Below are 144,179 nucleotides of genomic sequence, written 5' to 3' on the forward strand. Positions count from 1 at the left end.
GAGCAAATGTTATATTAAGAATACTGATGAGCAACTTGGCAAACTTGAACCTAGAGCAGATGAGGGCATTCTTCTTGGTTATTCTCCACATAGCAAAGCATACAAGTGCTACAATAAAAGACTTGGCAGAATTGTTGACAGTATTGATATAGTGGTTGATGAGAAGGGATATATTCCTAGGCAAGTTCATCATGAAGACATTGAAGAAGATGAAGGTTACTCTCAAAGGCGAAATGATGAAGAAGAAGAACCTCAAGAAGAAGAAGAATCTCAAGAAGAACCAGAGGAGCAGACAAGAATAGAAGAGAAGACTCCATCCAGATATGTTCAAAAGAATCATCCAGAAACTCAGATTGTGGGGCAGAAAGAAGCAGGAGTACAAACAAGAAGGACACTTGCAGAAGCTTCAAGCTACTTGGCACTACTCTCCTCCACTGAACCACAAAATGTGAAAGAGGCATGCAAAGATGAATGTTGGGTCAAAGCAATGGATGAAGAACTTGAGCAAATCGAAAAGAACAACACTTGGGAATTAGTTCCTAGACCAAAAGATAAGAATGTAATAGGAACAAAATGGGTCTTCAAGAATAAATTAAATGAAAATGGAGAAGTAATTAGAAACAAGGCCAGACTTGTTTGTAAAGGGTATGCACAGCAAGAAGGAATAGATTTTGAAGAGACCTTTGCTCCTGTGGCAAGACTTGAGGCCATCCGAATGTTCCTTGCTCTCTCAAGCTTTCAAAACTTCAAGGTATTTCAAATGGACGTGAAATCAGCCTTCCTGAATGGAGACTTAGAAGAAGAAGTATATATTGAGCAGCCAGATGGTTTCATTCTTGGGAATGATCCAAACCTTGTATGCAGATTGAAAAAGGCACTCTATGGACTCAAACAAGCTCCAAGGGCTTGGTACTATCGGTTGGACAAATATCTTCACCAACAAGGCTTTTCAAAAGGATCAGCAGATAGCAATCTCTATATAAAAGTTGAAAATAACAAATTGCTAATTCTTGTTGTTTATGTAGATGATATTATTTTTGGCAGCAATGAAGAGACTATGAGTCAAAACTTTGCCTTGGTTATGCAGAAAGAATTCGAAATGTCACTTCTTGGAGAATTGACATATTTTCTTGGATTGCAAATCCAACAAAATGAAGGAGGTATCTTCTTGTCTCAAACCAAATACCTCAAGCAGATCTTGAAGAAGTATGGCATGGAAGAGTCAAAGCCAGTATGTACACCCATGGTTACAGGATGCAGCCTCAGTGCAAATGATGAATCAGCAGCAGTTCACCAACCCACTTATAGATCCATGATTGGGAGTTTGCTTTATTTGACAGGTACTCGACCAGATATTACACATGCAGTAGGAATGGTTGGAAGATTTCAAGCCAACCCAAAGGAAACTCATCTTCAGGCAGTCAAAAGAATCTTCAAATATCTTCAAGGGACCCAAAACTATGGCTTATGGTATCCTAGAAATACAGATCTCACTCTTCATGCTTACACAGATGCAGATTGGGCTGGAAGTGTGGATGATAGGAAAAGCACAAGTGGTGGTGCTTTCTTCATGGGTTCCAGATTAGTATCTTGGTTCAGCAAGAAACAGAGTTCGATTGCCTTATCTACAGCTGAAGCAGAATATGTGGCTGCAGCATCTTGTTGCACACAACTTCTTTGGATGATGCAGACCTTGCAGGACTTTCAAATCACTTGCACTCCACCCGTCTCTATCTTATGTGATAATACAAGTGCAATCAGCATTTCAAAGAATCCAGTCATGCACTCAAAGACCAAGCACATACCAATCAAGTACCATTTTCTTTGGGAACAAGTGCTTGAGCAGAAGGTCAAGTTGGAGTATGTTCCTTCTAAGGAACAAGTTGCTGATATTCTCACAAAACCACTGCCCAGGGAAACTTTTGAATATCTCAGACAAAAGCTGGGAGTAGTTGATGCTTCATCCTGCTGTTGAAGCTTGTCTGTTCTACAGAAAAGTTGGTATACGCAAGTTACGAAAGGTATATACGCGTATACACGCGGATTTATGGTGGGAAAGTCGCGTGTATGGTGTACGCTTGTTGCAGAGATTATATCCGCGTCCATACGCTGTTTCATGCAGGATAAATCGCGTATATGAAGTTCTGAACAGCAAGGGCAAACTCTGGAGTTCTGAACAGCAATGGGTATGTCAGAATTCTTCAGGCACGGTTTCAGGGGGTGCAGCAGGCACAGGTTCAGGGGGAGCAGCTTAAAAGTCTCATAAAGCATTGTTGGCATTCAGATGTTTTGGTTGTTGATTTCAGGAAAAGGAGCTCAGAAAGAAATCCTGGTTGCTGATCTAAAAAGATGTTTATCATATGCTGCTGATGACTTTCATAAGTCTTGGTCTAGATCTGTTGTCTCTATGTCATGTATCTCTCTTGTGATATCTCTTTTATGGTGTCAAGGTCATGTAACGGCCTATGTTGGTTTCCCCACTATGCCTGGGATGAATGCTGTAATATAATTGGTTGTTTCTGATATGTCCCCTCTTGGTAGGGAGTATGGATGTATGTATTGAGTCTTTTGGTGATAGGAAGGTCCCTTATGGTGTATAAGTCTTGGTTCTTGGTAGGGAGCATGAGTCAGCACAGCCAAGCAGAGGTATCAGCATGTCCTCAGGGGGAGCACAGCCCTTTGCCCTTGATGTCAAAGGGGGAGAGTGACTTGGTGTGGTGGTTGCCATCAAGTCCAAAGGGGGAGATTGTTGGCATTATGATTCAAGTGTTGTCCTTGATGGCAACTCACTCAAAGGTTGGTACAGGTGCTCAGAGGTTGGTACAGGTGATGGCAACTTAATCAGAAGACAGATCTTAGTATAGCATGCCAAGGAAGTTCATATACGTAGGTTCGTTAAGCCCAAGTCGCGTGTACACGCTAGTTGGATTCAGAAAAATCGCGTGTATGTGGAAAAGTACCTTTGGTCCATGGTGGTTAGTCCTTGGAAGTTGTGCCTATGATTTCGGACCATTGTGTCTCGATGGGCGTGTCGATCCCTAGTTTTGAAGTTGATGGTATTGTGTTACTATGGTTTTGGCTCTTGGTATTGAGCAAGGCCTAAGGCTATATAAGGAGAAGAAGATCATTAGGCAAAAACATCTTTCGACAAGGCTTGAATATCTAAGAGAGAAAGAGATCTGATATGCAGGTTCTGGGTTGTTTGATCTAAGCCAAGGAGAGATCACATCGGTTGATGGAAGACTAGATCTAAGGATAGATCGGGATCTAATGGTTTGAAATGCACTATCATGATATGGTTGATTATGCGTATTTCTAGATCTGCATATTGTCGCAATGTTATGTTCTGGGTCTAACTGATGTCTGGTACAGCTGCAAATTGAGAAAGTTTATTTTTAGATCTGTACGCAGGTTGGCTTCGGTAAAAGCGCGTGTATACGCGGGTTTTGCTCATTGAAGTAGCGTATATCTTTTGAAGCTTGATTTTGGGTTTACAGTGGGGTCTGACTGTTATTGCAGAGTTCTGTAGTCTGCTCTGTGTTCTGGTAACTGGTGATTGACAGGGTTCAGTGGTTCAGTGATTCAAAGTTTGATAATACTAGTATTGGTTGTTTTATGCTTCAATGATCTGTTGTGAAAGTTGAATGAATTGGGGTCTACAGATTGTAATGTTATGCTTCAGGAATATCCAGTGTGAAAATGTATGAAAGGTGGTACCTGAAGGAAAGAAGATTGTAGGTCAGCACCTACGTACTAGTATCTTGGCTAGTACAAGAGCAAAGGGGGTTGGAGCTCCCTTCCAAGGAAGTTTGGAGAACGAGAGAAGGTTGTAGCCTTCTGCAGGTTGTAGCCTGCGTACTGGTATAAGGCTGCACCAGTACAAAAGATTGTAAACTGAAGTTTCATATTAAAGAAAGATAGAGACAACTTGCAGCAGGTGGTTTTCACCCACATTAGGTTTCCACCTTACATCTTGGTGTTCATGTGTGTGGCTTTTGATCTGTTCTGTTATACTGCACCTGTTTACTGTTAATGTGGTGAATAATGTCCTGATGAACTTAACTGAAGAATAAGCTAACTAAATTATGAGTTTTCTTCTTATACGCTGTTTTATTTAGTCACAGTAGCGTGTACACGCTGGTTCACCTAACTGAAGTAGCGTATATGTTTCTGAGCATTGAAAAAGTTTGATTGATCTGATAATACTGATTCACCCCCCCCTCTCAGTATTATTTCCAACACATATTAATAGCAGAAACCTGTAAGACACTTGGTATTACAGCTCTGGAACCAACCACCACCCTGCTAGACATTTTTTATCATTCGGTGGTAAGACCAGAGGAAACTTTACAAGATATTATGGTTTCTTTTGATTCATGGGAGTATCCAGTAGATTTTCTCATTATAAACCCAAAGAGTCGATTGGATGGGAACCCTATGATTTTGGGCTGACCTTGGCTGAAAGCAGTTGATGCTTATATAGGATACTGAGAGGTCAGCATGACCATTGCTAAGGGGGATGCTGTAAAAAATCTTGTTTTATATCCTCCTGCCAAACCAAGTCTACCCATTGTAAAAATACATAAACAACCACTTGCATACCTAGAAGAAAGCATTCGTTCATCACTTACAGTAGCAGAGGCACTTGAATTCAAGAATCAGACTGAAGATGATGTTATGAACAACTTTATTAGTCAGCCAGCTAATATGAATAATGTAAAGTGTCAAATGTTAAAATAAATTCTTGACAATGAAGCCTTGGAAGACCCTTTGAAAGATATTGATGATCAACATATCCAGACAACTGTTGTTCATAACAACAAGCCTATTGAAATTGAACCAGGCAAGGTTTTAAACATTAATGATAGCCTGGACAGTGACCAACAATAAAATCTCGTTCAGGTCCTGTAAAAATATAAAGGGGCTATTGCCTGGTACTATCCTGACATGAAGGGCATAGGCCCACAATTATGTACACATCATATCTACACCGAAAAGGATGGTCATCCTATCCAGCAGCCTCAGCGGAGATTAAATCTGCATCTCAAGGACATTGTAAAAGAAGAGCTATAGAAGCTGCTGGATGTGAATTTCATTTATCCCATTTTAGATAGCAAATGGGTATCTCCACTGGTAGTTGTCCCCAAGAAAAACGGGAAGTGGTGTATCTATGTGAATTATCAGGAATTGAACAAGGCAACACAAAAATATCACTTCCCTCTTCCATTTATTCATCAAGTCCTTGATACTTTGGCAAGGAAGCAATTCTTTTCTTTTTAGACGACTTCAGTGGCTACATTCAGATTCAAATCGCCTCTGAAGACCAAGACAAAACAACCTTTACCTGTCCGTGGGGTACATTCGCTTACAGAGTGTTACCGTTTGGCTTATGAAATGCCCCAACTACGTTTCAAAGAGCCATACTCAAAATTTTTGCTGGTCTGATAAATGAAGGACTTGAAGTTTACATGGATGACTTTACCCTGTATGGGGATGAATTTGATCAAGCGCTACAAACATTAGAGAAGCTTTTGGAATGATGAATCACTACCAGGCTGTGTTTAAGAAATGTCAAATGCCACATGATGATGACAGAAGGCGTAATCCTGAGACATTACATTTCTGCAGTGGGGATACAAGTAGATCCAGCAAAGATACAGGTAATTGTCCTACTACCTACACCCTGTACTCAAATGGAGGTACATAGATTCCTTGGATATGCAGGCTATTATCGCAGGTTTATAAAAAAAATCACAAATTGCTGCGCCTTTATATGCTTTAACAGGAAATCTTGACTTTAAATGGTCTGCCAAATGTGACACCACTTTTATAGATTTAAAGAAATTAGTTTCGACGGCACCAATATTACGTGGACCTAACTGGGAGCTACACTTCCACATCTCCACGGACACGTCAGATGCAACAATAGGCGTTGTCCTCGGCCAAGAGGAGGATAGAAAACCTTATGCTATATATTATATAAGAAAAAACATTACTGCTATTGAACTTAATTATACAGTAACAGAGAAGGAATTCTTAGCTGTCATTTATGCCATAAACAAATTTAGACATTATATAACTAGCTATCAAGTTTTTATGTATACTGACCATTCCACCATTAGGTACTTAGCTAACAAACCCATTACAAATGGTCAAGTGACTCGTTGGTTGTTACTTTTTCAGGAGTTTGATATCACCATCAAAGATCGTCCGGGGAAGGAGAACCCAGTCGTTGATTTTTTGTCTCGAGTTACAAAGATAAATGATCCATTGGCAGTGGACGACCATTTTACAAATGAACATTTGTTTGTCGTAGCAGTCAAAACGCCATGGTATGCGGATGTAGCAAACTATTTGGAAGTAGGAAAGTTGCCCAGGCACTTGACAGTAAGGGAAAGCAAACAAATTGTCCAGTGTAGTGCCCAGTTTTCTTGGATTGGTGGATACCTTTTTCATACAAGGTATGATATGTGTATACGCAGATGCATTCGCGAGGATGAAATTTATGACATCCTGAAGGATTGCAATGACGAGCCCTGTGGAGGACACTTTGCAGATCGTAGAATAGGGAATAAGGTACTACAGATGGGCTATTATTGGCCCACTATTTTTAAAGATGCTAAGAAATATGCCCATGCTTGTGATAGCTTCCAAAGGATGGGTTGGCCTGGTAAATTTGATGAAATGCTGTTGCAGCCCCAATTGGTAATAGAACCTTTCAAACAATGGGCATTGGATTTTGTTGGCCCATTTCATCCACCATCAAACCAAAAGGCTGACATATTGGTTGCCACAGACTATGTAACAAAGTGGGTAGAAACAAAGGATTTGCTAAGAGCTATAGAAGAAGCTATAATTAATTTCCCTTTTGGGCTATTTGTGCGGTATGGTTTACCTCGGGAAGTGATAACAGATGGAGGAGGGAAATTTGTAGGACACAAGATTACAACCACTGTATGGAACCACCGCATTACACATAGATTCACTTCCCCATATCACCACAGGCGAACAGGTAGGTTGAAAACACCAATAAGGTCATCGAAGAAATTATGAAAAAGACAGTCTCAACACATTGGGGGGGACTGGGATGCTAGACTGCCAGAGGCCTTGTGAGCTTATCTCACAACTTGGCGAATCTCCGTAACAACTTGCATTTGGAAAAGAACCTATCTTTCCTATTGAATTTGAAATAAAGACTATCATAACAACTCAGGGAGTGGGATTGGATTTGACAAAGGCCCAAACCAAATGACTTCAACAAATAAATGAATTGGACGAGGCTTGACTACTTGCTCTACAACGCACTGCAATTATTCAGCAGCAAAGGGAAAAGTGGCACGACAATCTTATTAAAAAGAAGACATTTCAAAAAGGAGATTGGGCAATCCTCTATGACTCTAGAATCCAATACTTTTCGGGCCAGTTACAGACAAGGTGGCTTGGCCCTTATGAAATTCAAGAAGTACATAACAATGGTACTCTCACTCTAACTACCATTGACGAGTCTGGCCATTCTTTCAAGGTGAATGGACATCGGGTGCGTCTTTATCACAAACCACTCACCAAAGAGTCTTTTTGTCAATAGGTACGTGATGACCCCACTATGAAAATTTTAGCTGCAGGGAGTGATGACCCAACAACTTTTCTCTCATAAAAATGTATCTTTATTTAGTTGTAAATAATGTATATATTCTTTTACGATTGTTTGCAATTTAGTTAGGCATCACTATGTAAATATGAGGATTTCTCTTGTTTTTGGGCGTGTTTAGTAATTGTTGTTCAATCGATTGAACGATTAATGTTCAATCAATTAAATAACACTAATTTCTTTTATGTGTTTTGTTGTTCAATTGATTGAAATATTGTTGTATTGTTGTTCAATCGATTGAACGATTGATGTTCAATCAATTGAGAAACACTTTTTTTTTGTGTTTTGTTGTTCAATCGATTGAATGATTGATGTTTAATTGATTGAACGATTTGTGTTCAATCGTTTGAATGATTGTTGTTCAATCGTTTGAATGATCGTTGTTCAATCAATTTGTTGACACCTAATCCGAAACGGATGAGGTGAAGTCGGACAGTCATCTAGAAGATGAACTGATCCGTTTTATATGTGTATAAATAAAGTGCTGGCTAATGAATAAATCAATCAATCAGTGTTTTCTCATTTAATTGTTTTCTTGCGCTCATTGCTGGAGTTACCCTGGCCTGACATGGTATCGGAGCTCAGGTCCCTTAAATTCGCTGTAACTCCTACCTCTGCCTCTGCGCTCTCTGACCTGAATAGTCTGCCTCTGTCATGCGTTTTATTCAGGCAATTCGCTGCCCCTCTTTGCGCTGCCTCTGACATACCTGAGCGGTGAGCGTGGAATGGGCTGCTGAATGTGAGCATTTTATTGTTGAGCGTTTCTAACTCTGATTGCTCTGCGCTCTCATTCGAGTAACTGGCGACCATCACTGCGAATACCATCTTGCAAAAAAAAAACGACCATGAGACCTTCTGTCTTCTGCTGCAGCCGAGACTGTGGTGGTGTGAGAAGGTGATCTCTCGACCTGGTGCGGTGATATGGTGAGTGACCGCGTTGAAGACATTGGTAACGCTGCGAGACTGTTCTGATATGTTCACTACGGCCGCCTGTTCATCCACCGAAGCCTCCGAAAGAAGCTACAGAATGGTGATACCTGCCTGCGTTGTAAGAACTGCGGCATCGTTTTTTTGAAACAGTGGCATTGCTTTCATAAAACAGTGGTATCGTTTTTTTTTCATAAAACAGTGGCATCGTTTTCATAAAACAGTGGTATCGTTTTTAATAAAACAGTGGTAAGAGCTGACATCGTTTTATAAAGCCTGCGTTTAAATGCTGCATTATTTGTAAAGGTGGTAAGCGTTGACATGATGAATGGAAAGACGGTGCCCGAGGAGGAGTAGGAGACCGCGTAAGGCTCGGAGGAAAGCGTGCCCGCTATATTAATATATGAGTTGCAGTGATATATTAATATATGAGTTATTGAATATATTGATGCGCCCTTGGTTTTTGTTATGAAATATTGATATATAAGCAGTGAGCGCCCTGAATACATTGAACAGTGATATATTAATATATGAGTTGTTGAATATATTGATGCGCCCTTGGTTTTTGTTATAAGATATTGATATATAAGCAGTGAGCGCCCTTGATTTTTCATTGAACAGTGATATATGTTGAAGATACAGCGCTCTCTTTTTTCTCTATTGAACAGTGATATATGTTGAAGATACATATGAGCGCTTTCTTTTTCTCTGTTGAACACTAATATATATATGCTATGGAATGTTAAAAAAAAAAAAAGGTGCATAAGGCTATTACATAAGATTTTTTTTCCAGCAGAAGTCTTGCTGTGACATAAAGTTTTTTTCCCAGCAGAAGTTTTCTATCAACAGAAGTTTTTTTGGCAGAGATAATTTTTTTTTTACAGAATGCATTCAATCATTTCTATGGTCGGAATAGTTCTCACTGGCAAGGAGAACTATTCTGAATGGTCTCGGATGGTGAAACACACCCTCATCTACAATGAGCTGTGGAAAGGAGTGTGTGTCGGAGAAGAAGACAAAGACCCTGTGCAGCCCACATCAGACAAAGAACTCGCCATTTGGGAAAACAAGAACAGCAAAGCCTTTGCATTGATCGCATCATCTGTCAATGAGGAAGTAAGTCGTCATATTTCCTGCTATTCCACTGCTTTTGAAGCTATACAAAAGCTGAAAGAACTCTATGATACACATTCTGCACTTGAAGTTGTGCAGCTCATGATTAAACTCTTCACTCTTGAACTGAAAAATAATGATCCTCTTGCTCTTGCATCTGAAATAAAGTCTATAATGCATGATATAAAATCCACTAAGGTTGAGCTGGATATCTCTCTTATTGCCTTTCTCAAAGCACTCTATCCTACCTACTCCAATTATCTTGAGTCTTTACAAGCAAATGGAAACCTTAAAGATATAACCTTTGACTCTCTTGTGAAAAAGTTTGCTGAAAGAGAGAAAGCCTTTGGAAAGAAAACAGTCCCTGAATCTTCTGAAGAGACTGTTTGCCTTGCTCACAAAGAAAAGCATCCTGCTCAAGATTCTGCAAGAGGAAGAGGTGGACGAAGAGGAAGAGGAAGATACTTCAGAGGCAGGGGGGGCAGACATTCTCAAGCAGAAAAGGCAGATCTGCATTGCATTCGCTGCAAACGAAATGGATCACATGATGCTTCTACATGCAAGCTACCATGGGACAAAGTTGAGCAGAGAAGAAATCAGCAGAAAGGTAAAACTGATGACTCAGACAAAGGTAAAGCACCCGAATCTGCACAATATATTGAGGCACAATGTAATATTGGAGTAAATGAAGATTTGTTTAATGCTTCACTTGCTTCTTCGAAAAATGACTGGTTGCTTGATTCAGGAGCAACCTGTCATATGACTCATAGGAGAGATTTCTTTGAAGATTTCACTAACAATGTTGATGGAGCAATATACTTTGCAGATCAGTCAAAAATCAAGCCATCAGGGCTTGGCACAATCAGGCTTAAACTGCCTGGTCTTCCAGACTTTCTTCTGGATCATGTTCTATATCTCCCACAGCTGAAGAGAAACTTGCTGTCCCTGGTCCACATCCGCCAGCAAGGTCACTCCATTCACATGTTTGATGGCAAGCTTGAGGTAAGAAAGGCATCTGACCACTCACTTGTCATGAGGGGTATAGAAGAAGAAAGACTCCTTAAACTGCAAGGAACCTCTGCTCATGCACAGCATTTCTCATATATTTCTCATCATGAAAAATGTACACTTCCATCAAGTTTATTATGGCATGCTAGATTTGGGCATTTAAACTATGATAGTCTCCGCTTGTTGAAGAAAAATGGTGTTGCTGGTTTGCCTACAATTCCTAGAAAACATAAACAATGTGATGCTTGCATTCTAGGAAAGCATAACAAACAGTATTTTCATGATTCACATTCAAGAGCACATAGGAAGCTTGAACTTATTCATTCAGATTTATGTGGTCCAATGCCTGTTCCTTCTGCAAATGGAAATAAATATATCATGACATTTATTGATGATTACACCAGAATGTGTTGGGTTTACTTATTGAAGAACAAATCTGATGCTTTTCAAACATTCAAGAATTTTCATAAGTGGATTGAAAATGATGCACAATCTCATATTGGGTCTATTCGCACTGATAATGGAAAAGAATATACATCAAATGAATTTGAACACTATCTTCGCCAACATGGGATCAAACATCAAACAACTGTGCCTTATAATCCTCAACAGAATGGTGTAGCTGAAAGAATGAACAGAACAATTTTGAATATGGTACGATCCATGCTTTTCTTCAAAAATGTAAAGACAATGTTTTGGGCTGATGCTGTTCTATGTGCTGCATATATAAAGAATAGATGTCCATCTAGTGCTATAAGAAATAAGACTCCTTATGAATTGTGGTATGGACATGTTCCTTCGGTAAAACATCTCAGGATATTTGGTTCCACCTGTTATGCTTTAATACCAAAGGTACATAGAAACAAACTTGGTGCTAGAAGTCGTAAGTGTATATTCCTGGGGTATTCAAACACATCTAAAGCATACTGCCTTTATGATGAAGTAAATAAAAAGTTTGTTTTATCTAGAGATGTCATTTTTCTTGAATCATCCAAATCTGACAGTGTTGTTGAGCGGCAACTTGATCGCTTGGATAGATTCACAAAACCAAAATCATTTCAAGAGTTTGATAATCAGATTCCACATCTTGAAGGGGGGATTCCTATACTAGATCAACATGTGGAATCTTCTTCTGAAGAACAATCTCCCCTGCATGACACTCCAACAACGGATAATGCTTTAAGTGATGTAATTGATAGAATTGGGAGACTCAATCTTGATTCAGACCCAACTCCATCAACAGAACAGCCTGGACCATCTCAGAAAGGTCCCCCAAAGTGGCTGACAAAGACACTTGAAAGTGTTCATCCTGATGAAATTGGAAAAACAGGAACCCGAAATTCAAATCGACAAGATGGAGGTGATGTAGATAACTCTAATTCACCTGTTGATATGGATGTTACTTATGATTGTGAATTGAACTTGTCTACAGATTTTGAACCAACTTCCTTCAAAGAAGCTGCTTCTTATGATGAATGGAAAGAAGCGATGCAGAAGGAGTATGATGCCCTCATAAAGAATGGCACTTGGAAGCTGGTTGATCCTCCATTTGGAACCAAACCAATTGGCTGCAAGTGGGTCTACAAGAACAAGTACAAAGCTGATGGCTCACTTGACAAGCACAAAGCTAGGCTTGTGGCAAAAGGTTTTGCACAGAAAGAAGGGGTTGATTACGAGGAAACTTTTGCTCCCACAGCAAAATGGGCCACCATCCGGACACTCTTTGCACTAGCTGCTCAGAACGGTTGGAAAGTCCATCAAATGGATGTAAAAACTGCATTCTTGAATGGAGATCTAAAAGAGAATGTTTTTATGTCCCAGCCTGAAGGATTTGCTGTGAAAGGACATGAACACAAAGTATGCAAACTTGTGAAGTCCTTGTATGGCCTCAAACAAGCACCACGAGCCTGGTATGAAAAACTAACTGAGCATCTTCTGAAACTCAACTTCAAACATTTTGATCTTGATGATGCAACTTTATTTGTCAAGAAAGTTGGCAAAACAGTTGTATATCTTGTGGTATATGTAGATGATCTTTTAATGACAGGGAACAATGAAAGCTATATTGCATCCATAAAGAAAGAATTAGGAAAATTTTTTGAAATGACTGATTTGGGCTATGTTCATTACTATCTTGGCATTGAAGTAACCCAACATCCAAAGTCCATATTTCTTTCTCAAAGGAAATACATTGGAGATTTGTTATACAGATTTGGCATGACAGAGTGCAATCCCCTTTCTACTCCAATGGAACAAAACTTGAAGCTCACATCTACTGAAGGAAAGGAATTTGAGGATGCAACAAGGTATAGACAGCTTGTAGGAAGTCTCATCTACCTCACTACTACCAGACCAGACATTTCATTTGCTGTTGGAATCCTCTCCAGGTTTATGCAAAAGCCTTGTGAGGGACATTGGTCTGCTGCAAAAAGAGTTCTAAGGTACTTGAAGGGAACTCAAGACCTTGGAATCAAGTATACACAGGTGGACGACTTCAACTTGATTGGATACTCTGATTCAGACTTCGATGGAGACAAAGAAACTGGGGTATCTACTTCAGGATATGCTATGAGTCTTGGATCAGGAGCTGTCTCCTGGAGATCACGCAAACAATCAGTACCAGCAGATTCCACAACAGAAGCAGAATACGTGGCAGCAGCTGAAGCAACGAAAGAAATTGTGTGGCTCAGGAAAATTCTTGAAGATTTGCAGGTAAAACAAATACAATCAACTCCACTCATGATTGATAACACATCTGCAATAAAGTTGGCCAAGAACCCAAAGTTCCATGATCGTACTAAGCACATCAATACTAAATATCATCTGATTCGACATCATGTTGAGGCCAAAACAATCCATCTTCGTCATTGTTCCACAAACGAGCAAATTGCAAACATCTTCACCAAAGCGCTTGGAAGAGAAAAGCTTGAAAAATTCAGAATGATGCTTGGACTCACCAACATCCCTTCAGATTAAGGGGGGAATGTTGACACCTAATCCGAAATGGATGAGGTGAAGTCGGACAGTCATCTAGAAGATGAACTGATCCGTTTTATATGTGTATAAATAAAGTGCTGGCTAATGAATAAATCAATCAATCAGTGTTTTCTCATTTAATTGTTTTCTTGCGCTCATTGCTGGAGTTACCCTGGCCTGACACAATTGAACAACATATTTTTTGTGTGTTTTGTTGTTCAATCGATTGAACGATTGTTGTTCAATTGATTGGACAATTGTTATTCAATCGCTTGAACGATTGTTGTTCAATCAATTGAACATCACTAATTTTTATTTTTATTTTTATTATTATTTTTTTTGTTTTTGTGTTTTGTTGTTCAATCGATTGAATGATTGTTGTTCAATTGATTGAACGATTACTGTTCAATCGATTGAATGATTTTGTTTAATCGTTTGAATGATCGCTGTTCAATAAATTGAAAAACATTTTTTTTTTGTGTTTTGTTGTTCAATCGATTGAACGATTGATGTTCAATCACTTGAACGATTGTTGTTCAATCAATTGTACATCACTATTTTTTTATGTTTTGTTGTTCAATCAATTGAATGATTGTTGTTCAATTGCTTGAATGATTGTTGTTGAATCGCTTGAACGATTGTTTTTCAATCAATTGAACAACACTAATTTTTGTGTGTTTTGTTTTTCAATTGATTGAATGATTGTTGTTCAATCGCTTGAACGATTGCTATTCAATCGATTGAACGATTGTTGTTCAATTGCTTGAACGATTATTGTTCAATCAATTGAACAACACCGAGTATTTTTGTGTGTTTGTTGTTCAATCGATTGAATGATTGTTGTTCAATCAATTGAACATCACTAATTTCTTTTTGTGTATTTGTTGTTCAATTGATTGAATGATTGTTGTTCAATCCAGTGAACAACACCGATTTATTTTTCGTATTTTTGTTATTCAATCGATTGAACGGTTGATGTTCAATCGATTGAACAATTGATGTTCAATCAATTGAACAACCACGATTTTGCTTCTTTTTTTTTTTGTTTGTTGTTCAATCAATTGAACAGTTGTTGTTTAATCGATTGAACAACCACTGTTCGGGAGAATGAATAGCTGTGATTTCTTTTTTGTTGTTTCATCGCTAGTCATTCTTTTTGCCATTTTCTTTCTCTTCTACGTTTTGAATAAAAACCATCTGGTTAGATTTGAAGTTTGTACCTAAAATAAATAAAAACAATAATGTTAATACCATTATGACTTATGAAACCTTTTGATGGTCATCTTTATTCCAAATCGGACATGGTGCATCTCCATAATGACTAACTGAATATCTTCCCTTTGGACACATCATAAAATGATTTATTATCTTAATACCATACTGGTTTATCTTTCACACTTTCAAATGGATAAATCCCTTTGATATGATGATATGGGGGTAAAAGCATAACTTTCATTGACATTTTTTTTTACTTCTTACACCATCCCTGAGTCTTAAGGAGTAAATGAGCCTCCCTCCCTTTACAGTAAAATCATGAAAATACGAAAATATAAAAATATGAAAATATGAAAATGCAAAAACATTGTCTTAAAGAGGATAGGGGGTCTCAGTACGAGCCAACTTACCATGATCATAAGGATGTAACGGGTGACATTCCATTATGGCCACCACACCAAGGTAATGACCTTCTTGATAATTAAAACCATTAGAAGGACAAGGGGTCTCATCATGAGCTAGCCTGATCACTTTGTTATATCCTGGTGAATGGCACTATGATTATCTGGTTACCATGCCAACATAGTGGTCTCTTTATAGCAAGAAAAGGAGAATCATCTAAATACTAAAAGGAGGACTCTGGCTCATTTTTGGGGTTAAAAAGCAACCCTGTCAAGGCTATGAATTCTTACTGGTAGCAATGGCTCTACTTGTGGTATTGAAGTACTATGTTACACTGCCAAATACTCTCTATCCTATTACCACCTATGGATTCGTTTCTAAAGGAGAATTTTCCATTTGAACAACATTTCTAATTTAATTAGCCAACATGCATGGTAACCTATATCTTATATGCATTATATCATTATTTTCCAATCACTTTACCGACAATCATTAATATTTATCGTCGGTCATGCGTTTGTCACCTTTCCACCTAAGGTAAATATCTACTTACTTTTTTGCTAAAGCAAGAGTCGATCCATCTATTTAATTATAACATAAAAACTAGTTACATAAAGTACAACCTACCCAAAGGAGATGTGGGCCACACATTTATCTAGCCACACATAGCCTTGGGATCCAAGCCAAAGGCCCACTAACCATTACATCATGACCTCCATAATTCAAACTATCGCCAAGACCATTCGATCCGCCTCCAAAGATGTTAAGTTATGGTATGTTCTATGCTTATAACAATTTACTTCTTTTTCTTATTATATTCCACCGATTAGCAATCACATGTACATAAAGTAAAGTGCAGATAGAACATTAAACAATTGACAGAAAACAAGCCAAGACAAGAGACACAAGATGTGGCGGCTAGCCAGGGACAAACCCCACAATGTGTGGGGAAACCCTTTGATCAAATCTTCTTTTATCTTCAATAATTCAGCAGAGAGAAATAGTACAATAAATCTGATTCATATCAGCAGTAGCAAACCCTAGATCAGTAGCATCAACATTAGCAGCTTCATTATCAAACTAGGGCAGACCATATCTCACAAAACGACAGTCGGATTGACTTCATTCCACCACCAAAAGTTTCGGCTTCCAGAGGAGGTTCAGATGAACCTACAACGTAGTTCAGATGAGGAGATCATCTAGGCCACGCAAGTCAATCTTTGCTTCCGCAGTTGTAGCTTCAGTTTCATTAATTTTCGGCTTCAAACTAGGGCAGTCGATATCTTGCAAACCGTTCGTTGGATTGACTTCATTCCACCACCAAAAGTTGCGGCTTTCAGAGGAGGTTCAGATGAACCTACAACGCAGTTCCAAAGAGGAGATCTTCTAGGCCACGCAAGTCAATCTTTACTTCTGCAGTTGCAGCTTCAAATTCAACAGCTTCCGGCTTCACATGTGTGAGAGAGAGAGAGACCCATTTCAGCGCAGTAGAGAAGAGACTCATATCTGCGCAGTAGAGAGAGAGAGATGTGATGAGATGAGTGAGTCTAAATGAGGAAAAGTCCTCTTATATTTATACACAACGTTGGTGGGTGAATAGATGCGACTGTTGGGCTTCTGAGCCTACATGAGTTGTAGGTCGGCTTGATAATAATTCCATAATCAAAATAAATTCATATTTCCATGAATACTTATCGGAATTGGATGATCTTTATATCAATCCTACACCTCTCGACGAGAGGAATCTAATAAAAATATTATTAGCCATGAATAAGATGACCCACATGAAGTTTTTCCCTGGTTGCCAATTTTAACACTCCCTCTCAACCATGGAGAACTTCATCTGCAATCTGTCTATCGGTCGTTACTATTCATCCATCAAATGCACTGCCTTGTACAGCCTGACGCTTGCCCTGCTCTGCTCTATTTTGCATGTTCTCCTTTGTCTTGTTCTGCCCTGTACTGATCTGTACTGTTTTGTTCTGTTATGCTCTGCTCTTGCATTGTTCTGTTCTACTATGCTTTTGTCCGAATTATGAAGAAGAAGAAATGATCGAGGATGTATCATACTGACTCAAAGTCAGTCTCAGAGTATGTACCACTAGTCCCAGACCAGTCTCAACCAACCCAAAGTCAGCGTCATAGTGAGTACAACTCCAATGGTCCCAGACCAATATCATCCTCCACTGACTCAAAGTTAGTCTCAGAGTATGTACCACTGATCCCAGACCAGTCTCAACCGACCCGAAGTCAGCGTCATAGTATGGTACAACTCCTACCACTGGTCCCAGACCAGTATCATTGATCCTAGATCAATGGAGGTCATCCTAGCGTAGGGAGTACGGTAGTTACAACGATGCATCCATCGGTACTACTATGGTCCCTAACTTCATTTCCCTGCTCATTAATCAGATGAGATGTGCTTCCCATGAGTCCCATACTACATGGGTAGGATGCCTCGACAGGAGAACTAATCAATCCTGTCCTCACAGGAGAACACATCAATCCTGCTACAATTGCCATGGAGAACACATCAATCCAGGCCTCACAGGAGAACACATCAATCCTGCTACAATTGCCATGGAGAACACATCAATCCAGGCTGCCATGGAGAACACATCAATCCAGGCCTCACAGGAGAACTAATCATCCTGCTACACAAGAGAGCGAATCATCCTGTTCCACAAGAGAGCAAATCGTCTTGTCCCATAAGAGAGCGAATCATCTTGTTCCAGTGCGCACCACTAGGGGAGGGTGAGTCACCCTGTGGTCGTATGTTGCTCCAGTAATAACGCAAGCCCTCAGAGCTCCCAAAGCTCAATGTATGCAACAAGCAGGACCCTTGTACAAGGGTTTCTTGCCGACTCCAAGTCGTTTGGGAAAATCGTAGATTAGATCTTTCCCCGGGGCTTTGACAAGGTGTATCAACCTGTACATCATCTTAATGCGATGGAGCATCCTTTCTCATCAAATTACCATATCCCAGATGATGTCTATCTGCTGGAGCAATCGACGAATACGGGATTCCTCAATAATCGAATCCCACCTCTGGTTGTTATAGAGAATCACAGTGGTATCCAATGTAAATCCAAACAGCTCACTGAAGAGCTTTCGCAACCAGACTGCCTCACACGAGGTCATGCTAGCAGCAATATACTCTGCTTCGGCGGTGTTCAAAGCCACCGACTTTTGTTTCCTGCTCATCCAGGATATCGAAGCAGATCCCAAGGAGAAACAACACCCGGAAGTGCTCTTACGGTCCTCCACATTGCCAGCCCAGTCAGCATCTGTGTATCCAAATAGTCTCACATCTCCGGTAGTGTATCTTAATCCATGAGAGATTGTGTCCTGAAGACATCTCAGAAGATTCCTGGCATCAATTCAGTGAGGCTCAACCAAATATGAGCTCACAATGCTAACTGCAAAACATATGTTCGGATGAAGGTTCACCAAGAACATCAATGCGAATGAGTTTTTGAAACTCAGAGGCATTTCCCAAGTCTGGTCCGACATCGCTACCATATAACTTCTAAAAGTTAAGATCCTTGAGCTAGTCACAGGCTTGCAGTCCATCATACCGAATCTTTCCAATATCTTTACCACATATTTTCCTTGAGATAGGAAAATTTCGCTTGGCTTCTGCCATACTTCAAGTCCTTGGTCCTTTATTTCAAATTCAGAAGCCAACTCCCTCTTACATTTGTGAATGAGAGGGTCTACACCTGTTAGAAAGAGGTCATCCACATACAACACCAGTATGAGAGGCTTGTCATCTTCAACCTTAAAGTAAAGGTTAGGAACGGCTTCACTCCTAGTGAATCCCAACTTCATCAAGTAGCTATCGATCCTCTCATACCATGCTCAGGGTGCTTGCTTTAGCCCATAGAGAGCCTTCTTCAACCTGCATACATGAGATTTTCAATCATAAATCTCAAATCCTTCGGGTTGCTCCACGTAGACCTCTTCTTTGATCAAACCGTGCAAGAATGCAGTCTTGACATCCATCTGATGTAGGTTCCATCCTTGTGAAGTGGCAAGGGCTATGATTGAGCGGATGGTCGTATATCCGGAAACAGGTGCAAATATCACATCATAGTCTATACCTTCCTTCTGGGAGAAACCATGAGCAACAAAACGAGCCTTATACTTTTCCATACTTCCATTTGCTGCATGCTTTATCTTGTAAAGCCATTTTGAAGTAATAATTGTCTTGTCTAGGGTCTGGGAACTACTTCCCATACATCATTCTCCATAATAGACTCATATTATATGGTCATAGCATCCTTCCATAGTTAATGATTGATGACATCTGAGAATGATGAAGGTTCATTTTGTATGATCGTGCTCATGATGGTCAGGTATCCCTGATACCTGTTAAGTTCCTTACTTTGATGGAAGGTTCCTCAGGGTGCAGCATGTCCTTCAGCATCATCAAGTATCCCCCTAAGTCATGAAGGCCTCTTCCTAGAAGAGGAAGGCTCATGTGGATGAGGATCAATCAGATCCATGGGTTCTTCTACATCAGGCATTGATTCATCATCCTTTTCTTTCGGTTCCCTGGTGTCGGCTTCTTGAGAGCTCCTCAAAGTCGGAAGATTGATCACCTTGCTGAGAGCCATATCTTCATCAAAGGTGACATCATGACTATTTATGACTTCCCTTTGATCAGCTACATAGATTCTATAGCCTTTAGTATTTTCACCATAGCCCACGAAAATTCCCTTCTTTCCAGATGCTCCCAATTTATTTCTTTTCTCTTTCGGCACATGAAAGTATACAGGGCTTCCAAAAATTTTAAAATGAGAAACATCAGGTTTCTTACCGGTGAATTTTTCTTCAGGAGTCTTGGAACCCAATGCTTGATGAGGGCATCGATTTTGTACATATACGGCAGTGTTTGCAGCTTCAGCCCATAGAAACTTTGGAAGTCTTTGATCATGTAGCATGGCCCGGACAGCTTCCATCATCGTGTGGTTCTTCCTTCCCACCACACCATTCTGCTAAGGAGTATGTGGTGTAGAAGTCTCCCTCTTAATGCCAACCTCAGGTATGCCTGAGTAAACCAATTGTAATATATCGGAGGTCTTGCTTTGGCTTGAGGGGAATGGTCCCCTTTTGAGCTTTCCTTCGGCACATCTCGGACATACACCTTCTTTCTCTACTTGGAATTCAGGCATTCCTGTTACCATCTATCTTACATCGGGTAGAGCTTTGTAATGAAGGTGTGCAAACCTCCGATGCCAAAGTTCGGACTGAAGCGTTGTGTCACAAGACATGACACCTAGTGGACTTCCACCGACTTGATATAAAGAATCAACTCGAAACCCAAGAGTGAAAGCATCTTTGACATTATTTTTCCATATGCGTACCTTACCATCGCTGAAGATTACCTTATAGCCTTTGTCTTCCATTGCCGAGATGGATACCAGGTTCTTTTTGAGATTAGGTACATATAATACATCTTGTAAGTGAATCATATTACCTTGATTCAGTTTAAGAGAAACATTGCCTACACCTTTCACTGGGTATTTCATGTCATCTCCAAGGACAATTTCCATGTTAGTTTCTTTCTCTACCAGATTGTACTTCTTTGTAACCAGTGAAGTGTCTTGAGGCACCACTGTCAATGAGCCAAATTCCCATTGAGTCTGAAGGAGCGGAGGTAGATAGAGCAGCTGGTAGATAATATTCAGCCTGCTTATCGTCAACAATGTTAGATTCATACCTGGAATTTCTAGCCTTCTCGAATGGTTGCCCTCTTCCTTGATTTCCCGCATTCTTTTTTCCTTTGTTGTTGAATTTTCCATTCCTTCGATTACCATGAGAAGGATTTTGATCATCGTCACGGTGAGAGTCCTTTCTATCAGGGCATTCCCTTGCATAGTGACCTACTTTATTGCAAATGAAACATCGTCCTTTTCTTCCACCCTTAAATCCAGCCTTTCTTTTCGATTTAGACCCAGAATTATTTCTTTTCTTAGCATGAGAAGAAAAAGCAGCAGGAGGACCTTTAGGCAAGGGCATTTCTTGCTCTTCTACCCTTGTTTGTTCTTGAATGCATCTAGCCATTAATTCCTCGAAACTAGGAATTACATTATTGTTCAGAAGAGTAGTCCTGAACACATACCATTCAGATGGTAATCCTCTGAGAGTTGTGAGTGCCATTTCTCTGTCAGTAATGGTTTCCCCAATAGATAGGAGATCGTTCTTGATCTCGGTGATTCTTAAGAAGTATGCTTGCATACTTTCATCTTTACCCTTCTTGATTTCCCTCAACTTATTTCTAAGAAACAAAACTTGATTTGCATCATTAACTTTAAATAAACTCACCAGTCTGTCGTAGATTTCCTTGGAGGTGTCTAGATCAGAGATGTAGGCCACCAAGCGCTTATCGATAGAGTCCCGGATGATCTTCTTTGTTTTGACTTCTCCATTTTTCCATTTGTTCCAGGCAGCAGCAGATGCATTTGATGAAGGCTCAACAATATTGCCTCTTACATGGTTCAGCACTCCTTGATCTTCAAGGGTTAGATCGATAGACATCTTCCATCCGTGATAGTCAGATTTTTCACGGAGCTTGTCTTTGGCAGGAAAGAGTGTTGAGGACCCCATAGTTCTTTTAGGATAGCCTTGCCAATCTTCTCTTCAATGATTGCTCTTGCTCTTGCTCGGGCTTTGTCTTCACCTCAGCTCTGATACCATGTTAAGTTATGGTATGTTCTATGCTTATAACATTTTACTTCTTTTTCTTATTATATTCCACTGATTAGCAATCACATGTACATAAAGTAAAGTGCAGATAGAACATTAAACGATCGACAGAAAACAAGCCAAGACAAGAGACACAAGATGTGGCGGCTAGCCAGGGACAAACCCCACAATGTGTGGGGAAACCCTTTGATCAAATCTTCTTTTATCTTCAATAATTCAGCAGAGAGAAATAGTACAATAAATCTGATTCATATCAGCAGTAGCAAACCCTAGATCAGTAGCATCAGCATTAGCGGCTTCATTATCAAACTAGGGCAGACCATATCTCACAAACCGACAGTCGGATTGGCTTCATTCCACCACCAAAAGTTTCAGCTTCTAGAGGAGGTTCAGATGAACCTACAGTGCAGTTCAGATGAGGAGATATTCTAGGCCACGCAAGTCAATCTTTTCTTCTGCAGTTGTAGCTTCAGTTTCAGCAATTTCCGGCTTCAAACTAGGGCAGTCGATATCTTGCAAACCGTTCGTCGGATTGACTTCATTCCACCACAAAAAGTTGCGGCTTTCAGAGGAGGTTCAGATGAACCTACAGCACAGTTCCAAAGAGGAGATCTTCTAGGCCACGCAAGTCAATCTTTACTTCTGCAGTTGCAGCTTCAAATTCAACAGCTTCCGGCTTCACATGTGTGAGAGAGAGAGAGACCCATTTCAGCGCAATAGAGAAGAGACTCATATCTGCGCAGTAGAGAGAGAGATGTGATGAGATGACTGAGTATAAATGAGGAAAAGTCCTCTTATATTTATACACAACGTTGGTGGGTGAATAGATGTGACTGTTGGGCTTCTGAGCCTACATGAGTTGTAGGTCGGCTTGATAATAATTCCATAATCAAAATAAATTAATATTTCCATGAATACTTATCGGAATTGGATGATCTTTATATCAATCCTACACCTCTCGACGAGAGGAATCTAATAAAAATATTATTAGCCATGAATAAGATGACCCACATGAAGTTTTGCCCTGGTTGCCAATTTTAACAAAAGATCAGATGCTCGAGGATCTATTTTGGATAGCAAACAAGCACACCCTTTAATCAAAGAATCGGACCTGATATAGATATAGAGACAACACTATAAAGATTTCGGGTCCGCCTAGGAGGCTAACCCTCGAGCAAGTAATCCGCCCGAAATCCACCGATCTCAACCTTGCTGCGAAACTAGCACGTTCATTAACAATGCACCCGGACCCAAAGATTAATAAAGCCACCGCTTAAGCTAATTTTGGGTCCATGGCATGGTAACCATCTTGCTACTTGCCTAGCGAAATGCCTAGGATTGCTTCAAATTTGCCAATCTGCCAGCAAGTTAACCAATCTCCCGGTATAGCTAATCCAAAGGCGCTCTTTAGTGGATTTCATTTTCATAGAAAGACTTGTCTTATAATTTGACTCCTACCCGAGAACTTTGGGTTTGTAGAGTTCTGGGTGCATATCCCCGCCCGAAGATCGACTACCCTATCTGCATATAACCATGCACTGCTTAACCATATAGATCAAAATTCCTCTGTTTCCATTAGACTACATCCTGCTAGTTTCCCCTGCTCTGATAGAACTCCCTATCCTCCTTTGCCTGTTTGAGACATTCTTCCCTCAATCTACCTTGGGGAGTCTCTATCCAGTCAAATATTTTATTGCTCTTAGCACAAAGAATGCCTTCATTAGCTAATATGTCCACTAATTTGTTGGTTGTTCGGCGAACATGAGTAAAACTAAGGGTTCTCATGATCTGCAGGTGGGATTGAATCCGTTGATAAACTTGTAGAAGCCGCCAATGTCTCAAGACTTTATCTGGAGCTGAGCCATAGAAAATTTTCTTGACCGAATTAATAACCAATTCGGAATCAGCTTTAGTTATGTTATTATGTAAATTTGAGTCCCTCAAGATTTCTAGGCATTGCTCAAGGGCCATGAGCTCTGCCATATTGTTAGTGGCCTTCCCCAAATGACTATGAAAGATGGTTTTTATGAAACCCTTTTCATCTCTTATTACTCCTCCATACCCAACCATACCTGAGTTTCCTTTTGAGGCCCCATCTATATTGCATTTCATAAAACCCTGAGGGGGAGGTTGCCAGAAATCCTTATCAGTTATTATATGACTTACATTCATGTTTTTGCCCTGTGGGACAAGCCCCTGAAGACCCAAATGTAGTAGTATCTGCACATCCATATCTTTTGGTTGGTCCTCAGGGGGGTTTTTAATGAGGGTCCCTACTGTCTCCTTGAGTTGTCTTAAAATCTGAGCCATGATGTTCTAGGAAGAACCTTTCCTGTTCTTGAATATTCTGTTGTTGTGTTCTTTCCAGACATCCCAGATTAGAAAGCCTGGAACTAGAGCCCAAGCTTTGTTGATTATTTCATTATCAGAGAAATTTTTCCTCCACTTCTTCAAAGTACTGGTAATGCTGCCCATGTCCCTGTCTGTTTGTCTAAATATTGAAGCTACCCAGTTCCACAAGGTGGAAGTGAATGGGCATAAGTTGAGTAAGTGATCCATAGTTTCTTCTTGTAATTCACATAGTTGGCATCTAGAAGGACCGGATACCCCTCTTTTCCTAAGGTTTTCCCAAGTCAGAATTTTTTTATGCTGCACTAACCACGTGAACAGTTTGATTTTCATCCAGCTTTGGTTCTTCCATAGGTCCTTCCATACCCAATTATGGTTTGGAAAGTCAATCCCCAGGGCTATGCACTTGGCCTCTTTGAGGTTAAAGTTGCCTTCATTGTTTTTGCCCCATCTCAGCTGGTCTGAATATGCTGATATCATAATCTTTCTCTGTTCCAAGATGGCTATTAAAGCTTCTACCTATGCCTTCAATGGGGAATCATCATTGTGTACCAGGTTCTTCCATATTCTCCATTTTCCCTCACTTCTTTCCTGATCCCAAAAGTCACTTACCCTGAGTAACCCTTTGTTGTCAGTATCGTTCTTGAGATTGGCGAATTCTTCTCTTGATAGTTTAGGTTCCTGTTGCCAATTATCTTCCCAAAACCAAGCAAGGTTTCCATCTCTTATTTCCCAGAAACTGTGTTTCTGAACAATGACCCTATTCTCCCACGCTTTGTTCCAAATGTGGGAGCCTTTGATGAGCCCAGACATTCTAATGTGATCCCTTTCTTGCCAATTGTCTGCATATTTCTGTTTCCAAATTTTGGCCCAAGGTGAAGCTAAATCTTTTAGCCATCTCCACCATAGTTTTTCCCCCAAAACTCTGTTAAGTATTTCAGGGTCATCCAGTCCCAAACCTCCATGTGTCTTAGGTTTACAGATATTTTCCCAGGCTACCAAAGCCCATTTTTTTTTCTCTTCTCCTTTTTCCTAAAGAAAGTATCTTTGGATATTTCTGCATTGTTTCATAACTCCTTTAGGAGCTGGAAGGGTTGAAAACATAAAAATTGGGACAGTTTGTAGGACAACTTTTGTGAGCACTAGTCGTCCTACTAAATTCAAAGACCTGTGTGTCCATTTTTGAATTTTTTCCTGGAGCTTATTGGTCACAGGCTCCCAAACTACCTTGCTCAGAGGTTTGTCTGTTAGATGTACTCCTAAATATTTGGAGGGCACCATATCTCTTTGAAAGCTAAGAATTCCAAAAATATTTCTCTAAATGGAAATGTCTGTATTAAAAAATATTTTTTTTTGATTTGGTAAGGCTTACCCTGTACCCACAGCCATTGCAAAGTCGTTCAGGATTTATTTGAAGGCTAGAGCTTCCTTGACCGTGGGTGTACCCTGCAACATGGTATCGTCCACAAATTGTTGATGGGTCAAAGCATCTCCATTCATGGTGAGTTTGAGACCCTGGATTTGGCCTTCAGCTTTGGAAAATTTGATAGCATTGCCAAGCCCTTCCATCATAAGAATAAAGAGGAAGGGTGAGAGTGGATCTCCTTGTTTGAGACCTCTCGAAGGTTTAAAGGTTGTGGATGGTGAACCATTTAACAAGATAGAAAAGCTGGAGGTAGTTACAAGGGCCATTACCCATCTTATCCAGTTATGATCGAAGCCATAAGCTTTTAGAACTTCCCTGATGTAAGCCCAGCTTAGCTTATCATAAGCCTTTTCTAGGTCAAGTTGAATAATCATTCCTGCCTACCTATTGCTCTTAAGTGAGTGAACCACCTCGTGAGCTTGGATGATATTGTTGAGAATTTTCCTGCCTTCCACATATCCAGTTTGCTCCTCAGACACGAGAGTTGGAAGAAGGGGCTTAAGCCTGTTGGAAATTATTTTGGAAATAATTTTGTACACCACATTGCATAATTCTATTGGTCTAAATCTATCTAGAGTCATAGCATTATCCTACTTTGGAATCAAGGATATGAAAGAGGTATTGAGCGCCTTCAAAACAATATTGTTTTTCCTTGAGTCCTCCACCACATCGATGATATTGTGCTTGACTATTCCCCAACATGCTTTAAAGAAGTCAACATTGAAACCATCCGGACCTGGAACTTTTCCTTTCTGCATCTCTTTTATGACTCTGCTGACCTCCTCTTCATTCACTGGTTTGTTTAAGTTATAATTGTCTTCTCTTGTCACAAGCTTAGGAATGTGTTTTCTAAATTCATTGATGAATTGTGATCTGTCTAAGAGAGGTTCCTCAGCTATGCCTTGGAAATGTTGAACCAGAGAAAATTCTATTTCTTTGTGGGTATTGAGTTGATTTCCTTGAGAATATTTGATTTTTGAAATCATGTTGTGAGACCTGTGATCCATGGTAGATTTGTGAAAAAACCGTGTATTCCTTTCTCCTTCTTTTAACCATTGTACCCTTGATTTCTGTTTCCAGAATATCTCCTCTTGCTTGCATAATCCTTCCCATTCCTATTGATGATGATTAGCTTGTTCCTTTCTCTCCTCATTGAAGCCATCTGTAATGAGGATCTGGTTAATTTCGTGTAGCTTCTTTTCAACTACTTTTTTGGCTTCAAAAATGTTTCCAAACTCATTCTTATTCCAATCTTTAAGCTTGAGTTTGATGTGTTTCAATATTTTATGCAGGAGGAACATTTTAGTGCCTTGAACTTGTATATCCTTTGTCCACCATTTTTCAATATTTCTGATAAAGTTAGGATGGGTAAGCCAAAAGTTTTCAAACCTAAAAGGTATGTTTCTTGGAGTTCCTATAAAGGACGCTTCAAGTTGAACAGGCCAGTGATCCAAGTCACCAAAAGGGAGTATCGTAGCTGACAGGTCAGGGCCTGTAAGGATGAGGTCCCCCGAGATAATAAATATGTCTAGTTTTGAGGCCACTTGAGACTCTCCTCCCCTTTTATTATTCTAGGTGAAGATACCTTTACTTGTCTCTGTATCTACTAGCCTCATGTTGTTTATGAAGTCCTGAAATGCTATGAAATCTTTGCCTAGTGATCTGGTTCCACTTTTTTTTTTTCCAATAGGGACCTGATCATGTTAAAGTCCCCTCCCAGAATCCAGGGGATACCCAAATGCCTATTTCTTAATTCCTCCAGTGAGGTAAGAAGCCTGAGTTTGTCTTCAAGCTTTTGTGGACCATAAACATTTGTGATCAAATAAACTTCCTTGTCCCCTAAAGGTTGGATGACCACTGAAAGATAGTTCCTGGATGCTTCAGCATCTAGGATTCCTAACTTCTGAGGGTTCCAAAGTGTGAGAATTCCTCCTACTGTTTTATCTGCTTTAACTTCTAGATATTCATATTTAATCAGCCATTTGCTGTGTATTTCTCTTATTTTTTCTATTGAACATTTTGTTTCTTGGATAAATATCATATCTGGTTTTTCTACTTTCATTCTATTGCTGAGATTTCTTTGTTTCCTTTTGCTTCCTAGACCCCTAATATTCCATGTTGTAAGCTTCATTAAGAAAGATTTGTAAAGGAGTAACTAGTTAGGTATTTCATCTTACCCAAGTTGATCATGAGTTTTCCACATTCAATCAACAACTCATTCTATTTTTTTCTTCCTCTTTTCCTTCCTCGGTTCTTGGGAGCTTGTCCCCTTGTTGCCTCCATAGTTTTAACCCCTCCATTATCCTGACTATCATAGTTTCTTTTGATCCCTGCACCCTTTGCCTGCGTTCTCTAGAGGAAAAGCTGTTGTACTCTGTTAAATTCATCTTGAGGTAGCAAATCCACTCCTTTGGTTGTTCCTTCCTCCAGGAACTTTTCTAGATCGAGATGCTCCCTTTCCAGAATGTCCTGTAGTTCATGATCCTCCGTACCTACTTTTCTTGGGGTCATCTCTTGGTCCCTATCAAGTTTCATAGTGCTTGGATGATCCTCCCTTTGCTATTTTTTATCAGGTCTATCCTCCATGCTCTCATCCTTTTCCTTCTCAACAGGATTGTCCTTCATTACTTGATTCGTTCTCTCATCCCCCTCTTCTTCTTCTAATATCTTGAACCTATTATGACTAGGCTGTTTTTCCTCATAGCTTTTTTTTTGTTTTTTCTCCCTCCTTTTCCTCTACCCCCCACCTTGGTAAAGCTTTCAGTCTCTTTACCTGAGGTTGTTTTGATACTACCCTCCATTTTACTTAAAGGGCAGTCTCTGAAGAGGTGCCCGTGTTCATGGAATTTGTGACATTTAAAGGGTACATGCTCATAGTCCACCACCTGTACCCATTCTTCACCATATGCTTCTAGAATTATTTCATCTAGCAAAGCCCCAGAAAGTTCCATTTCCATGCATATTCTGGCAAAGGAGGTATATTTTCCTCGCAGAGTGGCTTCTGATATTTTTACAAAATGCCCTAGTTTATTGCCTATGGATTTTAATGAATCTGGCAACCAATAATTTAGAGGTAGGGAATATAGCCTTACCCATACCCACATCGAAGTAAATGTTTCTCGCTCTGGAACAAAGTTCATTACCCAAGGCCTCATATAAAGGCTTGCAGCCGCATAGAAGCAAGGTGCTCCTTCAAACACCCTGTCTTTATCCACTAGGTTTGAAAACACAACTGTGAAGAAACCCTTGGATCCAAGGTGTATATCTATTTCACCCTTAGGTTTCCAATGGTTCTTTATCCATGCGTGTAGTGCCTTCTCCGTTGGCCAAAACCCCATGAACTTGCATATCACTGCATAAGTCGCCATGTGCTCCTTGTGCGCCTGTAGCGCTGGATCACTTAACACCACTCGTGGTGTGATGGATGCCTTAGGTTTACATGGTCCTGTCCTACTGCTGGGGTCAGTTTTTTGACTGTTTTCTCCTGTACGCTTCTCTCTTCTAACTTCCTCCTGCATTTCTGCCTACCTCTGTGTTCTGTTGTGTTCCTGCTTTCCTCCGTGTGTACCCTCGGTTTTTGCTTCCATGGGATTCTTGAAGAGGTTTGATACAACATGATTGTAGGAGGGAGTGGAGCTCCCCCATTCTTGCCCCTCCATGGTGCCAAACTCTATAATCCTGCTGCAAACCCTAGTTTCGCCCATTTTCAGAGCGCGCGTTCCCCTAAAAAGTTAATTTCTCTAGGTAAATATCTACTTTCATAATGATCTAAATCTTTGTTTTATTTTACAGACATTTCAAATCTTTTGACGTGTACTGCTCTGATTTCCTTTGTCGTATTTTACACCGCTTTTATTGATTGGTCGCCCGCATTTATGATTTACCGACATTTTCTCCCTTTTTCCCATGCTTGGTGGGCGTGGATGCCCTTTTCTGATTGGAGGGGGGATGGTCTATGTATGAACAACATGTGTGACAATTTATGGATAACTTGTGTGATGATTATTTAACTGATTTCTGGTTAAAGGACTGCATGATGAATGCGCGTGTGTAATAATTATTAAACTGTTTCTGATTGGAGGGAAGAAGGAAACCATTATGGATATCATGCAAAATTATTATGATCCTGCGCCAAATATTTCTAATGAGACAAATAACATAATTGCCTTTGATATTAACTCTCAAAACAACGTGATTACTCTATCAATAACTTTAACGTTCTCTGGTGTTGTTCCAAAATGTGAAAGTGTGAGAGAAGTGCATGAAAGTGAACCAGCCACAAAGAAACAATAGCCATGGGAGGAAAAGCCATTTGAAGTGAACCAACAGTTCTCAGGGTATCAGACCAGGCTCGTGTGATTCTTGAGCGCACCAACTAGCTACAATACTTGACCAAATTGCAGGCATTTCATGAGGAAATGACACTTGAATTTCTGCAAAATTTACAAAATGGCCACACCACAGTGAAAGGAAGGAACATAATGGTCTCCGAAGCAATCATAGCTAAAATCTTTGGACTTCTAGCAGAAGGAACAAGATGGACGGACAAACATGTTCTTCTGTAGGATGCAGTCACAGTGTTTTAGGACCCAAACGAGCAATTGGTGCGAAAAGGAAAAGGGGTTCAACCTACAATTTTAAGACAGCCATGGCAGGAATTGGCAGTCATTGTGCAGATGTATATCATGTGAGATGGATGACAGGACATGGTAAAACCTCGTCAACTTAAAATGTTAGCTATTTTGAAACAAAAAATTACAGTTAACTTTCCATTTTATTTAAATTCTGTATTGCATGACGTTGCTCATTGGGTCAGAAATTTAAAGGACCCACAAAACAGTCATCATCCATCATGGGCTGATCAAATTAATCATCATTCATGGACTGGCCCAGCAGTAGCTAACCTAGGATAACCTTGTAAATCCTACTTTGATCCCACCTATAGAAAACCAAACGATTGAACAGCAGGGGCCAAGAGTGATAGGTTCAAAAAGGACATAGAAAAGGAAGAATCCCTCTTTGGCCTCAGGCCCAGTAAAGCAAAGATGCTCTGCGAGGATAAATTCACAATGGCACACCCCAATTCAAATAGACAAGGTAGGGCCATCTCACATGCCCCCTCCAAGTCCACAAGATGACTCTTTGCAAGACTATGAGGAAGAGGTTTCCTGAGTACTGGAGAATATGGGGACATTCTGTGAAGGAAGGGAGCCATTTGGGAATTCTGAAGGGAAAAATTATGCCCCCAACCAGTCTTCCCCGGTTGGTAGTCCTGGTCATGATGAAACCCTACCATTTACTGATAATTTGGAAGGACAGAGGGAACTAGTTCCTTCTATGGAGAAGCCCCTTGAAGCAAAAGTGCATGCAGAGGAAACCATCAGGGAGGGAAATCAAGTAGAAGCTACTAATCCACTAGAATCCCCAACTAAGGAAAACCCTACAGAAGAAACCCTGGAGGGTGAAAATCAACCAGGGGGCACTATTTTTATGAAGTCCCTAGAGGACGAGGCCCATATAGAAGAAGACCTTGAAAATGATAATTGCTCAGGAGACACCATTCCATTGGAGTCCCCTGAGAGGGAAGCTCATGAAGAAAGAGACCTAGAAGGTGAAAATCCATTAGAACCCCATCTTGATATTGGCACAATTTGACCTGAACCTAAACCTGAAATAAATACAGTTGTACCATCACCGACCAAAGACCTCATGACAAAGAAAACATACAAGGACAAATTGTGGAAGTTTCTTAAAAAGTATAGGAAGGAAAAAAACAGTTAAGCAGCTCAGAGAGTGGTTGAAGGAAGCAGTCAGGGTCAGGAAATTGAAAACATAATTGGAGACCCTAGGGACGCAAACAGAACATTTCTCTGGGGAAGATATTGAAACCCAGACTGAGACCCTTTTGGTTTGTTCAAAAGGAACCAAAACAGAGCAATGCCTTTTAGAAAATAGTGAAATGCAGATAGAAGATCCTTGTGTTTTCCCACAAGAAACCCAAATGAACTTCCCCACTACTGATGCTACTGTCCAAACCAATTCTGCAGAGAATATTCAGGAAGACTTCCATATGACCCAAGGAACAGCTGAAGTTGTTGTTCAAAATGATATTGAAGAAAACACCCAAGTTGATTGTTGTATGACCTGAGAAGCAGTTGAGGTTGCTGTTCAAACTAGCCCAATGGTAACACAGGATGATGAGGTCTAGACAGAGGAAACGCCTGACTACATTCCCCTAGTAAGGGAAGCGGTCATTAGGAAATTGTAGAATGAACTAGCCAAGACTCAGCAGGAGTTGACTTGACATAAAGAGGAAGTAGTGCCCCTACGAGTACACCAAGAATTACGAAATAAATTTGAGGCACTCACTGTCACAGAGGATGATACTTTCGCTAATTACAAGGATGAACAGAAGAAAGTCGAAAAAGCACAGGTTAAGTTGCAGAAGGCTAAGGAGCAAATGGAGACTATTTGCTCTCTTTACTCAGATGCCTTGTCATGCTAAGCTCCTGCCACCAACTATGCACTATTCCTGCTAGAAAGATACCTCTTACTGAAGGTTAAAGCCATTAAGGCTGGTAAGTCGGTGGAAATTAAGACCACCCCAGACTTTGTCAAGTGTTTCAAAGAACATAATGAACAAGTACAATGCCTTTTGTGTGAATTGTACATGCATAATTTTTTCTTAGAGGATGACTTAAACAGTAATCCTAGCCCCTTCATAGGGGATATCCAATTTCAAGCTTTTCTTTCCTTTGCCACTAATCAAATTAAATGGGCTAAATCCCATAATACTTTTCAAAAGAGAGAATATGGCATAGACTTATGGGTTAGGGGAGAACCCACAAAACCCCTACACCTCTTTGTCCAACACAAACAGTTCATGAAACGAACGGGTGTTGTGGGTCAATTAGGACCGCTCCACACAGACATCATATAGGTAGGGAAGGAATACTTTCAGGGAATCAAAGAAGAAGCTTTATCTACAACCAAACAAAGATGGGAAGCCTCCATCAGTAATGTCAGGAACAGGGAGCCATTTGGGTTTAGAAATTTCAAAGTTGCCTCCACTCGCTTACACAAATACAACAATATGGTCCTAAGAATGGGTCCTGATTAGATAGGGTGTCGATACAGAAGTCCAATTATCTTGTATCCTCCATATGGGTACCACAGTGATTATAACTTGACATATCATCAAGTGAACCAGGCTTTTGCAATGCTCAAACAAAAAAACAGTTTTAGGCTATATAAGGAGGAAGTATATCCTGCTTATTCCTTAACTCAACTACAACTTAACCATCTTAATGCATGAGGACATGCAAAAAGGTAAGAAGGGGAATATGTTGGGCCGACGAAAAGGTATGTTTTCTCCTCGTAAATAACTTAATTAAGAATTTGTCTTCACATGTTTATCTTTGTTTTATGAATAAAAATAGAGGAAACAATAGCAGAAGCTGGGAAAAATTGATTATTAACAAATTAAATAAATATGGGCACGGAAAACTAACTTTCACTATATTTATATGCAGGGATACGGATTGGACGATTGTTGTTCAATCGACAGAACAATAGCAGCCAAGAAAGGAAAAAGACAGAGTCTTGAGTATGGAAGAAAATGGAAGGCCGAGGGGACCAATGCTATTCTATGATGAAATCAGATTGAGGGTTGCAAAATCCTCAGGATCCCCTGATCCTGATGATTTGCTTCTATCGATTTATTTTTCCAAAAGTTCTATAAATCCGTGAGGCAAATTGAACAACTAGTTAGGAATTCGCAGATTGTAACTATTCTTTTTGGACATGTAATACTTACATCACGACGATGTTGTAACTCTGTTATTGATTTTAATGAAGAAGACTGTGTTTCATCCATAATCGTATTCTGAATATCTAACAGCGGGGAATTCTGGAGACTTTGGGCCCAGTCGATAGGAGATCTACTGCTTCAATTGTGTTATAATTATTTTTGTTTATTATCATAACTGTTTATTATTGTTAGTTTGTAATGTTAGCACCATTCTGATTACCGTGAGGATTGATGATTCTGATTTGTGTTTGTTGTTCAGATGAGATTCTAGATTTAGCTGTGTTACATATGCATGATACTCTTTATTGAATTGGTTATGTTAATTTAAGCATTAGATTGTTGTTCACTCTAAAGTAACGCTATCACATATTTCAAAGCTAGAGTTGATTGCTTTCCATGAGATGTTTACATGTTATTTGTTGTTCAATTGTTGTGGCTTTCCTTCATGTTAAATGAATTAGTTTCAATACCAGTTAGGTTGCTGAGAGTGATTCTTTCTATTTGCATTCTGATTCAGTTTCTTTCATAATAGATTAAGTAGACTTGAAAGTGCTTTACATATTTCTTTCAAAATTGGTTGGATTGAACTTAGAGAAATAGACATTAGCGATTGCAACGATTCCAACTTCTTTCGTTATGAATTGACCTTTGAACTCACTGCATATACAGTGTTGGCACTCTTGAAATAAAAAGACTTGCCCTGGGTTGATGATTAATGTAGGTATTAAGTTTTCTTATAATAAGACATCTTAGTGCACCAACACATGCAAGCAAACCAACTGAAACCAAACACTACTCCTACTCCTAAACTAACGGTGCATGGGCATGACCATGTGAAGTGATATTTCCAATGCAACCACCGATGCATTGGTTGACCCATGTTGGTGAAAGCTTGGTCCGCAACCAACCCAGTTACGCGAAACAGCAAGCAAGAAAGATATAACAATGAAGACAACCACACTTTGTGCTCCAAGATGTCTGCGGGACATAAGTGAGTGCAAGTGTATGAAGAGTAGTCTGTGGACTTACCATGGTGTTATGCGACACTGCATGCAGCTTTGAAGCATATGCACACTCTTGATTGTGACATGCAAGCAAATGAAAGAAACAAAGACAACTTGCATCGTGCACGCGTGCTTGCAATGTAAGACTCCTCCAATGCATGAGCGATAGGATCATGCAATTCGAGTGGAGGAAGCATGATCTGTGTGTGAGATTTATCTTCAATGCATACAGATGAGTGATGAGGAGCCTTGGGTGATTGAACAGTTTCCTGATCGGAAGTGAGACTAACCTCCGGACAGCAAGGGCCTGACATAACCATCAGCTCTGGTTGAAGTGCTCAGACAGTCTTGGGTGTAGAGAAAAGCGAACAAATTCATCCTCTGTGTTTTTGGAAAGGGTAGATGAAAGATCAAGTGGATTTTCAATGAATAACTTATCCTTTCCATTGTCGGATGATGGACTGACATCTGGTGTGTTCTGTGAGTGATCAACAATGGGTGCATTTGTGGATGAAGATACACATGCAATATCTTGGATGACAGGTTCACCAAAGATGTTAGGAAAGAACGGAGGAGGCTCCGACGGAAGGGAGTCATCCTTCGTTGAGTGTTGATGCTCAAGCTCCCAATCATACTCTTCATGAATGACAACGCATGTTGGTTGTGCAAAACCAACTCCGTCAATGGCTTCTTCCTCGTTCACAACAAGTGTAGAGTCTGGAATGGAAGAACACAAGACAATAACATCCGAAGGAACAACCGAGTGCAAAGATGGAGGTTGTGGAACAAAATGCAAATGACAACTTGATGGATTCACAACCAAATCTGTGTGAACATTAAGCGAAGTGATGTTGGGAGGATGTGACAACTGAACAGGTGTGTGAGCATGATCCTTAACATCAATCTGTAGTGGTGGAACTATTTGATGAGGGGACGATGGACAATCGCTTGTGACAGTGACCATCTCCGTCTGAGATTGCGCAGTTCCATCACTGAAGAATGTTGAGCGAGGCTTAATTTCAAGCTTCTTCTTGGGATGAGCATATTTTTGAACATAGTACTCAAATCGGTCCCAAATATAGAAAAATTTCATCTGGCTCTTCGGAGCTTGAAAATGCACATCACAGAAGCGCTGCCAAAAATCCATAATCGATTCATGTGGAGCCTTCCGTTGTTGTAACGGTTTTTGGTCAAGATGGTATGGATCAAAATGATGGAAAGTGTCTTCAATGATATCATAGAATTGCTCAAGTGAGTGCACGCTATCAGCCGGTAGGCTGCACAACCATCAAAGTGGAGACTCACGAAGTGTGTATGCAAGTAGCAAACTGGCATGTTCGTCAGAACATCCATCTTCCTCATGTAGCATGGAAAGAAAGTCATGTAAGAACTCAGGCCAGGCCACTTCGCCTTCACCATCATATGTGTAAGTGGACAAGAGATCAAAGAATTCCATCGTGATGGAGACATCTTCATGATTCGAAAAAAAATGTGGAGGGAGAAGAGTGCAAGAATCTATGATAGATATGAAAAGGTTCAAAACAAGATGAGGGGACATAGCTTGTCATCTGGCCCTCCTTCTAGTGCCAGAAATGTTGGCGGTGCTAGACCCGCCAACATGTCAAGGGATCTCCCCGGTAAGAAGTCCCAATTAAACCTTATACCATTTGGTGTAGGAGTCCCAACAATGGGTCGTATGGTAATGCCTTGACCGCGATTTCGCACAGATTCAAGTAAGATAACTCTATTGGTAGCAAGGGTGTGACAGCTGCAGCGAGCCAAGGAAGGTGCATGAGAGGTTCTAACACATGGGGGTTGAGATGAGTGCACCCCTTAGAAACCTATGATAGCACACAGTTAAGAAGGGAGCACATGAGCGAAGATACATCACAACATGGAAGGCAAGTTAGCAAGAAATACAAAGTGATGGTTAAACCAACATCGCATTTCAGAAAGATTCATACAAACATACACATATAGCTATACATGCATGCATAAGCAAACCAATACATATATCATTTAGAGTAAACCAGATAGCATAAAATACAATACAACATATGCATGAAACATGTTGGATATTGTTATATTAAGAAGTGTAAGTTCCAATCATACAATACATCCATGTCCAACCATTAGTTCCGATAGCGAAACGTTATAGCGACAACCGCCTGCTCCTCCAAAGATATGTACTAGCTCTGCGCAGTGGAGAGGCCAAGGCTCGTTACAATACTGTCCAAGCTCTCTCCAAGATAGTCTTATCAGGAGCTTGGCTGACCAAAAGCCTATACAATGAGTTATGAGGGACTATTTATAGCAAAGGGTGGGGTGATCCTTGATATTCCCCTTTGTGACAGTTCAACTACCCTCATGACTCTTCATCTACTCTATGATTGTTACATCCAACTATCGATATTTGACATGAAATTACATTACAATGCACATGTACCCACGTGAGACAAAATGGCTTGAGCAAGCCATGCTAGACATCACTCTGACTAAGACAACCATGGAAGTCCAACTCCTCAACATCCTCGCGATGATCAACAATAACATACTGATGCCAAGATCAATAGTCCTTGATGGTGTCCGTGTGCTCCAAGGTGACATCTTTCTGGAACCTGACTCTTGCCTCCATAGCATCCGAGTACACTGCTCAAGCTCCTCTGTCCAACTCGTCTGTAAGCATGCACATCATTGTCTTCAATGCGTCTGGACGAGCAACATACTTATGCATGATGTCTGCACTGATGGGCAAGTCTGGGTTGGTAGCAATGCACATCAACTCATCAAAGTACGAGTCAATATCTAGTCAGACCTGTGCCTTTGTCTTCACCTAGGTGAGAGTCCCAATATATGGGATCACATGTGCGTGGACCACAACATCCATACTCTTGAACGCACATGCATGGGAAGCCTGTATACCAGTGATGAGCTACGGGAGCTCTTCATAGTTCGGGATGTGACTCTGGATATGTGGCTTCAGCTCAACCGCACTGAACTCCATCATCTTAGGCAAGTGAAGTGGGGCTCCCTTGTATCTCATCATCCATGCTTGCATGTAATCAACAACAGCATGCAAGTTTGTCAAGATACGTGCTCTTCTAGCACATCGCTGCTGCCATCTGTTGAGATGGACGACTGCCTTATGCATAGTGCCAAACTTGGAGTACAACGCTCGCATAAATGTTTCAAGGGACAATACTTAATCTAGTATTGCCTTCTTTAGTTCAGCTCGGGCGGACATTGTCACCAAATATCCTCCTTGCTTGGTCGTCTGTAGTTCCTTAGCCATTCGCTCATTCTCAGCTATCAAAAAGCAAACACTTGAGCTTGTGGCTTCAGCATACACTCTAGTTGCATCAGCCAAGGCTACTGGATGTTTGCACATGTGAGAAACGATCACTCGTTCCTCAACTTGCGCAGGAGATGTATGATCATTCGAAGTCGACACTCTACAAGACTGCACAAATTTACGTTGAGACTTGTCAAATGAGATGTTGTGCATCTCTTCTTCCGATTGATCTCCAAGGATCTTAGTGCCTCCTCGGTCATTTGAAACTTGCTCATCATCTGGATGTGGTGAAGCAGGTAAGTCGATCTCTTGATTGTGGGGCATAAGGTCGATGTCATGTTCCAATTCCCGTTGCTCCATATCTGTATCCAACTATTGAAGTGCTTTTTCTATCTCATAAGCGAAGTGCTGCTCCTGCAATGGTTCACCCTGTTTTCCTGATGCCAGCTGTTCTGATGAATATGCTACCTATACAGGCATTGTTTCATCTGTTTTCACATGTTGTGCCCCCTGTTGTACCTATTTATGTTGCACTTCCCTCTCCTGTTTACAAAACTCTTGTTCCTTCTGGAGTTTCTCCTTCAGCTCACGCAACTCCTTCTCTGCTTCGTCCATTCTTCTCTTCTCCCTCTGCCTTTGCCCGATTCGCTTGTCACGTTGTTTCCTATTCACCTCTATAGCCATAGATGTTTTCTCTACCAATGGATCTACTTGGAACTTGCAACTTTGCTCTTCCTCCATGAGATCAACAATCTTCCTCTTGTCCTTGTCGCGCACTGGTATGCTTGCCTCTGCTGTTACTACTGTTGGTGCTGGTGATCTCCGGGATGCTGCTTCACATTGCTTCACTAACCACTCCACAATGAAGCCGACCGGTTTATTGAGTCTAGAGGAGTTGTAACAATATATCCATGGGTCCTCCTCCGCCCAATGACATGCCCCGTGGATCGAGTTGAACTGTACTCTCATGTAGTGATCTTTCACAATGCAATGTGGGTCATACGGACTGTAAATTCGGAGGTCGAATGGATACATATTCATCAATTCCATCTAGACATCCGCTTGTTTGAAACTCTGGATCTCGTATAACCCAATCCACAATGGAAGAGTAGGCCAAGGTGCCTTCTTCTTTCGGTGCAGTCTAGCTGTCAATCCTGCTGAGATGTGATATGCTACTCCCTGCATGACGATTATGTCCAAGGTAAACTTTGGTAGAACAGTACCCCGACAGAGTCTCATATATGCCCTCCTTGGGCTCATAACATATATGTTTAGCCCCATATATGCCCTCCTTGGGCTCATAACATATATGTTTAGCCCCATATATGCCCCCCCCTAGGGTCATATCATTTAGCTAACTTGTCATGCTCTCTGAGACTATGATTCACTTTACACATCCTAAACAAGTCTCAAGTGCACAAAATCAATAGTGTATATGAAGTAGAAACAACCATTCCAAGGGTCAAGATTTTTTTTTTTAATTTCTATTCGAGCAACCTAGGTAAGTCAAGTCCTTATGATTTCCTTACTGAAAAAATAATTTAAATTGAATTCTTCAACTCATAGAATAAAGTACACTTGTTGGAAATTTAACTAGAAATAAAATATTAGTGAAAGCTATAGGAAATAAACCTCCAAAATACACAAAAAGGTCTTCCCTTCAAATATCATCTTTTCATTGAAATTACTCCAAGCTTACAAGGGTTCTCAAAAAAATAATTAAATAAAATAAAATAAAATAAAATAATATATATATATATATATGCCATTGAGAAAATAATAAAAAGTTACATCAAAATCTAATTCTTCTGGTGCACCATACAACTTTTAAAACCCTACCAAAACTACTTGTAAAATGTAGTGATCGTGTCCACCTTAACCATGTTATAATAATGCATATCAAGTAGATACAAAATATAATAGAACAATGTACATCATACCATTTCTTGTTGGATGTCTCGACATCCACCAATCACTAGCATGGATCCACCATGGATCTTTGGCTATCACATAGTCCCTTCCAATCTGTAGGAGTCATGACTACTTGACTAAATTATTCAATGACAAGCATCCAAACCAACACCGAAATGTGATCCGTGTTAGGGTGTTGACCCTATTGTTGAGGAGAGGTGGAGGAAATTCCCACCAAGTAACCTTTAAACCTGGAATTGTGGGAGACTAGTGATGGACACACTCTCTTAGACATGTGATGATGATTGCAAGTTACATGTTGGGGAAGTTAGGTTGATATAGTCGACGCTTCCACCATTTTAGTTCTATCGGTGGTTAGATTGGTATAGTTGATGCAATGGTATATTGATGCACGATATGGATAGGATTGGAACGTGATCTAGGTGGATATTGGTGGCCACCTGTTAATTCCACTTGGAACCCCACCATTGTTTCTTTCAATTTTTCAGTTTACTTAATTGTAGCACAATTTACTATTTTTAGCAATTTTTCGGGTCCTGAACTTCCGGAGCCATTTTGAGGCCCTAAACGACGATTTTTGGGAAAACTGGGAGCAATATAAGTTTGTGGCCTGATGTTTCTCTTCTCAAAGTTGTAGTCCTTGGATAGATCTTTCTAACGAGGTATTGTGCACATCAAACGAAGATCGTATGCCAAAGTTACGACCTTGGGAAGTTGATGTACCAATTTACCCAAAACGGGGCCCATAGTTTGGCGCTTCATCTCATAAGGTTAGGTTTTTGGATGTTTAGGGTTTTCCATTGTTTCTCAACAACAAATAGGCCTTTGAGCCTCATTTTAATACAATTCAGAGGGATGTAGCTGCCACATCTCTTCTCAAAGATAAGCTACCATCGCCCTAGCTAGTTTATTTCCATTTTTGTTTCTAAGCATATTTCAATATTTTACAGTAATGAAATGAAGTATTATTTCTACTGCATCTCTGTATGGATGATTATATCTGTAATTTGTTGCGTTCCTGTTTAAATCTGGATCAGTGGCATCATAGCGGGTTTTCTCTTTCTCTGTCTTTCTTTGCATGTCCCCAACGAGGTCGGGATATAAGGAGTTAGGGCTTGAGCTGGTCAAACCTTTGCAAGACCAGCTTCGCAAATCTCGATGGAATCCCATGGCAGATGAAAAGAAAGACAAGGGGGCAGGATATCCTATCAAAATATTGCTCGAAGAGGCCCTCGAGTGACAAAGGAACGTGATGATGGAAAACTTTGCCCAGATCCTTCAGCGGCTACCCAAGGGTGACACATCTACTTCCAGCAGCTACTCTGGAAGCGCCACACCCTTTAAGGTACAAGTTAACTTTGACATTCCCATATTTGAGGATCAGATAGATGCAGACCCTGTAGATAAATGGTTAAGTTTGCTAGAAGGGTATTTTTCTGTTCATGATTTTTCCGGCCGGGAAAAGATTACTTTTGCTCTTCTCAAAGCTGCCCTGCACGTCAAGGACTAGTGGGAAACCTATTGTGAGAAGAAGGATGAAAGTACGGCCTCAATGTTTTCAGCTGCACCCACTTGGAATTCATTTCAGGCTGCCATCAAGGAGCAGTACTACCTTGTCGGAAGCTATGAGGATCAATACATAAAGTGGACCACGTTGCGGCAGGGAAGGGACCAAGACGTGCTGAAGTTTACCAATATTTTCCATACCCTTCGCACAAAGTTGGGTATCAAGGATTCATAGCATCATTTGGTACTCAAGTACCACAATTTCTTGCACAAGTACATCCAGGGCGAAATAAAATTCTTGAACATCTCCTCGCTCGGCACGACCTACTAATATGCCGTCAAGATCGAGCAAAAGTTTAAACTGAAGAAGCGAGACTTTGGATTTGCGAATCCGAAGCAAGGGAAAGGTGCCCCCAAACCGCAGAATAAAATACAAAGCCAAGGTGGGGCAGCCCATGAAAACCCGCCAAAGCCGCAAGCAAAGAACAATGCCGCGAAGCCGAAAAAGGACACGAGAAAGTGGTGTGAGTTCCATAAGAGCTCCACTCACAACACAAGTGAGTGTCGGGCCAAGAAGTCACTGGTGGCCAAGCTAAAGGTTTCAGAATCAGATGCATGTTATGACTCTGAGTCGGAACCTGACAACGGGAATGACAAAGGGAAGCAAATTATCGATGCAGAGCCCAATGCCACTGTTGCCACCACGAATATCCAAAAGGAGGAACCCAAAGATCTAGAGGAGGAGCGCCTCTACCACTCCCAAATGTGGATAAAGGGCTCCCCGCTATAGTTCATTGTTGACAGTGGTAGCTAAAAGAACCTCATTTCGGTACAGGTCGACCACAACACATCCACAACCGTACACCATCGGGTGGCTGTTATAGACATTTTTGTGCCTTACAGCATAGAGCATGAAATGTCAATAATCTGAGGGATCCAAAGTCCCCAAACATGTTGTTCCTACCCCTAGAGGAACAAGGTCAGCAAACCACAGCACTACAGTTCAGTTCTCCACTAAAAACACTCAAAAACAGGTCAGTTTTGGATCATTGCAGCTGCTCCACTAGGCATCTGCGCTGCATAGCAGGTACAACAAAGGCTACCTGCATTGCAGAGCAAGTAGGACAAAGGCTACCTGCGCTGAGCGTACTTGGACATGTGGAGGAATCTTTTCTCAATGTGCCAGTGCCCAGGAAGCTTCTAAATTGACACTTGGATCAGAAGATTCGCCTAATGATGAGTTAAGAGGTTCTAAAACTCCAAGTGGAAGGCAGAAACTCTGAGTGAAGGACTGAAGAACAATTGGAGTTGAAGAGGACAACAAGTCACACATCAAGCTGACTTATCTTCACTCCAAAACTCTATATAAGGATCTCATCCCATGGGATCTGGAGGCCGGAATTTGGTGCAAAGAATTGCTGTTGGTTTACAGTTGTGAGCATTGGGTGATTGCTTGAGGGAGGTGAAGAAGAGATTTCTCTCCGTCGGGAAGGTGATGCTGGATTGGACCTCTCATGGTTGTATCACCGCCTGAACCTTACTTCCATATATTAATAAAGCATTTGAGGTTCTTCTATTCGCATGTGTTTCAATGGTGAATTGTCTTACTTGCGTCTTTGATTTATGCTAATCCTTGAATCATTTATGCATGCATGCTTCTTGTAGTTTCCTTTTCTTGTCTTATTTGCAGGATCTCATGTAGCTGGGCCCGTGAAAAGACTTGGAGCTGGGAGCAAGCGGCAAACAAAGGAGATAGGATCGACCATTTGCGCAAGACATCGATAAGTGGATCTCTTCCTTTTATCTCTTGCATGTCATAAAGAAGAAACTTTAGATAGCTTTGCTTTCAGCTGTTGCTAAGGAACTGTCACCCTTAGAGTGGGTTAGGGTCATTCCAAGTTGGATACTTTCCCCCACAACAGACTGGCGACTCCACTGGGGATCGTGTCTTGTTGGTAGCTTGTGTTTCTTGCTATTCATTTCTTAAACGAAAGAGTACTGAATCGAACTGCATGCGAGTCCTTCGAATGCAAAGTAGAGGGCAGCTACTCTAGCTCAGTGCTGGGCCTGTTTATGATTTGAAGAGCAGATCCACAAGGACTCTTTTTAGCTCTTTGTGATAGTGTTCATCTTCCTTTAATCATCCTCTAGTGTATACTCGACTGATAGCCTCTGATTTGGCCAAAAACCGTTCATTTTTTAGCAAACTGTGAGCCGGAATCTGAGAGAGACGAGAGTTGTCTCATCAGTGCAGCTGCAACAAAGGCTACCTGCACTGCATCGCAGGTCCCGAAGGGGCTACCTGCGCTGCATCGCAGATTGACAGTGCAGCACCTGCGCTGATCCAGTTTTGCCTTGTGCAACTGGGATTCCCCACTGTCTGTTGCCCAGTTTTCAGTATTGTTTTTTGCAGCCTGTTGTCAACCTGTATACCCAGCTGAAACCACTTCTCTTTGCCTTCATCCCGCCTCAGTTGTATGAAGAAACCGTGATTGTTCTTATTGTATTTCTTGCTGTCATTCACAGTTTCCCATAGCGAAAGTGAACTAGTCTTGCTATGACCTCTTGGATCTAGACCTATGAGAAAGTGTCGTTGTGATTCTAAGAGCTAGTTTATTGTTGTTCATAGCCGCTTGAGCATTTGCTTTCGTTATATGGTTCGAATTTCAGTATTTCTTGTGTTGAAATGAGTGAATCTTAAGGTGTTCTTTTGATTATTGGACACAACTTGTTTGCTTTCGCTTGAAATTGAATTCGAAATCATACAACAACTTTCTTTTTGTAATACATCAACATTAAGAGAGAAGAAAAGAAATACTTGCATTGTGCATGAGCATTTTGACAGTTTGCATGTCGATTTAGGAAAAGTGCATTAGTGTGTGCTCTATGATCTGTTTGAAAAGATGATGTCTTTCTTTTCCTTCAATAGTTAAGATTTTCATAAGTTGAAAGAATTGAAAAAAAAGCTTGCTTATCATTCTTAGACTGCATTTAGGAGTTGTATCATACATCACGTGGTGATCCATAAAGGCAAACTGCTAAGCAAGATCAACCTAAAAAGAACTGAATTTATCTAACAACGCTTTGAAACATAACGAAACATAGTAGAGGTCTAGGTAGAGACGTGAACCGGCGTCGTTAAACATAGTGACTGTCGATCTCTACGAAGGTGGGTGATTCCTCCTGAGGGACGATAGCACTAATACGGACTTGTGCCCCCGCGTACCGTCGCGTATATTGGGGGACCCCTATAGGAACAAAGCCTTTATCCATAGGAAGCCGTGTTGGCCGCCCTACTGATCTCGATGCAGTGAACACAGCATTCACGAAGATCGACCACTCATACCGTAAAACGTATTCTGTGGTTTCACGAAAGGTTTGGCACACCCTCTGCCTAGAACTCCAGAGTAGTTTCTTTTGGCCTTTTTCAAACTCTATAACTGAAAAAGTCCATCCGAGCATTTGTCACTTCGGGCTCGTTAATACATCGAAGGAGACTAGAGTCATCTTTAGCTTTTTCTCGACTCTTAAAAAGTGAAAAAGCAAGTTGTGTCTAAAAGCGTCGTCATAATAAAATTCATTTTAAACGGAACATAATCGCCTCCTATTCCTGCGTTGATCTTCGAAGTTAGTCTTTTGGCATCGTAAGTTCTTGTAGAATCGCTAAGAAATCTTTTGGATAGACTAGATATGTCTGAACAACCGTCGACATCTAGGACTGTGTCGTCTGACACAGCAGCAGCAGAACCTCCTGCTGCTACTCCAACGATGTTCGCTGGTATACCATCTGTCCCGGCAAATTGTCAACAACAAGCCGGAGTCCAATCGGGGGCGACAATATGGTTAGTTCCTGTTTCTTCATCCGGATTATCATCTGGTACTTCTTATGTTGAAACTCAACAAACTGATCCAATGTGTCTTCAAAGGCCAATTTACCCTTTAAGTACTGGATTTCCACCATGTGGAGGGCAGTATGCTCTTTCATTGTTCCCTCCTAGAGAACAACCATATGAGAGTTTACAACAGGATTCAGGTCAAACTGGAATTACATCCAGCGGTTGGGTACCAATACTGCCTCAACGATCAGGAGTTGCATATTCAATGCAACCAGTACACCCTGTGTCGAATATTCCCACCACACCTGCTACGGCGAATGCGTCGCAAGTACAAGCGCTACCTGTTGTAATACAACAACCTCTTGTCTCGGCGGCTCAATCACAATCTCAGGGTAGTGCCTCCTTATCTGGAGCGACTCAGGCTCGAACAAGTATTGTGACTCCTCATCTTGGTCAATCATCCGGTATTGGTCAACAGCAAATGGTCCAACAACCAGAGCTGGTTCAATCTCAACAACCGCCATTCCAGCAATCATATCAAGGACCTGCGCAACAAGTCTTTGTAAGTAATGGGCAACCATGCTATAATGGTTATGCCCATCAACTTTGTCAAAGTTGTCAGCACTATGCTGGTCTGCAAAGACCCATTGCTCAGGCGATACCATCTTATCCTGGATATGCTTCGCCTAACCTGAACCAACAGTTGCCCTTTGTAGCAACTCTAGAATTGCCAGATCTAAACCGGCTGACGAATGATCCAATTGCTTATGCCCCTTGGTGGCCAGCGATTCCGCATAAACTTCCATCGGACATTCCTAAATTCAATGGAAATCCAGGTGAGGATCCGTCGAATCATGTGATGACATTCCATCTATGGTGTTCATCAAACACCCTGAATGATGATTCGATAAGACTTCGCCTCTTCCAGAGGACATTGACAGGTCCAGCGGCTAAATGGTACATTGAATTGCCAAGAGCCTCTTTCGACAATTTCAGCTCCTTAGCCACGACTTTCCTAACCCATTTTCAATTACCGATAAGGTATGAAACAGGAACAGAACTCCTTACCAACTTCAAACAGACAACGACCACTCACATATCTGATCATATACATGAGTGGCAACGTCGTCGTAGGATGGTGAAAACTTACGTTCCCGATCAGCTGTTAGCTGAATGGTTTATAAAGTCGTTACTTCCGGTTATAACGGAAGATGTGGCCAAGGGAGGAGTCGTAACAGAGGAGCAAGTCATTGCTCGTGCTCAATACTTAGACTTAGTATATACTCAGTCGGGCACGCTCTACGACAAAATACCTGACGCCCCTAGACCTGAATTTTCAATTCCTCCCCCCTCCTGAATCGAATACTAACTCTCACGCCAGTAATGGCGTGACTGGCAAACGCAAAATTTCTAGTCAAAATGCAAATGAGGAACTTCTTGCCTCAGAAGTAAATGCCATGTCGACCGACAAGGGCAAACAACTGAAGCAACCAGGGGGCAAGAAGAAAAAGAAAAGGAAAGGGAGACCCCCGACAGGGTGTCATATATGCGATGAGGATCATTGGACGAAAGATTGTCCACATATACCTGAAGTTAAGAAACTCTTCAAGAGTTCAAAAACCCCAGCAGTATTGACTGATCCGTTCCCTAATCCAAGCCAAAATCTAGTTGCTAATCAAAATGCTTCCCGATCCCAAGTGCTTATGTTGTCCACCTCAAAGCAGCAGAATAATGCTTTGACAAGGAATAAAGGTTACCGGAATCCACAGCGGTCGAATAACAAGGCTGATAAACAACCTAGTAGTTCGACAACAACTTTGAACGAAGTTGTGCCACCCATCGTTCCTAAGCCAATAATAAACTCGCCAAAGGGAGTAGTACACAAATCGACATTTAATCCTCGTGCAAAAGTAGCACAGAATTATAATATAATAGAGGACCTGACCCAATCGTCGTCCGCTATGTCGACACCTGAGGTAGCGCAAAATTGCACCTCCCAAGAGCAAGCTTTATTATCAGCCATAGGTGGGATAGGCCCAATGGATTCCAATCTTGTGGCCTTTGATCATAAAGGATATGACCCTCAGTTACCAGCTCAACAAGCTTTCCTTATTAAAGTGAAAGCCCTCAACAAAACTGTTCATCGAACAATTATTGATGAGGGGGCATCTACATGTCTTATGTCGATGAATTGCTGGAAAAATTTAGGCTCACCACCCTTGTCGAAATCGTCAACGACGTTAAAAGCATTTGATGGACGATCATACACTCCATACAGGATTTTAAGTAACTTGCAAGTTGAACTGGGGGGCAAAACAGTAGAAGTTGATGTGGAAGTAATCGACGGAAACCTCGATTACAACATCCTACTGGGAAGGCCTTGGATATATGCCATGGCTGCAGTTGTGTCGACCTACTACAGGAGAATTGTATTTCCTTTTCAAGGAAAAATTACAATCGTCGACCAACAAACATTTCTCCCCAACAGTTCTCAAGTTACGGGAAGCAACACAATGATCCATGAAAGTAATCAATCGCTCCAAAATATTGGAGTAGGTCTCCTAAAAGACCCAGCCTTAATGGGTACTTTTGCCCTACCGCCGGCAGGTAATCTGGCGGAAGTAGCCACAGTGGAAACCTACAATATGAAATCTTCTATATCCAACGGATTCAGAAGATTCCTAAATATTTTGTCAGCATGGATCGTCGCCCTAATGGAAATACTGTAAATACAGTGGGCCCCGAGGACGGTTCTTATCTCGTGTCAACCTCGTTAAAAAATGAAACAAGGAGTCATGAGGATAGTTCTTTTACTATGTCAACCTCATTAAAAAATGAAACAAATCCCCTTTTCAAAATTCAAAGGTAAACCTTCATTCCAACCACCAAGTTGAATGCAATGAAGCTTGGGGGGCACCATCCTTTGACATGCATCATTATGATGCTGGGGGCATGCACAAGAACGAGCAGTTTTGGCAAAGTTCATGCTCGTTAAAAAATAAACGCAAGAACCGAGCAGTTTTAGCACATAGTTCATGCTCGTTAAAAAATAAACATAAGATTGAGCAGTGTTTTGGCGCATTCAAGCTCTTTAAAAAATGAACCCAGTACCGGTAAATAACCATCTGAGACCGTAAATTCATCAGCCATAAAAGCCTTGGTCGTGTTTGTGCACCGTCACCTCCACTTGTCATTTGGCCGATCATTCACATCCACTTGATTGTTTACCTATTTTGAGGAACAGCTACGAAGAGTGATTTCACCTAGCCATCCTTGTAATACTGCCGTGATTGGAAAATTCCAACCTGTACCTGGAATCTGCTGCTATCCCTGTTTATCACTCGTTCCTCAAAAGACGAGTCTTCTTTGAGCTCTTTTCACTGACTCGTAAAATATGAAAAGTTTGCCGAGTTTTGGCCTTCCAGCTCGTTAAAAGGACCGGAAGAGCTATCCCTCCTCTAGATTTTAATCTTTTTGGACCTGAGGGATTATTGCACAAAAAGATCGAGCGCTTGTCTAGTTCGGCTCGATAAAGATATCGAACATTCATCCCTTCTGTATTGTTTTATACTTTTTCGGACTTAAGGGATTAGATGACGAAAAAGGACCCCTGGAGTCTACTTTATGTACCCTTTTCAGACTCTCTAAAAATGAAAAGGACCGAGTTGTCTTTGTCGCTGGACTCGTTAAAAATATTAGATAGCGACAAACTTGTCTTTAGACGAGAACGAGTTTCCCTATCGCTAAGCTCATTAAAAACATAGCGATGGGCTTGCCCGAAGGGCAGGTTATAGATCAAGCATATGTTATCCTCCTCAAGCTTGACAAAAATAAAGAGGTACTGGTCTGAAATGACTGGGGAAAAATTGGGAAGAACCTCAAAGCTTAATGGTAGCAGGTCGCTCTTGAACATGACACTTTTGCCTCCGTAAATATCGGGTTGGGTTATTATCATTCACCGGTCCCTTCACCATGGTCTCGCCATACCATCCATACATGGGGTAATGCTACCGATCCATCACATCAGTGTCGTTATATGTTCAAGAGATGTCATTCAGAAAGTGTCAACTGGGTCCCATCCACTACCATACATCATCTTTCATCCTTCCATGACCGCCACCCTGAATCATATTTCACAGATCGTTTTCACCATCATCACTAGCTCCGTTCCGTGTCACTGATATGGAATTCATTAAGGCCCTCCTTTGACGGATCACTTCTTGTCGACATCAGCTCATTATCCGAGAAGTTGATCTAGGAATACCCCCTCAGTACTTTGAAGCTTGCATACCCCAATGGCAAGTTTCTCACTTCCGGCGATAGGTATACATTAATGACCTTCGACCGGAAGACTTTGCGTGGTGTTCGACGTCAGATCCTATATTCACGCCACGTGAATTGTGCTGCAGTACCTTGAGGGTCATCATCATTATCGGTGATTCCTCTCGCGCTTGTTAACGGTTTACATTATTGACTGGTAATCAAGCGATGTCTTTCCATGTTCGACTTCAAGAAATTCTCACATGGATTGACTTGTACTTAGTGTGAAGATCGGAAGTTTGAAGACCCCGGATCTAGTTTCATCCATCCGGGCTGCGATATATATTCAGGAGATAAAGACATAGGCATGTGCAGCAGATGGTCATCCTACTAAAAGGATGATAATTAAAAGCAAAGAATTATCAGTCTATTATCAGACGATCGTCTGTTTATGTACAGCAAACGTATTTATAAAGCTGAGCATGGGAAATGCCCGCATCAGCTAGATCATGAAAAGAAATCTTGAAAAGATAATGTATTGTATTGTATTTTGTTACAGGTCACCTCCCGGCGATTGAATGAACTTCGGATCCTCCTAATAAAGCATTTCACCCGATAAACGACCTCATACTTTAGGGGGCAACTGTTATAGACATTTTTGTGCCTTACAACATAGAGCATGAAATGTCAATAATCTGAGGGATCCAAAGTCCCCAAACATGTTGTTCCTACCCCTAGAGGAACAAGGTCAGCAAACCACAACACTACAGTTCAGTTCTCCACTAAAAACACTCAAAAACAGGTCAGTTTTGGATCATTGCAGCTGCTCCACTAGGCATCTGCGCTGCATAGCAGGTACAACAAAGGCTACCTGCGTTGCAGAGCAAGTAGGACAAAGGCTACCTGCGCTGAGCGTACTTGGACATGTGGAGGAATCTTTTCTCAATGTGCCAGTGCCCAGGAAGCTTCTAAATTGACACTTGGATCAGAAGATTCGCCTAATGATGAGTTAAGAGGTTCTAAAACTCCAAGTGGAAGGCAGAAACTCTGAGTGAAGGACTGAAGAACAACTGGAGTTGAAGAGGACAACAAGTCACACATCAAGCTGACTTATCTTCACTCCAAAACTCTATATAAGGATCTCATCCCATGGGATCTGGAGGCCGGAATTTGGTGCAAAGAATTGCTGTTGGTTTACAGTTGTGAGCATTGGGTGATTGCTTGAGGGAGGTGAAGAAGAGATTTCTCTCCGTCGGGAAGGTGATGCTGGATTGGACCTCTCATGGTTGTATCACCGCCTGAACCTTACTTCCATATATTAATAAAGCATTTGAGGTTCTTCTATTCGCGTGTGTTTCAATGGTGAATTGTCTTACTTGCGTCTTTGATTTATGCTAATCCTTGAATCATTTATGCATGCATGCTTCTTGTAGTTTCCTTTTCTTGTCTTATTTGCAGGATCTCGTGTAGCTGGGCCCGTGAAAAGACTTGGAGCTGGGAGCAAGCGGCAAACAAAGGAGATAGGATCGACCATTTGCGCAAGACATCGGTAAGTGGATCTCTTCCTTTTATCTCTTGCATGTCATAAAGAAGAAACTTTAGATAGCTTTGCTTTCAGTTGTTGCTAAGGAACTGTCACCCTTAGAGTGGGTTAGGGTCATTCCGAGTTGGATACTTTCCCCCACAACAGTGGCTTCACCAAAGACGGGATCTTCGCGTGAGCCAGTAGTGTCGCCTTCCATACAACATCAAGCCCTTCACGGACGAGGTATTATGTGGCGTTGCTCCCCTTGATGTTTGTGATGTATTATTAGGCCAACCATACTTATGGAAGCGACATGCTATGTATGAATCAAGGCCTCGTGATGTTATTGTTACTTTGGGAAATAAATTGTACAGGATACTGGAGGTAGCACCACCTACCGCCATCTCTTTGGTTACTGTAAAACAATGCAGTAAGATTGTTTCCAAAACTCGGAAATTTGTTTTCCTGATGATACGCCCTCAAGGAAAGAAGAAAACGGTGGCCACGACCACCAAACAAGGCCCCTTCGCATGACAACCACAGATGGACAAGGTCGTGGAGGAGTACAAGGGCATCTTTACCTCCCCCGTAGGGGTTCCTCTACACTGTCAGGTCAAGCACTCCATTGATCTGACCCTAGGTGCACTGTTGCCCAATGGACCAATCTATCGGTGCTCCATTCTAGAGAACGATGAAATCAAGAGGTAGATTTAGGAGCTATTGTAGAAAGGTCACATCTGACCGAGTTCATCGCCCTGTGGGAGCCCGATTGTGTTGGTACAGAAGAAGGATGGGACTTAAAGACTCTATATTGACTATTGGGCGCTGAACAAGTTCACTTTCTGGAATAGGGACCCAATGCCATGGATTGATGACCTTCTGGACCAACTGAAGGGGGGAAAATATTTCAGCAAGATTAATTTGAAGTAAGGATATCACCAGGTACCAATCGAACCCTCCGATGTGTGGAAGACTACTTTCAAAGCCGAGGAGGGCCTTTTCGAATGGTTGGTTATGCCTTTCAGATTGATGAATGCCCCTACAACCTTCATGAGGATAATGGATGACATCTTGTAGCCATTCACCAACTCATTTGTAGTGGTATACTTGGATGACATCCTGATCTTCAGCCAGATTTAGGAAGAGCACCTCCACCACATCCGACAGGTTCTCCAAACACTGTGGCAACACAAGTTATGTGCCAATTTGGAGAAATGCACTTTTGGCATGACCCAAGTTCAATATCTGGGATACATTATTGATGAACAAGGGGTGCATGTGGATCCATCCAAGATCCAAGTCATTCAGGATTGGCCATCTCCAACCACTCTGACAGAGCTCCGTAGCTTTCTGGGTCTTGCCAACTTCTACCGCAGGTTCGTGTTGGGATTTTCTCATATCACTTGGCCCTTCAGTCAAGTCACCAAGGGAGGAGCAAAAGCAAAATTCTTTTGTTCTGAATCTCAATAGAAGGCATTCACATAGTTGAAACATCGCCTCTGCTCGACACCAATGCTCGCATTACCAGACTTGAAACAACCATTTTAGATTGAGACAGATGCCTCTGACTATGCTATTGGGGCAGTCCTTACTCAACACGGGCATCCAGTGGTATATCACGGTGAGACACTTTCAAACATAGTTCGGAAGTATCCCACTTATGACAAAGAGATGTATTCCATTGTGCAGGCCTATCGAAAATGGAAGCATTACATTTTGGGGAAGGAAACGGTCATCCACACAGACCATTGGCCCCTACAGTTCATACAGACACAAGGGAAGTTGTAGAATGATCGCCATCAGAAGTGGTCCACATACCTGCAACAGTTCCATTTGAATATCAAGTATAAGAAGGGCAACACCAATAATGTTGCAGATTGCCACAGTCGACCACCGATCATGGCGTTAACCACCATGCTCAACTCTTATGGGCACGAGACTTTTGATTGGCCACTTCTCTACAAAAGCGACCTAGAATTCGACCACACATACCAAACACTCTTGGAGGGTCAACATGTTCCAGATTTTCACCTCCCGGATGCCCTATTATGCCACTTGGGTCACCTTTGTGTTCCTTCAAGCGAGCGTGCCAAGATTATTTGGGAAGCACACTACAGTTGGGCTAATGGGCATTTCGGGGTCGAGAAAATGGTGGCAGTACTGCAAAAATATTTCTACTAGCCGAATCTTTGACAGGATGTCGGGAAGTACATCATATCTTGCACTACCTGCGCCATTTCCAAACCAACCATCAAGAAGCAAGGCCTCTATACTCCACTGCCTACCCCTAGTCGACCTTGGGAATCCATCTCCATGTATTACATGTCAGGCCTTCCTTCTACTAAGCATGGAAACGACTATGTTTTTGTGGTCGTTGACAGGTTCTCGAAGATGTCCATTATGGCAGCCTGCAAGAAGAATATCACAGCAGAAACCACTGCTAAACTCTTCTTTGAACAAGTGTGGGTACACTTTGGGATCCCACAGTCTATCATCTCGGATCGGGACAATAGGTTCCTCAGTACATTTTGGTCCAGTCTTTGGTTGATGCTGGACACCAAATTCACTAAGCCCACAACCTTCCATCCCCAAACTGATGGCCAAATAGAGGTTGTCAATAGGATGATCATACACATTCTGCACATGTACAACTGAAAGTTCCATGCACATGGGATGAGAGCCTCCCCTATGTTTAGCACAAATATAACCAAGCTCTCCACAACTCCACTGGCCACAACCCTTTTCAGGTGGGCTTGGGATTCTAGCCACTATGTCCCATTGATATGGCCATGCCATTTGCAACTACTTAGGCAGATTTGGCTCATGTCCAGTCCGAAACAGATAAGGCAAACGACTTCATTGAGCACATCCAACATATTCGCCAGCAGCTCCATGACATTTTGGAGAAATCAAATGTCAAGTACAAGCAGCGACATGATCAACATCAGGTGCCACACAAGTTTCAGGTGGGTGACAAAGTTTGGTTGCATTTGTAGAAGGAACGCCTTTTTCGATAGAGGAGGAATAACCTGTTGAAGAGTTTTGTGAACCCAACCGAAGCCTTACCGAAGCCTATTGGAAACTCAGACCACTCTGATATGGTCCTTACACCATTATGAAGGTTGTGAGAGATAATGCATTTGAGCTTAGAATTCCCCCATTCCCTGGCCTGCACCCAGTGTTCAATGTGGACCGCCTTCGACCTTACTTTCCACCATTACTAGACACATTCGACATTGTAAAACAACTCACACCAATAGAGTTAAATCTAGATTGCATGGAACAAGCTACAACTGATCGGATCATGGACACATAGATCAAGCACACTCACCAGCAGAAGATCTAACTATATCGAGTTGTCAAAGCAGGCCAACTCCTTCACCAAGGCAAGTGGCTCACCAGGGACCAAGTTCAGCAGAAGTTTCCTCATCTCATGGAGGAACTCAACGCAGTGGGGACCATTGCTTCCTAAGGGGGGATGAATGATCCAGGTGGATATTGGTGGCCACCCATCAATTCCACTTGGACCCCCACCATTGTTTCTTTCAGTTTTTCAGTTTCCTTAATTGTAGCATAATTTATTATTTTAACAATTTTTCGGGTCATGAACTACGGAGCTATTTTGAGGCCCTAAACGACGTTTTTTTGGGAAAACTAGGAGCAGAAATATATCGATGTTTCTCTTCCTAAAGTTGTAGTCCTCGGATAGATATTTCTAACGAGGTATTGTGCATGTCAAACAGAGATCGTATGCCAAAGTTACGATCCCAGGAAGTTGATATACTGATTTACTTAAAACGGAGCCCATAGTTTGGCGCTTCATCTCCTAAGGTTAGGTTTTTGGATGTTTAGGGTTTTTCATTGTTTCTCAAAAATAAATAGGCCCTCATTGTAAGACAGTTCAGAGGGATGTAGCCACCACATCTCTTCTAAGAGATAAGCTACCATCGCCCTAGCTAGTTTATTTCTATTTCTGTTTGTAAGCATATTTCAGTATTTTACAGTAATGAAATGAAGTATTATTTCTACTGCATCTTTGTATGTATGATTATTTCTGTAATTTGTTGCGTTCCTATTTAAATCCGGATCAGAATGTAAGTAGATTAGGGATGATATGAGGATATAGGTTAGTAGGGGACTCTAGATAGGAAGTGATATCCTTGCCTAGTTTACTTAATTTGACTATTACATCTTCTCCTTGTTTTTTTGTGACGTATTGTCATACTGCTTCTTGAATACTTGTATCCTCTTCAATCTAACTTCAGGACGAAGTTTTCTGAAGGAGGGGTGTACCTAGTGCCTGTGTCCTCATCTTATTATCTTATATTAAGTTATTAACCTTCATGTTAAATGATTGACTTCTGTGAGTGACTTTTATAAGTATTATCAGTATATGTGCGAGGTATGTGTATGCTAGCTATATACCCACACCTTGCACAAACACGCTACTATTATGTAGCCTATTATGTTAAACAATTAATTAATAGTTAATCTTGATTAGTGAATAAGCTACGACTAACCTTAAACTTGATTAATGATCCAACTTATGGTTAACCTTAAGCTTTCTTAATAGTTAAGCTCAATTAATGCTTAATCCTTAATCCTAACTTATAACTAATAAATTATATTTTAAAATGATTATTCAATCTTTCAATTGAGAGGATTCTTGTGAGTTTATAAGGTTGACTAACATAAAAGGATATTTATATTTTATTGTTATTAGTATTTAATTATTTATCCCCTCTATCCCCTCTATAAGTGCCAAAAGAGTTTGGGAAGAAGAGGACTTTTTTTATTTTTCTTATGGAGAAGGGGGTCAGGGGGTTCTTGCAAGGAGACTTGGGAAAACTTGGAGGGGAGGCTTTGGAGTGGGATGGAAAGTAAGGGATTGTTTTTTTGTTTTTGGCACTAGAGGGGTATTGGCACGGGGATCTCAGACACACTAAAACTGTATTTTGGACTTGGGCTCAGAGGGCTAGGGAACTTTTGGAGGTTGCCAGAAAGTATAACAGATTTTCTTAGTTGGAAAAGTGGCATATTCAATCAGATGGTCCCACCAAGAGCACCACAACCAAGCCACCATAGATATGTATTTTCTTGTTAATTGTTATAATTAAATTTTTTGATTTGCATTGTTATTAAATTTAAAAATGAAAAGAAATACATTGTGGAATGAATAGACACAATAGTAGTCACAATAAAAATGTATTTTTATTTTTATTTTTAGTTCTGGTTGAGTAATTCTTTATACAAACTTAAGACCCAAAGAAAGGGGTCCTTACAACATTGTTGGATGATGAAGTTTGCACATAGGAAGATCAACCAAGATTGCCTTTGCATTAAGGTTTCAATGGAAATGGGGAGCGGTGGTAGGATGAAGGTATTTAATCCTCCCCATCCATTGCATGCATGAGGCATGATGCATGCAAGGAGAAACTCCTCTAAGATCATTGAATGCCTAATTCACCACCTTTTGCAAGCTATCGAACCATAATCATAGGATTTGGTGGGCGCACACCTTTTTTCCCTTTGTGTCTACTACAACACATTGTCCTTCGTTCACAATAGCTCCCTTGTTTTTCACCCAACCCAAATTTAAGTTGAGTTCTTATAGGTTTTGGAATTATCATTAGAGGAATTTTGAGGTCTAAAATGGGCCTCCTAAGGAATATTATAAAATAATAGTGGAAATAATAAAATAAAATTAGATTACCTCATCAAGTTTTGGAGGAAAAACTACTTTTTCAACTCGAATTTTTAACTTATCTCTCTACAATTTTACTCGAATTTCGAGTGGGGGCACTCAATGAATGTGGAATTTAATTTTGCATCCAAAGAGTGTCGATGTTGCATACTTTCGATGGATCCTACTAAATGGAAAATGTGAAATACATGCAAAAACATGATTATGCATCCAACGAGTGCTCCCGATCGAAATTTGAGTAAAATTGTAAGGAGAAAAGTTGAAAATACGAGTTGAAAAATTAGTTTTTTTTTTTTTTTATCTTTTTACTTTTTTACTCCAAAAATGGTAAATCATCCATCATTGTTGACATCATCATATTGATTCTTATTGGTTTTGTTGACATCATCATATTGATTCTTATTGGTTCTTATAAAGTTGATTTTTATTGTACATTTTTGTTTTGAAGCCCATTTTTTACATCAAAATTTCTGAACTGGATATGGTGTGAAGTTGAAGGGAGGGGATCCTTTAGATAATTCTAGCCTGTCTTGGATTTTTGAGAAGTTTTAAAATCCTTAAAGATTTTATGATGATGAAATTCCACACTATGATTCTCTCTTGTCGTACTTATGGGATTCCACACTATGATTCTCTCTTGTCGTACTTATGGAATTCCACACTATGATTCTTTTGAGAGCAATAAGGCCTCCACTTCATTGTTAGAGACAATGTCTAAACCTTAAACTGATTTAATTACTTTGTTCCAGATGAAGAGAATTTTTTTTTGAAAACATTTAGCATTCGGAAAATTTAAAAAACAATACTTCATAACAAAATTTGAAGAAACCTAGAACACGTTAAAAGAAAAATCATCAAACAGAGCCTTGTCATAGGCTACAACACAATGCAAACAATCACTTCCCCACTCATCACATGCAATGTTGATCATGGTAACTCAATTTATTGTAATAATGTTATGTATCTTACACAACCTTTGAGAGGGCTTGCTTATAACACTGAAAAGAAATAGCATCAATCTCAATTCATGGAGATTTGTATTAGGACAATAAGCACTAGTGAAATAACCCACACAAAGGAGAAGACGTTTTTTTAATCTCCTCTGCAAATAAAGAAACCATAATGCACCAAATAAACATGCTTAACTGACACGAAGTACAATGCACATAGTAAAATAAATTTATTCTTTGCAGTGAAATGGTGCATTAGAATCACAAGGCTGAGTATAAAACCACCCAGAACCTAAAGAATGGTAATAATCAAAGGAAAATGCATGGCGAGAATGCGGATACACGCAACCTTGAAAAACAATGCAGCTTCAAACCACTTGTAACAAAACAAAAACAGAGAGTTGTGTTTTTCTTGGATATTATTTTTTTATCAGAAGGCTTTTGTAGTGATGAATTTGTTAAACAAAAAAATTGAGATATCGGTGTAACTTATTTTTTGAAGATTATCTTTCCTGAAGTTTCTTTCAAAGAACTGAGATTTTTTGTTTGGTGCAAACCAACCAAAAACTCAGCATATAACATATTTTTTTTTGTTATATCAAACAAGCTTCAACAAAAATTTGTAATAAATTTTGTTTGCAATTTCTTGGCCAGCAATACAGAAATTTGAATCATTGCTCAATATTATAATTTAGCCATGTTTCTGAAACGAGGAAACACATAGATGATTACTTTAAAACAGATAAAATATGATTTATTTTTTAATCAATTCCATCAGGGTACATGAATTTCATTCCTTTACTTTTCAAGGTGATTACAATCTCTTGTTGTAGAACAACTCATCCTATCATTTTACTTGTCACGGTGAATGCAATCACTTTTTCTCCCACAACTCATCCCATCACTGGTAGAGATGCAATCATGTTTCATTAAGAAGAGATAGCAAGAATGTATTTTTGTTGGGGGGAGTGGCGCTCTAAGTATAGTGTAGATGTGTAGGCATAATGTTGGTAAATCAATTAAAAAATAATAGAAAGTTAAATATGGGGTTTTCAATAAGCCTAAACATATAGATCTTCGTTGAATTAATAATAAAAAGTTAAAAGTGATAAAAATAAATATATTCAATTTATTATATTGTAATTTTGTTATGCAGGGCCAACTTAAGTTAGAAATTATGTTATGGGAAAAATTGCATAAATAATTATAAGTTACATGGTCAATGCTAAATTAATAATGGTTGATAGACAAATCATCCTATGGTCGTGTTTTGACAAGAAGTGTAATAAATTGATATGTGTACACATTTATTAATGGTGGGAAGTAACTTCTGTAAGTATATTTTTTACATCTTATTCCTATCCATTTTGTATGCAAAGACTTGTCATTTTTGGATGGTTTTCTTGCAAAGCTTAAGAATAAAAAATCACTACACAAATATATAAAAATCATGCATGAATATTGCAACCATAACCATAAATTATGGCATAAAATATGTAAGGCAATTATCCACAAGGCATTATATTGTGCAAATGTTGCAATAAGACCTTCATAACCCAATCAAATGTTTGAAAATTATTTTTTTTAATAATATTGAAAAATAAATATTTCTTTTTCAAATTTAGGCATTATAATTTGCATTGGTCAATGTTAAACTAATAGCGATCAATAGACAAATCAATTGTTAGAGCGTTGCCTTGGTAGAAACTAATAATGGTTCCATAATAATATTTAACTTTAATTAATAAGCTCATAAAAATTTCATACTTACAATATAACAAGTTTCTTAACCATGGATATCCACCCCCATTTTACTATGGATGTTATTAACCTGTAAATAGTTTTATTACAATACCATGGGCCAATATCATGGCTTATCAACACCACATGCCCAAAAACCATAACTCATTTCACAATAAAAAATTAAAATGTTAAATATATTAAACATTACATATATCATTGATTACATAGAGTGATAGTTCTCGATCATATGGAAAGAGAGAGAGAGTGATGGGGAGGAGAGAGAAGGAGAGAGGGAGGGAGAGAGAGATGGAGCTGGAGGGGGAGAGAGAGGGAGGAAAGAACAAAGATGCAAAGAGATAGAGATAGAGAGAGAGGGAGTGGCAAGGGAGTGATGGAGAGAGAGAGAGGGTGAGAGGAGAGGAAAGAAGACAGAGAGAATAAGAGGAGAGAGAGGGAGACATAGAGATGAGGGGGGCGGGGAGGGGGGGGAAGGGGGGAAGAGAGAAGCAGAGAAGCAGAGAGATAGTGATAGAGTTGGAAGGTAGAGAGAGAGAGAGAGACAGAGATGGGGGGGAGACAGAGGGAGTTGGGAGAGAGAGGGAGAGAGAGGACTTGAGAGAGAGAAAGAGAGAGGGAGGAAGAGAAAGATGGAGTTGGAGGGGGGGAAAAGAGGGAAGAAAAAAGACATAGAGGGATAGAGGTGGAGAGAGAGGGTGAGAGAGGAGAGGAGGGAAGAGAGAGAGAGAGTGACACAAAGATGGAGGGGGGAGAGAAGGAGATTGGGAGGGAAATAGTGGCAGTGTTGGAGGGCAGAGAGAGAGAGAGAGAGACGGGGAGAAGAGATGAGGGAGGTGGAAGAAAAAGGGAGAGAGAGGAAGGAAAAGAAAGAGGACTTGAGAGAGAGAAGGAGAGATGGAGGGAGAGAGATGGAGTTGGAGGGGGGGAGAGAGGGAGGTGAGATGAAATACATAAAGAGAGAAAGGTGGAGAGAGGGAGAGGGTAACAAGGGAGAGATGGAGAGAGAGTGAGGAAGAGAGTAGAGTGGGAAGGGAGAGAGAAAGAGGGGAGAGATGGATCTAACCTAGATATGTTATGTGTGTATATAAAACCCATCTTAGATCCATCTTAACCTCGGATCTATCAAGCACCGAGAGGGATCAAATCTCTTGAGGTGTAAACATCCTTTTTTGAGTGCAAAACTTGTCGAAAGATTTGCACCTCGAAAGATTTGATCCCCTCTTGGCACTAAATAAATATAGAATTAAAAAAGATCTAAATTAGTTTCATTAAAAAATGATAATAAAAATGTTTAGATGAATTCACATTTCAATTAAAAAATATATATATAATTAATATAAACATTTTTTCATAAAATAAACTATATATTAATTTATTAAAATACTAATAATTTTTCTTGATGTATAAATAAAAATAAATTAACTTTTTTATATTATTTTTATAATCATTTATCATTATAAAAAAATTGATTTGCATAATCATTATAGGTTTTATTCAAACACTAGGATATTAAATTTTAAAAATGTTAATAAAAAAATTGATTTTCATATTTATTATAATTATTATAAGACTTATTATAGCAATGGGATATTGAATTTGAAATTGAGAAAGACTAGTTTAAACAAGAAAGCCACTGTCGTAGCAGTAGTCCGTGCTGGGATTGAGAAACAAACTAAGTGGCCCCATTTATCAATCACTTGTCCACAATAAAATACATCAACATGCATGTTTACCAGATGTAATATGGTTTGAACAATTACACTTGTATGAATTACACTTCCATATTTGTTTGACCAATTCCAACCATACCCTTGGCTATACAAATTACCATAGCCGTAGGCACCATCTGTCAAAAATTACACTATGCAATTACTAAGGTAATATATGGTATTAAAGTTTAGAAAAATAGCGAAACCACCAAATTCAATGTAATGTTTTGAGCTTATAACTATTCTCATAAACTTCCAACAGTTTTCTCGCACGGTAGACTTACTCATTGTGCCCGACGCATCACTGCCACCGTACAAAGTAGCATGCGCTGATTGCCAGCTACCATCGATTGCATAAGCCGCACCTTGTTTGACGGCATGTCTAACAAATATGTTGTTTCATGGAATGCAATGATTGCAGGATATGGTATGGACGGTTATGGTGAGGCTGCCATTGCCCTCTTTGAACAAATGCAGCGGACAGGCATGGAACCAGATGAAATTACTTTTATTGGTGTCTTGTCTGCTTGTAGTCATGCAGGGTTGGTGGACGAAGGTTGTCGATATTTCGATCGTATGCAGCGAGATTATGCCATCCAACCCACACTAGAGCACTATGCATCCATGGCTGATCTTCTTGGTCGCGCAGGGCTGCTGGATGACGCGCTAGAGTTGATTGAAACCATGCCCATTGAACCTGATGCTGCTGTGTGGGGAGCCTTGCTTGGTGCCTGTAGAATTCATGGCAATGTTGAGTTAGGAGAAAGAGCGGCAGAATGCCTCTTTGCATTGGACCCTGCAAATGCTGGATGTTATGTCCTCTTGTCAAATATTTATGCTGCAGCTTCTCAGTGGGATTATGCAAGAAAGGTAAGAGTAATGATGAAAGAGAGGGGTGAAAAAGCCATCGGGATGCAGCTTGATCGAGATTAATTACAGTATTCACAAATTCATTGCGGGAGACAGGTCACACCCTCAGTCTGAGAATATATATGCAGCATTGGAGACTTTAGATGAGCAGATCAAGGACGCAGGTTATGTGACTCAGACAGATTTTGTGTTGCACGATGTGGAGGAGGAAATTAAGGAACACATGCTTTGCAGTCATAGTGAGAGACTGGCAATTTCTTTTGGGATTATTAGTACAGGGCATGGAACTCCGATTAGAATTACCAAAAACCTTCGTGTGTTGGTGACTGCCACAGTGCCACCAAATATATATCCAAGTTTGTCAGACGAGAAATTACTGTGAGAGATGGAAGCCGTTTCCATTTTTTCAAGGGTGGGCTGTGTTCTTGCAGGGATTACTGGTGATACTCAGTCATACAGAACAAACAGTGGCATGTACGTCTACAAAATCGCGCATATTATTTCCTTTGCATTTGCATGCTAAGTCTCATTATTATTCTGGTTTCTAGGATGTTGTGATTGGAAAGCTAACCATCAACACTCTGGTAACATAAGTGCTTCAAATTCCTTGGACAGACGGTAAATATTTGCGCTGACAGCGTAAGTCTATAATCATGCATTTTCAAAGTTTGAGTTTCTCTGAAAAACTCAGGATAAAGGAACACCGATCTGTCATCCAAAACTGCTCCTTGAGAGAATTAGTAATGGATATTTTTTAAAAGATGTACATATTCAAATATCAGAATATGTTCAGATAAAAGTCATGTATTTACATAAAAGGGAATCAGATAATGCTTCATTTAATATCATCTGATAAAAGTCATGTCCATACATAAAATGGAATCAGGCAATGCTTCATGGCAATTGAATAATGCACGGTCCAAGGAAGAGTTTTATGTATTACAGGAGCTATTCAAAACCATTGCCAGATGATCATTGTTTCACCTGTCTCACAGCTTAAGCTATACATAAGTTATGTTGGCCTAACTACGGACAGTTATATGCAATCAACAGTATTGAGTAACCACATTCAAGCAAACGCAAAGCACACTCCAGGCCGAGAATGTGGACATATACCTTTCTAATCACTGAGAAATATATAAAAGCATTAAACACAATTTCACAAAACACACTGGGCTGTCACAAAGCATGTCCTTTCAGCCAAGGCATACATGCACACCAGTATTAACTAAATATAATATTATAGCATCAGAAATCTAATGCATTTCATCTTTTAGTACTTTTTATCCTCCATTTGACTCATTTTCTATCTTGTGAAAATTGGAACGTTGGCTATACGCGCTTTCCTGCTTACTATCTAGTCTCAATCTCCCGTTGTGGCCACCCTTCTGTCCAAAATTTGACATGGCAGCTTCTTTCTGTCTTTTAACTCAGCTTTGCAGGTATTATGTTAATGCTGCCTTCTTGGCTCGAATTTCATTCAATAAGCCTGGGGTAACCGCCCTTGGATTCACAGTGAGGCAGGTGGAAGCCATGCAGATATTGTAAGTGACAAAAGTGCTTTGTCTAACCAAAATTATAAACTACTAACTTCATGAGCCATGAGGACCCCACGTGAAAGCCACGCGCCTTATTACTCAATTCCCCAAAACAACCATGCAAGACATGGAGGATGCCACGTGATTACTTGGAGTCTCTCTGTTGAGCTTGATTACCTCGATTTTGATCGAGCCCTGCAATTGAAATTTCCTTTATGCCTTGCAACTGAAATCTGCAATTGAATATCGTATCTACAAATATTCCGTAGTAATATTAAGAATCAGTGCAACCTTCTTGTTTTCAGAAGGGTAGTGAATAGCGGCATTAATACTTGCTTAAGAATTAGTGCAGCATCCTTGCTTGCAGGACGGTAGTGAATAGCGGCATTCATACTTGGTTGCAGGAGGATAGTTAATAGCTACATTCATGCACAGGGAAAAATAGGGAAAATGGATCTAGAAGAGAACTTGCATACAAGATGGGTATTTGCTACCGGTTATTCCTAAAGGCGTGAAAGTGAAATGAGGATTGTTTCCTTCCTGTTCATGCAAGCAACCAACAACAACCCGCATTTCTAAACTGATCCACTAAGAATTGAAGGGAATGGCGCACTCTGCTACCTGGAACGCTGAAAAATATCAACTTATGCCATCAAGTTACTCTACAAAGCTGCAGGAGTTGACTTCATTTTGTAGGTTGATTACGAACATATGTGAGGTTTAGAAATTTGGCTTACACAGGTGTATCAATTTCATCTTAAAAAATGGTTCATTTTCTTCTTTTGATTTATATTGACATTGAATTGATTCCTTCTGAATATGGATCATATGGATTTGAATGTAGGAATCTCAAGATGCTATCTTGAATACCACTTTGTCATTTTGTTCTATCAATATGTATTGACAACAAACTAGTTCTTTCTAAGTATTGGAGCACATGGATATTTTCATGGATATGAAAATAGAAATATCAAGATGCTTTCTTTAGTATCACTATGTTATCCTATTCTTATTGTGGTATTTTTACTCGGTCCATGTTTTGAAGAAGAGATGGACATGCAGTCTCAAACCATTAGGGTTTTGCTTCATGGTAAGATCTCTGGCGTATTTGTTTTCATTGTTTTGGCCTTACCAGCCTCTTATATTGCCAACTCTTGCTAATTCCATGGGAATTCTGGTTGCCCTGGCATGCCTTGATACTCGACTCGCTGCCCATTTGGTTTCAATCTCTGTTGGCGCTCCCAGGTGATGTCACATCGTACATTATTAATTTCTGAGTCCATACATTACCCATGTCACATCGTACATTATTAATTTCTGAGTCCATACATTACCCCCGAAACACCCCAAAGGTTTGTATTGCATTTGGTATTATTTTAGCTATGTTTCTGTTTATTGTTAACTGTACAATTTGCTTAAATTTTTTGCATGTTATTAAACAGATGTGGCCCGATCTTATTGCCAAGTCTAAAGACGGAGGAATAGATGTTATTTAGACATATGTCTTTTGGAATGGGCATGAGCTAGAGCAACGTCAGGTAATAAGCATTTGAAATATTTTAACAATCTTGAAATGTATGTATGACTTCAAGTGTTTAACGCATGTACAATGTTATTTTGTATTCTCTGCACTGATGTTTTTTCCCAGCACTCGAATTCGGGGCTATTATTTACATAACAAGAGATACTCAGAGATTCTCAGAAAAATTTAGAGCGTTTTTTTCATTCAAACTTATTAATCTTAATTATTACGTTGCCCAAATCCATAAAGATAGTCTGATACATACCAAGTCTGTCAGGTCGCAAACTACAATGCCACTGCCTTTCTTTGGTGCAACTAGCTATGGACTATGTCGAAAGGTTGGAATTGAAATCTTGCAGACTCAAGCGTGTAGATAACAGAGCATGTCCAAAGGCTGGAATTGAAATCTTGCAGATTCTTCTGGGCAGGCGGCAACAAAATAGTGAAGGAGTGGCCCTAGTTTCTGCTTGAGCCTTCTGCGCCGACTATCTTTTACCATACCAGAGTTGCATGCTAATAGCCATGTGGAAGGGGCCTTGATAGACATGTGGAAAGGACCTTGAAAGGGCCTCGAAGTATATTGGCTGGCTGAACTTTGGATAAAATGGTATTGCCGCAATTTTCTTGCATCGGGCCACGTGAAGCCTCTAATAAGAGGTAGAATGCTTTCAGTCTTAAAACTTTGGATAAAATTTAGCTGAATAAAATTGTTACGATCAAACTTTGGTTAAAATACAAGAAACCCAAAAAAACATAGGTCAACTGATCAATTAATAGGCGGTCAAACGATCGATTGATCGCTATAGTCCCTGCTATGCTGGAGGCAGGGACTAATAAGATTCTAAATATTACACTAATGAGCCCAACTATAAAACCCTTCAAGGTATTAAGCTCTTACCCAACGTAGGTTTCCTCCTTTAATCTAATTATAAAACTCTAGTTTAAAATTAAATACATAGATATTTTTTATCTCAAACATTAAGGACCTAGGTTTTGTGTATAATTCTAACCCTGATCAATTTTCATTAAATAAATCTAATATGCCGGAGTTAAGCTCTTGAAAATGTAAAGGTTTAATTATTTCCTATGCTTAAGTAGGTATTGCGTGTATAATTTTAACAATGATCCATTTTCATTAAATAAATCTAACATGTGACAGTTAAGCTCTTGAAAATGTATTATTTCCCCTGGGTCAAGCAGAGGCCATGCCTAGTCATCATAATTCACGAAAATAGGACTATTAACGTATAGGAAACCACTAAAGATTTTTAGAAATATCACAAGGGATGCCAAAGAGTTTATGCAACTCTAAAAACACCTGTTAAAAAAAACTTAATAGAATGAGAAAAATGAATATAGTGAAATTTCCAAAAAAGAGTAAGCCTTTGGATTGACGTATAGGAAACCACTAAAGATTTTTAGAAATATCACAAGGGATGCCAAAGAGTTTATGCAACTCTAAAAACACCTATTAAAAAAAACTTAATAGAATGAGAAAAATGAATATAGTGAAATTTCCAAAAATTGAATATTGAGGTTAATAATAAATAGGGTTACCAACAAGATGGTTATTATACAAAATAATACTATGATATTTATTTATTTATTGTAAGGAAGATAGGGTCTAATCAAGGCAACTAACAAAATTCAAGTCAGTAGGAATGATCAAATTAAAAGGAATGTATTGTTAAAAAATAATAAATAATCTAAATATAATAGTGGATCTAGTATGTTTTGTTAATAGTGAATTGGATATAGCTTAAATGGTAATCAAGACTAATTAAAGTCTCCGCTAAGATATTATTTTCAAGCTACATAGATATATACACGATTAATATTATTAATAGTTTCAGTAATTAAAAATAGTGAAAAGGGAATATAGAAGAATAACAAAAAAACCTCTCGAACGGAGGAAAAAATTATATCTATAACGATAATTTATAATAATATAAAAGATATAAATTAAATGCACAATAAAAAATGATTTAGGTGAAAGGAGTAATGTTATAAATTAATTAATAGTTTTTTTTCAAAGGAAAAATCATAATTTTTTATTATGGGGCAAAATTACATGTAGTAGATGCCTGTTGGCATATGCTGTATCTGAAGATCATATAGAATTTTGTACAATAATTTGCTGCAACAAAAATATGGCCTTGCCATTTCCAGTAAAAAAAGGTTAAACTTTGTCTCTTTTTTTCAGCAGAAAATATAAATATATACATATTGTTGTGGCTATGCATTTACTCAAAATAAAAACACAAAAAAGCTGATAGAACTTAGGGTCTTTCCACCCTATAGTAAGCCTGGTCTATGTATGGCCTGTGATGATATTGATAGACCTCTGAGTCCTGCTATTCAACGATTATCCACAAGCCTCGGGGAAGTAGCGAGCCCTCCTTGGAAAGCTTGTCAGCATCTTCATTGTGTTCCCTGTATATATGTTGACAAGAGACCATATTAAAACCTGCTTTGAGATTGTATACTTCATTCAAAATGTTTTGAAGAGATATAGCATGACAATGATTTATTGAATTGAACCAATTGATGATTATTTGTGAGTCTCCGAAGATCTATAAGGAAGTGCAGTTATGTGCAAGTGCAAAGTGAAGCAAATGTCTGAGGGTGATAAGCTCAACATAGTTATTTGTTCCTTCCCCAAGTCCTAATTTGACTTTGTAGTAATGCTGATCCGAGAGGTATAAACAGAATCCCCCCCGCTGCCTTGAGGTTGAGCAGCCCCGTCGAAGAAAGCCCACGGCCGAGATTTTTCAATGCTGCCAAGTCCCAAGATTTTATCAGAGTGTGATGGATCCTCATCAAGGATGTCATGGAAGGTTACTACTACCTTAGCGATGAGAAGATGCCAGCGAACAGACTCATTCTAAAATATAAGGCGGTTTCGAGCGAGCCATAAGGTCCAGCAAATAATTAGGGGTAAACATTGAGCTTTTTGTCTCTGGTGCACTGTAATCCATTTGTTCCAAGCTTGAAGAGTTGTAGAGCCCTGCCATGCATTTCTCATTGAGAGTTGTTGTGTTACAGCTTGCCAAAATTAAGTGGCGGATGGGCAGAGCAAGAACAGGTGCTCATTTGTTTCAGTTGATATTTTACAGAGCACACACCAGCTCGGCCCGAATATGGACCTGCACATGAGCGCTTCTCCTATGGGAGTTTTGTTACTTAATACACATAAATTAATTAACAGTTAATGGTGAATGGAATAAATATATGGTATACTATCTAGAAATAAAAGGAACAATAGATAAGTTACTGATTAATGATATAGTTAAATTATTATGCATTATTTTAGTTCAATTGAACTAGTGTATTATAATAGATTTTATAATAATTTATTTATTTATTTATTTGTAGGGTTTTATTTTAGATTCAAATTTAATATTACTAACCTAATGCATTAAATATTGGAATAAACTGAAACTAAAATGAATGAAACAAAGATAATAACACGTTATTTACATAATGAACACAAAATGTATTTTAGGAAAATCTAATACTAGAAAAAAAATGTAAAACATGAGGCTTATGTTCTACTCTTTTCTTCCTAATTATGAAATGCAAATGTAAAGAAAGGGGCATTCCCTATGAACCATAGACATTATGGCTAGTATGGTTGTTATAAGATTTATTTCATCTATTATGCTTCAATATGTCACTCCCACATGTTTTTTCTCAACTATGTGACACTAATTAATACAATAAGAATAAAACCCCATCATTTTATAATGGTCCAGTATTTAACATAGCCTAATAACCATCTAGGGTTAGGGTTAAGGTTTTGGTATGCATCAACTCATAATTAATGTTAGGATTTTGGACCTTTTAGAATCTTCTTGAAATTTCACACTTGGATAGCTTCCATGCTTGTGTATTGAGTTGGCTTAGCATTCACCTAGTATTATGGTGGTCAACAGGGTAGATCAACTTGCGAGATGTGTAAGTTATGGATATGAACTCTAATTGAGGTGATTTTTGCATCATTGGAAAGCTCTCAGTGTGTAGAATAACATTTAGAGGCTGGGAATTTAATTTGCAAACTTTTACACCAAAAAATTGTTGTTGAATCCTTAGATAGTCTCCATAAGTTTCTAGAATCCAAATCACCGAAATGGGATTCAAATGGGCCATATAACCCAATAACTCCAAATTTTCCACCCATAATGTATTAAATAAGATGAAAAATTATATGGAACATACCTCCCCATTTATGGAGACTTTTGGTCCCCAAAATATTTTACTAAAGGAGGTGGGGAAATTTTTCCTCTGCCTTCTCCTTGGAGTACCACTTTACCTTGCTTGGAAGTTTTCCTTTCAACCTGACCTACCAAGTTCATGCTACAACCTTCTAGTTGTTCTAGATTTCTTCTACAAAATTGTATTTTCTACTAACTTTGCTTGAGATTTTGGTGTTGAGACCTCTATGGTAAGCAAGACTTGCTCATTGCTTTCCTAGAATTTCATGGAAGACTCATAGAGTTTCAAATTTTCCACATTCACTATTGAGTAAATGCACATATATGAGGATCAAATAAGTTAGTAATCATCATCACCCACCTTCTCCAATTATTCAAAATGACCATACTGCAAAGCCTTGATCTTCTTATCAAAACCTTATGGTATTTCTTTATTAGATGTAAACAAATTGTCTCCCACCTTGAGAGTATTCTCAATATTGTGTGGATCATGCTAGGCCTTGTATTCTTCCTATGACTTCCACATGTCTCTTGTACTTGTAAATGGATCTTCCTAAGATTATCAACAAAATTTTCATCCTTTACTACTTCTCCTTTGGTGTTGTCCCTCACTCCTCCTTGTTATCCATATACAACATCCATGGGAGAAGGTGTAAAATACCCAAAGTGAGTTTCAAAAGGGGACTTACTATAAGAAGTGTGGACTACTCTATTATAAGAGTGGTAAATATAAATCACATTTTCATCCCAAGTCCTTAGATTCTTTTGATTATAACCCCTCAAAAGATGAACTAATGTCTTGTTCACTACTTCTGCCTGAACATTTTTCTATGGATGGAAAGTTGTAGACCTCTTCAACTTGGTGGACTCCATCTTCTCCCAAAGTGTAGCCGAAAAAGAACTAAGAAATCTAATATGTCCATATGAGATGAATGCTCCTTGGCATCCAAAAATGCACTTAGAGACATATTTTATATTCTTACACCTTGAGGATCTTTTGAAAAGGCATGAGAATGCACATATTGCTAATATTATGAAGTACCACAAACAAGTATTCATGTCCCTTCGTTGTTTTTAGCAAACCACCCATGAAATCCATGGAGATGCTCTCACAAGATCTAGTAGGGCAGGGGATAGTATATACCTTGATTTATTTTAATGAGCATACTAGTACAACAAAGTATTCATACTGAAGTACCTCAAATAAAATTTTCATAATCATATTGGAAGAATTGGACATACGGAATGCATACAAGTTCATTCTTGGGAAGAGAGCAAAAATCAATAAGTTTTGGGAAGGTTACCATATATTTCACTTGGCACATCAATTTTTTGTATATCTATGGAAGTACAGAGAAGACACATCAGAGTAATATAGACTAAAATTTCATATTTATAAGGCCTCAAATTTCAAATTTATATTAGGACAAAGGTTAGGAATCCAGATAGTCTACAAATTATGGTTTTGAAAGGTATGCAACTTACAACTAGCATAATTTTTTATTTGAAGAATGATTTGTTGCAGTATCAAGGTTTCTTATACTTACATGAGAAATATCAACTTGAATAATAAGTCCTTTTGGAATTATAAACTTTTCCTTAGGAGGATATTCAAGGTTCATGAAAACATACCATAATATCAAGAAAGATTTATTTTGTGAAAGTCTTAAAGTAGATGTGCAAAAGTTTGTGGTTAAATGTGTGTTATACGGTCATAATAAGGGAGAGACAATTGAGACCCTAGGGCATCTACAACCATTTTCCATACCAAGCTAACACTCGGAAGAAGTTTTGATGGATTTTATTATAGGTTTACCCAAATATAAAGCAAAGAATGCCATTATGGTAGTCTTAGATTAATTGACAAAGTATGCCCATTTTTACTCTATTTCTCATCCTTTTAAACCAAGTACAATGGTAGAAAAATTCATAAAAACAACTCAAAATATACATGGAATCTCAAAGATTATTGTAAGTGACAAAGATACAATTTTCACAAGAAATTTTTGGACTGAATTATTTTCTTGTTTGGGTACTCAATTAACTTGTGATTCATCTTTTCATCCTCAATTTGATAGGGAAACTGAGATTGTGCATAAATGCGTAGAAAGGTATCTATGTTTTTTTCATGTGATCAACAAACACAATGGGTCAAATGGTTTCTCTTGGCAGAATGGTGGTACAATACATCCTTCCATACTTGATTAAAAATGTCCCCATTTATGGCACTTTATGTATATCATCCTCCATTCATCACATCGCCTTTGAAAGCCTTTTTAAAGGGTCAAGTAGTGGAGGACCACATACGGAACCAACTAGAGGTTCTCAAACTATTGAAGGACAAGTTGGTTGTAACAAAATAAGATGAAACAACAAATAAATCAACATTGTAGTGAAACTGGATTTAAAGTGGGGGATTGGGTATTCATCAGACTACAACCATATAAATAGATGTCTCTCAAGCAACAAAATAAAGACAATAAATTAGCACCAAGGTATTATGGCCCCTATAAGGTGTTGTAGAGGATTGTAAGTATGTCTTACAAATGGGAGTTGCCTTCATGTTCACATGTACATCTAGTCTTCCATGTTTCATGCATAAAGAAGGTAATTGGTGACATGATCCAAATCCAAACTATTTTACTAGAGATTAATGAAGAAGGGAATATCATACTAAAATTAGAAACAATCTTTGAAACAAGGATTAAGCAGCTAAGAAATCAAGCAATTACACCTCATCCAATGGAAGAACCTACTAGTGGAAGAGGTGGCATGGGAAGACAAGTTGTTCATGCATAAATACCCGTAGTTAGTGAAGTGTAAAGGAAAAAACTTTTGTGAAGGGGAGGGGAAAGCTAAGCCCTAAAAAAGTCCCATATTAACCCTAAAACCCCTTATTAAGCCCTAGATATTGTGCTATTACATTTCTATTGTTATATTGTTATGTAGGCCATAACCTTTCATTGTACCCTTTGTATTCTATATATATACTATGGTGACCTAGTATTAAGATGATTAAATATTGTCTTATATATTGTATTCATTGTAAAACGAGGTTTCCCCTTGAAGTGGATTGTGATAATTGGATTCTTATCATTGTTAAGGTGCATGGTTCATAACATTCCCCGCTCAAAACCCTTGACGATAATTATTATGGCATGGAGTGGTGACAACACAACTAAAAAAGATGTTATAAACTTTCATAAATAATTGTCACCCCAACAAAGCTCTTAACTTTAGTAACATTAGTACATGTTGATCATTTTATGATGGCCTCCATATTCATGGGATCTATCTTGAATTCTTCTCTACCAATAAAATACCCCAAATACACTAAGGACTGCTAAGCAAATTCATATTTCTTAATGTTTTCCAAGAATTGATCTTTTTTTAGAATTTATAACACTTGCATGAGATGTGAGATATTCTCTTCCCAAGTAGAGCTATAAATCAATATATCATCTAGGTACATTATTACAAATTAATCTAGGTATGGGCACAATACATCATTCGTTAAATGTATAAATGTAGCTAATGCATGTGATATAAACCAAAAGGCATTACCAACCCGTCATATAAACCTCTCCTTGTCTTGAAGGCAATCTTCTAGGTGTCTTCTTATTTAACTTATATCTAGTCATATCCCAATTTGAGATTCAACTTCGTGAAGTACTTGATATGTTATAGTGGATATCACTAGTCATCAATCATATATAGAGGGCATTGATTCTTGAGGATAAGCTTATGAAAATATTTATACTTGATATTTATTCTCTAATTCATAGCCTTATTAGGTCCTATGATGATAAGTGACCCATAGGGTGAATTTTTTGGTTAAATACTCCCTGCTCCAATAACTATTGCAATTGTTTCTTCACTTCATTACTTCTAGGATGAGATGTTTGTACAATCTAAGTTTGCCAATAAGGATTTAGGTCACGACTATATCTTGTGCTCCACTTCCCTCTTGGGTGGTAACATTTTAGGCCATTAGAACACTTCCCTATATGGCTACAAAATCTCCTCCAACTAATATTTCTAATTTTTAGTGCATTTATCCAAAGATTCCTTTACTTTTACTTATTCATCTCCTAGCTAATTTTCTATTTAAAAGAGTAATATAAACTTCTAACTTGAATTAATCAATTTCTTCGCTTAGTTAATGTTTATTATAAAGATACTGGATTTACATTTATGTGCAATTATGATGGATGACTTCCCATATTTGGTCAACAAGTATTGGGTTTCTTTCCTCATGAAGATTGCATTTTTCATTTACATCTAGGGGATTTCTAAATGTACACCACACATCATGTAGTACTATGGATACAAGCACTTCATCAATATAGTTTGCAGTCATTCAAAATTTGATTTTACATTTCTTAGTGACCTTGAGCTATGTATCCTTATATACCCATCCCAATGGATATGGGTGACAATGGTCACAAACTTATAATTGAAGCTTGTTGACCAAAAATTCTTCTATGAGGTTGGCCCATGAACAAAATTAAATAGATCATCAAACTTTATCTTCTTAACCTAGACCTTATTATGGAAGAGTTTAGGCATCTCCTTCTCTTCCTTAGTATGGAATCTACTTAGGTTCACCTCCTTCTAGATTGTAGTGCAAACAATATTTTCATTTAAATCTAAGCTACTCTCTACCTAGTTGCTTGAATCCATGACTAGTATGTTATTTGGATTCAACTTTGAATGCATATTCTAACATGTATCTTCGATATGACCATTAATATTACAATGGTTGTTTGGATCCTTTCATTGATTTGTAGTGTCTATCGTCTTCCTTCCCTTTCCTTTCCAATTTTTATATCCCTCGTGAGAAGCATCTTGGTCATATTTCTACTTGGAACCACTTATTTTTCCTTTATTCTTACCCATATTCTTTGGATATTGTAGTTGCACATGAACCTCATCAATTGTCCTAGGTTTTAAAGAAGTAACTCCAAGTTCTTGTGAGATATACCCAACATAATGGTCATTGTTTTGAACTCTGGTGTACACTTTCACACTCTACCTTTACTTCTATAAAAAATAATTCCAACTAATATATTGGTCATCTTCATACCCAATAGAGTACAATACATAGTTAATGAAGGTTTTAAATATCTCCCATTTAGTTACTTAGGGATTACCCTCTAGCCTAAGTATCTTTGTTTGAATTTTCAACCAAGTATCAATGTGGCCTTCCAACCTTAGTCAAGCAAATTAAATATTTTTCTCTTCTCCTACATTATGAAATTTGAAATAAACTTCTAATTGTTGTAGCTATTTATTCAAAGTTAACAACATCAAGCACACCTTGGTAGGGTTTAATGTCCACTTTTGCTTCTACTTTAATTAGAGATTAGGAAGAAGTGATGGCAATAGAACTTGACCTTTTTTTCTCTAGCTCATTTCTCGGTCTCTCTTTCTCAAACTCATTTCTTGTATCTTTATTATCCCCAAATTTCCTGTCTAGTCCAACTTTTGTGTTAGAACTAGAAAACTCCCTAGAAGTTCCAAATTTGTTCTCTAGAGCTACCATGAGGATGTCCATGTTATGAGAGATGCTAGTTACTTGTCCTTCCATATTTGAAAACCTCGCATCTAACTATTTAATGTATTATTATCACTATACTCGTTTACCATGGTTAGGGATTTAACACTTCTTTCTTATACCACTTCTTAGATTGTAGAACTTCCCATAAAACCCCCAAAGAAAGATGCCTTGATACAAATATGATATGTAAACGGTTATGGATATTCCACTAGACTATCTCATTTCAATGAATGTTATAGTATTCATAAATCATTATTATGCAATGTTGGCATTTAATGTTACTAGCTTAATGCATGAAATATCAGAATAAATTGAAAATATGTTGGGTCCCTATAATACTAGTGATTACCCCATTACTATTGTAGTTATACCCCTTATTAATATTGTTGTGCCCCTATTGCCCCCATATTGTTATTACTGTGCCCCATAGAATCCCTCTATTGTTATTTTTGTGGCTTTATATTATTATTGTTAGGTCGGCTGGATTATATTGTGACTCCTTAGACTCCTATATATAGAAAGGAGGTTTTGTCATTTGAATCATCCAAGAATTGTTCATTTATGTAATGTAAAGGAGGTTTCCCCCTCGAAGAGGCTGAATTCTAAGGCGTTGATCTATCTTTTCTTGAGCTGGTTTCATAACATTTGGTATCAGAGCTTTGGATTCTAGGGTTTCGCTGCTCCAAACAGGTCATCGTGGCATTTTCGCTATAACTTTTTTCTGTGACGTTTCAGAAGTCGCAAAAAAAACCCATTTGAGAAGAAATCACGCTGAACCTTGGGTCCGAATTTCAGAGCTTTTCGCGCGATATTTGCGGAGATATGATCTGAGGAAGTTGGTCTTTTTGCAGACTCCTGAATTACATTCAAAACAGGTGACCTGGGGAAAATCGTCATAACTTTCTCTTTGGGGATCGGATTGAAATTTCGTAAGAAGGTACAGAAAGAGGACGGACTGTAGTTTCTTGTATGCATGTTTCAGATCCAAAGGTCGAAACAGTGACTCGTGGCACGTCGTACAAGTTCGCTCTACTGAACTAGTCTATAAGCAAGTCACTGTGGGAGATTTCACATAACTCTTCCTTGGAGAATCCAATTTGGGTCAGACTTGTGGCATTGGAAAGAGGACACAGAGGGCTACTACAGGTCAGGAATTCAAAACTAGATGATTGGAAAGTACAGAGATACATCAGAGGCAATATCGAGCTCCTACAAAGTGAAAAAAGGTGTGTAGATTTTCTTAAATTTTTGCTTAAGCTTGGTTTGAAAATTTATTTTGAAGGAATTCAAAGGGCATAGTAGAGCATTATTATCGGTAACTGATGCCCCGAGGAAAGAAAATGCAAACACCTAGTAAGGAACCTGAAAGCTCTAGCATGACTCATGAAGAAGAGAAAGAAATGCAACATGATATATCAAAATTACAAGACCAAGTGCAACAACTGTCCCTTGCACAAAAAGGAACAGAATCTAAGATGGATGGTTTAAAGAAAGATGTAGAAGCTAAGATGGATGGTTTAAAGAAAGGTGTAGAAGCTAAGATGGACTGTTTAAAGAAAGGTGTAGAGGCTAAGATGGATGGCATGGAAGCTAAGGTGAATGGCATGGACGCTAAAATTGATGGCATGGATGATAAGATGGAAGAATTGAAGATAAATATGAATAAGTTGCTACAAGAAATGGTCACTAATGGTGAAAGGGTACTAAAGGAAACTCATGATGAGAACAAAAGAAATGTTAATCATGATTCCATAGACTCTAATGTTGGATCGAAGACTCACCATATTCCAAAAATCGATATGAGGAAGTTTGATGGCAAGGATCCCGCCACATGGATATTACAGATGGAGCAATTCTTCGATCTCAATAATGTGCAAAACACACAAAAGGTACGTATGGCAACTTTATATTTGGAACCAAATCAGTTTGTATGGTATCAATGGCTTTGCTCTCGTAAACAATTTATCACTTGGGCAATTTTTACGGAAGAATTGATAGCACATTATGAGGATACAAAAAGCAACACTTTTTTTAGCCAATTGATAAGTCTCAAACAAAAGGGTTCAATAATGGAGCACATTGAGGAGTTCCAAAAATTGAACATAAGGGTAAAAGATATTCCAGAGGAGCATAGGATTGATGTGTTCATAGGGTCTTTAAAGGATAATATCCAACATGATGTTCGCCTTTGGGAACCTGATTCATTAGAGAAGGCATTCAGGTTAGCAAGAAAAATGGAAAGCAAAATTATGGCAACCAGGAAGCATACCACTCACAACTATAAAGATGGAAGTGTTGTTGCCCCTAGTCTTCCACAACCTATAAGGTTGACACCACAACAATTGGAAGAAAAAAGAGCAAAAGGGCTTTGTTACAGTTGTGATAGCAAATACACTAAAGGTCATAAGTGTGCTGAGAAGAAATTATTCTACATAGATTGTGAAGAGGAAGAAGAAAAGGAGCAAGAAAGGTCAAAAGAAGAGGATATACTCCAGGAACAAAGCCTAGATGAAGAACAAATAAATCCGACCATATCTTGTAATGCATTGGCGGGAATTACCACTCCTCAAACCATCAAGATAGAAGGACAAATCAAGAAGAAAAAGGTAATAGTGTTGATTGATTCAGGAAGCACCCACAATTTTATTCATTGTAAGGTAGCAAAAGAATTGAATTGCTTCCTATATCCAGCACCAGAGTGTCAAGTGATGATTGCAAATGGAGGAACAATAAATTGCTCTGGAAAGTGCCATAATATCAAGCTATCCATGGGAGAATATGTATTGACTAGCCCAATGCTTTCCATTCCAATGGGAGGTGCTGATGTTGTACTAGGAGTCCAATGGCTACAATCCTTGGGTACAATAGCTTTTAATTTTCAAGAACTTTTCATCAAATTTTCTACGGAAGGAAAGGAAGTTGAATTAAGGGGTATTGCAGGGAAACCAGGAAAGATAATCAGCTCTAATGGTATGACAAAGCTTCTAAAAAAGGAGCAAAGAGGTGTAATTGCACAATTATGTTCGCTAGATGTTTCCACATTGGAATCATCTATTTCTCCAGATCTCCAAAAAGTCTTGGACAATCATTCCAAGGTATTTGAGACTCCCAAAGGTCTCCCACCTATGCGTGATCATGATCATGCTATTCATCTGATTCCAGGAAGTGTTCCTCCAAACATCAGGCCGTACAGATATCCCTATGTCCAAAAGAGTGAAATTGAACGTATGGTTGCAGAAATGCTAGAGGCTGGTATAATTCAACCGAGTCAAAGTTCTTTCTCTGCTCCAGTAGTATTGGTGCACAAGAAGGATGGATCATGGCGCATGTGTCCAGATTATAGGGAGCTCAACAAGCTCACTATTAAAGATAAGTTCCCCATTCCTGTCATTGATGAATTACTGGATGAATTGCATGGATCAATTTACTTCACCAAGTTGGATCTTCGTTCAGGATATCATCAAATCAGAATGAAGATTGAAGACATTCCGAAAACAACATTTAGAACTCATGAGGGTCATTATGAATTTTTGGTCATGCCTTTTGGCCTTACCAATGCACCTTCAACATTTCAAGGTTTGATGAATTCAATTTTCAAACCATTCCTTAGAAAATTTGTGTTAGTATTTTTTGATGATATACTAATCTACAACAAGTCTTGGAAGGATCATGTTGAACATGTTGACAGGGTGCTACAACTATTGGAGGAGAAACAATTATATGCAAAAAGATCCAAATGTTTCTTTGGAGTCCAGGAGGTGGAATATTTGGGTCATATTGTATCTCATGAAGGAGTTAAGGTAGACCCTAGCAAAATTAAAGCCATTAAGGAATGGAAAATCCCCACATCCATAAAGCATCTGCGAGGATTTCTTGGGTTGACAGGGTATTATCGCAAGTTTGTTAAGAATTATGGGAGAATAGCAGCACCTCTAACAACATTATTGAAGAAAGATGCATTTTCATGGACTCCGGAAGCAACAAAGGCCTTTGAACATCTTAAAGAGGCAATGTGCCAAGCACCGGTCTTAGCTACACCGGACTTCACAAAAACCTTTATTGTGGAATGTGATGCTTCAGGAAATGGAATTGGTGCTGTTCTAATGCAAGATGAAAGACCCATTTTTTGAAAGTCGTCCAATCAAGGGAAAGTTTTTAAGCAAAGCTATTTATGAGAAGGAAATGTTGGCAATACTCCATGCACTTAAGAAATGGCGACCCTACCTAATGGGAAGACACTTCAAGGTAAAAACGGATCATGATAGCCTTAAATACTTTTTAGAACAAAGATTATCCTCTGAAGAGCAACAAAAGTGGGTCACAAAGATGTTGGGTTATGACTTTGAAATCATCTACAAAAAAGGGAAGCAAAATGTGGTGGCAGATGCACTCTCAAGAAAGGATGAGGATGTGGAAGCATTGTTGTGCGCCATTTCTATTATCCAACCAGATTGGATAAACGAAGCAAGGGAGGAATGGAAGAATGACGAAGAAGTGTGGGCACTTATTCGAAAGTTACAACAAGATTCCAGTACGTCTGATACATTTAGCTGGCAAAATGATTCGTTATGGTACAAAGATCGCTTATACCTCTGTAAGAATTCCCAGCTAAAACAAAAGATTCTTATGGAATTGCACACTTCTCCCTTAGGAGGGCACTCAGGATTTTTAAAAACTTACCACAGGGTTAAGAAGGAATTTTTTTGGGATGGCCTTAAATCAGATATTCAAAAGTTTGTGGCGGAATGTTTGGTTTGCCAACAAAATAAAGTTGAAACAATTAAGACACCGGGTCTATTACAACCTTTATCCATTCCAAGCCAACGTTGGGAGGAGGTTTCAATGGATTTTATCACAGGTTTACCCAAGTCTGAGGGAAAGAGTGTCATCATGGTGGTAGTTGACAGACTTACCAAGTATGCACACTTTTGTGCATTATCACATCCATTTAAAGCCAGTACAGTTTCTACTGCATTTATGGAAACAATTCAAAAGCTACATGGAAACCCAAAGATTATTGTAAGTGACAGAGATCCCATTTTCACTGGAAATTTTTGGACAGAATTATTTTCTTGTCTTGGTACTCAGTTAGCTCATAGCTCATCTTATCATCCTCAATCTGATGGGCAAACTGAGATAGTAAACAAATGTTTGGAAGGATATCTTCGTTGCTTTGTATCTGATAAACAGACACAATGGGTCAAATGGTTGCCTCTGGCTGAATGGTGGTATAACACTTCCTTCCATACAGCAACAAAAATGACCCCATTTATGGCACTTTATGGGTATCAACCACCATCCATCACATCATATTTAAGAGAAAATTCTAAGGTTCAGGCAGTGGAACATCACATCGAACATCAACAACAAGTCCTCCAACTCTTAAAGGATAACCTCGTGTTGGCACAAAATAGAATGAAACAACAGGCAGATCAACATCGCAGTGAAAGAAGTTTTGATGTAGGTGATTGGGTATTCCTACGGCTACAACCATATAAGCAAATGTCCCTCAAGCAAGCTAAGAAGGATAATAAATTATCACCAAAGTATTATGGTCCGTACAAGGTGTTGCAAAAGATTGGTACTATGGCATACAAATTGGAGCTTCCTGCAGCTTCTCGATTGCACCCAGTTTTCCATGTTTCATGTTTAAAGAAGGTTATAGGCGACAAGCTCCCAATTCAAACAATATTGCCAGAACTTGACGAGGAAGGAAAAATTATATTGGAACCGAAAGCAGTCACAGAAACAAGAACTCGACAGCTACGAAATCGATCAATTTCAGAGTATCTTATCAAGTGGAAGAACTTATCCGCTGAAGATTCCACATGGGAGGATGAGAATTTTATGCAGAAGTATCCAGAACTACTCAAGCGTTGAGGACAACACTTTTTTGAAGGAGAGGGGCATGTTGGGTCCCTATAATACTAGTGATTACCCCATTACTATTGTAGTTATACCCCTTATTAATATTGTTGTGCCCCTATTACCCCCATATTGTTATTACTGTGCCCCATAGAATCCCTCTATTGTTATTTTTGTGGCTTTATATTATTATTGTTAGGTCGGCTGGATTATATTGTGACTCCTTAGACTCCTATATATAGAAAGGAGGTTTTGTCATTTGAATCATCCAAGAATTGTTCATTTATGTAATGTAAAGGAGGTTGCCCCCTCGAAGAGGCTGAATTCTAAGGCGTTGATCTATCTTTTCTATCTTTTCTTGAGCTGGTTTCATAACAAAATAAAATTAAAGAAGCTAAGTAAATAACACACCATACACATAATGAATACAATACATACCTCGGGTAACCTCGATATGAGAAAAACCTAGCGTTTTGGTGAGGCCTATGCTCTACTCTTTTCTTCTCAGATATGAAATGAAAATACAAAGAAAGAGGCACTCGCTATGGAGTTATCATCGACATTATGGCCAATATGCCATGCTATGGGATATTCTACTACCTTTGCTTTACATCAATATTCCAGTATGTTATGCTTTACTCAACTATGGAATGATAATCAATACAATAAGAATGAAAACCATCCCTTTCCTATTGGCCTAGTATTTAACATGGCCTAATAGTCATCTAGGGTTAAGGTTAGAGTTTTTCCATTCCTCAACTTCCAATTAATGTTAGGGTTTTGAACCCTCTACAATATTCTTGAAATTCTACACCTAACATGAGAGGAGAGAAAAACTCAGTAAGAGGGGGGGAAAATAGCCCTTTGTACATTTAAGATAGAATGTCATCCATAGACTTGGTGGGAAAGCCATAACAAGTCCCTTAAGATGGGGGAAGACCCAAAAGTAACTATGTGGGAGGTATTCAAAGGTGTCCTCAATTCCTATTTTTTACCCTATCGTGTATGAAGAGGACCAAGGTATTCCATGACACTATTTCCAACAACATCAAGGAGAAAGTGTATAGGAGTACACTACAAAGTTTTGAGAGTAACCTATTTGGATGGAAATAAAATCAAAGAACTTTGACATTTTCATTAAGTACCTGGTTATTCTTAGAAGTCACATATGTGAGTTATTTTATTCAAACCCATGTCCACAAATGATGACCTTGTTGATCTAAAATGGATGTGAAACAATGAATGGTTATAAGACTCAGTAGCTACAAGATTAACTTGACAATTTAATGAAGGTTAGCAAAAAGTGTAAAACAAAGCAATTGTAAAATTTGAATGAGATAATAAAATAATAAAATAGGAGAGAAGGTTGTGAAATGGGAAATGAAGGGTCATGGATATTGGCCTTCGTCTTACCCCTCACCCCCTCCCCAACTCTCCCTATTTCCTGCTTCACTTTCACTCTCAAAGGGTCTTTCATCCTAGAGAGAAAGAGACATAAAGAGCCATGAAGAAATGTAACAAGGTATTTCCAAAATGAAGAACTGGACCCCCATTTGAAGCCATTTTACCCATTTCGATTTCTAAGGTAATCATTGTTTCCATTATGTCATTATTTGATTTTGCAATTGATGTGTGTTTGTGTGTTAAATTCTATGTGTGAAATGTTCTCTTATCTTATTCAATGTGATGGTAATATGAGTGTGTTAATGATGATAATTGATAATGGCGACTTGTATTTTTGTTAGTTTTATTCATAAAACTATTTTCCATGATGAATGGTGAAAACTAACCACTCTTAGATATCCATCATTCATTTCACTCTACATATAGATCAATGGCACACAATATTTTATTATTTCATTTACCTAGGGAGTTTTTAATTTATTGTATTCTTGTTGTTGGGCAATTTTCTCTTTCCTTGAAGCTAATTAATTATTCTTTGAGTCAAAATTCTCTTGTCTGGGAAATTTTCCTACTTGGTTGGTTTTTTTCCCACTTGACTAGACAAATTCACATATCTCTAGGTGTGTTATGTCTTCCTAATCAACTACATGCCTCCTTGGCATGAATATGTTCTTTTTTGGTTGAATTGAATCCTCCTAAAATTGTTTTTTCTCACCAAGAAAATTGTGTAAGCTATAAGGGTCATACATATCTCTCTTGGGCACGTTAACCTTGAACTAGTCAATTTTTCTATAACCTGGTTGAATGAACTCCCTCTACGAAAACAAGTGGGAAAGTATAGAAAAATATGATATATTGACAAGATTTTTAATAGATGATAAATAAAGTTCCACATATCATGGATTTAATTGATTTGAGGATAGCATATATAAAGGGATTCATAAAAGATGCAAATCCCAATGAACATTAATCCAAAGGAACATATAATGTTGACCTGGTCTTATTGTGAGTAAGAAAAGTGATCTCTACTTGGCATTGGAAATTAGCCATTAGCCCAACATTAATCGAGCTCAATCATATCCTTTCATTATCTTAAAATATTTTGGTGGAACTAATATACATTTCTATTGTTAAGACAAACTTATTTGAATGCTCTAACATCTACATTTTGTGTGCTTCCTTGAACATTTGAGGGTTATTCAAACAAGCCATCTTGGTTTATATTCATATCAACATCATTTTTATGATATCTAGTGCATAAACCTTGTGCAATATGCTCGAAAAAGTGGTATCAAATACTAGATTAAGGGGTAAATATGCATTTCCATGCTATGGTGTTTGAATTATTATCAACAAATGAACCTAGGGTCATTTTTATAAAATAAGATGTAGGTGATCTACGTAGAAAGAGAGATTTAGAATCAAGAATCAACACAAATTTCTCACTCACTACTACTCACAATAACCTTGTTAAGCATGTTTTGTTGAGCAAACTAGGTATCATTGTTGCAAGAAATGATCATGGTTGAACGTTAGATTATGATTCCATAGTTCTTACTATTGAATGATGGTTTGAGAAAAATGAAAAGTGTATTGGTAAATTGTTGGAGGCATTAATTAGTATGCTTTTTGTGGTTGGGTTATAATTTAAACTCAAGTAGTTTGCAATCAAGATTCCCTAGAGTAAAATATACCTATGGAGAATTTTCCTTGGCATTGCAAACCCAACAAGAAGAACCATTATTCCATACCTCAACAAGAGGAGAAAGAAAAGAAGTTTGTTGTTAATATCTCATGTATTCTTACCATTATTAACTAGTTGTCTTGTGCGTAGCAAATTTTAGATCAAAGTGTCAAAATATTCCTAGTAATCTTCAGAAGGCAAAGGCTTCACTAAGCACAAATGTCTATCAACCATGTGAAATACAAATCTAGTGTTGCACACAAACTTTTAATAAAAAAACTAAGTCTTATACCCATTATAAAGACTGGGAACAAATAATATAAGTAAATTTATTGGAGGATCTATGTTGGTAAAGTGAATGGGCTATAAGTCCCTCATTTACAGATCCCTTGTGTGTGCAAACCAAGTTGAATTTGACATGAATAAAGAGAAACCAAGTTGTTCAAAGTTATAGCTTTTGAAATTATGCCAAAAGTGATTACATTATGCTTCAAGATGCTTCAGGTGACATAGGGTGAAGGTTGTGTTAACTACCATTGGCTACAATGTGATTAGCGTGTATACCAGAGAGAGCTTACTCATGAATTGTTATGCCTAGACTTGATTCTTATGTGGTGCACTTATTTAAGCGCTCGGTGACCTATGTGGCCAAGTGACATTCTTCATGAGGCATGCACAATGAGAAATAGGGTTATTTTCCAAAATAATGGAAAATTGATAGCCCTATTTTTATCCTTTTGTCATTACCTTTTACATTTACCATTTATCATTCTACCTCTATTTATCATCTATCATTATCAATTTTCCATTTTTTCTTTGTCTACCCTGTATTATTCTAGAATTTTCCATATTTCCTTGATTTCATACTTAGCCTTTCCACTTTCCATTTTCCTCTCATTTTACTTTTACCATTTTCATTTCCAACTCATTTTTCATATTTATACATTTGTTTTCTCCATATTTATGGGGAAAAAAGGCTATTTTATTTTCTATATTATTTATTTTCCCATACTTAGAAATATTTCCACACTAGGAAATATTTTCCCACTATTTCTATTTCCCCACATCAAACACCTTCATAATTACTATGCACAATGTTCAACACTTAGTTGATTTTTATAAGTCCTTGCTTTATTACTTAATCAATTTTACCTTTTATTTATTTTTACTTCTCACGCTTAGAATCTTTCCAAATTCTTGCATCTCACCTCCACAACATTATTATTTCTCATATCATTTTTATCCTAAATTCCCTTGGCATATCTCCCTATGACACATGGCAGCGAACTAAACAAATCCAAGGTGACACTTTGAAGAATGGACACATATGACAAGGCCATGACTTAGCATGATGATTGGGAAATGTGATGGTATCCAAAAACTACGTTATGCATAACCTATGCAAGGTTTTGTGGCTCTTCTACTCCATACAAAAATAATGTGAGGAGCCCATTTTATAAATCATTATAAATTACCTCTCACATTGCATGTGGGGAAGACAGGGTAGATTTATAATTCAAAGACCAAAATTCACATGGAGCAAATCAATAGTTGCTAAGTCATTATTTTCTAGAGGCCATAACTTGAGTTCTTGATGTCTGAATTGCAAAAATGAGAGATCATTAGAAATCTAGAAGAATGAACACATTGGGAGTGGTTTCCAGGGCTAAAATTGTGTGTGTGTGTGTATCATTTCATAAATTAAAACTATAGTCATCCATTTTGGGTCTATCATAAAATTATTTTTTTAAATGAAAAAAATAGAATTATCCATGTGGGACCCAATTGGGAGGATGAATTCCTAACTTCATATTTTCAAAATGGGTCTTCTATCAATTAATACAAAGAGGAAAAACCTAACCATGAATTAGTTGCAAAGATGAAAGAAGATTATAAAGAGAGAAAACCATAATAAAAAATGGGGTTAAAATTTTGTCAATGTATGTAGTCCTTTAAAGTTCTTTAAAGGCTTTTCCATTTTATTTTTTCTAATTCATCTTTAAAAGTCATGGTTGATTTTGGGATCACATTATTTTAAATAGGAACGAAAAATACCTATTGAAGTCAAGCCCCATTAACATATAAAATATTTATTTTCATATTCATTTCTTGTGTGTTTAATTACAAAATCTATTGTATGAGAGCTTTTTTGGGAGATTTGTTGGGGTTTGTTGTTTAACACTCACCCATTGCATTCATCTAAGATCATAATAAGAATTTTCCACACATGAAAAGAGGAAACCACCTCTCTAAAAATGAAGAGGGGACCTTAATAAGTTCTTTGAGATTTCCCTAAGATGTTGACTCTTTCTCCTAACAAGAAAATAGATCAACAATACTTGATGTGATATCTAGGAAAAAAAAGTATATCTTTCACATGTACTAGTATTCAACGCAATTTCCTCTCTTTCCCTTGAGAGAGGCGATTCTTGAGTTCTTTCATTAAGAAGACTAAGGTTTGGAGTTTTCCCTAATATTTTTAGAGGTCAATTTTTAGTCATTATTTTTACTCCCACTCAAAAGTTGGTACTTTTGTTTTGGTTTTTTCTTTCTCTTTTTTCTTTTTCTTTTTTTTTTTTTTCTTTTTTTTTTGCCGGGGGGGGGGCACTGGGTGCAGGGATAAAAATTACCACCATATACAACCATGGCCACAAACTTGTAAGTTTTTCTAGTAAAAACATTAAAATCATAACCCTTGAATCAACCCCACAATTAAAAAGTGGTGCTCCCAATAGAAAACCCCTCCCTCCATAAACATTTTCAAGGTTAAAAGAACCCAACCCCCTTTTTTCAGGTCAAATATGCAACTTCTTTGAAATCCATGGCCTTGACAACAAATACCCTTGCAACCAAAATCTTAAAATAAGCCCTTAAATCAAAACGAGATTCTATGGATAGCAAGTTCCCCTTTTTTGCAAGATCAAAATTATAGTGTTTTTGAAACCACAACGTAAAGCCCAATGCTATTACAAATAAAATAAGGCAACATAGAAAAGGGGGAAAATACAAAAATGGAAAAAATAAATAAAAATAAAGAGGGAAAACCAAAAAAATTGGAGAAAGAGTCACAAAATAATGGGAAAAAACATGCTTTTGGAATAAGAAAATATTTATTAAGATAATTTCTAAATTAAAACATAAAAATAAAAAACAACATAATTTATTTAAAAAACAAAACAAAATGCCCTACTACCATCATTTTAATTAAAAAGACAACCAAAAAGCCTTCTCTAATTTTTTTTAATGATAACATATTTAAAAAATACACACACAATTTGAAATACAATTTTAAAAAGATAAAGAAAACACAAGCGCATATATATATATATATATATATATATATATATATATATATATATATATTTGAATTTAAATCACACCCTACCTAATTCAACTCATTTTGGTATCTTTTTTAGGTTATTATAAATTGTATTCCATCTTTTTTTCACATTTTTCCAATGTTATATGTATGTAAGTATTCCACAATAAAAATAGTAATTTTATTTATAAAAACAAAATTATGATGATAGATGCGAAAAGAGCATTCAAAAACCACCTTTAAATTCCTATTACTTTAACCAAAAGGTTATCACGTGTAGTTCTGAAATTGTTAGGTCCCTATAATACTAGTGATTACCCCATTACTGTTGTAGTTGTATCCCTTATTAATATTGTTGCGCCCCTATTGTCCCCATATTTTTACTACTGTGCCCCATAGAATCCCTCTATTGTTATTTTTGTGGCTTTATATTATTATTGTTAGGTTCGCTGGGTTATATTGTGACTCCTTAGACTCCTATATAGAAAGGAGGTTTTTTAATTTGAATCATCGAAGAATTGTTCATTTGTGTAATGTAAAGGAGGTTGCCCCCTCAAAGAGGCTGAATTATAAGGCGTTCTACTATCTTTTCTATCTTTTTGTGAGCTGGTTTCATAACATTTGGTATCAGAGCTTTGGATTCTAGGGTTTCGCTGCTCCAAATAGGTCATCATGGAATTTTCTCTATAACTTTTTTTTTTTGCAACGTTTCAGAAGCAAAAAAAAAAACCCATTTGAGAAGAAATCGCACTAAACCTTGGATCCGAATTTCAGAGCTTTTCGCGCTATATTTACGAAGATATGATATGAGGAAGTTGGTCTTTTTGCATACTCCTGAATTACATTCCAAACATGTGACCTAGGGAAAATCGTTATAACTTTCTCTCTGAGCATCGGACTGAAGTTTCGTAAGAAGCTACAGAAATAGGACGGACTGTAGTTTCTTGTATAAATTTTTTAGAGACAAAGGTCGAAACAGGGACATGTGGCATGTCGTACAAGTTCGCTCTACTGAAGTAGTCTATAATCAAGTCATTGTGGGGGATTTGGCATAACTCTTCCTTGGAGAATCCAATTTGGATCAGACTGGTGGCATTGGAAAGAGAACATAGAGGGATACTGCAGATCATAATTTCAAAACTGGATGATTCGAATTACAGAGATACATCAGAGGCAATATCAAGCTCCTTCAAAGTGAAAAAAGGTGTGTAGATTTTTTTAAATTTTTTCTTAAGCTTGGTTTGAAAAATTATTTTGAAGAATTCAAAAGGCATAGTAGAGCATTATTATCGGTAACTGATGCCCCGAGGAAAGAAAATGCAAACACCTAGTAAGCAACCTAAAAGTGCTAGCATGACTCATGAAGAAGAGGAAGAAATGCTACATGATATATCAAAATTACAAGACCAAGTGCAACAAATGTCACTCTCACAAAAGCTAACAGAAGCTAAGATAAATGGCGTGGAATCTAAGATAAAGGGCGTGGAAGCAAAGATTAATGGCATGGAAGCTAAGATGGACAATTTTAAGACAGATTTGAAGATAGACATGGAAGAATTGAAGATAAATATGAATAAGTTGCTACAAGAAATGGTCACTAATGGTGAAAGGGTAGTAAAGGAAACTCATGATGAGAACAAAAGAAATGTTAATCATGATTCCATAGACTCCAATGTTGGATCGAAGACCCACCATATTCCAAAAATCGATATGAGGAAGTTTGATGGCAAGGACCCCGCAACATGGATATTACAGATGGAGCAATTTTTTGATCTCAATAATGTGCAAAACACACAAAAGGTACGTATTGAAACTTTATATTTGGAACCAAATCAGTTTGTATGGTATTAATGGCTTTGCTCTTGTAAACAAATTATCACTTGGGCAATTTTTACGGAAGAATTGATAGCACATTATGAGGACACAAAAAGCAACACTTTTTTTAGCCAATTGATAAGTCTCAAACAAAAGGGTTCAATAATGGAGCACATTGTGGAGTTCCAAAAATTGAACATAAGAGTAAAAAATATTCCAGAGGAGCATAGGATTGATGTGTTCATAGGGACTTTAAAGGATAATATCCAACATGATGTTCGCCTTTGGGAACCTGATTCATTAGAGAAGGCATTCAGGTTAGCAAGAAAAATGGAAAGAAAAATTATGGAAACCAGGAAGCATACCAGTCACAACTATAAAGATGGAAGTGTTGTTACCCCTAGCCTTCCACAACCTATAAGGTTGACGCCACAACAATTGGAAGAAAAAAGAGCAAAAGGGCTTTGTTACAGTTGTGATAGCAAATATACTAAAGGTCATAAGTGTGCTGAGAAGAAATTATTCTACATAGATTGTGAAGAGGAAGAAGAAAAGGAGCAAGAAAGGTCAAAAGAAGAGGATATACTCCAGGAACAAAGCCTAGATAAAGAAGAAATGAATCAGACCATATATTGTAATGCATTGGCTGGAATTACCACTCCTCAAACCATCAAGATAGAAGGACAAATCAAGAAGAAAAAGGTAACTGTGTTGATTGATTCTGGAAGTACCCACAATTTTATTCATTGTAAGGTAGCAAAAGAATTGAATTGCTTCCTATATCCATCACCAGAGTGTCAAGTGATGGTTGCAAATGGAGGAACGATAAATTGCTCTGGAAAGTGCCATAATATCAAGCTATCCATGGGAGAATATGTATTGACGATCCCAATGCTTTCCATTCCAATGGGAGGTGTTGATGTTGTACTAGGAGTCCAATGGCTATAGTCCTTGGGTACAATCGCTTTTAATTTTCAAGAACTTTTCATGAAATTTTCTATGGAAGGAAAGGAAGTTGAATTAAGGGGTATTGCAGGGAAACTGGGAAAGATAATCAGCTCTAACGGTATGACAAATCTTCTAAAAAAGGAAAAAAGAGGTGTAATTGCACAATTATGTTCACTAGATGTTTCCACATCGGAATCAACTATTTCTCCAGATCTCCAAAAAGTCTTGGACAATCATTCCAAGGTATTTAGACTCCCAAAGGTCTCCCACCTATTCGTGATCATGATCATGCTATTCATCTGATTCCAGGAAGTGTTCCTCCAAACATTAGGCCGTACAGATATCCCTATGCCCAAAAGAGTGAAATTGAACGTATGGTTGCAGAAATGCTAGAGGCTGGTATAATTCAACCTAGTCAAAGTTCTTTCTCTGCTCCAGTAGTATTGGTGCACAAGAAGGATGGATCATGGCGCATGTGTCCGGATTATAGGGAGCTCAACAAGCTCACTATTAAAGATAAGTTTCCCATTCATGTCATTGATGAATTACTGGATGAATTGCATGGATCAATTTACTTCACCAAGTTGGATCTTCGTTCAAGATATCATCAAATCATAATGAAGACTGAAGACATTCCGAAAATAGCATTTAGAACTCATGAGGGTCATTATGAATTTTTGGTCATGCCTTTTGGCCTTACCAATGCACCTTCTACATTTCAAGGTTTGATGAATTCCATTTTCAAACCCTTCCTTAGAAAATTTGTGTTAGTATTTTTTTATGATATACTAATCTACAACAAGTCTTGGAAGGATCATGTTGAACATGTTGACAAGGTGCTACAACTATTGGAGGATAAACAATTATATGCAAAAAGATCCAAATGTTTCTTTGGAGTACAAGAGGTGGAATATCTAGGTCATATTGTATCTCATGAAGGAGTTAAGGTAGACCCTAGCAAAATTAAAGCCATAAGGAATGGAAAATCCCCACATCCATAAAGCATTTGCGAGGATTTCTCGGGTTGACAGGGTATTATCGCAAGTTTGTTAATAATTGTGGGAGAATAGTAGCACCTCTAACAACATTATTGAAGAAAGATGCATTTTCATGGACTATAGAAGCAACAATGGCCTTCGAACATCTTAAAGAGGCAATGTGCCAAGCACGAGTCTTAGCTACACCGGACTTCACAAAAACCTTTATTGTGGAATGTGATGCTTCAGGAATTGGAATTGGTGCTGTTTTAATGCAAGATGAAAGACCCATTACTTTTGAAAGTCATCCAATCAAGGGAAAGTTTTTACACAAAGCTATTTATGAGAAGGAAATGTTGGAAATACTACATGCACTTAAGAAATGGTGACCCTACCTAATGGGAAGACACTTCAAGGTAAAAACGGATCATGATAGCCTTAAATACTTTTTAGAACAAAGATTATCCTCTGAAGAGCAACAAAAGTGGGTCACAAAGATGTTGGGTTATGACTTTGAAATCATCTACAAAAAAGGGAAGCAAAATGTGGTGGCAGATGCACTCTCAATAAAGGATGAGGATGTGGAAGCATTTTTGTGCACCATTTCTATTATCCAACCAGATTGGATAAATGATTGAAGGGAGGAATGGAAGAATGATGAAGAAGTGTGGGCACTTATTCGAAAGTTACAACAAGATTCCAGTACATCTAATACATTTAGCTGGAAAAATGATTCGTTATGGTACAAAGATCGCTTATACCTTTGTAAGAATTCGCAACTCAAACAAAAGATTCTTATGGAATTGCACACTTCTCCCTTAGGAGTGAACTCGGGATTTTTAAAAACTTACCACAGGGTTAAGAAGGAATTTTTTTGGGATGGCCTTAAATCGGATATTCAAAAGTTTGTGGTGGAATGTTTGGTTTGCCAACAAAATAAAGTTGAAACAATTAAGACCTCGGGTCTATTACAACCTTTATCCATTCCAAGCCAACGTTGGGAGGAGGTTTCAATGGATTTTATCACAGGTTTACCCAAGTTTGAGGGAAAGAGTGTCATCATGGTGGTAGTTGACAGACTTACCAAGTATGCACACTTTTGTGTATTATCACATCCATTTAAAGCCAGTACAGTTTCTACTGCATTTATGGAAACAATTCAAAAGCTACATGGAAACCCAAAGATTATTTTAAGTGACAGAGATCCCATTTTCACTAGAAATGTTTGGACATAATTATTTTCTTGTCTTGGCACTCAGTTAGCTCATAGCTCATCTTATGATCCTCAATATGATGGGAAAACTGAGATAGTAAACAAATGTTCAGAAGGATATCTTCATTGCTTTGTATCTGATAAACAGACACAATGGGTCAAATGGTTGCCTTTGGCTGAATGGTGGTATAACACTTCCTTCCATACAACAACAAAAATGACCCCATTTATGGCAGTTTATGGATATCAGCGACCATCCATCACATCATATTTAAGAGAAAATTCTAAGGTTCAAGCAGTGGAACATCACATCGAACATCAACAACAAGTCCTCCAACTATTAAAGGATAACCTCGTGTTGGCACATAATAGAATGAAACAACAGGCAGACCAACATCACAACGAACTAAGTTTTGATGTAGGTGATTGGGTATTCCTATGGCTACAACCATATAAACAAATGTCCCTCAAGCAAGCTAAGAAGGATAATAAATTATCACCAAAGTATTATGGTTCGTACAAGGTGTTGCAAAAGATTGGTACTATGGCATACAAATTGGAGCTTCCTGCAGCGTCTCAAGTGCACCCAGTTTTCCATGTTTCATGTTTAAAGAAGGTTATAGGCGACAAGCTCCCAGTTCAAACGATTTTGCTAGAACTTGACGAGGAACGAAAAATTATATTGGAACCGGAAGCAGTCACAGAAATAAGAACTCGACAGCTACAAAATCGATCAATTTCGGAGTATCTCATCAAGTGGAAGAACTTATCCGCTGAAGATTCCACATGGGAGGATGAGAATTTTATACAGAAGCATCCAGAACTACTCAAGCGTTGAGGACAACACTTTTTTGAAGGAGAGGGGAATGTTAGGTCCCAATAATACTAGTGATTACCCCATTACTGTTGTAGTTGTATACCTTATTAATATTGTTGCACCCCTATTGTCCCCATATTTTTATTACGGTGCCCCATAGAATCCCTCTATTGTTATTTTTGTGGCTTTATATTATTATTGTTAGGTCGGCTGAGTTATATTGTGACTCCTTAGACTCCTATATATAGAAAGGAGGTTTTTTCATTTGAATCATCGAAGAATTGTTCATTTGTGTAATGTAAAGGAGGTTGCCCCTTCGAAGAGGCTGAATTCTAAGGCGTTCAACTATCTTTTATATCTTTTTGTGAACTGGTTTCATAACATAAATTTTCTTTCAAATAAACATATACTAGGATCTATACTGGCTAAATATCATATATGGTTCTCATCAAAATTTCAATAAAATATAGTCATATTTATACACTAAGAGAGTCTACCCAATCTTCTTGAAGGAGTTCATTATGTATTTCCATGTAGAGACACTAGTCATATATCACAACTAGTTAACAAAGCAACTTAGAACCAAGGAGCATGAACATATTCAAAGGAGTGCACGAGGATGTTGTTAGTGATCTTCTGAATCCCAAATTTTTCCAATGCCACTCCATCCTTAACCTATCTACTTGTTATTGTCCCTGTAAACATGCATGCAAGAGATGTAAGATAAGGTTGATTTGAATATAGTAGAATGCCATGCAACAAAGGTTACAAAGTGAAGTTGTACAAATTGAATTCTCCTTTCATCCACTGGATCACAAGCAAAGAGTCTCTATAAATTTGAATTTGAGAAATGTCTTGTTCTTGAGCGAGTGTTAAGAACAATTTTAAAGCCATGAGTTCACAAAAGTTATTTGTATTGTTTCCCAGTCCAACCTTAAAACAAATGTTGTGAGTGGTAGATAACGTAGAATTACCCCCACCCCACCTTTATGGTAGGGGTCCTTGGGTAGCTCTATCCAAAAAATCCCAAGGAAATTCCTTGTTTATGACTCTTTTAGTGGAATTTTTTGAGATACATTATTAAATTGAGTAAAATGTAAAGAGGATGTAAGCCTTTGGATAACACATTTGAAAGGCATAGTATCCTTATCCTCTAAGAGCTAAGAATTTTGAGACAACTAGATTACCCATGCCAAGGTTAGAGGGACAACTTTATACCTCTTTGTGGCTTTGCTCATACACCAACTCCTAAGGGATTCTTTGATGGATTTCCCCTTCCAAGCATTGCTCAAACTAGTGAAATGATATGTTTCCTACCAAATTTATATAGTATAATCATAAGTCATAGTAAGGTGAGAGAGTTTTTTTATGAGTCATCTTTGCAAAGATAGCATCAACCCAGTCCCTCCTAGCTTCTTTTCCGAAGGATGTCCCATGCTAAGACTTTGTTGTTTAGTAACAACCACATAAAGAGTTTTTATTTGGATGGGCATTTGAATTTTCAAAGAAGCCTTAACCACAAGGGTTCACAAAAATCACTACACTCAAGAACTAGCGCCTTATATCCTCATTTAGGCTCATAGTTACCTATGGGATTTAAAGAAGAAATGAATGTATCTTCTTGATTAATTAGATTTATGAAGAAAATTCTTTGATTTTGAGTATAGTTTTCCCATATTTCTGTATTCTCCTCTTACAATCCAATATATACCGGAAAGCCATGATTGTGGCTTGTCTAAAGTTTTGGTTCCATAGGCTACCTATCTTAGAGTACAGTAAACCCAAATTGCATATCCATAACCAAATGGTGTGGGAGCCTATATGTATCATTGCATTGAATCCAAGGGTCCAAGAAAATTTGAACTTTTTTTCCTCCATTAATTTCCCCAGCCAACCAATTGGATATCAAGTGGAAGGACATAACCACCACTTTCCATATTATTGATGCATCGTGAAATCCCAAAATGGATACCAAACCATTCTTCTACAAATGCAATGGAAATATACTTATATTTAAGATAATAAAATTACAATAATAGATATTGATTTCTATTTTAGTTTACCTCTAATGGGCCTTGTATAAAAATGATCATATCTCCTTGGCAAAAAAAAAGGATAAAAAATAAGTCATATGTTAAGTATTAAACATTCTACCATCCTTGCTTAATAGTAAATTTCTAGGTTAAGTTGTTCTATAAAGTCGTCATATAAACTCTAAATATATAATACAAAAAGTTACAAACTCCCATAAATAGTCCAAAAGGAAGCTAGTATTCAGATCACTTTCAGCAAGTTCAATCTTCCACAAAAATGAAATTAAAGCCAAGATTCATGAAAGTGAGAAGCAAGGTCTCATTTATGGGACTCAATGATTTCCTAAGTTCCTTCTTGTAGCCCCAATACTTACTTGGACAACTTGTCACTTCAGAAGTGTGTTCCCTATACCCATGATCAAATTAAACATGAGAGAAAGAAAATTATAGGTTCTTGATGTCCCGAAATAAAGGTTTCAAAAAGTTATTTTGCAAGACAAAATCTTGTTCCTCCAACTGTATAACTAGGAGAGAATCACCCAATATTTGTATATATGTGACTTCTTTTGCAAGAGCAAGAATAAGGACCATATTGAGTGTTGACAATTCATTGAAATTAATATCCCTTGGATGATCTTAGCTTTGAATGAAATAGAGTGAATCTCGGAGAGGAAAATGATACCTCCAGTGCCCCTCCCCACCCCCCGCCCTTGATGGATTGCATTAAGAGGCTTCGTAAACAATGTCTAAGGAAGGGCTTCACTTATGTGGTTTGTTGATACTTGCACATAATGAAAGATGTAAGAGAATTGAGGGTGTGCACTAAAAATGATAAGACTTTAAGAAACACACTTAAGTGGCAAGGTGTCCTCTTCTTCAAAATGATTTTCATTTTGGGTCAGTGAAATTCCCCAAGACAGGGGAAGGGGAGGGGATTTCAACGCTTTAGTTGCCATGTTCTAATGCCAATTTCGTAAAGCTTCATCTATGGAGGCTCCTTGCTAAGGGTTATTGAGACTAGTCAGTATTTAATTTATTTCCATACCTATTTTGAGAAATGACAAGAGAGGATGAGATGAGAGTGTTTTTTAAGATCAAATTCATAAAGGCAAGACATACCTAGACCTTTTAAATGTATTTTCCAAAGAATGTCCCAAGTAAGGGCCTATTTTTTGAGGAGTAACCATATGAAATTTTTTCTTTTACTTGGAATTTTAATTTCAAACAGAAATCCACCACCAAATTGGTGGCTAAGCCATGCCTACCAACACCAAAACCTTGTAACCAAACTTAGGCTTATAGCCTCTTGAAGGGTTCAATGACCATATGCATCAGGATGATGTTGTATTTTTTGATACTTTTTGTGTAATCTTTCCAAGCCTTGCATAAGCCTCATTGAGTTCCAAATCTATCCATCAAAGCCACTATTAATGATGATTATTGACCATGAAGCTCCGAGTAATATGGATCATAGTATAGAATCCTTTACATTTTGAGTCATGAATGAGGGGGAGAAGTAGCCAATGATCCTCCTTGCTCCCAATATAGGGTTCAATACCGATATGAACCTTGTTTCCTTTGTCACCTCTCCATACCAACCAATTCCAATTCAATGGGAAGTTTGCAACTGTGGCTATCCAAATGATCAAAGAGTTCAATTTTTTTGGAGTTCAACTAATCCTCCATGGATATGTTGGAAAAATATTTATCTTTTATGGTCTAAACCTAGAGTCCTTGTTCCTACACGAGACTCCAAACACTCTAACATGGTAGAGATTTCAAGAATAGAAACATAATTTTTAGCCCCCAACCACCTTGGAATTTTAGGTAGAAATTTTTTTCTAGGATATTAATGTCATACCTTTTTTTATCTAAATTCCCGACCATATGAAATTATTGTAGATTTGGCTAAAGCACTCAAGGATTCCCTTACAGATCCAATCAAGGTACATCTAGTAGACTAGGATGGCCTCGAGGATATATTTGACAAAAACTAAGCATCCATCACAAGAGAGCCACTCGATGCACCAAGTATTTATTTTTTTCTCAATTTTTGCAACAAGTCATTGTCAATCAATTTTGAGGTATAGGTTAACCTTTAGATGAAAACCAAGGTATTTAAATCATATATCAAAATCTATTATAGAAAAGTATAAGATGTGGTTAATATGTTTCTTCTCATCCTCTAAAAGACCCTAGTAGGTAATCATAGATTTTGAAAAGTTTATCATCATGCATGTGATTACATAGAAGAGATCCAATATCTCTTTGATATTTTCGACCATTATTTTATATCCACCATAGAAGATGTGATTATCATTGATAAATATTAGATGAGAAAAAAATCAAAAATTATTGATCAATATACAAGTGAAGGAGTTGTTAGTTGAGGTTTCTCTAACTACTTCGCTTAACCCTTTTGCAACTAGGAGGAAGAGAAGTGGGAATGGAGATCACCCTTCCATAATTCTTGTTTTAGGGTTGATGAAGTGTTAGATTTGCTTAGTCAATTAAGACTACAAAGGAAATTGAGTTTATATATCCCATTGCACTTACCACAAAGTAAAGGTTAAGATCGAAATGAATGAGAGTGAGATGAAGATAGAACCAAATGAATTTGTCGAAGGCCCTTAAAATATCCACTTTAACTATCATGGCCTTTACATTTTTTCTTATAACTAAGTTGAAACCTTCCTAAACTACCCCAATAACCTTGCGAATTTACCTACCTTCTAGGAAACCAGACTACTCAGATGAAATTTGAAGGGATAGGATACCCTTTAGTCTTCAAGAAAATATTTTTGGAATGATTTTGTAAATAATGTTGCAAGAGAGATAGGTTGAAAGCTTTTATCATGTTGGTTGTTAGTCTTTGGAATGAGGCCTATGAAATTGGTATTGAATTTAGCTACTAGATTCTTGCTAGTTGTTCCAAGGTGCTCCACTAACCTCTTGAGGTCATTTTCTATGAAGTTAAAATAGAGAATAAAGGAATCGATAGGGAGTCCATATGGGCTAGGACCCTTATCCTTATGAAGACTATGAAAAATATTGAGTATCTTTTGTATTCCAACCTCTGCTCTAATGCTTTGATTATCCTCGGGTTCCATGAATCTTGGAATGTAACCAAAATGAAGGATGATGGCATTTATGGTGCCATTGTTGTATTCTTTAAGTAGAGTTTGGAATTATCTAACCCATTATGTGGTTATATAAAGGAATCTCTTGCCCATGTTCCATCTTCTCTTACTATTTTCAAAATAGAGATGATTTTTTTCATGTAATTGGTGAAATGATGGAAGAATTGTGTGTTATCATCTATGACCTTAAGTCATATTTCCATACTCTTTAGATGGAATTACTATTAATTCTATAGGAGGATCTTTTGTCATTTATTTTCAAATTGGATGATGTTATCCTTCTAGGAGTCTGATAGAAAATAAAATTATTCTAAAGAGATATTGGAGGGTAGGGCTTCTTCCACTTTTAGAGGAAGTTTATCATGCCTTTACCTTTTCTCTTTGGACCATTGGATTTTATATTTTTTGGACTTTTTCGAATTTTTTAGGAATTGAATGGCCACTAATTCACTAAGTAAGCTTTGAAAGGGGTCCAAGGGTCCTTTAATTATTGAAGGAAACCTTCTTGTTTGATCCATTCAAGATTTAATTTGAAGGGGCTTGGTGGTTTTCCCATAGGAAGGATCACTTCTAAAGGAACTAGATAGATATTAGAGTCCATGCTAACTAAAACCCACTTACAAACTTTCAGAGCCTCCTCTAGGAAATCGTCTAATCCCAATAATCAATCTAAAAATTTTATGATTCTAGACTCCTTTATCTTATGGTTTGTCCAAATTGGGGTGATCTTTGTTGGCTCAATATCTAGTAACTCAACTTGTTCTAAATTCCTAATGAAAAAGGTGAGAGGCTATTCAATCATGTTATTGGCCCCCATATCTCAAAAGCACCAAGAAAGAAGTTTAGGTCATCTACAAGAACCACCATTCCTCCTTATAGCTAAGAATAATTAAATAATTATTCCTAGAAATCCAATTTGTTAGAATAGTGTCCATAGAGGTTCAAATACGCTAGTTAATTCCACAACTCAAGAGATAAATGGGAGGCCCCCAAGCCTAAGAAAAAATCCCATTATTTAGAAAGTGTGAAGAAGTCAATCTTCCAACCTATAACTACACCCCTAGACCACCTTATAGAATCAACAAAACCGAAGCCCTAACCTTTTAAAAGTCCAAAGAGATCAAGTGTTACTCTTTTCCATCCATAATCAATTATTGCAGGTAGATGACAAAGAGTTTATGTGTTACCATCAAACTCGTCAAGGCCAATTTTTGGGAACAATTGGCTAGACCTCTCCAATTTAGGGTTAGAAAAAAAAAAATTTCTCCTCCCTTAGGAGTATATCTTATGCACCCTACTTAGGGGTAGATTCTCTAAGAGCCTCGATCAAAGATTATTGTGATCACTTTTGACTTCAATGTGGATTTCCTTTATCTGGGAAGGTATAATTTTATACTTCTTTGACCTATCTTGGGAATTTTTTCATCCAATTAACTTAGTCCTCCCTCAAAACCTCCTTAAAAAAACCATTTTCCTCTATTGTAAGGTCTAATATTATATTTAGAAGTCTCAGATGAGTGGGAGTCCTTGAGAGAAAAAGGTGGAGGGACCTTTTCTAAAGGAGGTGGGTGGGGGTCTAAAGGCTTGGATTTCATGGACAAAGTCTCTCCTAGACCATCCAAATAGATAATGCAGGAGTTCCATGGTTTCAAGAAATTAAATAAGCTAGGTCAATTCCCTTTGATTATTCCCAAAAATATGTCCTTGATCTACCACCCTAGTCCCAATAAGCATTTTACTTCAAGAAGCAAGAAGGGAGGGTGGAAGTGAAAATTTCTTACCCAACATTATTATATATTCTCACTATTAAGGTATAATTGAGAAATGGTGTGAATGCTCTTGAGGGAGCTCCTTTGTTATGATGTCTAGTGTTGAAATGTCATCATGGTGGATAGTGTGAAAGTGTTTTGAAGGACTGTCCTCTTGATGGGTAGAAGTTGGGTTCCTTGGAGGTGGAGGAGACTTACAAACACAAATTTTCATCATGTGTATGCGATAACATTCTTTTACTAGATGTCCATATTTGTGATATCTTCCACTTTTGAAGGGGATCTCTTCATAATCAAGGGTCTTGTAGAAGATAAATAGACCTTCCTAGATGATTATGGAATTTGTTAGACCCTTGGAAATATGAAGGCCTACTAATTTTGTGGCCATCTCCATGTATCTTGTATCACTATAGCAACTATTTGCTCCATATAAAAACCCAAAGAATTTTGAATTAACTAATTCCTCATACTAGAGGATTAGGAGAAGTTCATGCATATGAACCCAAAATAGGGTAAAATCAAGGTGGTTCAAGTGAGCATCAAAGTTAGGGTGCTACTTTTTGAGATATAAAGTTTGTGAACTCCACTTCCATCGATTTCAAATAATTTTTTTTCATCCTTAGAGGAATGAAAAGCCTAAACCTTTCTCCAAAACCATCCTTCATAGGATATAACCAAGAAGGGTGCCATGGTTTCCTTCCATCCTATATTCGAGCAATGTTGCTCCCATTTGCTTGCTTGAGAACCTACATATGAGCATTGAGTTCTCAAATTCCATATTCTCATTGAATTTCATTATGTCACTAAAATGACCCAGAATTAAAATATACAAACTAATTACATAAACAGTGTTATTAATAATTAACACAAAAATTAATTGATTTGCATAAAATTTAAAACCATTAGTAGAGAAGACTTACCTATAGTGACAATATACCTTATTAGTCATTTTAGAGTTGTAACACTACTCAGACCTTGTTCGCGGAAACAAAGTTTTGGGGATTCCTCTCCACCAAACCGTAGGCTCAATTGTACATTATCTTTCTACTTTTGGCCAACCCCTGAACCCTCAATAAACTACTACTGTCAGGAAATCCTTTGTCTCACAACACTCTTCTTGAAAGAGTGAATGTTTCTCATCTCTTTTTTCAACCATTAAATAGAACAAATTGTTCCAAAAATGGAAGGGGATTAGAAATGGATCTGCATGCACACTATCCATGTGTCAACATGCCAAGTTTTATTTCTTTCTCTTAATTTTTATTTAACTTAACATTTTTCTTAATTTAACTCTTTCTTATTCTATTCCTTTTTACTTTTTGTTAACTTTACTTATTCTTCCTATTTTTATAGTTTATTTTTATATATATTTATTTTGAACTTCAGTTTATTATTTGTTACTTTGCTTATTTGTTGTTATTATATTTTTCTTCGTTATTTATTATTTATTTACTATTATTATTATTATTATTACTACTTTTTATTTATTGTTTTATTTATTTATATATTAATATTATTTCATTGTATTTCCTTAATGGGGTGGTGGACATTTGGAATTCACTGTCGTGCAACGAATGACTAACGACATGTGGCATGGGTGGAGGCGGGCAAGTAATCTTCCCTCCAATTATGCTTTGGTTAATGACACTGCCTCAAAGCGTGTTAAACATCATTCCTCACCTGCGCGAGAGGGGACTGGACAATCTCGGGGATTCATGGTGTCTGCGGTGGGATGATTAAGATGTGTCGATTTTGCAGCAGTTTGGATGGTATTAAGCTCTATGTGGAATGAGAAATTAACTGAGTTTCCATTTCATCATATCGTGTGGGATTTGTGGAGGAAATTCAGTCATCGCTCCTTTTGTAGGGATAGTAAGGTAACATCTCTCTCCTTGCCATTCTAGGTGAAGCTTTCATTTTCCTTGTTTGGTTGGAGGGCGTGTGTTGCACGGAATAAGTCGATCTTGCGGACAAGATAGACCTTCCTAGAATCTAAAGAAGACCTAATGACAAGCAAACCAATCACACACTATCTTTCTCTAAATACGCTTTTATAAACAAAGGCAAACAAGTGTTTGAGGCCTACCTTGAGTCCAACGCAAGTTTGTGGAAGCCTCGCTCTTTCGATCCAAATGAGCTCCCTTGTCGCGAATCTACAAACACAAACAAGCAAACAAATTAAATAGCACCTGAAAAGCCAATATCATAAAACATATTTAACATGAAAGTCAAGGAATTCATGAAACAAATGACATGAGACAATTTGTTGAGAAAAATGAGTTTGATTGTATTAATTCAAATCAAGAAGAACTTTACAACCTGTGCCTTGACGCTGTACAAGCTCCTCCCAGGGTCCAGCAAGAAGTCTCCTCTACTTTGATAAGTTTCACTCTCTTCCCAATGAAGCCAAAAAGGTATGTGATCTCTCCTCTCAAGCTTAACTAGGAAGTCTTAATTTCACCAGCATTTACCCTCAAAAATGTTCAGCTTATAACCTCTCTAGTGTTAGGATATTCCGACACATAGGAAATAGTTAAGTTCAACTTGGTCTAGTATAGAGTTAGGTAAAGTGTTTTTCTTTACCGTTGTACATTTTGTAACTTACAATCCGACGGTCACGATATGTAGTGATCCAACGATTCACTCTCTCTTCGGTATTACCGACACTTGATCCGTGGCTTGACACCCGATTGGTCCATGAGTTCTATTTAAAGCGCATGGAGGGTCATTGTTCGGGTAATCCGTGCATGAGAGAAGCTTATGTAAATTTTCATTCTTTGATTAATAAATTGCCTGTAGTAGCCACGTTGGCGCAGGCCGTGGACTGTTTCCCTCTTTGAGGGTTTTAACCACGTCAAAAATACTGGTGTATTGATCTGTGATCTGGTTGTGAGCAGTGTCCTTTTGGTGTTCTTTCTGAGGAACTTACCCTGTAAATTCCTACATGGTATCAGAGCTATTTGAGGGCCGCGTCCGTTGGTGATCCAAATCTGAAGCCGGTAGAACTGCATCCGACTGTCGTTTCCTAGATCTGCTGTTTCTGACTGCTTTCGGGCCGAGAGGACTGCTCTGTTGTGTTCGGAGCATCTGTTCCAGTGAGAAACCCCTTTCGTTTCACGCGAAAAGGTTTCCGGTAGCCCTAGCTGCGTCATTTTTAAGATCTGGAGGTATACAGTCTTTATTTGCAGTTTACTGTTATTTTCTCTCTGCTTATTTCGGTTTCGGTTTATTTAGCTTTTTTTTCTAACCGGATCTATACCTTTCATTTCTGTGTATGCTCTTTGCCCTGCGACTCTGTGCGATCTGGGCAAATCAGAAACAGAAAGGAAGGATTTTTCTCATGCGTATGCTCTTTTCCCTGCGCCTTAGGGTGATCTCGGAAAATCAGAAACATTGAGAAAAATATTTAGTTTCCGGCCAAAGCTAACTTTGAGCCGCAAGGTTCATTTTTGAAAATATCTAGTTTTTTGGCTAAAGCTAACTTCGAGCCATAAGGTTCGTTTTCTTTGCATGTCCGTGTTGGGTTTTGTGTTTTGTGTTTTGTAGGGAAAAAGAGCTTTCTCAAGGCAAGCACGCAAACCAAGGCCCCCCCCCCTCTCTCTCTCTCTCTCTCTCTCAAATTTTTTGTATAGATCAATTGGTTCAAAGCTATTTTAAGAGAGTAGAGGTCTTGGGTTCAAGTCTCCATTTTGTGGGGGCGGATTTTTTCATTCCCGTACATTCGCGCACTTTGCCGGCAACTTCAACAAATTTTTTTTAAAAAAGGCCATAACTTCTTCATCCGGAAGCCTTTTTCAGAGCCGTTTTTTTTTAAAACAGCCTAATTTTTCGAGATCTATCCATTGGAACACTTACTTTCAGCATCTTCAGCTTCAGTTTTTTTTTAAAATGGAAAGTCCATGCCAAGTCATTCTTGACAGCACTAACTACTTCCAATGGATATCCTACATGGAAGATTTACTTAGAAGTAAAGGTCTCTACAGAATAGCCACAGGTCGTGGACTGTTTCCCTTGTTCTTTCCCTTGCTGCCTCTTTAAAATGGGAAGTCCATCAGATGGATGTTAAATCTGCCTTCTTGCATGGGGACTTGCATGAAGAAATCTATATGGAACAACCCATTGGCTTCCTCCAAACAGACTCCAGCCTTGTATGTCGACTTAAGAAATCTCTTTATGGTCTCAAGCAAGCTCCTCGGGCTTGGTATGCCAAAATGGATAGCTTTCTTTTAGAATCTGGCTTTTCTAGGTGTTATTCTGACAATACTGTCTACACCAAGAAAGTGGGCAACTCTCTCATCATCCTTGTTCTTTATGTTGATGATCTTATTCTTACTGGTAGTGATCCCAACCTTATAAACCATGTGAAGTCCAGCCTTAAAAAGAAATTTGAAATGACAGACTTAGGACACTTACACTATTTTCTCGGTCTTCAAGTCTTGCAATCCAAGGAGGGTATTTCCCTTTCCCAGTCCAAGTATGCTTGTGATATTCTTCGTCATTTTCACATGGAAGACTGTAAGCCAGCCCCTTCTCCCTTTCAGTCTGGAGTCAAACTTTCAGTCTCTTGTACTTCTCCTGAAGTTGATGCTACCTTATACCGTCAACTTGTAGGAAAACTCTTATATTTAACCCATACTCGTCCTGACCTTTCCTTTGTTGTTGGCCTTGTTGCTCGTTTTATGCAAAACCCCCGTGAAAGTCATTGGAAAGCAGCTAAAAGAATACTTCGTTATGTTCGAGGTACAGTACAGTTTGGGATTCATTACAGTGCCAAAGCAGCTCCTCTATTAGTCGGTTTCACTGATTCTGATTGGGCTGGTGACCCTGATGATCGGAAGTCTACTGCCGGTTATGTCTTCACTCTTGGTCCAGGACCTATTACATGGGCTTGTAAGAAACAGGCTGCCATTTCTCTTTCGTCAGCAGAAGCAGAGTATCGTGGTGCCATGGAAGCTAGTAAGGAAGCCTTGTGGCTTCGTCAGATCCTATCAGAGTTTGGCTTTGGGCAGCAGCATCCAACCACACTTTGGTGTGATAATCAAAGTGCCATTCAACTATGCAAAGATTCAGTCCAGCATCAGCGCAGCAAACACATTGAACTACACATGCACTTCATCAGAAAGCTCATTCATGACCATGTTCTTGAAGTGCAATATTGTTCAACAGATGATCAGGTTGCAGACATCTTCACAAAGGCTCTCACAGAGGCGAAGTTCACTAAACTTCGATATATGCTTGGAGTTCAGAAAGTTGTCACTAAAGGGGGATAGGCTCTAGTGCCTCCTTCCTTCTCCTATTGTGTCATATTTGTAAATCCTTCAATCCTATCCCAAGTTGTTCTTAAGGGGGGATGTTAGGATATTCCGACACATAGGAAATAGTTAAGTTCAACTTGGTCTAGTATAGAGTTAGGTATAGAGTTAGGTAAAGTGTGTTTCTTTACCGTTGTACATTTTGTAACTTACAATCCGACGGTCACGATATGTAGTGATCCGACGGTTCACTCTCTCCTCGGTATTACCGACACTTGATCCGTGGCTTGACACCCGATTGGTCCATGAGTTCTATTTAAAGCGCATGGAGGGTCATTGTTCGGGTAATCCGTGCATGAGAGAAGCTTATGTAAATTTTCATTCTTTGATTAATAAATTGCCTGTAGTAGCCACGTTGGCGCAGGCCGTGGACTGTTTCCCTCTTTGAGGGTTTTAACCACGTCAAAAATACTGGTGTATTGATCTGTGATCTGGTTGTGAGCGGTGTCCTTTTGGTGTTCTTTCTGAGGAACTTACCCTGTAAATTCCTACATCCAGCAACTAGCCCAATGCCTGAATTTATAGTGCAATGGAGGGAAGTTACTAGGTCCTCCTTCAAAGGGATAAATCCCTCCTTCAAAGGGATAGCTCTTCTCATCAAGGGATTAGCTCCTTCTCTTTTGGGATGCATGAACCACCTAAGAGCGGCCAATCCACGTCAAAATTCCTTCTAGAATCATCTAGAATTAACCCAAACTGAGTTTTTTAGAATAAACTTGCGCCTTTTTGACTTTCACAGGGGTCTGCACCCACACCTTTAGGGACAGAGCAAGCAGGTCTACAGTTTTTGTAAACAGAAGGTGCGGGACCGCAAGTAACAGTGAGAGAAAGTGCGGAACCAGAGTTTTATTGATTTTCAATGTCTTTCTCTCAATTTCAAAGCTTGACTTAAAAGCTGAGGTCTGAGACTTGCTTAGGAGGACAGTACAAGTGATGATAGACCCATATTGACTACAAATAATCATGGTGACGATATTTTTGTGTAACAGATTGCCCCCTAAAGTGCGAAGTCTGTAGTAGATGAGGATTTCATTTATCATTTAGGAAGAGTGAAGTACTTTATCATTTCGAGGATCATCTTGTGGAGAGCCCGGTTGGAACCTGTAAAAACATTCAATGCAAGATATATATATGAGATCATATCATCGTTGAGGTAGGCATTCCCATACTCAGATCAAAACTAACTTAGAAAACTAACTACTGCTCTGATACAAGAATGATCTTGTAATACATCACAAGTATAGACTCATGTGGACACAGTATGGACGCAACCATCTGTTTATGAATAGTCCATTATATAATGAATACAAAATTCCTCGCAGCCTGGATTGTGGAAACTAGATCCAGGGTCTTCATTTCTACTTCCCGAAACAGTACGATTCTATCCATGCGAATAAATGTGTTGATGTCGAACATGGTAGAAACCACTTGATTACCAGTCAATGATGTAAACTGTTAACAAGTGTGAGAGAAACCACCAGTGATGTCAATGGCTCTCAAAGTACCCAGTACAATCCATGAGATGTGAATAAATGTGTTGATGTCGAACATGTCACGGAATCCTTTGATCGAATGTCAATGATGCAACCTGTCGTCAAAGGCGAGAAACCTGCCATTGAGGCATGCAGATCCCAAGGTATTGACGATTTCTAGATAATGAGCTGAAGTCGATAGAAAGAAATCCGTCGCAGGCAAGCCCACAACACGAAATCATAGATCAAGTTGAAGAAATTTAGTTGCAAGGACTGACTCAGGGATGGTCAAGATGGATGACAGATATTTTGCAGATGAATGGCTTATTGGCAGTGACCTCTTGAACACGTAACGACACAATAGATGGCTTGGTGACAATTGACCCAAAGTTAATACCCAGAAACCGGCTGAAGACTTTCAATGTGGTTTGATCAACTGTTAGGCAAAGGATTTCCCAACCCAGGTGAATAAAAGTGTCGTGTTCAAGAGTGGTTACAAAGTATGACAAACAGGCTCATTTTCCTCTCTTTTCCCCCACCATTTCTGGCAAGTACCTCTTTATTTTTGACAAGCTTGAGGAGGATAACATTTGCTTGATTATAAGCTCATCCTTCGGATGAGTCCAACTTAGTTTAAATTCGAACCCTAAGAAGGAGTGGTTTGTTCTTGTTTGTAATTGAACAGGTCCTTTACTGTGAAATTTTAACAAGTCCAGTATAGGAGAAACTCGGCGTTTTTCAATTTTAGAGAGTCTGAAAAACTTAAGAAGACTCCAGGGTTGACCTTTTTCGTAAATTTGTGTCTCCCAAGCCCGAAAAAGTATAAAATAATACTTGAGAGAACCGCTTGATCTTTACGACCAAGGAGTACTTTTCGTAATTAGTGCCCCTGATCCGAAAAAGTAAAAAAGCGATCAATGACACGTCATTTTATAACCAGTATCGAATTTGAAACGACAAAAATCCGGCAATCTTTTCATGTTTTTATGGTCAGAAAAGAGTTGTAAGTGGACCGTCTTTTAGTTCCGTTTTAACGAGTTTAAAAGAAAAACTCAGCAATCTTTTCATGTTTCACGAGTCAGAAAAGAGCTTAAAGGTGACTCTAAATGTTTTTTTCATCGAAAATGATAGATTTCGCCTGAATAATCCGTTATCCTGAACAAAAACGCAAACATTACTCATACCTGTTTGAAATGAATAAAAACGTTGCAAAAACACCTTTCCAAAGTGAAACATAAACAAATTTGCAATTTATTTACTCAAAAAACTTATAAAAAGGGCTTTCGTCTATTCATTTTTACCGTTTGAGTTTGGGTGAGAAAATAGTGCTTTTGTTCAGAAAACTTCCCATGAAGATTGCGGAAAATCCAACCGTCGGAATCGAACGCCGTCTTCTCCAGGTAATCCACATCGTCCCACTCTTCATTTTTAACCGTTTCATTTTTGTTTTAGGCTTTTATTTCATTTTTTGGAGGGTTTTTAGGCTTAAAACACTGCCAGCCCACGGACCCCGACTTTTTCTCAATGGGGAAAAAGTCAGGGGTCCGCACCTTCCATGTAGGCAAGGTGCGGACCCACGCACTGTGTCTAACCCAGAGGGTGCGGTCCCCGCCGCAAGGGTTTTTAACCCAAAAATTCTCAAATTTGGCCCAAACAAATTAATTTCTAGCATTCTAATTTATCTTTTTACTTGATGCAGAGAGTACATCATGCTAGATTGGCGTGAATGAGAGCATGAGGACGTGGATCTAGCCGCGTTGAACCACCAACCTTCGATCGATGCATTGAAGGCCTGCAACTTGTACAAATTCTGGGCCATACCTGGCATGAGGGCCCAGGTGGATTTCTTACAGTGGTTGGTTGACAGATGGAGCATACAGGACCAGTGCTTCTTCATTGGTGGCCACCAGCTTGAAATCGAGCCGGCAGATATATATTTCTTGACTGGTTTGCCTAAGAGAGGCGAAGACTTGACTCTATTCGGGGCTAGGCCAGGTGGCTAGTCTGTCGATAGCCTCCGGCTAGAGTTCTTCAACAGCCAGGATAGAGACAAAGGGATAGACATAAAAACCATATCCCTTCCTGAACTCATGGTGATTGCGTTTACTGTCACCAGACTTTGTGGGAGTGCCGCATTACATGTTGCCACCGGATCCCAGATGCAGATGACAGTTGACTGCTTTCGAGGCACCATCTTCAACTGGTGCGATGCTATGTTGGCTAATGTGAAAGGCCAACTGACCAGAGCCAAGAACGGAAAACTAAAGACCTTTGGTTATGGGGCTTTGGTTGTGAGCTTTGGTCTGGAGAGGGTTCCCATGTTGATCCCACAGCACCTTACTGTTGGAGCTGGGCTTCCTCGAGAGCCCAAACTGATGCGATGGGTCGCAGTTATGGCCCGTCATCTGGACGAGGGGACAGAGGTTGTTCGATTCAAACCTGAGTATTTCCAATGGTTGGAAAACCATGTTTTTTCTATTCAGGACTTCCCTTACGCTAGGGTAGATTTTCGTGGTGACCCAGACATGGCTCTTCCACCAAGAGAGCAATGGGATGACTCAGGTAAAATCATTTTCAACAATTTTCCTATTTTAATTTTTTTTTATTTTTCCATCGTCCCAAAACTGATAGTAAAAGTTTTAAATGCAGATGTGGGTCCACAGCGACCAGCCGCTCTCCGGCCTTACGAGAGGAAACAACTAGTTGCAGCCGCACCAGCCCCACAGGACGAATCAGCAGAGGTTTTGGCCGAGTTGGAGGGTCATCTAGAGCGCTTGACAGGAGATCCGGAGACCACCATAGATGACATTCCTCATCGACTTCAGCGCTATGTGATTGGGATCCCAGGACCTTTTAGGAGGTTCCTTTGCAAGGTAGCCCGTGCAGTGGTTTCTTATCGAGATCATCACCAGTGATAGGATGATCGCCTATTGTGGGCACATATGACATTTTTGTTTTTTGTACTTATCATTTTTGCCGATCATAAGGTGTTTTTCAACCTATGATCGAGGACGATGTATTTTTTGACACACTCCTATATATATATATATATATATATATATATATATATATATATAGATATATATCTATATCTATATATATATATATATCACTATTACCGGCTTATCTTGTAAATCATGTTATGAAATGGTTTTAAATTTACATGTATGATTATTGCAAATGTCTACTTAACATTCGAGAAGCAATTGCATCTGCTAATGTATTTAAAGATCTTGGAATATGCTGATATTCAATATAATCAAATTCACGTTCCAAGAGACGCACTCTCAAAAATAATCTCAATAACACTGGATTTCTAATGGCATACGCTCTATTAAGCTGTAATACAACGAGTTCAGAATCTAACCTCACTATCAAACTCTGAATCCCAAATGAAATAGATTCAGATAATAACTCAATCACTGCACTATACTCGGCAATGTTGTTCGTTGTTTGACCGAGGCTTACCCCATGCATAGATACCAACTCGTCAGAGGGCGAATAGATAACCCAAGCTGCGGAAGAAATGTTCCGTGTATTACGACAAGCACCATCAGCGAAACCAATGTATGTTTGGAGAGGCATCGACATCTGCAATATCAAGAGTAAAACTAAGATAAGCAGGAATAATGACGAAAAACACTCTCTAAGCTAAGCACATTGTTTAAACTAAAACACACCAACTAGAAAGAAAAAACTATCCTAACTAAAAATCTCCATACCCATTCTTTAAGCATAATACCTCTTCAGCTAAAGACCATTTCTGGGTTTACCTAAAGAGTCCCCGTCAAAGTCTACCAATTCATAGGCCCCTTTTGCTAGCTTTCGCTTGACAACATAGGGACCATGCCACATAGGAGCGAATTTTCCAGCGCCTAATTTATCATTAGCTTGATCGTAAACTAAGACTAGATCTCCTTCCGAAAAATTTCGAGGGGTTACATTTCGATCACACTGAGCTTTCATACGTTTTGTGTGAGTCTCGATCGCCAATGCAGCATCACGTCGATTCTCATCTAATTGAGCCAAGTATAACAAACGCTTTTCCTCTTTGGAAGTGGCTGGAAGTAACTCGATGGCCATTTGCAATGACGGGATTTCGCATTCAATGGGTAACACAACTTCCAGACCATAAACTAGTTGGAAAGGAGTGAACCCTGTTGATGTTTTTACTGAAGTTCGATACGCCCAAAGTGCTGAAAATAGCATGTAATGCCAATTCGACCCATGAATCCCAATGATTCGTCGGATCATGATGACTAAGACTTTGTTGATGGATTCAACCAGACCATTAGCTTGTGGATAATAAGGGGTTGAACTATCGTGACGCAAACCAAGCTAGCCTGTAAGTTCGGTCATCATAACATTTCGAAAATGGCGCCCATGATCAGTGATAATCGCTTGTGGGACACCAAACCTAGCAATTATATGATTGAACACGAAAATTGCAGTTGTCTTGCCGTCTGCCTCAAATGTAGGCATCGCCTCAGCCCACTTGGTAAAATAATCTACCGCAAGGATGATGTACGCATGCCCACCGGCCGAGTGAGGGTTACATGTAATAAAATCGATACCCCATTTGGAAAAAGGACCAACGACAATTATAGGGTGGAGAGGAGTAGGTGGAGCGCGCATATTTCGATCAAAAATTTGGCAGTTGTGGCATTTTCGGACCGCGGTAATACAATCTTTAAACAAAGACGGCCAGAAGTAGCCAGCGCGCAATATCTTTTGGGTTGTGGCATACCCAGACATATGACCGCCACACGCTCCAGAGTGACAGTCATTTAGAACCCTTTCAGCTTCCTCGTGAGTTAAACAACGTCGAAAAACAGAGTCCGCCCCACGGCGATAAAGAGTATCTCCAATAATCCTGAATTGTTGGGACTGGAATCGTATTTTCTGACGTTCTGACCTTGAAATTTCTGGCCGAAAGGATTGGGTCTGGAGATAAACGATGATATCCCCATACCATGGATCTAAAGTGCTGATTAGAAACAAGGATTTGTCCGCAATGGGCTCCTCCACACATTAACTCCGCAAAAACTAAAGATTTCTTAGAATTAGATTTCTCAAATTCCAAGTCGAACTCCTGCAGGATAACAATCCATTTAGAGTACTTGCCCCCTAGCAATTGCTTGGTCAAAATGTAGATCATAGGGTTGCAATCTGAAATTACTGTAGTTTTACGTAGTAAAATGTAGTGACGAAAACGTTGGACAGCTTGAACAGCTGCCAATGCCAATTTCTCCACATGTGAGTATTTTAGCTTAGTTGGATTTAAAGTTCGACTAAGGTAATATATCACATGTTCAGTTCCGAATTCATCTTCCTGAACTAAGACCATTCCAATGGTGGAATGAGAGGCGGCGAGATACAAGAAGTAATCCTGGTTGTAGTTGGGAGGATGCAATAACGGTGCATGGGTCAATGCGTGTTTGAGTGCATCAAAAGATTTCTGAGCTATCTCATCCCAATAGAATGGAGTATTCTGTTTCAACAACCGGGTAAAACCCTTTGTAACCTCGGCGTAGTTAGGAATGAATTGTCGTAAAAAGTTTGCTTTCCCTTGCAAACTTTGGAGTTGGCGAAGACTCGAAGGAGGAGGCAATTTGACAATAGCTTCGACCTTTGAGGGATCGACACGAATTCTGGCTTTCGAAACAACAAACCCCAGCAATCGACCCGTTTCTATACAGAAAACACATTTGTGTGGATTCAACCGAATCCGATAATGCCTACACCTCATAAAGATTGCTCGTAAATGGACGAGGTGATTTGCTCGATGTAATGAATGAGCAGGCAAGTCATCGAGATAGGGTTGCACAATGTGCTTGATGTCATGAAATGCATAAGACATGGCCCTTTGAAAAGTTGCTACGGCATTCTTGAGTCCAAAAGGTAATTTGCAGTAAGCAAATGTCCCCCATGGACAAATGAAAGCCGTTTTTGGTTGATCGGCAGGTAGAATATTGATTTGGTTGTATCCGGAAAAACCATCCATGAAGGAGAATATTTCGCTGCCGACACAATCATCAATAATTTGATCGATATAGGGAGTTGGGTAATTGTCCTTTGGACAACTCGATTAATGTCCCTATAATCGATACATATTCTTATTGTCCCTTGATTTTTGTTAACCGGAACAATATTCGATACCCAATCCGTTAATGGGATCGGATAAATGAAACCTGCTTTGAGTAATTTTTCAACTTCTGCTTTAATTGCAGCAACTTTTCTTGGGTGAATCTGACGCAAACGTTGCCGGATGGGTTTAGCGTCCGGGTAAGTCTTTATTTCATGAACAACAATCGCGAGATCAATTCCTGGCATTTCCTCATAGGACCAGGCAAACATGTCGCGAAATTCCTGAAATAGGGCCTTATATATTTGAATTTCGTCATCTGTACACGAGGCACCTATATGAATGTTTTCAACAATTCTAGGTTTAACTGAAATGTCAATAGGAAGAGTTCGAGAGATGTTTCCCAAATTTAACTCCGAATCAGGATGTTTCATTGGATTCTGAGGTTCCTTGACATATTCAGTCGTAAAAATTGATGAAAAATCATTTTCAAAACGATCATTCTCGGGTAAAAACGAAGATCTGTGATGGAGATCTTCCCATGGTAAATCATCTACACATAGGATTTCACGAATTTGCTCATCAAAGTGAACAAGTTTAGAAAACGTGATTGAATCCGAGCTTGATGTGAAAAGTGATTCTTCACAGACCACATTCATTAAGTCAATTTCGGTTGAAGATGGGTTGGTAAATGATTGCACGGCCTCATATGCAATTTCATATGGACTCAAAGGCATGACATCACCAAATGAGTCTATCTCAGATTCAGAAGGAACGATCCAAGGATCATCATAAACAATGGTGTCTGACGTAATCATATGAATGGTTGCAAATGAAGACGATGCGTTGATCGGAGGAAAAGGAAAAGTTCCCAGTAAACCGGCATCTTTAACTAGTCCTAATCCAACATCCTTATATGGGATAGTCGTTTTACCGACATGCTGAATACTTTCAGAAGAGGTTGGGTCAGATGAAAAGTAAGCCAGCTGGTCTATTGTTACGATCTTTCCATTATGAGGAAACTTTATAACCCGAAATACTGATGAAACGACAGCTGTCATAGCGTAAGACCAACTTCGACCCAAGAGAAGGTTGTAATCTAGAGGGGCATCAACCACCTCCACATCTAGATTAACGGTTTTTCCTTCAACCCCTATAGGAAAATCCTATAGAATGCCAAAAGGATGAAACCCACGGCCATCAAAGGCCTTAATAATCATCGGGGATTGATTTAGCAAAGGAGAACCAAGCGATCTCCAACGCCGTATCGACATAATACACGTTGAGGCTCCCTCATCAATCACAGTCTGATGAATAGGCCTGTTTTTTACTATCACTGGAATTTGGAAAGCCATTTGATGAGGTAAGCATGGTGTACTATTTTCTAGATCGAAAATTATTAGGTTCGAGTCCTGAACGTCAATAGCTCCTATAGCCGACAAAAGTAATTTATGCTGTGCTGGACATGATTGCAGCACTTCCAAAGCCGACATTGCTGAGGGTGAAACAACTAAATCCTCAACAATGTTATAGTTCTGAGCCGCTCTTGCATGTGGATTGAAAGCTGACTTTCGAAGTATACCCTTGGCGGGCGGTTTGATTACCAAGTCTGGATTAGGTTTCTCGATCTGTAGTGGATTGGAACCGGGAGCTAAGGTTGATGGATTAGAATGAGAAGATTCTGCTTCTTTACCATCAACAGGACTTTTACTACCATAATCATGCGATCGAGTCGCAATCCTAACATGAGACATCATCAGTATGGGTTCTTCATTGGCACTCGAGGAAGAACCTATCATCTTACTGTCTTGACTTGGAAAAGGATCCTTCAAAACAACAGGCGTTTGGGAACCTTTGACAATCTTCGCAACCTCTGCACGATGAGGGCAGTCTCTTGTAAAATGTTCATCATCACAAATGAGACAAGGATAACGAGGTTTGCATTTTTCATCATTGGATTCTGATTTTTCAGGTTTCTCCTTTGAATTTTTGTCTGCTTTATTCTTCTTCTTCCCTTTCTTCTTCCCACCGGATTTTGATTTGGCTGTAGATGACTCTACAACGTGAATATCGACGGAAATCTCTGCGGAAGAATCTCCTGTCGGGGAATCAGGCAAGGTTATGATAGGAGAAGAATTCTTGGAAGACTTCTTCTTACTCTTAGTGTTAACCGTACCAATCATACCATCGGCGGCATGAGATCCTGAAGGAGCTGTAGCAATTTGATTTTGCTTGGGAAGATCAGGGATTTTCTCGTGTAACGTACCTGACTGAGTGTAGACCAAGTCAAGGTACTGTGCTTGAGCAATTACTTGCTCCTCAGTAACAACTCCGACTTTAGCTACATCTTCAGTGATCTTTGGCAACAAAGACTTTACAAACCACTCAGCCAAAATCTGATCTGGAATAAAAACCTTCACTAAGCACCGCCGACGTCTCCATTCATGAATATGATCTGAAATGTAAGTGGACGTCGATTGCTTTAACGAAGTTAACAATTCCGTGCCATTGTCATATCTGACCGGCAACTGAAAATGAGTTAAAAACGAGGTAGCTAACTGACTAAAATTATAAAAAGTGCCTCGCGGTAACTCAATGTACCACTTGGCCGCAAGACCAATTAGAGTGCACTGGAAAAGTCTTAGACAGATTGAATCATCTGAAATGGAGTTAGACGCACACCAGAGGTGATAAGTCATCACATGGTTTGATGGGTCCTCTCCTGATTTGCCTTCGAACTTAGGAATATCACTAGGCAACTTATTCGGTATTGGCGGCCAAAACGGAAGATAATTAATGGGATCGTTCGTTAGGCGTGACAAGTCAGGCAAGTCCAAAGTTGCGATAAACGGTAACTGACGATTAGGGTCCCTAAAAATCTGGGTCATGAGACCAACCCCAGGAGGAGGATATCCGGGATAACTAGGAATAGGAATTGCATTTGGAATATTGTATCCTCCCGGAAAACAAGGATTAACCGGACCGTACTAGGGTTGCTGAGGTTGTTGATATGTGTAACCAGGGTACGGTTGATACTGATAGACTGGCTGCTGCACAGCAGGACCGAATTGGTACTGTCCCTGGTATGGTTGATAAGTAAATTGTGGTTGACTTGTGACAACCGTACTTGAACCAGGTTGTCCTACAAGCATCTGAACCGAAGTTTGAATCGTAGATCCAGACAGAGGTAAAGATGTCTGAGGAGTAGATACAGGAACAGTAGAAACCGGAGCTGTCGATACTCCGGAAGTAGGTGGGGTAGATTGAACAGATGTTGCGGCAGTTGCAGCAGTCGTTTGAGGCGGAGTACGAGGCGTACTAGGCCCAGGTTGAGAAACTACCGAAGGTACAGAAGTTTGAATATTAGACTGGACAGGTTGCTGGGGTGTACCAGAAACTAAGGGTTGTCCAGTTTGAGATGACAATTGTACATTTGGCTGCAACACCTGTTGAGTTTGCGATGGATCCCACACTACATTCATTCCGGGGTACAGACCCATAATAGGTTTAGAATATTGAGGACCATAACCAGGTTGAGGGTAGGATTGATAATTCAAAGGTACATTTCCCGTTCCTTGAACATATGATTGACCGAAGGGTGGTTGGAAACCTTGGTTCGAGTACTGACCTTGGGGTTGATACCCTTGAGGCACGTACTGATACTGGGGTTGACCTTGAGGTATAAATTGATATTGGGGTTGACCTTGGGGTACATATTGAGTCTGGGGTTGACCTTGAGGAATGTGTTGTCCCGTAGGTATGTACTGTCCTTGAGGTTGCCCCCCAGGCGATAATTGAGGCTGCCCCCCAGGCAGTAACTGGCCACCTTGAGGTTGAGGATTGGGAATAGAACTTGACATCATGAGAATATCTTCTACGCTCAACGGCTTAGTACCGTTGCTTCCAATTAATAACCCTTGTTCAATGGGTTGAGGAGATGCTCCCGAAAAAGTACCAGAAAGCGATTGATACCCAGAGGGAACAGAAGGACCGCCATACAAAAAGGATTCGGGTGATTGAGTAAACATGGACGACTGTCTTGACATATTTAACGAAGGATAATAACCTCTAGGTGTTGGGTGATAAGGAACACGAGGTGGTGAAAAACTTAACCCTGGGTTTTCTAAGAAATTAGTCAAAGAAAGATACCAAGTACTGCTCCTAGGTGGACTGTAAAAAATTGATTCACGCTCCCTTAGCTCAATAACAGGTTGATTTTCAGGGATAGGGATGCCTACTTCTTCTTCCGGAGTAGCAAGTTCTTCGATAGCTATGAGTACAGAAGGAAGATCTTGGGTGATTACTCTTTCTACCCTAGGTGAACCAGGACCACTAGAAGTTGGAGAAGCAAACCCCGATGTCGGAGTAGCAGCAAATTCACTTTTAGGTTCAGATATTTCAGGTTCCTCACCTATATCGCTAGTAGATGAAAAGCTACTAGTAACTTCGGAAACAGACACTGATTGTGGATTATAATCTGCTACTAAAGCTTGAAAATCAGGATGTACCACCAAAGAAGACTCTCCTTCTTCAGGTGACCCAACTCTACTGTCTCTAGGAGTTACGAGGACTTTCAACCCTTCAGGATGGCTCGGTGAAAACTCAGGAGGTTGGCCCCGAAGTCTACGGGACTTCCTTGGTAATTCAGCCACGGTTAAAAACTTTTAACTACTTCACACGCAAACAAAGTAAAATCTCAATGAAAACCACCTAAAGCCTCTAAAGAACCAAACAAATTTGAATCACACGCCTAAATAATCTAGGATATCAAACACACACAAACAGTAACTTTCCGTACTGAAAACACTAGTTGGTGATGAAATCCAACGTCGCAGAGTTCAATACAGAAATGGCGGTTGGAACAGTTACCCCGGCAACCTGCTTAATGAATAGACTGGCACAAGTTCCTCCACTTAACCGTCTTGAGTAAAGAGAACCCCCTAGAAAATCCAAGTGAGTCTAGCCGACGTCTGCTCCAGGTACAGTGGGATCTTCCCACCACTGTCACCTTAGGAAGAATCCTAAAGAATATGGCCACTAAGGTTACCAACTGAAACAAATATACCTGGGGGAACAATCTACGATCCGATATGCACGCAAGGGCAGAGTAGCAAGCTCAATCCCCTTGAAGGCTCCTTGACATAATCCAAGGTTTACCAACAAGTGACCGCATGCTCCTCGACAATGGTTAATCTGAGGTTTACCGTTTTTAATACGTGAATATCTGGTATCGTTCCCAATGAGGAAGGATTGATTCCCACACTGGTTCGGACACGATCTCGTGCTTCTCCTTTAAGAGGAGCTTTCCCAAAGCATAAAAGCAACAATTGGATTTCTTCCCTACCACAAGATACAGCTACTTGTTTGTTTTTACTGTCTTGGAGAGTTAATTACTCTCCTACTCCAAGACACTAGCCTAAGCTAAGTTGGTGTATCAGAGCCCTAGAAATAAAAATATTACTAGATGAATTTTACTTTAAGCGTTATTTTTATTGGTTTTTGTTTAAGTCAAAAGGTGCAGAGATGAAACTCGTGGTATGAAGACTCGACTCAAAATCACTAAAAATGCACCTAAGATGATTTAAACAATATTTTCCCTTCGATGAACTTCTAGCTAAGAAAGAGTTTGAGAATGCAAATACTTTGTAAACACAAATCTTTCTTAACAAACAAATTAAAAGAAGAGCTTTTGTCCTTTCCAATGCACTCAAAACGAGACAACTAGTTATTTTCACAAAAATTTTCCCTTTTCGTTTCAAAGCACTCAACCACTACAAAAAACAAACTTTTTCCAAAAGAGATTTTTTTATTTTTTTATAAAACACTCAAAACTATGGAAATGACTAACTTTGAGATCTATAAATTATAAAAACCTATTTGAAGTCAAAGCCTACAAGATGTCTTTTTTAAGGATGTTTTACTTAGCTAGATGTAAACTAAGGACCAATTCATGCAGAATCACAAATCAGTCAAAAACAACCAATTTTGTTTTCTTTTTAAAAATGAAAATCCAAACTTTTAAACACAAGATTTTCGAAGTTTTGTAAAGAGAAAACACAAAGCGGATTCCTCAACAAGGGGAGATTTCATAAATGGTCAGGCTCATAAGAAGGCTGGAAGAGACCAAGGTGATCTGAGGTTCCTACAGCTTCTAAGCTCAGAGCTACTACAAGACCAAAATGAAAAACAAACCCAACAAGTAAAACTCCTAGGAATTTCACCTAAAACCCTAACACCAATGAAATCAACCTAAGGAAAGCTTCTGACAGGTTATATGCAGGTCTGGGCAGTGGATAATAACTTCTAAACAAAAACTAAGCTAACTAATAGAGGAAATCTTAGGTTTTTCAAAATTTTGACAGGGTCCGCAGGCCCACAGTTAACACAGGTACAGTACCGCTCTGTGCTAAAGAAAAAGTGCGGATAAGTACGCACTGTGTCAAAAGGCTAGGGTGCGGTCCTCTCCCAAAGCTATGAAAAACGAAAAATAACCCTGGATCTACAATCTCTACCCAATTCCACACACAACAAGCCAAAAACAGAAACAAAAACACGGTTTCTCAGGTCAAAGTAAAAACAAGGAAAAAATCAAGTCCCCAGCGGAGTCGCCATTTTGTCACACAGAATAAATCGATCTTGCGGACAAGATAGACTTTCCTAGAATCTAAAGAAGACCTAATGACAAGCAAACCAATCACACACTATCTTTCTCTAAATATGCTTTTATAAACAAAGGCAAATAAGTGTTTTAGGCCTACCTTGGGTACAACGCAAGTTTGTGGAAGCCTCGCTCTTTCGATCCAAATGAGCTCCCTTGTCACGAATCTGCAAACACAAACAAACAAACAAATTAAATAGCACCTGAAAAGCCAATATCATAAAACATATTTAACATGAAAGTCAAGGAATTCATGAAACAAATGACATGAGACAATTTGTTGAGAAAAATGAGTTTGATTGTATTAATTCAAATCAAGAAGAACTTTACAACCTGTGCCTTGACGCTGTACAAGCTCCTCCCAAGGTCCAGCAAGAAGTCTCCTCTACTTTGACAAGTTTCACTCTCTTCCCAATGAAGCCAAAAAGGTATGTGATCTCTCCTCTCAAGCTTAACTAGGAAGTCTTAATTTCACCAGCATTTACCCTCAAAAATGTTCAGCTTCTAACCTCTCCAACAACTAGCCCAATGCCTGAATTTATAGTGCAATGGAGGGAAGTTACTAGGTCCTCCTTCAAAGGGATAAAGCCCTCCTTCAAAGGGATAGCTCCTCTCATCAAGGGATTAGCTCCTTCTCTTTTGGGATGCATGAACCACCTAAGAGCGGCCAATCCACGTCAAAATTCCTTCTAGAATCATCTAGAATTAACCCAAAGTGAGTTTTTTAGAATAAACTTGCGCCTTTTTTACTTTCACAGGGGTCCGCACCCACACCTTTAGGGACAGAGCGAGCAGGTCCACAGTTTTTGTAAACAGAAGGTGCGGGACCATAGGTAACAGTGAGAGAAAGTGCAGAACCAGATTTTTATTGATTTTCAATGTCTTTCTCTCAATTTCAAAGCTTGACTTGAAACGCTGAGGTCTGAGACTTGCTTAGGAGGACAGTACAAGTGATGATAGACCCATACTGACTGCAAATAATCATGGTGATGATATTTTTGTGTAACAGCGTGGTTGGAGAAGCGATTGGTGTTGGTTGTAGGTGTCTTGGATCTAGTTAGATTCTTTTGTGGGTATTTCGGGAGGTGGTGCTTTGATTCCCAGTTTAAGGCGGTCGACACTTGTGGCGGAGGTGCCTGCGTTTCTAACAGTGGTTGTAGTGCTTGGGTTGAGCCTCTAGTGCAAGCCATATTTTTGTTCTCCGTGATCTGCATTGATTGGATTTTCATTTCTTGGGCTGTCAGACAAAGAATTCCTTGCGAGGAAGCCCAGTGGCTTTTCCGTTAGACGGGTTTCTAGGAGACTTGTTGTTTAGACTTTATTGTATTCAGTTGGGAGGTTTTCTTCTGGATTCTCCAAGTGAGGGGACATTTGGTAGTGTTGTCTTGGGTTTTTGATAGGTTCGTGGTGAATTTGGGTAGTGGAGATCTACAGTGTTGGGTCATTTCGCTCTTTCTTGTTGTGGTGTGAAGTGTAGGGACTCTGATGGGGAGAGACTGGCTGGTATGGTCTGTTTCTGTTGGTGACGTGGTTCAGGGTTCATTTGTGTGGACGTTAGTAATGAATTGGGTCTGTCATGGATGTTTAGGTTTTGGTTGGGCCTTAAGGATGAATCGAGCTCCATGAACCTTGCGAGCTCCTCTGTTGGAGAAGGCGGAATCGTCCCGACTTAGAGAGGGGATGAGCGAGATAGATGAAGCTCGAGGTGGTGGTGTGGGTGTCGGTGTTGATAACAGTAGTCATGGTGCAATTTATCTGTGAGGCAAAGCTCGTGGGTTCCGCAGAGCATGTAGTGGGAGAATAACATTGTCTAGTTGTTTAAGCAGCAGGAGTTGTAGGATCCCAACACATGGTGGTCGTGGGGCAGGCAATAAGAGCAGGGGTATAGGTTTTGGATGAGATTCGAGTTCACAAGATTGGAGTAGTAGGATAGGAAACATTGGGTCAATTAGGAGTGTAGTTGTTGGTCGGAACAAGCAGACTTCAGTTCAACAGGAGATGCTCCAATCAATCCTGGACACGTTGGAATCTCATGATAAGGTTAGGAGGGAAGAACACGAGACAGTTTTGGCCATGCTCAATCAACTACATTACTTTCAATGCCATTTCCATGAGAGAATTGTGGTTGTTTGGCGTGGTCAGAATCTGTTGGCAGAGAAGCTCAAGAAGCTAGAAACATGGCTTGCTCATTTTGAGCAACATGTTCATTGTTTATACCACCCACCTCCACCTCTAGGAACGAGGCCAAACAATCTTGCTTCTATCACTTCTGATGATTCATCATGTTAAAAAATGTCTTTCTGGTACTTTTTGTATTTTGGTGTGTAAGGTTTATCAGGTTGTGGACCTCTTAGTTGGGTTTTTTTTTTTGTCTGTAGTATGGTGATAGCATTGGTTAATAAACCCAGTCGAGGTGAGACCACATGCATTTTGATATCTATGTACTTATCTTTTAAGTAATGAAAAATCTTTGACTTACCAAAAAAAATATTATTTCATTGTATTATTATTATTATTATTATGGGCATTACATACTCCTCTCTTTAAGGAACTTCATCCTGAAGTTAAGTGTAACAATTTAATTAATTATTTTATTTTTTTTATTACTTCACATTTTCCCTACACCCTTTGCTAAACTAGTGTACCATCAAGCATCGAAAGTTACACAACACAGAGAAATCCCAATGAATCTTAAGTCCTTTTTCCCAACTTTCAGAACCAAGAGTAAAGCCTCATCGATCTATTTCATAGCCTCAAGTCTCACCCCAAGGCTTAGACCTCATCTTCCCCAAGGCATGCACCTAGCCCAATACTCCAGGAAGTAGTACTTCATGCATCTCGAAAGGTTGGCCCTACTCCCTCCACACTCATTAAGCTGCACAGCCCCACGCATTGAAGTCCTACACACACTTATGTACTTTTGCATCCCAATCCAATATCAGGCACTCATCCTCCTCAATATGGTCTGATAGCCCTTCAAGAGCTAAACTCGGAAAAATAACCACTAGCATATTGTTGTTGTTGAGATCAGCACCCTCCAAAAATTTTATCACACTCAAAATTTGGAGCCTAATGAGGATATTATGATCTGCCACTCAATGGTTACCCCATGATCGTTTGATGTTTTACAATGCGTTCAAGGCTTCTTCTAGTTTCAAACTGCCAAGTCACTTGCACTCACATGCACAGTCTTTGATGATTTCATGAGAACACCTTATCTATGCAAGCTTGAAAAGGCATAACACTATCCATCAAGATAGTGCCTTGTTAATTTTTGCAACTGTGGTCAAACTCCACTTTGGATAGCTCATATGATGAAGATAATGATTACAATAGATTCATTTTTTCAAGAGGACCAAAATGTTGAGAATGCAACAAGATGATGGAGCTTAGTGGAAAGGAGTCGCCTTCACTAAGTGGGCCCGCAAGCTATTTTTGGCGCAAAGTCTATTTTTAGACTATGTCTATTTTTAGACATATGGATCATGGTCTATGAGTTGCAGGATGTTGTTTATGGATGATTGGTCATGTTGGGAAAAATAGATGGACTTCTATTTCTGGTTCGCAGCAGGAGTGATCAAAGTCTATTTTTAGACTACCAGGTTAAAAATAGAAAAGTCAAATATTATTGTCTCATAATAATATTTAGACTATAAACTTTATCTTATCCTCTTGGAGCACTTCACTTTGAGCTACAGATGTGGCACATGCAGTTGTCAGAAGGAAATATGCTTTTCTTGTGAGTCAATTGAGCTATTGCATGCATGACATCAGTTAGAACTCATGCATGTGAGTTCTGTGGAGTTGGATGTGGAGTTGATGGAGTTGTGTTCATTTTGACTTGGTTAAACTATTTGTAATTAGTCTAACTGCAAATAGACTAGTGATAAGTGATGTGAATTAATTGATTAAATTAATTCACTAATTATTAACTCATAATGCAATTGAAGAATACATCAGTTAACTCAGTGCATGTACAGTTCAGTGGAGACAGGTGTTAGAGGTTGAGATTGCTATCTGTTGTGACTATAGTTGTGCATGAGATCTTGCACAATCAATGGATTGAGTATGCCCATGAGAATTGCTCAGTATATGCCCAGTGAAATAGCCTGTGCTCACGTGATTTCCAGAGTAAGTGATTTTCACTTGGTATTGTGCAATAGAGGCAGGCAAAGCAGCGGAGGAGATTTGAACCTGTGACTTGTTCGGATCTAAGCTAGTTTTGTGTGTAACAGGTGGAGATAGTGCTGGATACTTGAGAGGAGTATTGTACTATGTATTGTTACATGTTCTCAATCATTAATATACAGATAGTGTGGGGTTTTTAGCTGTAAGCTTTCCCCGGGTTACATACTGTGTTAATGTGTGCATGCGATTGATGTTTCATTGTTTTGATGCTGCTAAATTGATGATCAACGTAGAGGAGGTTATGTATTATGCATGTATTCCACAATAGTGTATAATCGGGATAATCTCTGTGAATAAGTTTTTATTATTCAAAATTTCTACACAAAATCAACCTAAAGATCACCCAAATTGTTCAAGTAGAAGTTGAGTTTTAAATTATTTTATTCATACATATATTATGGAATGGGTCGGCCCTAACCACATCGGTAACTTCTTAGGTCGGCCTTAACCCCAAATGGACCCTCATGAAAGCCTATAAATAGAATAGACCTGAATCTCATTTGGACACATTCGATCAAGTTATATTCTCTTCTATTGCGTCTTGGTTCATATAGGTTCAATGAAAGGAGTTCGCATAAGGGTTTGAAATCATAGGCGTGAGGTTCGCTATGAGTTAGGGTTTTCTGGTTTCTACACGCTGACAAAGAATAGGGAATTTTCGTCCCTAGAAGTTGGCACACAGTGGTAATGACAACATCCAGATACCCTTGGACACTGGCACAAAGGCTTATGGGAGTGCCAAAGGCTTCAAAGGTAGATCTGGAGGTGTCAGTCCCCGGAGGCTCGCACAGAATAGTCATGAGAGCATCTAGGATGTTCTAGATGCATGCATAGTAACTACATGGGAGCGTCCAAGGGTTTTTGGGCAGATCTAGTAAGTTGGTCCTCAGACGCGTGCACAAAATGGCCTAGCAACATCCGGGCTATCATAGACGCTCGCACAACTCCTCATCCCTACGTCTGAGACTCAAAGATGAGATTTCTGTATTCCAAAGTTTCCACTCAGTGATAGAAGTATCCAGCGGTGTTCAGCACAGTGACAATGGTATACAGTAGTTGACTTCAGTCTATGATAGCACATTACAGCCATTAGTATGAGGTTTTTGTCTTCAAGCATGATTAGATTTGTTTCATGGATATCATAGTTGTTTTGTTGCTTAGATAAAGTTATGGATCATGGTACTCTATTTTGATGTATCATTTGATGACAATCTAATAAGAAGAATATTTGCAAGTGCTTTCCCCATAATGGGTTTTTCCCTGGTATCGAACCAATCATGGTGTCTCTATGTGTGTGCATGCTTTTCTTCCATTGTTCCTTTATGTTCCACTACATTGATGATGATGATGTTGTTCTTTCTATATAATTGCATATGCTAATGGATCATGGTGTATATCTAAATAATATAATGATGATATGGGTTTAACTTAATGTATTAATGATGAAATGCAATTATCAAAGCAAATAACAATGTAGGCCTATGAAAAATTAACATGGTATCGAAGCCAGGTTGAAGAAAATCCATGGAGATCACCCCGAGAATTACACCTTTGATGGATGCAAGAAGATGCTGGATACCTAAAATAATTCTAGGGTTTGAAGAAAACCCTAGGCAACTTGATTATTAGGGTTTGATGGATTCTATGAAGTTAGGGCTAGAGATAAAACCCTGGTTTATGGAAACCATATGAGATATGGAGATTCTCAAGCACTTGCAGGAGATTTGATGAAGCCCCAGATGGGATAATGGCTAGCAGACCTAGTTAGATACTTAAAGGAAACATTGGTATATGGACCATGGACATTGATGGCTCTTGAAGATTGGTTCAAGAGGGAGAGAATCAACTCTTATTAAAGATAAGTATTTCTTGATTTATGATGCTTCTTACTTGTTAGACTTACATATCTGATGATTATGTTTATTGCTTGTACTTCCTACATATGTATTTGAGTATACGGATGTTTCTAACCTCATTAATGAGATGTGATGAGTAGATCCTTCTTGAGGATCATTTTGAGATGTAGATCTGGAAAGAAATAAAGAGGTACTTGACGAAAAAAAAATGATGACAAAGTGCTTCAAGTGACATATGTCTAATGTGAAGGTGCACAGGTATTTGAATACCACAAGGTATGCATGGTATGTTGTGATTCATATATTGGCTCGGTAAGCCCTAAGGTATGATGAGAATGTCTCTTTCTTTGATGGCTCATACATGCATATGAAAGTGACTTGGATCTATGTTTCCTATGATGAAAAGATGCACCTGGTGTTGAAAATTTTGATCTTCTTGAATTCTATGAGGCTATATAATGTTGATACATTGGTACACTTGATGTTTGGCTAACATCTATCTATTGGATATCTTGATCCTAGAAAGAAGGCTAGCATCTTGACTCCATTAAATGATACCCTTGATACTTGTCATCATGGATTTCATATAGAAGGATAGCTCATTGACTCCTATACTTGAGTCTATTGATAATGCTTGTGATAAGCATGATGAAAGCATATGGAAAGAGAGGTTGACACTCTTGTTGTTTTGGTAAAGTTTTATTGAATGACCTAACTTGATCTTATTGGTCATGAAGAGCATGGTAACCTTGATGTGAGAAGTATAAGTGTAAGATTAATAAGTAGATCTCTTAATAACTACGGTCGTGTCTTGACAACATATGGTTAAACTGAATGTCCTATCTTGATGAAGTGACTTGATAGAAAGTGCTATTGTTTTCATAATATTTGAGATATGATCTTGCTGCTTTGACTCTAACCTTTGATGAAAGATTGATGTCATGATGCTAATAGCCATGATAGATATATGTTCTAACATATCTGTTGTTGCTCTAATATAGTAGAGATAGGCTGATGACATGAATGAAGATGAATGAAGTAGAGCCCTAGGCAGAGGGAGAATCTCTTCATAATACTCTTACACATATTACTATTTGAATTTTGTGTTGTTGAAGTATGATTTATGTGCATTTGACAGTATTGATCTGCAATAGAGTCTCAAATCTAGAGCTTGTACATAAACTACAGTTTATGTACTGGACGCAGTCACAGAACTAGAAGATCTTGTCCCTGGACTCATGCATGCTAAGACCCGGAGAGCATCCACGCAGCTAAAGACGCAACCATGCTAACCTGAAGGGAACATCTAGAGGTTTGACTACAGTTGACCATCATCTGAAGCTTTTTGAAGCTATTTGAACTCTGAATCAAGATATTTCTGACATATCCTGTCACTTTAATATGATTTCTAAAGTTGTTGGGTTAAATTTATGATCACGTTAAAATGAAGTATTGTGCATTGGATGGTCACCTAGAAGATTTCAGTTCCACAAATGTGTTTCAAATAGTAAGATCTACAAGCATGAAAATCTTGAATGTTTGCCATAATATGAACATGCAGATTGAACTTGTGTTTGCAGGTGACCGGGACATACATATAGATATGTCACTATGTTTGTGCTATAAGAGGCTGGCATGATTTGGTTGATTAATATAGATGAATAGTGTTTTTTCATGATGATTGAATTGATGATTGAGATATGTTTTGACTATAGATCTCTCTACGATAGAAAATTTGGACTTGACCTGATGTTTAATGATATGATTTGATGGTTGTTGACTTGTCGGCCTAATGTGTATGCTAGGTGGGCATAATGGCTTATGTGAATATTCATAAAAACAATTTTGTATTGGCGTCCTCGTTCCTAGCACAATGATTTAGGTACTGACAGTTGTGATTGAGCATAAAATTAGAACTTGCATGACTCATCCTTGGTGTATGCCTTTGCACCTAGCGACGGAAATGACTTATGTTATGATTATGAGAATGACTTGATAAAGTTCAGATTGATAATGCAAGGTTGATGACAACTTGTTGGTATGATAATTAATGAAGTCATGACTTGATATGAGCTCTCCTTGTCACCCGATTGAAAGAATTGATATTGTGATATTGATGACTTTAATCATGATCGTGATCTAGCTTCTAAACTTTGATAAGATGACTATAATGGTACGAAATTTATTTACGTAAGGCTGATTATGCTTGAATTAGTAAAATCATTGTGGTTGTGGAGAGCATTTGCATGAAGCAAGCTGCACGATCCTAATATGTCTATATTTAACAGTTATCTGATGAATTCAGGATGACGAGTTCCAAGGTATGGTTTTGATTTTGATTATGGTTTGGTTTTGTAACTTGATGGTCTACTCTTGACAGGTGACGAACCTCTGATGATCTAAATCAGAGGGAGATAGCTTATAAAGCTCGAAATGATGTATCATGGCATGATGAATCGATTTCTGGAATTTGGGAAAGAAATTCCATATTGCAAAAATATTGGAAAATGTTTTTGAATAATGAAAATGCAAATCCTTGGATGCTCTGATTTGAAGTTCAAGATGTTGTTGAACTTGACATGGCACCCAACAGTTGATTGAAGCATTGATGTTTCGTTTTGAACATCCATCTGTATATGTATGATGTGCATAGACACTGAATAAATTCATGATTGAGTTGTTTCACTCACATAGAGTTTCATTAGGGGAATTTTGAGGTATAAAATGGGCCTCCTAAGAAAATTATAAAATAATATTAGAAATAATAAAATAATATTATATTACATCATCAAACTTTGGAGGGAAAAAAACTATTTTTTTAACTTGTATTTTCAACTTATCTCCCTATGGGTCTACTTAAATTTCGAGTGGGAACACTCGTTGGATGTAGAATTTGATTCCTCCTCCAAGATTAATGATGTTGCATGCTTTTGATGGACCTTGCTACACAAAAAATGAGAAATACATGAAAAATGTGATTGCAATCACGTTTTTTCATGTATTTATGATTTATCATGTAGCAGGGTCGGTCGAAAGTATGCAACATGAGTACTCTTTGGATGAGTAATTAAATTTTGCATCTAATGAGTACTCTTGCTTGAAATTTGAGTAAAACATTATGTAGATAAGTTTAAAATACGAGTTGAAAAAAGTAGTTTTATTATTTTATTATTTTTTACTCTTTTTACTTTTTTACTCCAAAAATGGTGAATCATCCCCCATGGTTGACATCATCATCTTGAATCATATTGGTCCTTATAAAGTTTATTTTGGTTGTACATTTTTCTTAGGAGGCCCATTTTAGACCTCAAAATTCTTCTAATGCCACCGAGCATCCTTTAAAATATCTACATGAGATATTCTATTTTTGAGGTAGAGATATTTATCCTATGATATGTGACTGCATGGATGTATTGCTAATATTTGATATTATTGTTGATAAAAACATTTGGATATTACTTTAGTATGAGATCTACCATGATATCTTGGACGAGAGGTCCATAGTATGACCGAGAATGAGTACGATGTTGCTAGCATGGCTAGTTGTGAGGCGGGATGAAGAAGCTCCTTAGAGAGTTGCCTGAGCATGATCTGGATATGACATGGATATATTGTGAGTCGATTAGCAGAAAGTCCCATATTTATATTTGGGGCCGAGATACTCTATAAATTGAGATAGTGCAGTTGTTTGAAACAAGCTCGGGCTTATGGTTGGCACCTCCTTGAGAGGGAGGATGATTATGGTATCCTTTTGTGATTTATATAATTATATTTGATCTGATGTGATATTTGATTTGATTTTCTATATGAACATGAAACAACTTCTATTGAGACAAGATGATACTAGATTTGAGTATGATGAGAGTAGCGTTGATCGAGGACACTGAGCTAACTCTTCCTCCCTGTTTTAGCTCCCAAGGTGAGGAATTGAGATGGAGGGCTCCTGGGGTTGAGGGATCTCTATACAATAGGGTACTTCCCTATCTATTACCCATAGGGTTGAGGGTGGTACTCCCTTGTTTGGTCTTTGCATAATATACCCCAGTTGGCATCATAACCACAAGCAGGGCTTGTTGGGAATACCTATCCTCGTCTGGCCAACGAGTTGAGAGTGTACTTGGGGTGTACAACCCAAGTATATTATGATGCAGTTGTTCTACCACATGACTACTGAGAGTAACTATTGGGAATATCGGTAGGAAATAGGATTAGGTTGAGAGTTACTCCCATTTTGATATTTCGGATTGAGGGTAAGCTCCTCGATGAGATTCCAGGGTCAAGGATTTTCCCCCCTGTATAATGAGTTATCCTATTGCTCGATATGGGGTTGTAGATGTATAGCTCCCCCTTGAGATTCCAGGTCGAGATGTGCTCCCCGATGTGGTTCCAAGTTGATATGTGCTCCTTGATGATATTCTCTCCAATGATGATCGATGATGATATTCCGGGTAGCAGACCGTTGGAAGATATTCCAGGTAGCAAGCTGATGGATAGAGGGAGATAGCTTGAGCTCCCCTCTGGTAAAAAATTATTCTTCCTCTAGATTCAAGAAAGTTCAACATATGAGCAGGAACAATCAAGAGATAAGTAGGAATAAGAAAGAGATAGATCGAGAGGTACATTAATGATTCGAGATGATGAGATACTCGAAGTTGGACATGGCATGATCACTACATGACAGATATGATCCATGACGATACGCGATGACACTTGAAGATACCAGAATGCATATTGATCAATGGACAACTATTGGCAAGTGGAATTCTCCCTAATTGAGAGGGAGTGTTAATTTTTTCAACTATGGTCAAATTCCACTTTGGAAAACACATATGATGAAGATAATTATTACAATAGATTCCTCTTTGGGAGGACCAAATTTGACCTAAAGATCGCCCAATTTGGTCAAGAAGAAGTTGAGTTTTAAATTATTTTATTCATACATATATTACGGAATGGGCCAACCCTAACCACATGGGTAACTGCTTAGGTCGGCCTTAACCCCAAATGGACCCTCATGAAAGCCTATAAATAGAAGAGACCTCAAACTAATTTGGACACATTTGATCAAGCTATCGTCTCTTCTCTTTCGTCTTGGTTCGCACAGGTTCGACGGAAGGAGTTTGCACAAGGGTCAGAAATCACAGGCGTGAGGTTCACTCTGAGTTAGGGTTTTATGCTTTCTAGACGCTGGCACAGAACAGGGAATTCTATTCCTTGGACACTGGAATACAGTGGTTATGACAACATCCAGAGACCCTTGATGTTGGCACAGAGGCTTATGGGAGCATCTAGATCTTCAAATGAAAATCTGGAGGTGTCGGTCTGCAAACACTTGCATAGAGTAGCCCTAAGAGTGTCCAGGATGTCCCTGACACATGCACAATAACTACATGGGAGCGTCTAAGGGTTTTTGGGAAGATCTGGTAAGTTGGTCCTCAGACGTGTGCACAAAATGGCCTGGGAGCGTCCAGGCTGCCATAGACACTCGCACAACTCCTCCTCCCTACGTCTAAGACTCAAACATGAGATTTTTGTATTCCAAAGTTTTTGCTCAGTGATAGAAGTATTCAGTAGTGTTTGGCACAGTGATAGTGGTATACAGCAATTGACTTCAATTTGTGATAGCACATTACAGCCATTAGTATGAGGTTTTTGTCTTCAAGCATGATTATATTTGTTTCATGGATATCATATTTGTTTTGTTGCTTAGATAAAGTTATGGATCATTGTACTCTCTTTTGTTGTATCATTTGATGACGATCTAATAAGAAGAATATTTGCAAGGGTTTTCCCCATAGTGGGTTTTTCCATGGTCTTGGACGAATCCTATTGTCTCTATGTGTGTGCATGTTTGTATTCCATTGTTCCTTTATGTTCCACTACATTAATGATGATGATGTTGTTCTTCCTATATAATTGCATATGCTAATGGATAATGGTGTAGATATGAATAATGTAATGATGATATGAGGTGAACTTAATGTATTAATGATGAAAGGCAATTATCAAAGCAAAAAACAATGTAGCCCTATGAAAAATTCACACCTATGAAATTTTCAACTCATGCCGACAATCAATGCGCGCTTTTCCCCCTTGTCATGTTTTTACTTCTATTTTGGTGAGTTTTCTCAATTGTCATCTTTTGCGCATTTTCCCTTTCACAAGTGTCATTTTCACATTCACACTTGTCACTTTTGCTTGCTTTCACTTTTATAAGTGGTGTTTTCATGTTATCTTTGCTCTAGCATGTGTTGCTTTCAAGGTCGTTTGCATTTTGCAAGTGTCATCTTATGTTTTCATCATGTCGCAGAAGTCACTCTTGCATGTATCACACCTTTGCACATCAACCAAGTTAGTTCTGGCATGCTCTTCTGCATTATATGGTCCTACATATCATTATAATATGCACTAGACACATTCCTACAGCTTAGCACATGTTTGGTCACAGTCGTCTTAGTTGTTGTAACTTGTGTTCTAAGTGTCGTAATGTGTTGTTTCAACTATCGCACTTATACATAAGTGTCGATTTGTTGTCGTTTCAAGGTGTGGTTTTCATTCATGAGTCTTGTGTATTTGTTTTGTCTTGTATTTATGGTTTTATGTGTGTGATCCAAGTTTGAGTCATGTCCGAATGCATTTTCCTCTTTTACTCTGCCAATCCCACACTTAGCCATTTCAGAGCCCTTCTTGGCCCTTTAACCTAGTGCAAGTTGTGGAGCCTTTAGCCCTCTGATTGAGTGTAGATATCAACCTATCCATAGGCCTTAATGATACAATCTTATTCCCAAAGGTTGGTGCAATAAGCCCTTCTCAAGGTGACCTCAAATATGTTGTGCATTATGATCCTCCCAAGGGCAATCACTTGACTCTTCTTGATCATACTGACTTACTTCACTGAGTTTTGGTAACCTCTTCCTTGCATGAAACTTAGAGAATTCCTAGATAACAACATGGACCTCTCTCACCCTTTTTACAGAAGCAAAATATGTAATGAAAAGATCCTCCTATCCACCTAGTGTAGTGAAAACCCTCTTGAGCAAAGTGGCTTCATCCCTATGGCATACCTCAATGAAAAGCACGCTCAAAATGGTCAAGCACCCATAGTTGGGTCAAACTACACTAGCCTAGGATGAAAAGTGCATTAAAAATCAACCCCTGCTAAAGGAAATTGTGCTCTCTTTCAAGCCTCTTCTTCCCTTGAGTGTGTGGCGCACTCATGAAGGTTAAAGCTTCACCCTTCCCCCTTCCCTAATGTGCTTTGCACCCAAGGCTATTCTAATTTTATCCTCTAGAGAACGTGGCATAGTAGGTAAAGTTGAAGGAAGCCTCCTCCTTCCTTTCACTAGTCAAATTGTGCCCTCCTTGAAGACTCCTTTCCCCTTGAGCACATAGCGTAATCCTGAAGGTTGAACCTTTCACCTTCCATCCTTTCCAATGCGCTCATGTGCCCTAATCTTTCCTTTTACCCCTCCTTTGAGCACATGGTGTACCAAGGAAGGCTGAAGGATGCCTCCTCCTACCTTTAACCAGTCAAACTACGCCCTCCTTGGAGTCTTCTTTCCCTTTGAGCGCATAGTGCAATCCTGAAGGTTGAAACTTTCACCTTCCCTCCTTCCCAATGCACTCATGCACCCTAAGCCTTCCATTGACCTTTCCATTGAGTGCATAGTGTAGAAGGGAAGGTTGAAGGATGCCCCCCTACACCCTTAATTGGTCAAATTGTGATTTTTAACTTTCCTCTCTTTTCTTTGGAGCGCATGGTGCATCCTTGAAGCATGAACCTTTCCACCATGTCCCTTCTACTTCCCCCGCTGCTTTGGACCAAGGAGAGCTCCTCTTCATATTGCATGGCACATTAAAACTAAATAGTGGAGCCTTCTTAAGCCACTGATGAGTTTTACTTCCCTCCTAATCAAGCCTTCTTCTTTTGACCCTCTCACAGGCCTATCATGAGAAGATCATTCCATGAGCTAGGTAGTGATAGAATAGATGTCTTCAAGGCTGATATTGCCTCGTCATGAATGATTTTCATTGGAAGGAGTACCTTTCTATCATGAAAAAGTGATTCTCAAGAGTAGATAACAAGCATAAAGCATAAAGAAACATCTGCGAAGAAGAAGCACCAAAGGGAGTTGTCATGGAGACATGAAGCATATCATGCACTGAAACCGAAAAAAGACATTGTATGATGGCTCAAAGGATTCAAATGTGATCAAATACACTTTGGAGGGTGAAGATGAGCAACAAAGTGGATCTTTCATGAAGATTAAGCATAGATCAGATCTATCATCAAGAATGAAAGAGGAAGCAGCAAGGAAGATAGCCTGGCATTACCACCTCATCATGAATTCCATGATATCATTGTCAAGTTGTGACATGTACAAGTGGCATAATCATGGTAAATGTGTGTCCATGTGTCATGCCACATCATCATGTGGAATGTAATGATGTATATTCAAAGAAAATGACAAAATGTAATGTGTGGAAGTCCAAGATTCATATGTGGAATATGAAAATTCACTTAGTAATATATGGAAAAAATGTCTTTAGGAGAAGTCCAAAATTCATTAGAAGTTCAAGAATTGTTTAGAAGTCCAAAGGACACATTATAAGTGTTGGGCCTCAAAATATTCCTTATTCTCACTCCATTATTCACCAATACCTTCACATTACTTCCATATTACCTTCATGTCACCTCCATTCCACCTCCACATCATTACATTTACCTCATCATTAGGTTATAACTATGCTTTTCCAAAGTTTATTAATTCTTAACATTTTAAAGTGGATTTATGGTTAAACTTTAGAAAATAATATGCTTATACTTATACCTAACAATTAGAATGAGTTTGTTGACATGTGTAGGTACAAAGGAAGCTTCCAAGGCATCTTTATGTGGCCTTGAATGATCAAATTCGAATTTGATAAGATAAGCCTCATGGAAAAGATCATGATCTCATGGAGAAGATCAAGGACAAAAGGGGGTTATGTGTCTAGATGGTTGAGAGATGTATGGAACTAAAGAGAGATTAGTGGATCATCCTTATGAGTTTGTTATCTCATCCCATTGTATAAATAGGAGTACCTCCTCCATTCCAAAGAGAAGGACTCTTGGAGCATGTATCCAACTTATGATGAAATAGAATAAAGCTTCATTTTACATAAATTTCCATTCTGTAGTTTTAGATATAAGTTGTCTTAATGTAATATATGGAATAATTTGTCACTTTGTTCTTAAGAGAATTGAGCTCACTCTAAAAAGATCAAAGAAACATTTTATTTCATAATAGATATTATTTTATTTAATTGCTTAGATGTTTGAGGATTTGTTTGTGATTGATGAATGAGTTTTAAATTAAAATCTTATCAGCATATGAGGGGACAACCAAGGGTCTAAGTTAGGCTCTCTCTCTATTTGATTTGCATGATAATTGAAATTCATTCTTTTGCTTTTAAGTTTCAAGTTATTTCATTTCTTATGTTTATGAATGAATCTTAGTTTAGTTTGGATCAGTATACGAGGGGACAATCAAGAGACTAAGTTAGTCTCTCTCTCTATTTGAATCTAAACAACAATCAAAATTCATTCTCTTGTCTTTATTTCAAGTTTCTGGTTTTATGTAATCAATGATTTCTTTTCAATCTATAATATTGTAGGGAAGGACAACCAGGACCTCCTCAATTAGGAGCCTCTTCCCTTGCATATTATATTGAATCATAAATCATTTAGTTAGACATAGAGTTAGTTGCCTACTCCTGCATATATTTTGCTAGCATCATCACAAGATTACGAGTATCCTTGGTTGATAATTTAATGAAACCCTTCATTTCCGCCAATAAAACCCTGCTTGAGTCAAAGTCCTAGAGTCTAATTGTCTTTGTAAAAAACACCTAGAGGCTTGCATGCCTTAATGGAAAGTACTCTTGCCAATGAACAATGGGAGTACATTAATATCCCTTGTTCTTTGGATCTTGTAGGTGACTCAACCACGACAAATTTATTCGTACCTACAAAGATGTGTTAGGCATCCTGACTCCCATTGGAATCAATGGTGGGAGCTCTTGTGTTGGCTAGGGGCATTCATTAACGACCACTAAGTCAACAACTTCTTGCTATGTTTGACATCGACACATTTAATCACATAGTAAGATTTGTGCCATCGAGTGTTAAAGACTTGAAGACCCATATTTTGTAGCAAATGAAGCCGATTTCCTTTCATTGTTTTTCAGTTTGTCATGACTTGAGGACAAGTAAATAAATAAGGCTAGGAGGAAATGTCACTTCTATATTTTGTATACCTTCCAAGCCTTATACATTTTCAGCTGCATTTAGCAGCAAATTCCGAACATTCAGCAGAAGATCCAACAACAGATTTAGCAACAGATGCAGCAACAATAAAAGATTCTCTTTTTCGATTTCATCCACCATTTTCACAATCAAGTAAAGAAGACTATGAACAACATTTTTGCAGCCACACGTGCACAACTCTCATCCATTTTTGAAAGGGTAAGTTAAGGTATGATATTTTCTAACTTTTAACCATTTAATTCCTTGAAAAGTTAGAATAATATTTTTTGGAAAAACTTCACTTCCTTTCCTCATTTCACATAACTGCCAAAACCATCCGTTTAATGGGAGGGATACATTTACATACATACTTTGTCACATTCATATAACATCCATATTCATTTATCACATTCTAAAACCCACTTACCTTAAAAATATATTCACTATTACATGAGCATACAAATGGCTTTGTCAAAAGTATTTAAAATTTAATTGGATGCCAACACAATCATGGTTGTTACACAAGAACCAACCATGATGCATTCCAACAAAAATACTCTGCAATAAAAATCACATTATCAATATGCAAAGATCATACATTAAAATTGAATGCAACAAACAAAATATGGTTGAAACACAAGAACCAACCAAGTTGCAGTTCATCAAAAACACTTTGCAAAAGTTAAGTAAATGATATCATGTAGAGTTTAAGCCAAAGCTCAAGTATCAAAAAGTAATGTAATAGATTGCATGAGGACATGCAATACCTTCAGTTTGGGGGTATGTTGGGCCTCAAAATAGTCCTTATTCTCACTCCATTATTCACCAATACCTTCACATTACTTCCATATTACCTTCATGTCACCTCCATTCCACCTCCACATCATTACATTTACCTCATCATTGGGTTATAACTATGCTTTTCCAAAGTTTATTAATTCTTAACATTTTAAAGTGGATTTATGGTTAAAATTTAGAAAATAATATGCTTATACTTATACCTAACAATTAGAATGAGTTTGTTGACATGTGTAGGTACAAAGGAAGCTTCCAAGGCATCTTTATGTGGCCTTGAATGATCAAATTCGAATTTGATAAGATAAGCCTCATGGAAAAGATCATGATCTCATGGAGAAGATCAAGGACAAAAGGGGGTTATGTGTCTAGACGGTTGAGAGATGTATGGAAATAAAGAGAGATTAGTGGATCATCATTATGAGTTTGTTATCTCATCCCATTGTATAAATAGGAGTACCTCCTCCATTCCAAAGAGAAGGACTCTTGGAGCATGTATACAACTTATGATGGAATAGAATAAAGCTTCATTTTACATAAATTTCCATTCTATAGTTTTAGATATAAGTTGTCTTAATGTAGTATATGGAATAATTTGTCACTTTGTTCTTAAGAGAATTGAGCTCACTCTAAAAGGATCAAAGAAACATTTTATTTCATAATAGATCTTATTTCATTTAATTTCTTCGATGTTTGAGGATTTGTTTGTGATTGATGAATGATTTTTAAATTAAAATCTTATCCGCATATGAGGGAACAACCAAGGGTCTAAGTTAGGCTCTCTCTCTATTTGATTTGCATGATAATTGAAATTCATTTTTTTGCTTTTAAGATTCAAGTTATTTCATTTCTTATGCTTATGAATGAATCTTAGTTTAATTTGGATCAGTATACGAGGGGACAATCAAGGGACTAAGTTAGTCTCTCTCTCTATTTGAATCTAAACAACAATCAAAATTCATTCTCTTGTCTTTATTCAAGTTTCTGATTTTATGTAATCAATGATTTTTTTTCAATCTATAATACTGTAGGGAAGGACAACCAGGACCTCCTCGATTAGGAGCCTCTTCCCTTGCATATTACATTGAATCATAAATCATTTAGTTAGACATAGAGTTAGTTGCCTACTCCTGCATATATTTTTCTGGCATCATCACAAGCTTATGAGTATCCCTGGTTGATAATTTAATGAAAGCAATTTAAGCAATTAAATTGCCCAACAATAAGTACAAGAGTCATGAGTGTAATTCAAGAGTCACGGGGATATGAAATGTCATTCCCCTCATTATAAAATCAACCTCATAACTCAAGCAAATGGCTTTTGGAGGCTTAATCTTTGGAGAGCTCTTAGCTTCTCTACTTGGCATAGGAGAGAAAACTATTCTTTGGAGAAGCAAAAAGTGACTTAATGTTCCACTATTGGAACTAGTGTTCACCATTGTAATTTATGTACTTGGATCTTTCACCATATAATTGAAGCTCTATGAGCCAACACATTTTCATGCATGTATCACAAATGTTTTAGGACTTTTCTTGGGATTTTTACGGTATATGTTGTGTCCATATGTATTAGAGAAATTGAACTATTTCAGTGGATTTGGTACTTATCTCATTGAATGTGTGTTTTATGCACCTTAATATCATTGTGTGAATTATTTCACTGACAAATCTTTTCATGCTCTCATGTGCCTCTTCTAGGATAGTACTATTACTTTCCTCTTAGAGACTAACTTTTTCTCTCTGCTCATGAAGGTTTCCTTTTACATTTTGCAATTGGCGCTTCACAATGTCATCTTACATGCTTATTCAAGGTTTATGTATATAATCTCTTATGTTATCCATTGAAACCAAGATGAACCTTTATGTTTGATGTTTGGGTCGATACTTTGGATGGGTGTTAGGTCCCTATAATACTAGTGATTCCCCCATTACTATTTTCATTGTAGCCCTTATTGTTATTGGTGTGCCCCTATTGCCCCCATATTTTTATTATTGTGCCCCATAGAAGGCCACTATTCTTATTTTTGTGCCCTTATATTCTTATTGCTATGTCGGCTTTGATTATATTGTGACCTCTTAGACTCATATATATAGAAAGGAGGTTTTGTCATTTGTATCATCCAAGAATTGTTCATTTGTGTAATGTAAAGGAGGTTTCCCCCTCGAAGAGGCTAATTTCTAAGTCGTTGATCTATCTTGTCTATCATTTTGTGAGCTTGTTTAATAACATTTGGTATCAGAGGTTTGGATTCTAGGGTTTCACTGCTCTAAAACAGGTCATCATGGAATTTTTGCTATAACTCTTTTCCTGCGATGTTTCAGACGCTAAACAAAAAACACATTTCAGCCAAAATCATGATTATCCTTAGGTCCGAGTTTCAGATCTTGTCTCACTATATTTTGGAGATATGATCCATGGAATTTAGGATTTTTGCAGGCTCTCGAATTACATCCCAAACAGGTGATCTTGGGAAAATCATCATAACTTTCTCTTTGAGTATCATATTTAAATTTTGTAAGAAGTTTCAAAAACAGGACATACTACAGTTTTTTGTGCATCGTTTTTAGGTCTGAAGGTTGAAACAGTGACACGTGGCACTTCGTACAATTTCACTCTACTAAAAAAGTGTATAATAAAGTCATCTTGGGAGATTAGGCATAACACTTTCTTGGAGAATCCAATTTTGATCAGATTGGTGGAGTTGGAAAGAGGACTCAGAGGACTACCATAGCTCGCAATTTTAGACCTTGGAGATCTGAAATTTCAGATATACATCAAATACAATATTGAGCTCCTACAAAGTGAAAAAATATGTGTATTTTTTTTTTAATTTTGCATTAATTTGGTTTGAAAAATTAGTTTGAAGGAATTCAAAGGGTATAGTGAAGCATAATTATCATTAATTGATTCCCCAAAGAAAGAAAATGGAAACACCTAGTAAGCAACCTGAAATATCTAGCATGGCTCGTGAAGAAGAGGAAGAAATGCAACATGATATATCAAAAATTACGAGACCAAGTGCAACAAAATTCACTCTCACAAAAAGTAATGGAAGCTAATATGGATGGTTTAAAGAAAGTTGTAGAAGCTAAGATGAATGACATGGAAGCTAAGATGAATGACGTGGAAGCTAAGATGGATGGCGTGGAAGCTAAGATGGATGGATTAAAGAAAGGTGTGGAAGCTAAGATGGATGGTTTAGAAGAAAAACTTAAAGGCAATATGGAAGAATTAAAGACAGATTTGACAAAGTTTCTACAAGAAATGCTTACTAATGGCAAAAGGGTAGTAAAGGAAACTCATGATAAGAACAAAATAAATTTTAATCATGATTTCATAGACTCTAACGTTGGATCGAAGACCCACCATGCTCCAAAGATCGATATGAGGAAGTTTGATGGCAAGGATCCCATAACATGGATACTACAAATGGAGCAATATTTCAATCTCCATAATGTGCAAAACACACAAAAGGTATGCATTGAAACTTTATATTTGGAACCAAATCAATTTGTATGGTATCGATGGCTTTTCTCTTGTAAACAAATTATCACTTGGGCAATTTTTATGGATGAAATGATAACACATTATGAGGATACAAAAAGAAACACTTTTTTTAGCCAATTAATAAATCTCAAACAAAAGGGTTCAATGGTTGAGCACATTGAGGACTTCCAAAAATTGAATATAAGGGTAAAATATATTCTAGAGGAGCATAGGATTGATGTTTTCATAGGGACTTTAAAGGATAACATCCAACATGAGGTTCACCTTTGGGAACCTAATTCATTGGAGAAGGCATTCAGGTTGGCAAGAAAAATGGAAAGCAAAATTATGGCAACAAGGAAGCCTACCACTCACAATTATAAAGATGGAAGTGTTGTTTCCCATAGCCTTCCAAAACCTATAAGGTTGACACCACAACAATTGGAAGAAAAAAAGAGAAAAAGGGCTTTGTTACAGTTGTGATAGAAAATACACTAAAGGTCATAAGTGTGCTAAGAAGAAATTATTTTACATAGATTGTGAAGAGGAGGAAGAAAAGGAACAAGAAATGTCAAAAGAAGAGGATATATGCCAAGAACAAACCCTAGAGAGAGAAGAAATGAACCCGACCATATCTTGTAATGCATTGGCCAGAATTACCACTCCTCAAACTATCAAGATAGAAGGACATATCAAAAAGAAAAGGGTAATAGTGTTGATTGATTCGGGAAGTACCCATAATTTTATTCATTGTAAGATAGCCAAGGAATTGAATTGCTTCCTATATCTAGCACCAGAGTGTCAAGTGATGGTTTCAAGTGGAGGAATCATAAATTACTCTGTAAAGTGCCATAATATCAAGCTATCCATGGGAGAATATGTATTAAATAACCCAATGCTTTCCATTCCAATGGGTGGTGCTGATTTTGTACTAGGAGTCCAATGGATACAATCCTTGGGTACAATAACTTTTAATTTTCAAGAACTTTTCATGAAATTTTCTTCAGAAGGAAAGGAAGTTGAATTAATGGGTATCGCAGGGAAACCGAGAAAGATAATCAACTCTAACATAATGACAAAGCTTCTAAAGAAATAACAACGAGGCATAATTGCACAATTATGTTCGCTAGAGGTTCCCACATTGAAATCATCTATTTCTCTAGATCTCCAAAAAGTCTTGGACAATCATTCCAAGGTATTTGAGACTCCCAAAGGCCTCCCACATATTCATGATCATGATCATGCTATTCATTTGATTCCAGGAAGTGTTCCTCCAAACATCAGGCCTTACAGATATCCTTATTCCCAAAAGAGTGAAATTGAACGTATGGTTGCAGAAATGCTAGAGGCTAGTATAATTCAACCTAGTCAAAGTTCTTTCTTGGCTCCAGTAGTATTGGTTCACAAGAAGGATGGATTATGGCGCATGTGTCCGGATTATAGGGAGCTCAACAAGATCACTATCAAAGATAAATTTCCCATTCCTGTCATTAATGAATTATTGAATGAATTTCATGGATCAATTTACTTCACAAAGTTGGATCTTCATTCAGGATATCATCAAATCAGAATGAAGACTGAAGACATTCTGAAAATAGCATTTAGAAATCATGAGGGTCATTATGAATTTTTGGTCATGCCTTTTGGCCTTACCAATGCACCTTCTACATTTCAAAGTTTGATGAATTCCATTTTCAAACCCTTCCTTAGAAAATTTGTGCTAGTATTTTTTGATGATATACTAATCTATAGCAAGCCTTGGAAGGATCATGTTCAACATGTTGACAGGGTGCTCAAACTATTGGAGGAGAAACAATTATATGCAAAAATCTCCAAATGTTTCTTTAGAGTACAAGAGGTGGAATATATGGGTCATATTGTATCTCATGAAGGTGTTAAGGTAGACCCTAGCGAAATTAAAACCATTAAGGAATGGAAAATCCCCACATCCATAAAGAATCTGCGAGGATTTCTCGAGTTGATAAGGTATTATCAAAAGTTTGTTAAGAATTATGGGAGAATAGCAGCACCTCTAACAACATTATTGAAGAAAGATGCATTTTCATGGACTCCAGAAGAAACGAAGGCCTTTGAACATCTTAAAGAGGCAATGTGCTAAACACCAGTCTTAGCTACGTCGGACTTCACAAAAACCTTTATTGTGGAATGTGACGCCTCAAGAAATGGAATTGGTGTTGTTTAAATGCAATAAGAAAGACCCATCGCTTTCGAAATTCGTCCAATCGTTGTAGGTGATTGTGTATTCCTACGGCTACAACCATATAAACAAATTTCCCTCAAGCAAGCTAAGAAGGATGATAAATTATCACCAAAGTATTATGGTACATACAAGGTGTTGTAAAAGATAGGTACTATGGCATACAAATTGGAGCTTCCCAAGTGCACCCAGTTTTCCAAGTTTCATGCTTAAAGAAGGTTATAGGTGGTAAGCTCCCAGTTCAAACAATATTTCTAGAACTTGATGAGGAAGGAAAAATCATATTGGAACCTCAAGAAGTTGCAGAAACAAGAACTCGACAGCTAAAAAATCGATCAATTTCAAAGTATTGCATCAAGTGGAAGAACTTACCCACTAAAGATTCCACATGGGAGGATGAGAATTTTATACAGAAGCATCCAGAACTACTCAAGCGTTGAGGACAACACTTTTTTGAAGGAGAGGGGCATGTTAGGTCCCTATAATACTAGTGATTCCCCCATTACTATTGTCATTCTAGCCCTTATTGTTATTCTTGTGCCCCTATTGTCCCCATATTGTTATTATTGTGCCCCATAGAATCCCACTATTGTTATTTTTGTGCCCTTATATTATTATTGTTATGTTGCCTTTGATTATATTGTGACCCCTTAGACTCCTATATATAGAAAGGAATTTTTTTTCATTTGTGTAATGTAAAGGAGGTTGCCCCCTCGAAGAGGCTGATTTCTAAGTCATTGATCTATCTTTTCTATATTTTTGTGAGCTGGTTTCATAAAAATGGGGATCCTACTTCAAACGATGTGAGGGTTAATTGGGACTTCACATCGGGGAGACCCCCTGTATGTTGGCAGTATCCAGCATCATCAACAATTTGGAACTATAAGGAGGGCAGATGAAAAGTTGTGCCCATTAAGTCTGTTTTGAATCTCTTATCTTAAATGGCTCTTTCCCAAATCATAATCCCATGATTTTTTTTTAAGGAGGTTGATTTTACCATCCCTACGGAAATCATTCATGACTTGTCTTAATTCAAGTTTGATGGCGAGAGTGAACTAACTGTCCTCGAATACTTCTTTCAATTTATGTATTTTTGTCTCTCTAACGGAATTCATTGTAAATATGTCATGGCTAGGTTGTTCACCCTCACATTTGAAGGTCGAGTAAAGAGATGGTGTCATACATTACTTGTTGCTTCTATTCATTCATTTAAACAACTTGTTAAGGAGCTTCATGAAGCTTTTGACAGGCATGATTGTCAAGATGTATGTGATAGATTTGATTTGCTTAGAATAGAAACTTGTGAATCTCTAGAGGACTTTCTTAATAAGTTTCTTCACCTTTGCTGTGAATTTCCTAACGAAGTTATTGATTTGGATATCATTATGGAAAAATTTCATAATTTTACTTTACTCTCTTTCAGATCTTTTGAATTCTAACCCTCGGATTATTCTCTCCCCCCAACTTTTGCAAACCATGAGACACCTCAATATTCTGAGGAGGAACCTATTATTCCTTTTGTTCCTTTCCCTCCTCCAATTTGGATGCCCACTGGCGATGATGTTAAAGTTGGGAGATCTGAAAATCAACTTTTTGATCTGTCCATTCAACCTCCATCCAATTCTTGTGATCCATATCCTACTGAGGAAAACTTGGAATGGTTCAGTAATTGCATGGGGCCTAAAGTGAAAGTTGATTCCTTGATATTTTAAGATCATATTAATGCATATAAGTCCAATCTTGAATATGATCCAAATGAAAACTCGATTGTCTCTGGGGATACCCTGAAACATCTACCGCCTATGTTTCATGGTTCCTTGTTCCATTATTCGTTGGTTTCACCTACTTCAACTTGTAATAATGATCAATCTCTTATTTCAAGCGGTAATAAATAACAAGGTGGTAGTATTTCACATGCAGAGGAGAAAAGTGTTGATTATATGTTTTATCTTTCATCCCTCTTTCAAAATGATAATCTTGCATTCTCCATTGATCTTCGATATTATAACCTTGATAACTTGTCAAATGACTTTGAACCTTGCACCCAAGTTGAGACTTTGGATGACCA

At 38.5% G+C, this 144,179-nt stretch overlaps 1 pseudogene; it reads left to right on the forward strand.

The window, feature by feature from the left end:
• Positions 1–61,442: 61,442 nt before the first annotated feature.
• Positions 61,443–61,997, forward strand: LOC149153924 (pentatricopeptide repeat-containing protein At4g02750 pseudogene; annotated as a pseudogene).
• The last annotated feature ends 82,182 nt before the right edge of the window (positions 61,998–144,179 follow it).

Source organism: Pinus tabuliformis, chromosome 9 (genome assembly GCF_031772625.1).
Source record: "Pinus tabuliformis cultivar Carrire ecotype Pingquan chromosome 9, CPIR1, whole genome shotgun sequence".
In the NCBI taxonomy this organism is placed as follows: Eukaryota; Viridiplantae; Streptophyta; class Pinopsida; order Pinales; family Pinaceae; genus Pinus; species Pinus tabuliformis.